The following is a 141,478-nucleotide window of genomic DNA, read 5'->3' on the forward strand; positions in this document are numbered from 1 at the left end:
CACATTGGAAGCATTTTTTTTTTTACATCCCGTCCAATGGAAGCTTCCCTTTAAGAAGGTGCGATGCTGGCTTTGGGGGGAGGAGAGTGATATTGTGGATGTACAGATCCCACTGCAGGCCTCTCCCCCGTACCCGCAACGCATATCCCACAACAATCCCTCTCCCATCTCCTTCCCATGAGCCCGCCAATCTACACCCCGAAACAAAGACAACAAAGGAGTCCTCTCTGGAGGCCGGCCATCCCTGGTTGCTTGTACGCAGAGAGACACACACACACACACACACACTGAAACACACACCCAGACAGACACAGAAGCACACCCGCATGCACAAACATGTACGCACACTGAAACCCGCACGTATCACTCGCTCACCCTCCAAACCCCTGATGTAACGAACCTGCAAGGCTTCCCCCTCAAACCTCAAACCCTGCAGTCTCCTTCTCAGCAGCACTTTTTCTTCTCGTTTTTTGGGAGGGCGGAAAAGTTTCTGGAGTGCTCCTCGCACCCCCCCTCCGCCCTCCCCCACCACCACCACATACACTCACACACAAACGTCTGTCTCTCTCTCTCGCTCTGCGTAAAACCCAAAGTTTGTGTCTGCTGCACCCAGTCTCTGTATGAGGCCTATTCCCTGGACTCACTCTTTCCAAGTAATTGCCCTGTTTTTCAGCATGCACAGGATCCGGCACCACACCGATGCGGTGCTTTAATTTGCGGGTAAATAGGCTTTCTGCTGAGTTTAAAGGCACCATGCCCGTTGGGGGATTCGGCTTTGGGGAGATTGTGAGACTGGGAGAAATCATTAGGCATGAGGGGGTTCTTTATTTCTGTCTGGGTGTCGAGGAAGCATCAGGCAACAAAGGGAGGGCTGTGTCGTTGACAAGCCTCATGATGTAAACAAGCAGTCGACCCTGACCTCACACGTTTTCACAGCATTTGAATTTCCTTTTTATTTGCCGAAGATGGCAATAGTAAATGTAATTCGTATGATTAACTCAGTTAAAGGTCACGTTTACTGTTATTTTATGGGAACAAACTGGAACTCTACCAGGAGCTCAAGAGAAATTTGAAGCCGTAATGCATACGTTTGTGTAGAGTATTTCAGGACATGTTGAGCCCCGCACGGCTGAATGCCATTTCCCAGCAGGTCTCGGGTTGTATGGGTGGGGAATATGGACGCCAGGCCACCGTCAAAGTGAGTTTCTATCCCGATATGTTTACCAGCCATCCTGATCTCTGTAATCCCTTCATTAGCGAGGGGTCGTCCTCTAAGGCTACCACATGCAGCACAGCTGCGAGGCAATTACACTGCAATGTAATTGCCTTTTAAATGACCAGGTTTCATTTGACAACCCCTACTTGAGAAGTGAGGAAATTCGTCCTCAGATTGGGAGAAGTGCTCTGTTCTTCTCATCTTTGATGGCCCCCACTGGTACCATTAATGTGTCTTGAGCTGCAGCCATGGCACTTAGAAGTATGTAATTATTAGCACATGGCGACAAATGCACTGAAAGCCATTACATAGTTTTTCGACTTCCACCCTTATTTGGGGGATAAAAATAATGAGACACTTTGGCCCAAAAAACTTGGATGAGACAATTGTTTTTTTGTTTTTTTATGTTCAAGTTCAGATAAGGCGGGTGTTCGTTCATTATGTTTTGAACAACGTGTTGTGTGATGTGAATGATGTCGAAAATACATAAGTCTTGTTAACAATCTTTTGAAATGGCGAAATCCACAGCGCCATACACTCAAACTATTGAGAGATTTTAAAAGAAACCTTCATAATTGACTAAGCAGAGGTGAGGGCCAAACTACTTTACATCTTCACACAAGTAAAGTAAAAAGACCTGACCTTGAACTACACACACACACACACTCTCTCTCTCGTTCTCTCTCCCACTCTCTCACCACTCTGAGAAAACTTTCCTTGACCTTTATTCAGAGTAGATTTTCTGTGAATCCATGAATTCAGTTTATTCAACTGAGTAGCACATCACTCTGAATCACAGTATTTATTTCATAAGCTAATCTATGTCACTGCTTATTCTGAAACTGTTAAATTGTTAAATATTAACTATGTATTTTAATATGAATTAACGTTTATCCGATAAAGAAGGATTAAAATAAAGTGACAAATGGTCAGATGACCTCAGGCCAACATAGTTGAGTTTTCTAGGGAAACCAGTGTTTAACCAACTCTGTTGAACAGTTCCCCATTATGAAAATGACCTCTGAGTGTTCAGCTGACAGAGTCAGTCCAACCTTGATTTAGCACCCACTGAGAAAACATCTTTTTGGTTACATTTTCCCGTATCTTGCAACACAATACAGTACATGTCTTTGCTAAACAGTAAGCACAGATGACAATTTGGCTACCCTCCAGTAATCACAGAAAGAAAATAAAGGATGATCGCATCCTACTGTGTATTCAGTGGTGTAAGAGGCCTTTTTGGTACGAGAACTATGGGAAGGACAGGAGTTTTCAGCGCGAGGTAATGTAATTGGCTATTGTTGAGTTGGTTCCATTTGAAGCAGGGTGAATCATGGTAATTAAAGGAGACAGATCAGAACTAGCCTGCCACTAATAATGCATTAGTGATATAAGCAACAAGAGCACTCGCAGACTCTCTTTGCATAGAATAAAAAGGGATTTGCTTTGAAATAAAAGACAAAATATCTCTGGAGAATAAACCAATTATAATGAGATAAAAGGAGAGCTAAAAATATGGTTTCTATGAAAAGGCTTGGCGCGCTTGTTGGTTCACTCCGACTACCACAGTTACAATTGTCTTGCTTTAACTTCGAATGGAGTCCCAGAGGCCCATGAACTGGTTAAATACAAACCTTGACAAACCAAGCATGATTCTAAATGATGCTTCTGCTCTGTAAAATAGTGAAGCAAACAGCATGATGTCACTGGTAAACATGGGACCATTTCTCATGTTAGTGTTATGAACTTGAGCAACTAGAGACTAAATCACTTGCAACATCAGCCTCTACAATACCTATTCACACAATTTGTGCCTGGAGTAGATGTCCTCCATATCTGTAATTGCATTACAGTATGTTCCAGATTGGTCTAAGAAGACACTATTTAATAAATCCACAGACCTTGCCCCAGCAGTACAAATTCAATACAAACCCATTTTGTAGTTTGACGGTTGAGCGACAGCTTTCGAGTGAGTTGGTGTCCCCGACCGTCAATGAGGAGCAAACCTCATTGACACGCATAAAAACCTTGCCATCCAGTGCTTTCAGTAATTGCGGCCATGACAGTTTATCATTATCCGTAAAACCATTGGGTTTTTAGCAAACACATCACTGTTTTGATGGTCCTCGATCCTCTGCTCAAGTGTCAATTCCCAATTTTTCACGTGTCTGTTTTGTTTCCATGTGATTATTATTTTTTTCTCCCAAGGCCAAATGGTCATTTCACTTTAATGAGCTCACCATTTCCCCAGAACAGCGAGGACAGAAGAGTGCCAGGTTGTGTAGGCTGATTGAGAGCTTTAATCAAGGCCACCAAAGGTAGACAATAGGCAATTACTGCAAATTGCTTTTGAAAATCCTCTACACAGTCAATCTCCATTTGTATTGTTTCCCCCCCCATCTTTGTTTTGTTTATTTGTTGGTTCAACTTTGTTTTTGGACTTCATTTCCATTATGTGACTTCATCTATCATGTTGTGTCTTTGTGAACTTTTAATTAAAAGTATTTCCACAGTGGAAAAGTTGGAATGTAGAATGTTGCCAAAAAAAAGTTCCCAAGAGCAGACCTGGCTTTGTACGAATATTCGCAATTAGGAAGTAAAAGGGTTTGGCCTTCTGTGTTTGGAGAGACCCCACCCAGGAGACTGCTGAAACAATTGCTGGAATACCCTGAACACTTTACAATTTGCACTAATTAAGACTAACTGATATAATTAGGTACTTATAGAAAGGAAGCTCTCTGCACAAGTGTCAACACTCCACATGCCACAATTACCATTTGACAAAAATATTGTAAATTGTAACTCACAGTTTCTTTGAAGTGCTGTGATCAAGTTCTTCAAAGCACAAATTAAGCCTTTTGGCCCCTCAAACTTTGGGAGATAATGCTATGCCATATCAATAACCACTTTTTAAACAAAATTGTCCTTCATAGTATTGTAAGTGACATTAACCAGCAACAAAGGGTAGCTATTTGACATTAAACATTTCCCATATTGCTCAAGACATCTCTGTCCAACCAGATCACACATTTGTTTTGATGTGACTTTTATTTGTTTTTAACAAACTGATTTTGATGTGTCTTTGACTCGCAGTCTGGTCTCATATGACATCTTCAAGCTAAGGTAGCCTTCCCCACCTCCTCGTTTGAATTATTCATGACATGAAATCCAATACTATTGGATCGTGTGAGAGGGGCTGACTGAAAAGTTGAATTACAAAACATCGCATTCTTTCATCTCATGAAGTTTTTGCAAGGTGCAGGGGTCAATTAAGAGTCCTCTGGCAACAGTGAGTGTGAATAATGCACAGAAGGGCTAAAAAACCTTGGGAGAGTTGCTCAACTTGTGTAGATTATTGACGCTTAGGCAGTCTTTCCGCAGGTAAAAAAGGACCCTTTGTCAGTAGTGTCTCACGCCATCCATGTCTCCGTAGCCTGGAGGCATGGTAGGCCTAATTTGCACAGGTCTGTTTTGGGGCCAATTATTATAATACCAAATGTACTGGAAACACAATAAAATTGAAAACAATAAAGAGCTGGCCAGCCAATATTCTCATCCATTTTAATGAGATACTCATTAAAGATGCATTTGATGTGTTCTGCTATTTGCAGTGCTTTGCTTCACTTTCCTTACCATTCTCTGCATTACTTGAAATTACATGACTAATTTAGCTCGAATAGAGTGCAGAAAATGTATACTGTATCATGGACAGATTTCATCTTATAATCGTTTTCTTTTGTTGGCTAGACCTTATTGTCATGGTTTGTTTGTTGACTGTGTTAAGTTCTAGACGGTCAAAATGGTAAAATGTTTCATGTTCAGTATTGATTACTTTTTGTCTGATGCTCATCCAGTAGAACCCACAGTATATGCATTTTGAATACATACATTATATAGAGAAGCAGCATAGGCTACTTGGCCCCAATTAATTTCCATCTAAAAAACACAGAATTTGTCTCAGCATTATCAGCTGGAAGATCAGATATGTGATTTTATCAATTCTTTAACCATCCTGGGTGTGATGTAAAGAAGGATCACATGCTTCCGGTAATATCATAACACTGACCCATCAGCGAGTCCAACAAGCAAATCAACAACCGCCCTATTGGCAGCAGCTATAAGGGCATTTGAGCTGAGCTCAGACACTCAGGAAACACTAGATGTCAGTATTCTCGCTATTGTGGGTCTACAGTCAGAGTGTTCCTGATTAGAGGCTGTACAGTATAGGCTGTTTGTGTCTTTGTGTGTATGTACACAACAGTATGTATAGGACACCTATCTGTGCTTTTCAGTGCACACTCCTCGTTGGTTTGACGATATGCCAGGGACAATACTGCACGCGCTGGGGCTGGAACAGCTCCAGTGCCTGATCAGAGGGCATCACTTTCATCTTACTCACTTACATTCATAATTAGCTGAAATTTGCTGAGATGTGTTTTCTTTTTCTAGGATGTATCATCGAGCATGAATTCCCAGCTTAGACTCATGCAGCGTTAGTTTTTTTGTTGACAATTATGGGCCAATTATATATTCATAACAAGCACAAAAGTTGAGAACTCGTGCCATGAGTAATTTAATTTGGGGAACTCTTTTAAACTAATGTCTCGACACATATCATGCAATATTTAGTCAGACAGCAGATGGTAGGAAGTAAGGACTGGTGTCTTTGCGGTTGGTTTACTTAAGTCCCAGTGCGTCCCAATACCAATTACAAGTAGCCTTCAGTATGTATTTAGTTTCTACCATACTAGGTTTCCTCAGGGCTACAAAAAGTCAAAAGGGTACGTTTTGTAATTCTCTATGATGATCTATTGTCACATGTCCAAGTTATTCCATGAAGTAGCCACCCGCCCTTTACACCACAGGGCGGCCCGCTTCAATCTAACAAGGAAATGTTTGTCCCCATTACCCGGAAGAAGAGAAAGCAACCGAAAAGAGCGCTCGGATTCAATTTGAACAGAAGGCACCTTCGGGTTACACTAACATTTGTTTAACCAGAACACCAAGTTCAAAGTAAGTAATGCCAAAATATGTATTTGTAACATAAATATACTAATAATATGTTGCACTTTCAAAACGGCATGCAAATGTTGATGCTGACTTGTAAAACATTGTATCTTTACACGCGACAAGGTTACTTTGTCAAACGTGGCAATGAGGTATACCTCAATAGGCTATTGTAATTTGACAACTAACTTTAAATAAACGGTTTAAATCATCGAATTTGTTTCACCATGTTGTAATGTTTAGCTTGCTAATTCTAGCCTAGTAGCATTGTTTAGTACAAAGTAGGCCGAGTGTAATAGTGTTGGCTACTTGTAAGAGCTGCATGAAACCCAACCTTTAATTCCTTAAGACTGCAGTTGGCTCGATAAAACTGTATGTAGGCCCACTAATGCAATTTTCTGAAAGCTAAAGGATCTTTTTATTTAGCTATTCTACAGGGCTCTGTCATGAGCTGTATGCTAAGCATGTACCAGAATGGTCATATATCTTAACCATTTCTCCCACTGCACTGCCACAGCGAGCTTAACATCTGTTCACTGACAACAAGATTCACCGCTGTATGTTCAAGCACCTCTAACAAAATTGAATTGCTCTGCGGGCCACAGACCATGTTTCACTTGCTCCACCGATGGAACATCCAACGTCGGCCTGTTAGCCTCCACACAGTATGGAGGACATTCATATTGTCGCCCACTCTGTGTGCACGAGAAGGGTCCTGTTTGGCATTGATCAGGCCCTCTTGTATACAGTGTTAGCGAGTGGCTGTCGCCGAGATCCCTGGGGACAGCACAGGGGTTAATTGCTGCTAAAGCTCTGGTCTCTGCCCACTCTGCGTCCCCAGTGCTACATGGGAGATGACACTAATGAGGAAAAAGAGCAGAGCGAGGACACTTCCCAGCCAGGGGACACTGGAGGTGGGAAGAAGGGGTGGGGGGGCAAGAAAGTGGTCTAGAGACCGCAGGGGGGAGAGAGGGGGCGTTGCAGGGAGGGTACTTGGAGGGAGTAAAATAGTAGGCCATAAATATAGTGTGATCATAGACAAAGTGAGATTGAGTGAGGGAATCATAATTTGCGTCGACAGTTGTCAGCTTGGAATAATGGATTATATTTATTACAAAAGGCCCCGAACCCTTGCACTGATACAGCAGTCCTGATAATAAATCTGTAAAACTACAAGATGAGCTTCAATATTGTTTTTAAACATGTTGGGGCCTTTTTTAATGCAGAACTATGCATCAAAAACATTCCAAAGAACTTCTAATATATGGACTAGAAGGCAAAATATGTTAAAATCCTGAGCAGCCCCTCTTGTGCCTTGTCATATAAATATATGGATGGTTCTAAAGAGAGGAAGGAAAAAAAAAACAACTTTGCTTCAGTTTCTTTTATTGCGCTCTGGCAACATTGGAAGTTAGGTCATGCCTGGTGGGCTACATGTAAGGTCATGTTTGGTTTGCCTCCACAGTTTCCCCGACCGGGCGCATCTCCACCCACAAGGATGAGCTTCTCCCCCAGCCCAGCCGGCCCGGCGGGCCCTGCAGCCAGCCGCAGCATCCAGGAACAGAGGGAGCGCTGGGAAAGGAAACGGAGCCGCACCGGCCGTGAGCTGGTCCAGACCGAACAACGCTACTGTGAACAGCTGGAGCTGGTCAACACGGTCCGTCCACTAACGCGGTCCCCCCTGCCTCATGCCGTCCGTACTGTTGGTTCCTGGAAGTGCATATTACTTGTGAAATACCGGGTGTTACGACTTTGTAATATGATTTTAAATACAGAATGCACCAGCTCTTTTATGGTTGTATGCAGCTACTTAGATGATGTGTAGTGATAGATGTGAGATTTATTGTACAATTAGCACTAAAACCAAAGGGCGGGCTAAAACTCTAAATATTACATAACTAACACATTGTAAAAAAGGCCTCCTCTTAGCATTTTTTCTATTCAAGTGCTTGATTATCCAAACATGTTCGGTGTATTTATGCTATAGTATGATTATGCTGTCTCATGTTTGTACCCCCTGGTATTGTTGGATGAATCCACTCACTCCATTCTGGGTGTAATAGAGACGTCAATGGGTGTGAGCACTCTCTTTTCTTCACTGATGTTTTCCGTCTCACGAATCTCCAATAGGAGAAGACAGCTGCAGCTAAACGGAGAGTTTTCAAACACACAAATGGCAGAACAGTCGTCCATTTTGTCACCACTTGCTTTCGCTTCCCTTTCAGTACTTTGTGGAGATTCTGAAGGCCAAAGGCACCCTGAGGCAGCATATTAGAGAAAGCATCTTCAGTTCAATTAAATCCATTCATTCAGTAAACCAGTAAGTATCTTCTGAATAATTAACAGAATATTCATGCTGTGGAGAGTGTGGGAAGATGTGACACAGAAGAGGGGGACACACACACATAATTGGTCTCTTGCATGAGAATGAAGTCAAGATAAACTATTGTCTTTGCCTGGTGTACTGCATCTTCTCTTTACCATTTGTAAGACTCAATGAGAGGCATCTCCAGTCCTGACACTGCACTCCCCTGTGACTAGTTATTTCATATCACCTGTAGTTACCTTGAGTAGAGTCGTTCATCTTGCACTTGATTTAGCAAAATGAACAGGAACCATTTGCATCTCAGCAGGGAAACTGTATTAGCACACCAAGTAAACGCAGATAAGTTTGAATGGGTCTAATCCATATTTAATGGACCAAATCTATCACTCTGACTTGGCGCTCTGGACAGACTGTGGTTTTGGCAGACTGCTGGGCACAGGCCCTGTTTGGTGGTTTTGGAATTCACACTATTAATTCATGAGACCTGCCCAGTAGCGGTCCATTCAACTGGCCGTGTAGGTACCACAGATCAACATTTTAAGAAAGTTCCAAACTCAGCCAGTGCCAAGCAAATAGTCTGAATCAATCATTGGATCAAGGAGGTGCAGGCCAATTAAAAGCATAGCACAATTCTGAAAAGTTAGTTCTCTACTACAGGGATTCACTTGCATGCTGGCCTAGTGAATTTATATATACAAATAAAACGTGTTGCCCAAAAATCAGGACTGTGAACTTAAGTTGGAACCCATTGTCCATGTTATAGATCGAGACTTGAACTGTTGGTTTTAACACAAGACAACATGATGTTACACGGTCAGAGAAATTGGATGCATCTTTAATTGGAAATTGTGCTTTTACAATCCAAGCACTCCACGGATCCCTGAGGGTCTTATTCACTCCAGCAATACATACGTTCTTTTGGAGTCTGTAGAGAGGAAGATTGAGGAATGCATTGCCAAGTGGGATGTATCAGATAAATAGTTACTCAGTTACCATATATCTTCATTATATATCCTTTATTGGATCAATGGTTGAGGCATCATGGCAAATGCCGCAGTTAGAACCATGGAGATACATTTGCGGTACACCAATGTAGAGGCATGACTGATGGCCTTTTCCTTTTTCCAATAAGCCTGTCTATCATTTGGAAAAATGTGCATGGTAAAGATGATGCCTTGCAATTGATGTGTGCTCAGGTAGTGGGGTAATGTAGGTGGCTGTTTCAAACAGTTTCAATTACAAGGGTTCAGAGCCGAAAACAGACACTAGTTGCCGTTTGTCATTGTAACCGAAAACACAGTTTGTGCGATATTAACGGTCTAGGTGTGATCGGGTAGACTTGTTGTGTTGGGGTTGTGGAGTCCATTCACGGTTGTCTGTTTGCGACAGTAGGATACCTTGATGTCCTGCCTGTAGTCCTCTGTTCCTGCACTGGTTGGGGATGAAACCTCTCGCCCCGATGCTCAGAACGAACAACAGCATTCATGGAGACACTTGTCAGCTCTGCACAGGCTAATGGCCCTGTGATTGGAATACACAAATGTACTTTCCAAACGTTGTTTGTGTGCTTGTACTGGTGCGTGGACGATCCTTTTCGTGTTCAATTGACTTTCTGCGGGGTTGATTCACTGCGCCCCACAACATGGATGCGCTTTGAATTAATTCCCGTTTTATTCAACATTTGCCAGGTAAACTAATAGGAACGATGCGAATATATTGATACGCCTGCATCATTCATCATAGTTGAGGGTGTTTATTGTGACCAGGCTGTTGGTGGGCGCAACCCAATTACTGCAGACTGCACCATAACACACTGTGATAACTTGAAAGAGCTGTCACTTTATCAAGTTAGTAACACGGAAATCAACAACGTATTCTAAAGACGAATATTCCAAAGAGCGAATCTGGGGACTTTCTTAATGAGAATAAATGTGATATTAAAACGGATCAAATAACATCCCACATGACAGAGGTGGAAAGGTAGGGGGGGGGGGGGAGACCCACAAGTTGTACGCCCTTATTCGATCTTCCGCTTTGTTTTATCTGCCTTTGTTTGTGTGTTTACATGTGTGCTTAAGAGAAGGACAGCTTGCTTGTTTGTTTGGTTTGTGCACACTTACTACCCCGTGACAATAATTAGTATTCCTCTATCCCAGCCTTGCACTAATGAAGCCATGTAAGCCTGGCTTGTTTGGCCGAGGCTGTGCCCACCCCAGATGTCGCAACTGCTAAGAATTAATGTGGATTAGCATGACGCTGAGAGAATGCTAATGTTATTGTCTTACTCCTCCTGACGGCCAGACAATTTAATTGCCCTGAAAAAAAAAGAAAAAGTATAAAAAATGTAATTCGTAATTTCATATTTATCATAATAGCCTCTGGCTGTGTGTGGGGGGGAGGGAAACGGAAACACAGTTTTTCCCGCCCTTTGGCCTCGTTAGAACTCTCTTGGCTGCTCCGGCATCTCCTGATTATGAACAGAGGCTACCTTGGCGCGCAACTTCATTAAAATCTATTTAAATCAACTTCAACTGCAAAGTGCTCCTTCTTCCAGCATGTAAGACCGTAAAGTCTCTGGAAACATCATTAGAGAGTAGGATCCAGTAAGTCTGTATATTTGTGTGTGTGTGTGTGGTATTTACTCTAAGTTTGGATAACAAGCTCCTTCAGAAGTGTCAACACCCCCAACCAATTGCGTCCGTGTGCCAGTAATGTGGCTGACGGGCTGAGCGACGTGCTTTCCCCGTGCCTTGATGGAGTTGTTTTGTTCCTAGCTTGGTGGAGGCACGTTCACACTACAAAGAGCCACCTTGTGCCCTAAGGGTAGACCCCATCACCCGAGTCCTGGTAAATATGTCACCCACAGAGAGGCCCTCCATCAGTGGCAATACGTTAAATCTCTGCTCCTAAACCACCCTTTAAGTGGTAAACCGTCGTCTAAACTTAACTCCACCTCTCTTTTCTTTTTCTCCCTCTTAAACATGTTCCTTTGCCTCAATGGATGCTTCAGATCTTGGTATGTCTTTTTTTTATTGCAGCTGTTGCGTCTGCTGATTCAGAGCTTTGGAGCCGTCCTTTTCGGCGGTAACTGTGCCCAAGCCTCCCAAGTCCAATGTCGGATGACTCGAGGCTAAACGCTCACTGGGGGGCTTTTGAAATGAAAGCGAAAAGAGCCTGTGACGCAAAAGGAATCGGCAGCCGTGATTGAAGTGCTTACTTCCGGCATATTTGAAATTCATTGTTGAAAAGACTATCAATCGCCAACCCAACGGGCCGACACGGACCCACCCGGCGGAGCTCCGACCGTGGCGGTTGTTTGCTGTTGCTTCGAGCCAATTGTTAAGTCTGTTTATTGCTTGTTTTTCCATCTCCCTGCAGGACTTTGCTGGTGCACTTGGAGAACGGTTATTTTGGCCGAGGCTTTGAGCAGTTCTGCCCTCAGCTGCATTACTACACGACCTACGTGGATAACATCCACAATGCCCGGAAGGTTCTAGGGGTGAGTTAACCTGCAGATAGGAGTGTGACTCGTGTAGAGTACCAATGTGTTTGCTGCTGACCCATGACGCAACATCTCAGTGACTGGCCTCGTCAAACGACACAGCCCCTGTTGAAAATAAGTCACAAACATTTGTCGTGTGCACATTTCGATGGATTTCCCAGACAAGGTCGATGTTCAAGTGTAACACTCACTAACCTGCGTCTTCATGTCGGGTTGTATAATCGTCCAGCTGGAGTCGAGCACAAACCTAAATTTAGCATTCCTGTCAGTTCACCAAACTGTCACCTCAGTGATTGGTGTCACCCGCGTCTCAGCCAAAGCCCAGTGGTCCCATTAAGTACAGCACTCTTGATCTCATTAGGACAGTCTTCAGTTGTGCCGCCTACATCATTTGGCCCTGAAGAGTCCAACGGGGAGTTTGCGGCTAATTAGCACCTCAGCTCACGAGGCACCTGTACCTTGCCACCCGCATGGACGGCTGGTTGCCTCGTTGAGTCATTATGCTGAATCTACCCTTGTTATTGATGAAGTGGGGGATGGTGTGTGTGTGTGTGTGTGTGTGTGTGTGTGTGTGTGTGTGTGTGTGTGTGTGTGTAATGAAATCCTGAGCACTAGACATGCATTACGAAATGCATCAATTGCATTTGGTAGGAAGGCAGGGAGATGGAGAGACCGATGAGGACAACAAGTCAGACAGGGGGAGAGGTGTAGGCATGCACCACCGAGCCCTCCCCTCGTTCTCTCCAGCGTTGGTGTCGTCCGGGCGACGGCGGAGCTCGCTAACATCTGCTCTTACTTACCCATGCGCCGAAGCCCCTCCCCCCGAGCTGCAAAGATATTATTGTCTTAATTAAGAGGAAGTATGTGTCGGCTGCAGATTGACCGATTCCATTGATTAGCGACTGAGCCGCGCCAGTTAGCATTGATTCCTCCGCCGGGTCTACATGGCTGTAATTGCCAGAACACGGGGCCGCATGTTAGCCACGGCCACTTGAGTCAACGAGGACCAGGGAGGCCCGTCCCCGTCCCCCCAGCCTCCACCCCCCTCGTAAGTAAGCGGTGACACTGGCCCGTTTTTCACGGAATGACTTCTCACAGTCACCCTGGGGAGTGTCATCTTTATCCAGGGTGTTGTGACATGTTCTCACACAGTGTTTTGTCCACTTTTTGGTCCAAGATGCGAGATACCTCCTTGGGCAGGCCGGTCAGTTCAGCTGATGTCAGTTTTCTGTGACAGGCAGTGATGGGGGCCATAGTGAGTCCATGATGAGACATTATTACACACCGAGTAGATTTAGTGCCGTGTCGTCCATGATGGCTGTCAACCCCAACAGGCTCCGGATTCTAAACATATTCTCACATCCGTTTCTCATTAGACCTCCTCTGCCACTTAATAGCAGATTCCTCTCACACTGTGCTCATCATTCCAGTGATTTAGAGGCTGTCTGCTGCACTGTGTCCAACTGCTCCTGCCAGAGGCGTAATGGCCAGCTAAACAGCTGCGCCTAGTGTGTGAATATCTGTCATGCATGCATGTACCGACACACACACACACACAACGACAAGCACACACTCACTCAGTCACTTTTCAGCACCGCAGCTAGCACTCTCTCACTCTTTTTTTCGGTCTCTCGCTCACAGACCATTAAGGCCAGGAAACAGCGATATGTATGTGCAGGGGGTGGCGGGAGGGTGGGTTTGGGGGGGGGCTGATGTTGTCATGGGTCGGTGTGACATGTTGGCAATCGGTTCCAGGGTTCTGAAAGCTAATGTCATTAGCAGAGAGATTGAGAAAACGCACGGTCACACCCACACACACCCTACAACCTTAATCCTCCTCAGAGAGACGCGTATTTCTCACTGCAGTGTTGCGTTTCTGTCTCTCGCCTCCTCAGGTGCATTTAAAGAAGAACAAGGCGTTCCGGCGTTTCAAGAAGCTCCAGGAGGCCAGGCCTGAGTTACACAACTGCACACTGGAGGACCTGCTCCCTCTGCCCATCCAGCGCATCCAACAGTAAGCCTCTGTTTCCGGAAGAAATCCACCTCCTCTTGTTTGTGGCTGACATTGGATCATGGTGTGAATGAATGTCAAGGTAACCCGAAACGATCACAGTTGACTACTCACTGTTACAAAACGATCTGGTGTTTTTGGTGGGTGGTTCTGTTACGTAGAACAATTGTTGTTGAGATGGGTCACTGGAATTCTTCATGCTTCAGTTCTTCTCGTTGTTTGGTTGTTTTTCCCGTGTCGCCATGACAGACATAATTTATTACTGGATGTAGTGAGTGTGTAAACACTCAAGACTGTCCAAGAACTGTCAAAATCCTGTTTGTTTCACACCCTTTTTTTGCAGACTATAATTTCATGCGGTCTTGATCTCCACCGTTAATTAGTCTAACACGGGGAGAAATGGACCGCAACACGCGTACCAAAGCGCTGGATACTGTGACACTGCTTTATCCAGACAGTCGTCTGTGTGTATATTAATTAGGACCTCTTTGTCTCTCAACTTCTTCAGAGACGTTGCTCGGAACGCAATCTCGTGCCGATCCGTCACGCACAAGCAAGATACCGCTGCTTCACGGGCCTCACGTAGCATCTGTCAAGCTGACGATATCTAACTTGCCGAAGTGTGTACTCGTGGAGAGTTCATTAATAGCCATTGTCATCTCCCGGCCTTGCTCTCATGTTGTACCACATTTATATTCAATTTCGACAAGACGGGTGTGGATTGTGTGCTCTCCCCAGACCCCTCCTTCCTGATTTGCCCACTCACTCCCCCCCTCCATCTCCATTGATCCTTCCTCTCAGTAAAACTCTGGGGACTCCAGGGACGCGCCTAATTGTATGATGATCTTAAGTGGCGCTGCCCGAGATAATCACGGCGCGCGGACGCCGCCTCACCTTGCTCTGGCTCCACGCCGGGGGGAATAGCAGGAAATTGTTGTCACTTATCGCCATTCAAGGATGATGGATGGCGACCGGGGGGGGGGGCTGGAGTACGGATACTTATGGCGCTGCGGAGGAGGAGAAATAAAATCATTGCCTTTTATTAAGTGGCATTCACTCGAGCTGGCTGGCTGAATCACTCCCGTCCTCCCTTCCCCAAGTTCAGTGCCGTGACAGTGACGAGGTCGTCGAGCTGATTGTCGCGGCAAATAGCACTCCTCTCTGCCTCAATAATAGAGATGTAGCTCTTGCCAAAAGAGGGGCGGCCAATGGAGACCTTGGGTTGCAGCTGCCCCGAGCCGAGCGCCATTTTGCGTTGCGTGGAGGTTGTTTGTGCAGTTGGCTCATTGTGAGTCTTACAGTTGGGGCAATGCATGAGAGGTTGCGGGGGTCATTGCCACGACTTCTTTACAGTAAAACGAGAGACATTATGGAGGCATTGAACAGCCTTGCTTTTGTGCAGCATTTGTAAGAGCCGAGTCTGAAAAGGGATTTTTGCTTTTTGTGTTACGATGTCAAGACCTGAAATGCCTTCATCAACGCCAAGTACCATCACCATTGGTGCCTTTGACGGAATAATGCAGATGAAAGAGTGTCTCCTGAAAGAGAGTGTCTCCTCTCTTGGTTTACTGGTTAAATTGATTTGGTAATTGAAGCAATGTATGTAACTCTCTTGGCTGTCGTCATTTTTTGCTCTCGGAAGGTGAAACCTTGAAACTTTTCGAGATAAACCCACGCGTCCTTATTCTATTTTGCTCCCTATTAGTTTGTCGTTAGGCTTGTGTGAATTGTTTGTACCCGTTTTGTAATATTATTCAGGTTACCCATGGATGAGGAAGACCTGGAAATGTCAGGACATGTCAACATGGCGATGTCCAGGTTTGGAAAACTGAAAAACAATACCAAAGGTTCACATTGGCCTATTAGCACTGCACTAACTCAGGAACAGTGGACGCCAGCTGTGTCCAACACCAATTGTGCTCATTTTTAGAACGTACATTGTTTGCCCCAAAGGTGCGTGACCACTTCTCATCGGGATTTGTACAGATAATTCAACAGAAGGTTTTTCTGTCATGCAACATGTCTTTGTCCAAAGGAGAGAACTTTAACAACCTCTTGCAAATTCAAACTTAGAGTAGAAGTTGACTCAATAGAGTCTAAGAATGAAGGCACCAGTACTTTTGTAGCAGCAAAAGTGCCTTCAAAACTACAGTCACATTCTCGTTCGTCAAATAATCCTTTTTTACCACCCCCTCCTCCTTCTTTCCCTCTTCTACAGGAAGATAAGGCACCCGTTACAGTTATTTCGTATTACATTTTAATTGCGGAAGTTTGTAGAACGAGTACAGTATCTCCTTCCCGTTGCCTCACAGTCAGTTCTATGGGTATGCATTCCTCGTTCTTTTGAAGCTATTAAAGTGAAGTAATTATGCACAGGCCTCTGCCGTGTTCACTAACCCATGCCGGAGCCTGACAGCGCCTGTTGTCTCTTAATTAGGAATTTGAATACTTAATGCACGTATTTAAAGCAAAATAATTAGACAGATATTTCCTACACTCTCTTTTGTTTTTTTTCTCTTTTACTGACATGTGTGCAAGTGCCCGAATGACCCAACGTGTCTATCGGGGGAGAGAGAGGCAGGAGAGGCGCAGGGAGAGAGGGGCCACGCATATCATCTGCATATTACAAAGGAATTAGCGGATCTGCGGCGGGCCGCCTCCCATAACTAGGCCAGCTCGCATGCTTCCCGGCGCCGCATTCTTCCTTCATTAGAATATCTGAACTGTTATAAATATGGCTCCGATTACGTTATTGTCTCGTTATCTTCTCTTTGCTTTGCCGCTAATGAGCGGGACAGGGCGGCTAAACGAGCGAGTTCCGTTTACATTATTTGGAATGTGCCGTCATCATGCTCATTAGGCGTGCGCCCCTTTTTGTTACGCCGTGCCTTTAATTAGATTTCCTGCACCCCTCCCTAATAAGGACGAGGGCATCCGTCGCTGATAATGCCTGTAATGTATTTGTTATTACAAGACGAGACAAGAAGAAAAAGAAGTGGAATTATTTCTCCTTTTAAGCGTCTCTTAATTGAAGGAGGCTTAATTGGAGCTTGTTCGGATTCCCTTTCACTGCTAATGAGTTATAGGCTACAACAGCGTTGCCCCCCGCCCCCCTTCCAAAGACTTGCCAGTGTGCTAACTTTGTAGTTCCAGTAGCGCAGGCAGCTTGGCGGTAGTTAATACACAACACATTCTCCCGTCCTGGTTCTCTTCTCTCCCGATCTTCTCTCTGGATTCTCGTTTCTTCTTGTCGAGCTTCTTCTCTTTAAATCCCTCGTCGGCTTTGGAAGTCGAGTGCATCTCGCGCAGCTTCAATGAACTGCAGTGTAGCCTATATACATACACACACACACGCGCGCGCGTTGTGGACATATCGTAACCCATCCGCCCCATAGCACAGAACAGGCGCGCAAGATTAAAAGTCAGCGTTCCGATTTTTGTATCCGCCAACACGCTCCCTCCTCGCCATCGCTCGCTCTTCCTGCACCGCTAAAAAGCCAGACGCCATAGGAGTGGAGCGCGGCGGTCGGTCCGCTAGCCCCGGCTAATGGCCACCCTGGCACCTGTGTGTCTCTAAAAAAAAAGCCCAGACTGCACAAAGAGCGGGCCTCTGACTGAGAGACGGAGAGAGGAGGGGAGACAGACACACAGGAAATCAATGTCGACTGTCAATGCACTTCCCAAGGTCACTTTGCCCCCTCTCCAAGTGTGTGTGTGTGTGTGTGTGGGGGGGGGGGGGGGAGGGGGTAAAGATTTCTGAGAACGCCGGCATTCTCTACATCTACTTTTTATTCGATGAGGATTAGAGAGGGGAGGAGGGAAAGGAGATGGCAAACATCCCCATGTTACCTTAATGCACCACAAATGGATCGTTCAGCACATATCGTGCCCTTTCACATTGGCTTTCACATAGTTTTCCAGGGGAAGGTCTCTATTTTTGCTGCGTAGCCGTCGGCCATCGACATGATTTGGAGTCATGCGGATTCTGAAAAGGAGGCACAGCGCTTTCAGTCTTGAGTCGGGTTTTTTTTGGTGTTCGTTTTTTTTGTTTTGTTGCTGCTTGTGACCCCACTTTGTCACAAGCCAGCTTTAGCAGATGTGACGGGATCTTTAGTTTTTCGTTTTGTTTTCAGTCAGGTAGAACAGACGAGATGGATTTTCAGCTCACATAATGAACAGGCTCAGTGCCAGAGCTTCTGACTGTCTGAGCACCCAACATGATATCTTCTGTTGATCCCACGTTTGCTAGCCTGCATAAAGAAAAACACACCTCCCCCCCGCCCCCATCCGGTTTCAGCTTGGAAGCACGACTCATCTCTGCTTTCGCTGAAACAAAAACAAAAAGAAAGGAGAGATGAGAGAGAGAGAAACTAAATTGGAACCTTCACCTCCTCTTCTGCCCCCCCCCCCTCTCTCTCTCTTCAGGTTGGCCTTGTAGTCCCAGCCTTCCTTAAACATCCTCAGAAGCGGAGTTTCAAGTCACTCAAAGACACAGTGCCTGCACTCAGTCGCTCGCTCTCTACATACAACCTCTCTCTCACACACACACACACACACACACACACACAGTCACTTGCTTACACACATGTGAACGCACCGACCTATACACTGTAAACCAGTCACTAACGCACCTTGCCTGAAAGACGCATATGCACGCCCAGTCGCTTATGCACACGCATTGCGAATACACACCCACACACGCACACCACCGGCTGTTGCGAGTGACGGGTGCCATGGTCTTGGCCACCGGTGGTATTTCCACTTCCATCCGGCTGCCTTAGACCCGAGGCGTTGGCATTGTTTCCCTCCTGGCACTCCTCCAATTAGAGAGGCTCGTGAGTCACGGCTCTGCCGAGCACCCTGGGAATCGAAGTACTTAAGCTCAACTTCTCGCCCCCGGGGGGATTCAAAAGTCTTAGCGTGTGAAATGGAAATGGCGCACCGCGGGGCGAGGCGCCTTTTAGAGTGCAGGTAGCGTCGACGCGGGTGCTGCACCTGCAGACGTGCGGCGAGGCCGTTTGAAACGCCACAAACAAACAGATGGTACGCAAGCGATTATTTCTATATTCTTCTGACTTTGTAAAAAGTTTCAATATTAGTAGAAGTTTGACCCGGATGTCAAAATGTTCTGGGGGGGGGGGGGGGGTTCTCTTATCCCTGGAGAGCATTATGAACATTACATCCCCTCAGCTCAAGAGAGAGAGAAAGTGAGGTGATATTTGCAATGATGAGGGCTTGTGATCAGGCCTGAGAAGCCTTATCGAGATTGAACATTTTTCGAGTGCTTCATGATGAAGGGGAGCCCTTTGATGCCCCCGAGAGTGCGTTTGATTATAGTTAACCAAGCTCATCTTTTCTATTGGCCCCAGTGAAAAAAAAAAAATAATAACACACCTCCCCCAAATGTCCTTTTTTCTTTCTGTTCTGGTTTCACCTCATGATGACGGATAATTTCCTGTGTGATTACAACCCCTGATCTGGCCTGCCATTTATAACCACTCTCTTTGGATACAGCAATAATCCATATTTAATTTGGCCTAGAGGGCAATCTGTCTAAGAGGAACTGGAGTAAAGCTGTATTTCTCCATTCTGCCACCTCCCAGTTCGTTTTCGTGACAGAAAAGCCGACACCCTCTGAACTTTTGGGCGGCAGCTCCTTTGGCCTCGATCTTCATCCAAAAATCGCTCTACTGTAGCTGGTAAAACGCTTTCATATCAGCCTGTGGTGCGGTTTGCCGCTGCGGCTTCCGTTTGGGACATCCAGAGGTCTGTCTTTCCAGTTGTTCTCGATGTGCTTTCTTTCGCTGCCTAGCTCCCTGACAGGATAGGTCTTAGTTGTGTGGAGCGGGTTGACAGAGAGCAGCCCCAGATGAGCTCTGCGCTTCCACGGCTGTCTGAATGCATGAATAATGTTGCACGCCGATGACAAGGCCCGTCCGACTTGCTAACACCGCCTTCGCGTTGCTCACTGTTGTTTTACGGCTCTGCCTCTCTGTGGGTTTATATTTAGACGCGCGACGATGCACTGACCTTGTTTGTTTTTTCGTAGGTACAAGCATTTCTTACGGGACTTGACAGAGAACACCAGTCCAGACAATCCGGAGTTCCAACAGCTTTCAAGTAAGTCTGTCTTTGTCTTCCTTGATGTGCAGACTCGCTGAATAACCACTGCTGTGCCGTACCTCTCAAGGAAATTATTTATGGATTAACCCGCCATCGTTTCCCTGAGCCTTTATTGTCTTAAGTTCTACTCGTCAGCGCAGACTGGTACGTGTGAAGACTTGGGTGGCGTGCTGTCAACCCTGGGTTTGAAGTTCCACTTTTCCCCGTTGCAGTTTTGTCAGGACTGTTCCACTTTGTCAGTCTTCAGGAACTTAACAACAAGTGGTGTGTTACAGCGTGGGGGATGATCACAGGGCTCCTCGACGCTAGCCGCCGAGCCTTTCTGCTCGCGCGCTGCTGCGTGTCCCGCGCTCGCCTTTGTACCCCGACGACAGGTAGACTCCAGCTTGTAAGCACCCTGAGAAGACGTGCGGTTGTGGATGAAGGCCGCAGGCATATGACGGCCACTTCTCTTCAGGAAGGGAGGAAGGGAGCGTTTCAGCGCACGCACATTATTGCCAAGCATTGTCAGTGCGAAAGACGCCGCTCGTTAACTTCATTTGAGCGACAAAGAATGTTCCAACTGTTCCTCATTCTCTCGTTGCCCGTTTGTTGGGATTGTCACGGCACAAGTTGGCGTGGGGAGGATGAAAGCGCGGCAAAGCTCGACGCCTGTCGACGTTTCTTGATGTGGATTTTGACGTAATTAACTGGGACCAGATCTGAGGATATTAAACGCGGAACGATATTAATAAATAAAACCTTCCAACATCAACAGAAGCCACGATAATGACTAATTTTGATCGTCAAATAAACAGCAAATCCGTCTTAAGCTCAAATGTACACAAGGAATTATTTATGTGTATCAATTAAAATCTCATTGGTTGCGTGCTGCTTTTGCTTACAAATTAAAACAGCGCCTGACTCTAAGATGAAGGTACATATCCAAATGCGCTCCTCCATCGCCTCATCCGCCTCATTAGTGTGTCTTTTTTAAACTCCTCAGCTTTTTATGAGGGGGGAAAGAGAAGAGGGAGAGAAAGCAAAAAAAAAACACTTTCCGTACTCAGCCCTGTTGTATTGTAAAGGGAATTATTTAAAAGAAACCCCAGACAAATCGCATTGTATCTGATTAAGCAAACTAGCAGTGAGAATCACAAGAGGCTTAGTTGTTGTTTGTTGGCTTCTCTTGTTGTGTTCCTCTGTGTTTTTGTTTGGCTTTCTTTCTTTGTCTGTTTGTTCTCTCACTTTCGTTCCCAATCCTCTCCCCAGTATATCTGCGTTTTTAGCGTGGAGCGGCGTGGTTTTAATTGTCGTAATTGCAGTACTTCAAGGGCTTTCATCAGCCATGTTCTGTGCAGGCCCTCAAAAGACGGCGGTCTGCACACAGCATCCACACCAAAAGTATCCGGAAATACCCCCCACTCACTCTCCGATTCACTTCAGGAAGTTAACGCCGCCACACTCCTATAGCTAAATCATACATAAACATACTTGATGGATGAGTTTAAGACTTTGAGAAGGAGGACTCCTTCGGAATGATTACATCTCTGCTGTATTATTAATGCGTCGGACATCGCAGTGTTGGATTGCGCTGCAATTAGGCGGTTGTTGTTTTTTGTAGATGGAGGCAATGAAAATACTCAGAAGGCTTACAAGCCATCTCCACACATATGCTTTGTTTGGTTTACATTGTAGCTGTTGCGAAGATAAGCGAGCCAATTAGGCTGTGATTATTTTATCGCAGAGGAATCGCCCCCAGCATCATGTTCATAGACTGAACCGCGACACAGCTCGGAAAACCAGAGCAGAAAGCTGAGCTCCAAATGAGAATCCATCTGTTTGTTGTTATTTTGGATGTGTTAACGATGTAAACGTCTACCGCAATTATTATTACTCGCACAGCATAATTGGAAGACTCTGTCTAGAATTATTGATTCGTGTGTTTTCGTCTGGGGCAAGTTAGTAGCAGAGTCTGGGAATCAACAAGACCCACTGTCTCGTAGCGGAGTAATACAGGAAGGCTATTACCAGACTACAAACATCACTTTTAGTTAAGATCTGATCTGCTAAGCAATCAGCTGTTATATTTAATCTCCTCTTCCATAGCTCAACAGAAGTTTCGACATTGTTGCTAGCAAGCTAAAAAAGTGTGTTTGAGTCGTTCATTGCATTCCTTTACTAATAAACGGACAGAAAAAAGGATAGCAAAATGGTGACATGATTACATGTGTATCAAACAATAGCAAAGGGAGAAAGATGGCTCCCATAGACCCAAGGACGCTATAGTTACGTGCGAAAAGACCACGATCTACCTCTTGAAGGACAGCATTTCAAAGAGAAAGGGTTTATTTAACCAGTTGAGCGCTGCATATTATGGAGATTGGGGGGGATGTCAATGTTTGCATGCAATTAGCCACAGGGGAGTGTGGGTGCGCATGGGGCCCTTGCGTTGAGAGTTACAGAGGCCCCTGTGGCGCACACGAGAAGCCCCCTAATTAACGTGGCCGTCCACGAGGCAATGCCTCGAACACACACGCGAGACACACCCCAATCCTCCTCCTCCGGGCTGCAGATCCAGGCCAATCAGGAGTGTTTTGATGTTTTAATTCACACACCGGGGGTCAGGCCTCCGAGGGGGGCTGATGATGATGTAATCAAACGCAGAGGAGGATTGTGGGAACGCCGACTGAACCTGGGGCGCAGGGAAAACCTCTGCATGGGCTCCATCATCACGTCCCGCCTCCACATTCTGTTGTTCTGTACCAGAGGAGCCGACTGACCTGAGCACGTTTGAGTGTGGCGTTCCTCGACACATTGAGCCTTTTGTGCTTGATGGATGGATGTGCAATGACGGATGAAAAGACCGTGGCTACGTGTGTGTGTGTGTGTGTGTGTGTGTGTGTGTGTGTGTGTGTGTGTGTGTGAATCCCCAGGGGAAGCGTCTCCATCCACTTTACCTGCACGTGAACCTGTGTGTGTCGTGTCGAGTGAAGTAAGGGGTGGAAGGGCGGGCTGGATAGTGTATGCAGGCAGTCGAATGCCTCGGCTCTGTACTGTGTCCACACGCGTTCACAAACACTCCCTAACACAACTCGGTCTCTCTTTCACGCCCAAGTCACTCATGCGCGCGCTCGCTCTCTCACTGTCTCAAACACACACATCCGCTGCAGGGGCAGTGAAGGCGGTCTCGGAGGTGTCCCAGCGTATCCAGGACAACGCCCGCAGCCATGAGAACCACCTGCAGCTGAGGCGTGTGCAGAAACTGTTGAAGGGGCGAAAGACCAAGGTGCAGGCTCCAGGTTAGTGCTTCTGATCAGCTATTCCTTTTATCTGTTCTGAGGAATACCTCTCTACCTTCCTCTTTCCCCCCCCCCCCCTCCCCTCGATCACTCTCATCTACCGGGACACTTAGGAAGGTGGGAAGCAGGGGAGGGCTGATAAACTTCGAAATTAGTGGAAGTCTGGTTGTAAAGAAGTTTGGTTCGGGACGCTTTTCGAATCCCAATGTCGGGGGAGGATGAATAAAGCAGGTTCCAACCCACACATCAAAAACGGACCCTGACGTATCACAGGGAAGAATCTCTCCTCTAATTGGTGAGGAGGAAGCACGCCTCCCCACCCCTCCCCTCTGCTTGCCTCGCTTTCATATTCCTGCTTCCTTTTTCCTCTCTGTCTCTCCATCCTTCTGTCCCTCTCTACTTGTGGAGCGATGGCCCTTTCTTCCTGCCTCTCTCTATCTCTCTCTCTCTCTTTTGGTTTGTCCTCCGCTCCATCTCACGGGTCTCTGGAGAGATGCCCACGTGTGGAACAACAGTGAGACGGCCCCTCCTCGTACTGGGCTCGCCCGGCCAATTTCCCCCAGGTCCAATTAGAGCCCAGCCTCATCTTGCCGGGCCAGCAGATGAAAAGGGAAACGGGTGCTTGCGTGTGTCTCTCTCTCTCTCTCTGTGTGTGTGTGCGCGCGTGCGTGCGTGTGTACACAAGCAGACAGGCCTTTATGCCACGCACACTTTTCTCTGTGCGTGTGTGTAAACCCGCTCAAAGGTGGCTTGGAGGACGGCGAGGAGTACGGGGCGAGGCGCCGGGCTCGTCCCACGCTGGCTGAGGTGGACGTGGGAAGATTCAGAAACCTCCCGATCCCGAGCTCTCAGCCCCCCGCGCGCCCCTCCGCCGAGCTCCCTTTCACCCAATGAGGTGCCGATCCCATCTGAGGAACTTCAAGAGAGCCAGCCCCTCTTACACCCCCTCCCCCCTCCTCCTTCAAGAGAGCCAGCAACACCACGCCCCCCCCCCCGTCCCCTATCCCCCCTCCACAGCCCGTCACCACTCTTCCCCCCCCTTCTACTCCTTCAAATGTGGGTAAAAAGAAAAGGCCTGCTCTTCCTCGCCCCCCCCCCCCCCTTTTTTTTCTTTTTAAGATGAGAAGTGCCAGGGCCCCTCCGCCATATTAAGTAGCTCTGTAGGAGATAGGGGGGCCGATTCTGAGACGCGAAGCCTGGATCAATGGGACATCGATACGGCAGACAGTCTGGCTGTTTCCTCGGAGGCCACTGGTGCGGGCTGCTGCTGCTGGGGCTGAGACGGGCTGAAACGGCAGCCTGCTCTTGTCCAAGACAAGTTTCTGAGCGAGGGAGAGGAGAGAGAGGGAGAGGGAGGGGAGGGAGGGGGGTTGTATTGAAAGAAGGGACAAGAATAAGGAAGAGGAGGAGAGGAGTCGGTCAGATGAGGGAGAGAGAGATTGATAGGGGAAAGATAAGCGATGTCGTTTAGATTGAGGTGGAGCGAGAATGACACCGATGACGTGCTCTCCTGCGTCATCACGCGGGCCAACACTGCCCCCTCAGACTGCCTCTGCCGTCCTCAATCGGCCACCACGCCCGGGCTGTTTACTCTCCACGGAACACTCTGGAATTTGAGATTCAAAGCACCCCAATCCATAGCCATATTCATATTCATAATGGATGATAGATGAAAGGTCTTAGGACAAAAAAGACCCTCTCCAAACAAACAGCAGTGACGTCCGTCACCAAACCCCCCCCACCGCCCCCCCCCTCTACCCTCCTTACCCTTTCCCCTTTCATGTCACTGATCTGGACACAGGAGGGGGACCCGGGGGGGTCCTTTGTAGTCCAACCTTTGGCACCTGTCCCAACCCTGCCTGGTGGTGGGGGCTGCCACCCCCCCCCCCCCCCGTCCGCCCCCCCCGCCCCCCTCCAGGGACACACGCAGGTCTTTGTAGCAGAGCAAAGGTGCTCTTTGACAGGGGGGACGTTAAAAGAGGCCAGGCAGCGAGATGGTGGCGATGCCACTTCCCTGCTTTTGAACCAGGCGCTGCTCAAAGTGCCCTCGCTGGCTGGCGTGGGGGAGGGGGGGGGGGGGGGGTCTGTTTACTCTTCTGTGCCATAGATGGTGTGGGTGTGGATGTGGCAGATCCAACGTGACAATTACACCGAATATGACACATGCAGATAACGACGACCACTTCAGCAGCCTCTCAACCGAGAGCGCGCGACATGTCGCCGGTCTCATTGCAGACACCCGGACCCAAAAGGTTGGCTATGTCCGTCGGCATTCTCCAAGCCTACGAGTTCGTACGTGCCTACCCAGTAGAACTGCTGTCATCGGCTGAGAGGAAAGGCGATCGCCGTGCCCAAATCTCAACACCTGAGAGTCCCGCTGTGTCCCTCACTCAAGGGGTTGCTTTTATGATTTATGATTACATGTATTCATTCAGCGGTCGCTTTCATGCAAAGTGATGTACAGGGCACGTGGGACTTACATTTATGGCTATTTAGGAAGCAGTGGAACCGGGGGGGGGGGGGGGGGGGGGTTAAACACACGACTCAGTATGCATTTCAGGTTGGAACTTTGCATCCTTGGGCTGAGCGAGATTCGAATTCACACAAGGCACCCTGGAGGGATGGCACATAACGACAATGAGCCGCCCACGATCCCAGATTCCACCGATGGTGTTTTTACCCCAAACTGCACAGACCACCGGGGCGAGGGAAATTAAAGAACAGGACTGGGCCTGAAAGGAATCTCATCTATTCAAATGTCAACTGCTCAGTTAAGAGGCCATCTCACGCCTGCCACTCACTCCCGAGATGAGATTCGACTTTGTACCAATCCTCTACTTGCCTTTTTCCCCTCCGTTTCTCCACGGCTAATTTCTCCCTGTCTCTCTCTTTATTACCTCTCCCTCACCATTACCCCGCTTTCCAGTCCCTTCTTCAGGTTGGCCTTTGTGTCTCTCGAGTCTCTGCCGTCATCTATTAACTTCCTTTTGATGATTATAAGGCTTGAAATATGGAAGCTTTCTGATCCTCTCTGTCTTGTCTCCGTCTTTCTCTCCCTCTCTCGCTCTCTCTCCCTCCCTCCTCCTCCCCCCCTCCGGCAGGGAGGTGGTACATCCGAGAGGGCTGGCTCCGGACGGTGTCTCCCAGAGGGGCCGAGGCCAAGCCCAAGATGTTCTTCCTGTTCTCGGACGTGCTGCTCCAGGCCAAGCCCTGCAACCAGCTCCACCCCACCCACGGGGACAAGTTCTCCTGCCAGCACGCCTACCCTCTGGCAGAGTGCACCGTGGACAAGGTGTTCGGCCACACCAAGAGCCAAGGAGGCCTGCTCAGCGTGAGTGGACCCCCCCCCCCCCCTTAGGGGGCGGAGGCAGGGGTCTTAAGCTGAGAAGGGGAGGGGTGGAAGGGCTAGCTGGGTAATGTAGTCGATGAGGCTCAGTGAAGTCGGATAATATGAAACCCAAGCAGTGCTTTTCCTAATGTGGGACCCCAAATAGTTGTGGTTTTTGTACAGGGTTGTGGTCGGACATGCTGGGTTTGTTTATCCATCGGGTCACAGGACCACAAATTCAGCGAGGGAATGCGACTAGACCACAAAAACTCCTCTCGCTCACGGTTAAGAGCAGTTTGTGGGTGCCAGGTGGGTTCGCATCTGTTCTGTGATTTGCTTGAGTAAATATACGGTCGAAATAGACAGCCATAGCCAAAGAAGCACACAATTTAATTCAAATTTTTGACGTACATTGACTTGATTTATCTCGCTTCGTGCACAGTGGCAAACTTCCAGAACATGAACCCGCTCCCACACACCGCAATGACTCCACCACTGAGGTTGCCTACGAAATGAACATGTCATATTTTTCTTCCCCCCAGCTTGTCAGAAGAGACCCCTTTTCCCCTCCTCCCTCCCTTTCTCCTAATTAGCAAGAAGAAGAAGAAGAAGGGAAAAAAAGAAGGAAAAAAAAAAACATTCTCATAGAAGCATCCAGAACTTCAACTTTTAATGCGTCTCGTCGCTGCTTGATCCCTCTCCCAGGTCCGGGTACAGCTGCTGTGTGACAAATCGCGTCTAAATGATGTAGCTGCTTGTCATGAAACATTCAAAGCGAACGCGTCACGCGTCATTGAGCCCAGTAACCGAACCGTTTACTGCCGCGAGTGTTCAGCTCCTTTATCAATATTCATTTGGACTGATGGTGCCTCTCAAAGAGCCGCCTTCATGTTCCCAGACTAGCATGTTCCCTATGATGCCAGGCCCGCCGCCGTCTGCCCCACCAGCACACTGTGAGGACTTGGCCACTCGTTCAAAGTCTTATTAGGGCCTTTTCATGTGAGGTTATCAAGGCCGTGGTGTTTTGCTTTTATAGTACAACACGCTTTTATGCCGGGATTCCTTTTCCCAGTGTTGCAAGTCTGACAGGAGGGCATGTGCACATCACAGCATCGTCCTATTGACGAGCCTCATTGATGTATTGGTGCGACCAAGCCCACAGGCTTTAATCAGTTCAGAGGTGTGTGGATTATTCTGATGTCATGATTATGAGTCGTCCCCCCCACACCACCGTCGTGCGACTGACGAGACGACTGGCTGGCACCGACGAGATGAACTGGGGCGGGTGGAGATGGGGAGTCCTGTGTGTGTGTGTGTGTTGAGGGTGGTGTTTCTGTGTGTGTGTGTGTGTGTTTATACAGGTGTGTGTGTTTATCTCTGTGTGTATCGGTATATGTTTATACAGGTGTGTGGGTATGTGTGTATCTCTATCTCTGTGTGTGTATGCCTGTATCTCTGTGTGTGTGTGTGTGTGTGTGGCGTGCGGGGACAGCGGGGCTCACCCCGCTGAGGGACGGCGTGAGGATGTCTTGGTGTGCTGGATCAGATTAGGCCGGAGATCCATCTCTTCCTCCCCCTCCAGTAAATACATCTTCCTCAAGCCTGTTGGTCGTCCCTGCATGGCTGGGGCTGCGTTATCTAATGGCAGCACTGGCATTTCATTAGCCCCTTATCCCACCGAGGCCCCAAATGCAAACTCAATAGCATTACTCGTAATGCCTCATAAGGACACATTATTGATCCCAGGCCTCCACAACCTGGAGGACAGGAAAAGGGCTGTCAGCACTCCTGGGCCCTCCTCATCCCCACCATGAAGAATTAAAGCCAAATTAAATTTGACAGAAGTAAATGCCATGGCAATCTATATGCAAAGTTTTTTTTTTAAAGGGGGGGGGGGGGGTGAGCTTTTATGAAAATGTCCCGGCTTTTTCTCACGCCTGTTTGGAGGGGGAAACGCTTCTCGTTTTGGAGTGTCCCCTCTTTTTCCCCCTCTCCTTGTCTTTCGCCCTCTCTCTCTCTCCTTTCCTTTCTTCTCCCCTCCCTCGCTCGCCCGGTGCTCCTCTCCCTCTCCCTGTCTGCTGCTCTGCCTGCGCTCCTCTCCTCTAATATCCCCTCACTACTTGAATATTATTCCGCATCCGTGACAGATTCCCTTTGATGTATAAATAATCAAGCTAAATTATGTGCGGTGAGGAGCCTTCGTGCTCCGCCGTCCTTATTATACAAAGTAATTTCTACCTAAGAGGGTCAGATTTCCTGACAAATCCCTAATTACCGCGACGCCATAGAAGTGGAATCTATTTGTGCATAAATCAACCCCCCCCCCCACCCCCCCAAGTGGCCAGCCCCCTAATATCACGCACCGCTCCATTCACTCGCACCCAACCCCACCCAACTCAACTCTCGTTCACTGAACTCTGTAATTAGATAATACGTTTGATGACGGTACATTTTAAATCTTAATCCATTTCATACAACGCGCGAGAGAATCGCCCCTCCAGCGCTCGCCACGACTTACCTCTTTACAAACCATTACTTTTGTACCAGGAGTGCACTACTTTTGACATAAAAAAAAAAAAAAGACAGATCTCACCCAACAAAGATGAAAAATTATCGATATGTCATCACTCTGCGTCCAGACCGTCTTCCTGTCGGGCTGCGGCCGCAGGTAAATGTGAAAGGTCATTTAATATGTTGAGGGCCTAATTCTGATCCTCTCTAATGGGTTTCCTGTGGTAATTATACCGGTCTAAAAGCCCCTTCTTGTTTGGGCTTGGACGGCTCCCATTGGTTTGTTTGATATGGCCGGTCTCCGGGTAAAGTCTCCCTAATGTGGATGAGAGCCGGTAATTGCTGTTGACTCAAAGGATGAAGTCTGAGAAATGAACTCTACTGCAGCGGGGAACGGAAAAAAAAGAACAGGAAAAAAATACCAAAAGAACTGTCCAACTCCAAACCTAAATACAAAAACAACTTCCCTCTAAATGTCGTCACTTTTCTGTCTTCCACTTCTCCCCTCTCAAACCTCGAGTTTTTCAGGTTTTCTCAAACCTGTTATTCAGATACTACTGCGTTGTGGCCTTTTGGTAATTCGCCCGCCTTCCTGGTCTGCGTTCTGTCAACCCTCTGAGAACGTCCAGCCTCCAGGGTTGAGGGGAGTAAACAACTACAGCAACTAGCACAGCATCGCCGACTCCTTGACGCGCTGACGCAGGAACGTACTAGCTGGGTTTGGCCTGACCTCTAGTGTCCTGACTGTGCCTCTGCAGTAGTCCCACTGCTCTCCAGAGTGGGCTTCTACATGCATGCTGAGCAGGGCTGATTGCACTTACTACATGAGACATTACAGCAGAATGAGCTAATATAGGAGAGAATGAAAGTCTTTCAGTGGAACAGCATGCACAAGATGACTGATATACACAGACTGGATGGTTTGTAGAATGTCATGTACATTGGTTGTAAGCGACGACTGTTCCCCGTATTCTAAGATATCTGGAGCATCTGTTTATTTATTTTACACAGCCCAATGTATTAATCCCGTCAGTCTCACAGATGCTACTTTCTAGTACAGCTAAGTCTGCATTCCTCAAGCTCCTCTGGTAAAGTCACACAACTCCATAGAGAGAGAGAGAGGGAGAGAGAGAAAGAGAGAGAGAACTAAATTGAGATGGAGCGAGAGAGGGAGGGGAGGAAGGAGAGAAGGACAAGCGCCACAGTCTGCTAACGCCGACGTTCTTTGAGACCGATCAGTGCGCCGCGATGGCAGGATGGGTATTGGGGGACGCGCCGTGCGTCTGATCACCTGTATCCTGATCCTGACCGTGTCCCCTACTCTCCTCCAGTCTCCTCAAGACCCCCCACCCACCCGCCTCTCCCTATATGCTGTATCCATCCACTGGCCGTCCCCTCTTCCTCATCTCTATCTCTTTGTCCTCCCCTTCCAGCTGACCTTCCCCAGGGCCCAGGTGCTGCTGATGTCCTGCAACCAGGAGGACGTCAACGACTGGTACCGCAGCCTGTCCTCCGCTGTGGGGTACGTCCGCACACACACACACACACACACACACAGACAGACAGGCGTACGCTCTGGAAGAGATGGGACCTTTTGCTTGACACGACGACGAGACACTTTTGTGGGCTGTTCCCTCGCAAACATTGGATAACCACACACAATCATACTTAGCCGAGCCTGCCTCCTACTGTAGACGACCTATCTGCCATTGTCATTGATTCCTCCCCCCCCCTCCTCCTCCCCCAGCCTAGCCTGTCCTGGTAGCATCATCAGTGGCCGGGCTCAGGTCAGCCTCCCTGAAGAGGTGGGGTTTGGGGGTCAAGCACCCAGGCCTCCCTGTCCTCCTCCCAGGCCCAGGCCCATACCGCCTGGCCACACTAATGACTTTACCACCCCTGTCATGCAGGCCACACGGGGGATCCGGTCTTGAGCTGGACCCCCTCCTGGTCTCCTAAGCCTAGAGGGGAGGGTAATTAGCCAGGGTGGAGGTGTGAAGAATGGACGGGTCGAAGGGACAGGGGTCATCTGGGCTCACACTTGGGGATGAGGGCATGCACTGTCGAACGTGGTATGGGCACGTGTGTGTGCATGTGTGTACGTGTGTGTGTGTGTGGACGCCATATTCTCCACAGGCCTGAGGTTTTCTGACTTTTAAAGTATTTAGAAAGACTCTCGACCACCGGTCTTTCTAAAGCCAAGTTGGTAATTCAACCGTTTTGCTTTCCGTTTTCCTCTACAAAGACTATATCCTGTTTCTGCTCAATATCATTTGATTGCTGTCAGGTCACGAATCACAGATGTGTGTCTGTTCATCAGCACCAGTCTTGACCATGAAAAATATTACTGATATAGAGATTTCTGACAAATGTAGTGCCTCAGAAAGCACATTGGAGAACACTTTCTACATCCCTCATTTACTCCATCTCTCTTAAACACACACACACACACACACAGAGTTTCAAGCCAGGGGACTCAGTCAGTGCACAGATCGATGCAAGGTGAAAAAGTGTGCTTCCCTATCCTCCAACCCGGAGCAGAGAGGAGCCTTCTGGGAAAGCACCGGAAGTCAGGCAGTCCGTAGTGTACACAGAGAGACAGACAGGCTGGAAGAATCACACAGGCAGGCATGCTGGCAGACAGACAGACAGAGACAGAGAGAGAGACAGAGAGAGGGAGAGACAGAAGCATCATTAGAAACACAGTCTGGGAGAGACACTCTAGACTGGCAGACTCGTGTATAGACATACACATATACAAAAAGAGAGACAGTCAGACAGTCCTATTCACAGTCTGTCCACTGTGCCTCTCTGCAGTATCAAATCAATGGCCGGGGTCAATAGTCACGAGAGAGAGGGAATAAGAGAATGCAAGTCAATTCGGAGCGATTGTCTGTGTCGCTGAGAGGAGAGGAAGTGGCTCACTCTGTTATTTTGAGGCTCCTTTTGTGTCCTTTGACGAGAAATTATGAAGAGTGGGGGGGAGACAAGTTAGGAGTATTACCAGAAACCTTCTGTCTTGTTTTTAACATATTCCATGAGGAGTTTTGCCTATGCCTGGCTGGATTTTACCATTTCACCCCCTAAAAAGGGGCCTCAAATTTCTTTCCGTCCAACTGCTTTATAAATAATGTCAACATGAAGTGATGTTATGCTGTCAACATTGTTTTGGTTAGCCATATTGGTGACTTCCAGTCATGTTGTTAAACTGTGTGTGTGTGTGTGTGTGTGTGTGTGTGTGTGTGTGAGCAGGCAGCTGAAGTCCAGGAACACGGTGGTCCATAAGAGAGAGGAGCTGACGAGGAGGCCTCTCCGCCCAGCCCCAGACAGCCAGCAGAGCACACCTGTCACACTCGCTCCTCCTGTCACTCCTGGACGGAAGCGGAACATGGTCAGGCACCCGCACACGCTCTCTGTCTAACATGTCTGTGTGTCGCTCTCTTTCTCTGTCTCTCTCTGACTCTGTCTGTCTCTCTGTCTCTCTCTCACACCAACACTCTGACTGGCCTTTCTCTCACACCAATCTCATCCTCCACGCGTTCAGTCCGGCACGTTCTCTGTCTCTGTCTCTAAACCCCCAGACCAGTGGAGAGGCGAGAGAGCGTGCCCAGAGCCCAGACCGCCCCCAGCCTGCCTCGGCAGAGCCAGAGGGCAGCGCCAGCAAGAGGATGAGGCCAGCAGACGCACCGGCGGAGAGGTACGCGACCAAACCTTTCGACCCCTCCCTAGGGAGCAATAGAGCAGAGCAGAAACCCAAGAAGGGAATATTCTATAAACCGGCGCGTGGCTGTGTTTTCTGTACGATACTGATGGATGTTCTATAGTAATGACGGTGATTTAGGTGAAGTGTAGGCCAATGCTTGCTTGTTAACATGCCTTTGCTCCAGATCAGTTACTGATTAAATAACGCTCAATATTCTATTGATTCTGTTAGAGGACAGCAGCAGTGAACAGAGGCTTCGTAGCCACTGAGTTTGCATGCCTTGGGCTCAGGTCCAAACGGAGCAATCGCATAGAGTAGCTACTGTTCTCAAAGGTTGTCCCTTCAAGGTACACCCTCAAGTGCTCTAACAAACGACCAGTCCTTGAGGCAAGTCATCAGTGGGAATTTGGCCGGGATTTGTAGTGCAGTACGATAGGTTTGGCCTCGTCCCCCTCTCCTCAGTGTCCCAGAGCCAGCCGGCTCCACCTGTGTGATCCTGTGAGGGGCGTCGGACCGGAAGACCTGCCGTACCGCCATACACACAACCCCACCCTGGGGCGGAGAACAGGTATCGGTGGATACGACGGGATGCAAAGAAATCGAAACCTGGGTCCAAATACTATTTTTTTAAGGATTTCAAATGCTTATCTAGGCTGCCCAACTAAGCAGATGGGTCAGTCCCAAAGCTCACCTGAGAGCTCCAGGAGGTTTGAAGCAAAAAGCTCAACGTATTTCTATTTGAAAGCATATTTTTGAAAGCGTTTTAAAAACTATTCGAGCCAGGTGACTCAATGTGACTATCAGGGTGCAGATAGCTTACTTATGTATTTATATACTCTCGTACGCAAGCCAAAAGACACAGATGTAAGCTGTCTCTCTTAAGTAACACTTTTCTTGTCATTTTTTTAAAATATCTGAAGCATTTTAATATTGCTACCAAAGAGGCGGTGTCAGGGAGCTGAAGGTAGGACCGCAGCATGGCAGCCTTGTTACTCCTCTGTTGTGTGCTTGGCCTCAGTGTCAAAAACAAAGAATTGATCTCCAAAGTTTGATTCGTTATGAATGTAGAATTGTGAATTCTGAACTGGATGTTGCCAAAACATCCATTTTGGACATTGTGAGATACTCCTCATGGACGTTATAGACTCCACCTGACTATGGTTTTAGGATCAAGTTTTAGACAATACTTCCTACATGGTTGACAGATGGCGTTTTTTGCAGCACTATGCTGTAGTCACGATTTAAATCATTTGTCATTCACTTTGCTGCATTTTCCATTGTGTGTATATAGAATATATATGTGCTTGCCAAGTGTAACCAACCTAACCTTTTATACAGCAATAAGTCTTTGGGAGTTATGGGATGTGTAGTGCAATAATTGAATGAGTGTTTGCAAGCCAGCTGCACTGTGTTCAAGTGAATTACTACTACTTGGTCATTTATTGATTACTAAAATATATATTTTACTACTTTATGGAGGGGCTTTGTGCTTGAACTGTTGAGTGATTGCCTACTGATTCAAGATTTTGTTTTAGATCTAAGGTTGCATGATATGAATCCATTTTATAATCAACACTTACAAATCAGAGTATCAACAGACATCTGTTTTGAAGATTGTTCATTCTATTTTACAGATAAGCTGCTTTTAACACATTTGAAAAAAAAAAATCAGCATATCATTTACTCTTGTCTTGCTGCTCTTGAAAAATGTTACAAAGTCAACAAAAATACTCTATTGAAATGTATCAATAAAACTTCTACTGATCTGACAGTCTACCTAAACACCTTTCTTTTATAGCACTGCTGTTCACTCATCACCCACTAGGGGGAGACTCTGACATGTTCAAACATATAGGAGGTACATGGCTTGGGCTTTACACTGAACATCCACCGTCATGTTAGACCACTAAGCTTCAATATAGGGTCCCTCCTATTTTAAACTGCCCATAAATCTATCCTAATACACCGTCAACATAAAAAGCATACGTTATCAACGACAGGTTAATTCCATAACCTGAGAAGGGCGACAGTTGAGACCATTGGGTGTTGATGAATTTGTAATATACGTTTTTATTATGCTTGAATCTTGAGTCGGAAGGAGCGTGATAAACTGTTGCAGTATCTCTCTCACTCCATCTCCCCCTCTCCTGCCCTGCCACTGAAAGGTGAGGTGATGTTGATGAAGACATTTTAAATATTCAATGGTTCTATATGCAGACCACTATCGAGAGAGACGGACTCTGTTCTATTTTTAAAAGCTAGATGATAAGTGGTCAACAGGCCGAAATGTTCCTTTTAATCCAACACTGTCCAAGTCTTTTTTTTTATTACGTTTTAAATCGTCCGTCTTCCTACAAGTCATTTCTCTCAATGATTTGTTACCCTCCACCCTCTCTGTCAGTTCATTAATGGAATGTTACTTTCGATGTTTATGGTTTTGAGTTCGCCAAATGTTTGGTAGAAGTTTTTTGCAGGAAGTATTTTATTTTGCAGGAAGTTATGCTACCAGGGACAGGATTCAGTCTTGCTGTGCAGGACGTCAGCATGACCAATGTAGGGAACCTGTAACCCCCAACTGCCTTATCACAAAACATTTGATTACCCGTGACCTTTCTGTCTGGATTCTTAATTGGTTTGTTTAAAAAAAATCTTCTGGAACATTCTCAGTGGCTTCCTACTGGTTTTTAAGATGTTTCCTCTGTGTCAGAAATCCAGAAGGACCTAGGCCAATACAACATGCTAAGTCATTTTTCTGCCTCCATCAGAGATCAAAGAGGTCCTTAATCTGCATCTTTTGATGAAGGGGATTGGCGACTCAATGTCATCAACCAGCCTAAACTAAGCTGACCATGTTATGTAAGCAGCGGGCTTGTTTTGGGAATAGCGTTGGGGCGTATGACTGGAGTGGAGAGGTTGTTGTTTGGAAGGCTTGATGGAACGGACTGGTCAGTCTGGGATGTGAGGATTGGGGCTGATAATAGAAGCAGTTTGTTTTTGTGACCACCAGTGTCTGAAAGTACCTTTTTTGGGTGTTTCGTCGGAGGCTGTTTTCTGTGATGGAGCACCAGACATACAAGCCAAGACTGCCCGCTTGTTATGGAGTTTTACCCAAGCTGCAGTACCCCTCAGCTACACCAGATGGCAGCACTTGCTACTTCTCCTCATGTGCGGTGAAGAGGAGACCAATAACCTTTCCCTGTCTTGCTCACTCGCTCTTAGTCCCCGTAACACCCCCTCTATCTCTCTCCCTCTCATGCAGTCTCTTGCCTTCCCTCCCTATCCCCCTTTACCCACTTACCTCATGGTCATTTGTCCACACCAGAGATAAGGCCCTATCTGCTGAGAACATTGTTCATTTCTGTCTTAATACCGAAGCTCTGTTCTCCGTCACAGTGTCATGTTTCACCTTTGACCTCTGCAGAATGCCGACCGGTGGAGAACGCGCCTGTCTGCCAACCGGGCTGCTTGTGCTCAGCATTTGTGATTTGCCAACAAAATTATCCGTTTGTATACTGATGACCCAGAGTTACCTTTCTGCAGATCGGGTCTGATTCAGCTCCGCGCCAAATGCTTACGACTGGAGTAAAGATGTTTTGTGCATGCAAGCAAGCTCGTCAACATTCCATAAGAAACAGCCCCTGCTACTCGGGAAGCCTGGTTTTCTCTTTTGAATCTTAAATAATGGCCAATAAAAGAACTATGTGCAAGCTTGACATTTGCATTAGTATAAAGATCAGTGGCTTTGTTTGTTTTTACAGTGAGTGTGTTGTGTCTGTTGGATGCTGTCGAATGCCAGTGGAGCCTCAGCAGGGGTGCACACCGGGGCACCGCCCCCCCCCCCCCCCCCCCCCGGCGACGTGGCGTACGTGACGAAGTGGGCTGACCTCAGACGCTCCCCGCACGGTGCGGCTCGACGAAGGCGCCGGCTGCTGCGTCTTCTTCATCATCATCATATCCCCCCCCACCATCACGGATAGGTCCTCTCATCCCTCACGTCACCGCATCTCTATCCATCATGTTGAAACTCTTGTGAACTCTCTGCTTTGGCCTCAGCCGCGCCGCGCGGACGTCCTACGTGATTTAGTGTGTCATCGCGACCTGCTCGACGCCAGCCCCAGGGAGGGAAAGAGCTGTTAAGATATGGCTTCCATAACTGGGCAGGAGTAGAAAGAAGGAGAAAGAGAAAAAATGTTGCCCTACGGTAACTAACACCCCACCCCCCCCTCCCCCCATCTGTAAATCTGTCTTGTCAGCCCCATTTTCTGCCATCAATTTCGGCCTCCATCTTGTCTGGATGGGGGCGATCACGCCGTTGTGGAGAGGCAGCGGCGTGACACTAGTGTCACGGCACCCCTTGTCCCAAATGGAACGCGCTCTCACTTCGAGAGATGTAATTGGACGGTCGATACCTGCTAGAAACCCCCAGTCTCTTTGTGTGTGTGTGTGTGTGAGTGTTAGAGGGACACTGTCTGCTCTGCTGCACTTACCCCTGTGTTGTCGGGACCCTATTTCAAGAAGAAAATCGCAGGCAAAAAGCATACGTGTTGCGAACAGCACAACACGAGGTGCACATGGTCCTATTGTGTGGTTGAGCGCCATTGTTGGAACCATGTGTCAGCATATGTGGTTCACATGCTGTTATAGCTGGCTGAGTAATGGGGGGAGCACCTCCTTACCTTCCAGAACAACCTGCTGTCTTCCCAAAACTGCTCCGCCTCCCTGTGTTCAAGACCTTACAAGTCAGTGTTTTGAAAGCTGGAGCAGGATCCGTGCCAAGTCTATGAGATGCTTAAAGAGTTTTGTGTTTTTAGGGTGTAGGGCCATTATTCATGGCGTGAGTGAAGTCACAATCACGTGGATGAACCCCTTACCCTTGGAAATGTGGAGTGTCCCATTGCATAAACTGCACTACCCCACTCATTATACACTATCATTGATGAAGGTTGTGGTGGCGAAAATGTTGGCAATCATTGTGTAACAGGTTGTAAAAGTTATGGTGTAGAAAATGTTGTCCTAGCCAGAACTGGTTACCCCACTCTCTCACTGTCCCCAGAAATGAAGAGATGAAGAGTTGCCAGGTCAGCATTCTGTCTTTGAAAATTGATATATCAATGTCATCATCTCAGTTTCTTCGAAGCGTGTGACCTCAAGAACCCTATGTAAACGTGAGAATCTAACTCTTGAAGCGTCAGTGAGACAACCTTTCACTCTTAATATAGAGTTTGGATAGGCCGGCCAACCTCTTGTACTGGCCTGTGTTTATGTTGAGTTTGACTTGGGAGTAAACTATGGAAGAACATTTGAAAAACTGTTTCCGTAGAGACTCCTGTAAATTATTAAGGAGGGGAGATGGGTGTTGAGGAATGCAACAGAAACACTGGGTTTAATCACCTGCTCAGCTGAGATTTAAGGCCCAGACATCGCCCTGCGTGTGTGCGCTCTTCCAAGCATCTGTGTGCCGTAACCACCGCCAAAGGCTGTATCATAGATGTATGTTACTTCCCCAGGTTTAGTGAACTTTACATGTAGTTCTCTGACATCACCACTCTGTTGGTGGAGAGCAGGCGTCCTTTTTCACAGGATATTATTAAAGCTTGGATAATAAGCAGAGAATGGGATTGTGTTCTCTATCCCGGGACCAAACTGTTTACTATGACAACACTCGTCTAATGCCACAGCAGTGTTTCTTAACCTCCCTTTTTGTTTGTTTTATCCCCCTCTTATCCCCTACCTTGGATGCCCTTGTGGCTCTTTAAGGGTGGCCCTTGGCTCCAAAGTACAGTCAACAGACCCGGAAAATTCCGCTACCTTTGAAAGTGATACGCTGCGTCACCCAGAGTTATGGAAGGAAGGCGGTGGCCTGAGGAGACGCAGCGTGGTGTTACCTGTTAGCATTCCTTCCACGTGAAGCCAGGCTTAAAATGTTGATGTTTGTACAAGACTCTCCCACCTCAGATCTGTTTCGAACCCAGATATGCCTCTTGCTGAAGCATCCCTTACATGGGAAAGTTTGGCACGTAGCGTTCTTAGACCTTGTTATTAGCTTTCTCGTTTTTCTCCACCTCACTGCTCAGGTCTTGATTAGGAACCACTGGCCCCTACTTCCCCTTTTGTCCCGGATTTATATCCCAGGCTTATTTTAATCTAGTAAATATGTATTCAGATGGGCGATAACCCCCAAGTTATTCCCGGCCTTCACATTTCGTCTGTGAGATCCAGTTGCATAATCGGTACATACCCCCTCCCTTCCTCTCCTTTCTTTCTTTATCTCCTTCTTATTTTCCCTCTTTTCTTTCTCCCTCTTTCTCGTTTTCCCCTCTCTCTTTCTCTCCCTCTACCTTTTTCCTCATATGGTGTTTGTTCTACATTATTTACATCTATAGACTCTGTTTTCCAACATCCATTCCAACTGTTTTGTTTTCACTCCAGCCCCGAGGCCTCAGAAACATTTCCATTAATAGATTACAGTGGCTTGGCCAGTCAGTCCCATCATCATCCCTCCCTGGGCTGACCCACATCTGTGGGCCCTGGCTGACACATTCATCTTCCACAAACCAGGGCCGGAGCCAAAAAGAGACCCACATATCAGTCTGCATCGATGGGCAACAGAATGGTGATGAATGGGCCTCGTTCACCGTAACGTCCAATCCAAGATCCAATCCCCCCCCCAAAAAAGGGATCGTTTCCTCTGGGAACTTGAACTCGAACCGTTCTGCGCACAAAGGGAAATAATCTGTTACGGTTTATTGCGGGTGATGTTTATTTTGCTGTGTTCGTGTTTCTAACAGTCTCGTATGTGAAGGGCCACATTTTGCTCGGTATGTTTAGGACTGATGCAGACTGGCAACCCCCTGGTGACCTGCCCGCCAGGCGACCTTTGAGCCGCGCTCTCTGGTGACGCGAGCTGCCCCTGCACCAAGCTGAGCAACTGTCATCAATGGAAGATCAGACGGCGCCATGCGCAGCCAGAAGCTGCCCTGTACTGTACTTCAGTCTCCATATGTCGGTCGACAACCAACCCAGCAGCACCGTTCTTCATGACATTTAGAGTAATTAGTGCTTCTCTGCTTAGCTTATTATCTGCAGGCCTGCAAAAACAATAACATACTGAACACCGCTATTCAACATACAGATGACATGGAATTGTTCCAGCTGAAATGTGGAAAGTGCGAAAAGGTTGCTGTCAGAAATATTAATCTTATCAAGCATTGTATTGTCAGTCGGTGAACAAGTTAACCCTTGTGCTGCCTTCGGGTCACATGACCCAAAGGTTCATAACAAACCATCGTTGTGTTTACCCAATTTTACCCAATACAAAAACAAATTAAAATAATTTTCTTTTAACCTTTGCAATGTGGGGGGTCTGAGACAGCCTAGCTGTTAAAAGAAAATGCTTCACTTTGTCTTTGTATGCGGTAAATTTGTCGCAATACGACGGTGGGTCACAATGACTGATGGGTCAGAATGACCCGAAGATAACACAAGGGTTAAGAAAGCTTTATTGCTTGTGGCCGCAAGGAGACAAAACATCACATTCCATGGTGCTACAAAGTTTGTCCGCTAGCATGTTGTGCTAGCTACCTATTTAAACAGAACCGCTCGACAGTCATTGGTTAAAACAAAGGCATGCAAATGTCCCATGGCTCTTCTTTCATTGGCTCCTTGCATAGATCTTGTGCGCGTGCTTGCGTGTGTGCGTGCGTGTGTGCGCTCTCTGACCCCTCTAAGCTTGACCATATGATTAACTCTTTTATGGCCTCTCCAGTAAGATAGTGGTCAAGCCCAGGTCCCCTATGTTTAAGTAAGCCTAGTGTTACCCAGAGTTCACATTTGGGGGGTAGCCCTCTCTTTGCACACAAAGCTAAACACAGTATCATTTTATACAGAATAAAAAGTTACATCTTCAATTTTTCCGACAGTTGCTCTGGGCAGATCCAATAGTTTTAAACTTCAACAGAGTACCCGCCTTCAAGGAAGTTGACGCTTGTCAATGGAGCGCTCCCAGACCCTCTGTACAAATGAAATGTACGAGGGTCTGGTTAGGACCAGGCTAGTTTCACTATGGAAACAGTGGGAAGTATCGCGAAAGTAATCCCGCTTGGTTTGGAAAGCTCAAAATATTGCTCGTCCTTGGCTCGAGTCTTGTTGAGTGGCTCATTGGCAACGGTAGTGTGAAGGGAGGGTTTGTATATGGAAAGAACAGAACGCTGGATCTAATTCTTATTCAGACAGTATCTTGTTCGGGGGCTGGTTTGATGACTCAGATGTGCTCAGAGAAGGAGCAGTAATCTGCTCACATTGCCTCTGCAGGTGATCTGGAGTTAATTGGTATGGATGTCGGTAATGGAGGTATCAAGGCAAAGGTCATCCATCTATTATGACGACCCCTTAGTCCGTTCAGACGATTATATTTCAGTCCAACGTCACCGGTGCCAACAGCATGACAAGGTACAGGAATTCTGCTGTTACTGGGTACTGTAGGTATAAACACTATGGATATATATATATATATATACTGTATATATATATATATATATATATATATATATATATCCATATGGATATATATATATACAAATACTTCTAGAAGCATTTGGATCAGTTCAATGTGCACTTGTTTAATGGGAGGACAAGTCTAATCTTGTTCACCTTTTTAAGGTGTTTTTTTAAGTGGCTGTAATACTGACTGAAGACTGACCGAATACTTGAGCTTACAGACTGTAATAAGTCCTTAAGTGGTGATTCCGCTTGTCAGACAGGCTCATGCTTTATCTCCTGAAGCACAGCCTAAACACCCACACATGGCCGCCAAAGAGCATCTGTCATTGCTAAAACTACACTATTAGCCTAGTTACAGCCTATGGATGTTCTCTCGGAGAGGACAAAGTATAGTGCTGGATGGTTGGAAATGAGCTCTGGATTTTGCATCCTTGGTGATTTGTCGACCTCTGGCCTCCAAGTTGTCATGTTAGAAGATGAATGCATACCCTTGGTCCATGTTTTTACATCACAGTCCTGCATTACCACCAAGTTCATACGAGGAAAGCAATTGTGGTCAGGAAAAGACATAACAAAGATGAACAACGACAGCATCAACCTCTAAACCACGATGACACAAAGCAAAGGGCAACGCGGGTTGGAGGTTCCTGTGTACTGTAAAGTACTGTTATTGTCAGCCCCAGAGGCTTAGTCTAGACCCAGTTAGACATTATGGATTAGATTGATTGTAGACCTCATCACTGAGGAAAAACTGTTGTCGAACACTCAACAAGAATATGTTGACGAATGAGTCCGAAGGCTCTCTCTCATTCGAAGCTGTTTAAGCAGGTTTTAACACTGTTTCTGTTCCATGTCATATTCGTATTAAACTTGGAAGTGCAGCTCTCTATTCTGCAGCCCTTGACAAGCCTGGCTGCAGAGAGTCTGGATGAAAATAAAGGCACGACATCTCCCTTAATGGATTTTTACAATTTTCAAGTGGCTTGCACTCAGCTGAGGAGGAGCGTGAAAAGCAGCCCTACACACTGACGTCATCCATGCACAGTCCCATTCTGTTTGGTACCTGTTGCACTTCACACGCGGGGAACTCGAAGAACCGTGTATGGTGTTCTCTTGGCTCGGTACTGAGCTCTAAAATGGCACTCTACCTAACGCAGCAAGGCTGTTTCGTACGGCAACAACAGAACATGTTATAAATAGGATATCCAGACTACTCACAGACAGACCAGGCTTGCCGCATTGGGAGAAGGTCAAGGATGTGCAAGTGGCTATTTAGTGGTAGCTCAAGTTAATGTCAATGTAGCGGTTTGATACATTTAGTCAAAATAAAAGGTTTTGTGGATGTTGTTTGTTGGAGTAATGTGAGATATAAGTCTTTTGAGTTATGTTCCTCAAATTTGATACATTTTGATATGTTGATGCATGGGTGAACTGTGATATTGAAGAAGGAAAATAAAAACTACAGGTGTAACTATAGTACGTGGTATAGTCTGGGTCAGACCTAACTTAACACATTTTAGGAGTTTTCAGGTGTATCACTCTATAACCCTAACAGAAATCCGTCTGAAATACACACTGTTTATAATCCATCATTTCTCAGAATGTAAATCTTAAACAATGCTGGCGGTCTGACATAAATATGTATGGTTTTCCCTCCGGCCAACATAGATATGAGATGCACTTTCCTGGCTCATCAACAGCCAGAGGGATGGTGCACTGGACAATGTTAGAGATAGGAGTCCCTCTGAGGGGAAACCAAACAACCATTTATGGGTCAGAACTCCGGCTATTTCTGAGGGCTACGTTGCCCTAGCGCATTCATTGGACGATTGAAGGAAAGAAAAGACCTGTTTGAACTTATTTCCTATCAAAACAAAATTGAGTTATTTCTCTCCTTTATTGTTATGGTTTCCTCGGTGTCAAAGATAGAAGCGGGCACCATCTTGTCACATCTTGGCGCCTGAAGTTCTCCAGTGTCCAGACCAATCCAATCCATTTAGATAGGTGCCTCACAGATGGATGTGGGTGCCTTGGCAAAGACGTGAGGTGTTTTAGGTTCATCCTTCCTCTACATTTCCTTTATTTGCCAACTTATCTCCCTCTCTTTCTCTCAAATGAGAAACAATCACCACAGATGTATTCCTATGGGGGCAGCCCACACGTTGTTCTGTCCTCACCGACAGGGACATAACCCTTCAGGCTGTCTCCCAACAGAACAGGAGTATAAATAGAGCATGTCAGGGAGAACGAAGGGACGGGGGGGGGTAGTTTTAAGTGATATAAAATGGCTGTGGAGCTCAAATCTGGGTTTGTCATTAGCTTGTTGATGGAGGTGTACATCAGCGGTTCTGGCCCTTCTCAGATCTGGGGCGCCCACGGAGATCAAAAGGAGACCGAGCTGTATCATTCATGTATCACCCACCTACTGTGATGGGGGTCTCTCTATCTCTCTTTTACTCTCGCTCTCTTTTTACATCCCGTTTTTCTCTCGCTTTCCCTTTGTCCTCTCATTTCATTTTCTTTCTCTCACTCTCCTTTATTCTCTCTCTCTCTTTCTCTCTCCGTCTCTCTCCCTCCCGTCCTCCATGTGTGTTTCCTCTCTCCGAGCTGTATCATCAGCCAACATTTACGCTCCCTGCCCTCATCCAGGGCTTTGCTGTCTGTGTGGATTAAGATGAGCGATGTCGGCCGAGGACCAAAGCCTTTCTACCTTACCAGGCCATTTGTCTACCTAACATTTTCACTTTGAGGGTGTGCTTCTAAGTGCAGGCCAGACCGCATGAAATGGGCCGAACACTGCCCCGACTGCCAGCGTAAACACCAGCCTGTCGCTGTTGTTTTAAAAGAATAGGTTGGTGAAATAGTTTAAATGCGGTTTGACCTCTTTCTCTTTTGGATGTTCCTATTGGATTGGGAGCACATTAGCAAACTCAGCCATACCATCGATGGTCATTAGCATCCACTCCAACCCCCTGTACAGCTGTAAAGCTTTAGAGATCCCAGCATGTTTGTGACTTTGTCCTATGACATTTAGACCTTCCACGTGGCATGTTTTCATCCAGATCATCAGAGATCATCTCTCTTGATAATTGATCTGTGTTGCATCTAGTATAGATTCCCCCGAGATAAACAAATGCCTGATTAAATAACTAGTGATATGCCTGTGTACTTTTTATTCTGCTATCACGTGTCACCAAGTGTCATGTTTAGAGAGTGCATGTGATTTGAATAGTATTGTTGTATAACTGTCATGAATTCATTGGAAACAACATAAATCCACAAACCTTTAGTACATTAGCACAAATATTTTTTTTCTGTAAAAAAAAAAACTGGCAAACAGGTGATGCTTTTTGCTGTCCACATGTACACAGTAGTCATATGTGTTATGTCATATTCAACAATCGACACTTGCTGCAAAGAAACAAAAAAACATTCCATTCCATTCTCCATAAATCCAGTTCACAGGTAGGTATTATAGGAATCAACCATACTGCAACTCCCCCATCTGTTCCGACTCACACTGAGGGTTCATGTCTTGACCGGGAACGTGCTAGAAATGTGTCCAGCGATTTTAGTGTCCTGGCTGTTGGGAGGTGGGAGAGGGATAAGCCATTTAGACACGGTCTCGCATTTTTGTAGAGAGAAAAATATTCTCAGAAACTAAAACAATGTTGGCGTTCCAATTAAAAGTGGATCATGTGAGCTAAAGCGTTCCTGGTAAGCGTGTATTTACAGCTGGGAGAAAGGTGTTCTTGTGAGGTTATGCAAGAATTGAATTTATGACTTTAGAAATATGGAGCGCCCTCATTGCTAGAAACCGACTCTGTGTAATTTATAGATGTGTGTTCATTTGGTTGATTTATCATCACATGTTCCTTCCCAAACGGTCTTGATCTATTTTTGTGTGTGTGTGTGTGCTTCCTGTTGCTGTGGAAAAAGACCTGAAGTCCTAAACCAGTCTGAAGAAAACTGGGACGCTGGACATCCTTGATACTTGCTGTTGTGTTTACTTGAACATCAAACTATATCCTTCACATCCATGGCAGCTTCTATTGTGCTGTTCAGTAGCAGAAACACTGACTGGCTTAGGAACCCTATACTTTACAAAACTTTGGTCACAGATGGTGAGGAGGACAACTATTTGCATGTTCTGTGTTTTTAAATGTGGGTTGTATCAGGGTGATTATGGCAGTATAATGACACATTCTGTAATCTGTACTGTATTCAGTGCTTTGTGGCTATGCATTTATATGATATCTTATTGGGCTCTGTTAAAAGAAAATAAGCCTATTCAAGGTAAATTGAGAGGGTATCAGATGCTTTATAATGACCTTTGATAACAATCACCTTTCTTTCTTAGCCTTGTGTGCACTTTAGAATAACTGCTGCTTCCCAACTATAGACTGTGTTACGCTGATAGCCACTTAATGCAGTTTAGAGTTAGTTTACTGGGATAAACAATCCAGTCCATGCAATCTTTGAATGAGTCAATTACACCAGGTTATTTTAGACTGTAAAGGATTTTTTTCTCCATAATGTCAGAATACAGAGATTGTTGTATTACAATTACACAGAAGAAAGATCTGTTGTTTTGTTGTGGTGGTGGTGGTGGTGGTGGTGGTGGTGGTGGTGGTGGTGGTGGTTTTCAATGAGACCCTAAAGGTTACCACTTGACAACTGAACTGACCTTCAAAGAGGACGAGAAAGCTTTAGAGATTAGCGTAAACAAGTACACCACTCTTCATGAAAATATATTCGTCTCCCGTCTATAAAAGCCCCCTCTTGTCCACATCCCGCACACTTCAATAGTCTCCTCGTCACAGTGACGGCATGAGCCAGCTGCTCCCTCCCTCAGCTCACTACAGAAGCTGCTCGAGATAACCGACTGCACCCCTGCTGTGAAGTCAGTGGAGCGCCCGTGCTTCTAAACGAATGGAGGGATGCTTAGCCTAGAACGATTTTCTTTCACCTAATAAGCCGGTGCTGTTAAGATGTTGAGTCGGTTTCAATGGAGGATATCCAAAGAAAGTACTCATTATAATTCTGGAAAGTAACGTTCTAAAACAAACTTGCTGTAGACTACGCAATTATGAACGACATAAAACTCGCAGTCTTGGGAAGTGGAGGAGTCGGGAAATCAGGTAGGGTTTCTGAAGTGCTCAACAACTTGGATTTTGATTTGGTTTATAACGTTTTAACTAATGAGCGTATTCATTCCTACAGCTCTCATCGTTCGATTCCTGACAAGGCGATTTATTGGCGAATATGCATCCTCATCAGGTAAAATGTTAATGGTTTTTGACCTGAAGGACAGCGGCTAGACTTCGTTTTTGTTGATTAAATGCCAGTCTGAGTTTTTTTATTTTTTTCATCAATTTTAAGTCGCTTAACCCTTGTGTTATCTTCGGGTCATTCTGACCCATCAGTCATTGTGACCCACCGTCGTATTGCGACAAATTTACCTCATACAAAAACAAAGTGAAGCATTTTCTTTTAACTGTCGGGCTGTCTCAGACCCCCCACATTGGAATGGTTAAAAGAAAATTATTTTTATTTGTTTTTGTATTGGGTAAAATTGGGTAAACACAACAATGGTTCGTTATGAACCTTTGGGTCATGTGACCCGAAGGCAGCACGAGGGTTAAGTCATAAAGTTCCTAGTGTGAACAGTGTTAACGGACCATTTATATTCAACCAGACGTCTACTTCTATTAAGTAGCCTATAACAGTTGAAATGTTCGATAGTAGGCACAATTATTCCCATAATGTGGATGTTACTTAGATAAACTGAGTCAATTCAGTAAGTCAATTGAATTTGTCCATATGGATTGTGTTGTTTGTCTTCAATTAAAGCCCTGGGAATATTATCTATTGACTATTGAAATATAAACCCATCTGGTGGAAGATTGGCCTTTCTAGGGAGGAATTCTGATACACATCCTGAAGTTTTGGCCCTGACAGTGGCTCAATAGGCCATTGTTTCTTGGAGTTAATCTAGTTTCACCTGAGCCGCTGACCACTCTCCCTATGGCACTGCTTGGCACCTTGCCAAGTCAGAGTCTAAGCCAAAAATGCTGCAGTCAAAGAATGTTGGCAACTCATGATTGTACATTAAGAGCGATACATTATATACTGTTGGGGCAGCCATTTTATTGCTTAAATCAATCTCTCGCTCTCTCTCTCTCTTTGGATCTCTCTGTATTTCTCTCCTTCTCTCCCGCAGAGTGTATTTACAGGAAGCGTCTCTCTATTGACGGCAGACAACTCAATCTGGAGCTCTATGATCCTTGTTCCCAGGTGAGTCCAGATCTGGGAGAGGGAACAGCACAGACACTGCAACCTTCATGGCCACGCTAACATGTCGGTGGAGATAACTGAGTTCACATTGACACTTAATGCCCTCAACGCCCCCCGAAAACATACTGTGGCACCTTATCAGCGCCTATCATCTGCACCCATTCATCTCATCTGTAAAAACCCGAACACAATTAATGGGGACCGTATGAAGCAGGGAGCCAGGGCAATCTGTCTCACTTACAGTGCCTAGACCCAGATGCCTGGCTCTTGGCTCCCTGGACAGACCCAGAGCCCCTTACTGAGATTCAGCCAAGAAGTCCATAAATCACAGATCCCGGACCTCATTTGTCTGAATTAGTCCAGAACCAATTCCCCAAGTGAAGAAAACTGGGCTAAGAATGCCCGCACAGCAAAAGAAAAGTATATTACTTTCAGATGACTGCAGTATGCTTTAGCAGCGAGGTAAAGGATGACAGTGATGATTAAACCTTTTTTTTCCCATGGAACAGCGTCACGGGGGAACTTTGGGGTGTAATACGGCTGCTAACGGGTTTGAGGTGGCGATTCTGTGACGTTGACCCCCATCTTTCTGCTGTCCATCCGTGTGTCCTCTGTAGGGTGGAGAGGGAAAGTCCAACCTCAATGACCAGATCCACTGGGCCGATGGCTTCGTGGTCGTCTATGACATCAGCGACCGTTCCTCTTTCATCACCGCCAAGGCCATAGTGCACCTGATCCGAGAGCTGCAACTGGGCGTGGCCAAAAGGTATGCCCCCCCTCCAACTCAGTGCACACTTCACCTCCATCTCAGTCTGTTTATTCTCCGTCCCTCATTGGTCACCTTCCATGGGGCTGATGTTGGCTCCTGGCCGTGAAATAACTAAGCGGGCTACAGATTTGAACAGTCATTCATCTCAAGGGCTGTAACGTCAGTACAGCAACAACTTTCGCCTGTACTGGCCCTGTCCTTGGCTGAAAGCCGCTCTTTGACAAGGATGGATCTGGTCTTCATTCAGAGTATAGGTGGATAATCCAGCGCACAGCACGGCCTCCCCTCCTGCTAGCTGTTGCCATGAATGCAACGTTGACTCAGCGACCGCATCTCAGTCGACGCCTGCGGGCCCCGGCGTCTCGTCTGTCGTCTATAAAGAGCCCTGCGGCAGCGCTCGATATTTCGCTTTTCGTTGTCTTCGTGTCGTTTCCATCAGAAGGTATCGTGTTCCTTCGTCTGCTCATGCTCTCCTCTGTGCCCCCCCCCCCCCCTTTCCCCTCCCCCACAGGGACACGGACTCTCTGGTGTTCCTGGTGGGGAACAAGCAGGACCTGTGCCACATGAGGGAGGTGCGCCGCGAGGAGGGCCAGCGTCTGGCCGCCGAGCACCGCTGTCAGTTCTACGAGCTGTCGGCCGCCGAGCACTACCAGGAAGTGGTCCTCATGTTCTCCAAGATGGTCCACAACGCCAGCATGGGCAGCAAGGCCAAGGAGCGTCGGCGCCGCCCCAGCGGCTCCAAGTCCATGGCCAAGCTCATCAACAATGTGTTTGGCAAGCGGAGAAAATCGGTGTGAGACCCCGCCCCTGCCACCTGCCCTGGTGTTTAAACCAAATTCACCTAACAGGCTATCAGCAGGACTGTTTTTGAAGACTCGCGCATGGATTCGAGACCAATAGACTGACCAAATATAGCCTGAGAGCTATTCCCTGGTCTGTTAATGCTAATGCTGTTGCTATCGTTGTAACGTGAAGTTACATTTTGTTTTGAGGTATACATGATAATACATTTGTGCACTGTGCTTTTCGGATGGGACTACTTTTAGCTTACTGCCTTCCTGACTTACTCACATTGAACGTACCTTTGGCTTGCAATCGTCAGGGAATGGCATATTTAGCACATGATATTTCAACCAATTGTACAGTGGTTGGGTGATTGTGTAAGAGTTATGTATTGTAAGCCTTAGTGGTATTTTGACCTTGCCAAATAAATGTGATGTAAGTCCTTAACTCCTGTATAATAGCTTTTTTTTAATTTTACCCCACATATACGAAACACAAGGGGTTAATCTTGATCTTTTATTTTATGGGTCATATGACCTTCAGCCTACTGTATGTCTACTGTGGCATGATTGAAAGACGATTTCCAGTAGTAGAATAGCTCATGCAAAGAAATGTACAGGCTTGGTTTGGGATGGTAAAGTAGGTTAAGACAATAACTGATAAAGCTGTAGGTTAAACCTCTCTGTGAGTAAGAACTGAGAAGAGTTGTGGAGCGAGAAGAGAGAGGGAAAGAGAGATTAGAAAGACGACGCTAATTCACCTGCCACATCTTTCACCTCTCACATTGTTCATACACTACTTATCAATTATGCGATGTGACTGATACTGAAGCAAGTGTGCTATTGCTGGATATATTCCATGGTGGCTAGCACTGTCATTTTTATCAAACAATAACATTACAGCTTGGCTGAAAGGAAAGTTATTTTCATCCTGCCTCTGGGGAAATTATTTTCACTGCAACTCTCCAGTGTCTCTCCAGGATGATTGCAGGTTTGTGTTGCCTTTCATTTAGCTTGTAAATGATTAACTAATAAAGTAATCTCCCAGACAGGCTGCAGTTTGTTAATTAGCATGGTGATCATGATAGCATTGCTTTTCTGGTGTGTGTCTGTGTTAATATGTGTGTCTCTGTGTTAAATAATGCAAAAAAGTGTCTGTCAGAGATTATGAACCCATCAGACAGCAAACCCAGAAATGAAATGACGATTCAATATGGATGAGGGACCTGTTCTGTTCAAACAGTCCTCACATGCATATCTTCTCCTCCTGCTCTGAGTATTTGCCAAAGAATGACCTAACCCAGGGAAGTCTAGCGATTATACAAAAATAAATTGAGTTGACATTTGTCCAGGTCCTAGCAAACTATATCTCTGGCCAAGAACATTCTGAACTGTTTGGCTGAAACCCAACGCTGCCATTCCCAGATCAATATATATATTTTTTCCATAGTCAAGAGAGACAGAGAGAAAGAACAGAATAGTATGAAAGAGTGAACAACAAGGGAGTGGGAAAAGGGATGATGAGAAAACAGAGCCTGGACCACTGAAACTGCCAGAGGAGCGTTATCTCTGCATAGATGCATGAACGAGGTCAGGGGTCGTCGATGCACGAAGCCTCAGATGTGGTTACGGAGACTGCGGGAACAGCTCGCTCACCTGGACCCACCACTATGGGGGTGCTGTCAATGTTTTCAACGCTGCAGATAAGCATTTTGTAAACAAACACCTGGCCTCGTCAGGAAATATGTACCCTGGCTTCTTCTGTCCTCCACGCCCGCAAACATGTCGACTGAACTGTACGCTAGGGTGAAATGTAGTTTGTTCTAGTATCGGCCTGTGTTTTCTCATGTCATGCTAGGAAGGCTTTCACCACAATTTATTTGTATACGCACCTTTTTGGGGTAAATCCAGTGGAAACAGAGGTGTAAGAAGTTTTCTTTAAGGAACAAATACATTTATCATCAGCCTAAAGAACACAGATTTTAAGTTGAATCGAAATACCAATGTGTCATTCTGTAAATCAAAAGAACAAGATCCCGGTAAGAGGATTAGGACCAGCCTCTGGGCAGCCATTTTCAGCACCTTAGCTTTGATTTGCTTTTCTTTGTAGGGGTCTTCAACAAGGAGGGGTGGGGGGAATGACATGTAAAGCCATGGATTATGGGTAAATACAGACTGACTCTTGTGCCCATTTTCAGGCAACAGCCACCTCTTAAGCCCTTTAGGAAATCTGGGCATTAGACAGTCTGAAGAATTGTTGTTTATCACAGCCCCTGTTTATAGCTGCTCTTTCAGTGTGAAGGCGTTGAAATGTAGCTGGGGAGAGGGTGCCCGAAGAGGCAGAGTGGGGAGAGGTGTCGCTGGAAAGCAAAAAAAATAACCCTTTTTTTTTTCAAAACACAGGCCTGTAGTGAGAGTCAAAGCCCAACCAGTTCACCTCCTCCTCTTCTTCCAACACCCCCAAGTTCTGCAGCTGCACCTGACAAAGCATTGGCTCGTTGAGGAGAGACTGAGCACCAGTGGATCTGATGTGTAGGATGGTGTTTATTGTGCGATGCAAGCCTGCTCTGTTTCTATTCGATCCTAGTGTAAGACTTTGTTTTCTGTTTTTTCTGGTCAATTGAAAATGCGTTGCATCCATCTCAGGAGGGGGCACATGAAATGCAAATCTGTTATTTCATAGTTAGGTAAGGCAAACATATTCAAAAGGCATCTCAATCAAGGTGATGCTTTGGCTTGAAGTCTCACCAGAATCCCACAGCAGTGAATGATGTCTGTTGTTATGGTGACCCCATAAAAAGAAAATCACTTTAAGTAAAAAAAAATGAAAGAAATAAAAAGGATTTCGATTTTCTTCCTGAGCCACCAGCGGTCTTCTTGCCTGCCTGCAGGGTAGCGTAGGGGAGACCGGTGGATGAAGCTGTAGATGCGGCCGACCGTAGCAAAGCTTGATGGGCTGTAATAGGGTCAGCAGACCACGCTTGCTGCAGAGGCCTGGAATCTGTTTGATGTTGCCGTGGCGGCGTGAATGGTCGACATCTGGCCCTGATTAGGCCTATAGACAGGGAGGGTCCATACACGCAGAGAGCCTGAGCCCAGTGTGTTTTGACAGTGGAGTTATCATCTCCGTGGGCTACGGAGGCGCCCTAATCTGTTCCATCCATTCTAAATCCCACTAACGTTCGCTCGCCTTGCCAAGATCACTGGGATGATTGACAGGTGGGTGAAAAACTGTGTTTGAAATCTTACCACAAACAGTCTCCTATGCACTCTGAAATCAAGAAGTCTGTACCAGAAATCCTCACTATGATTGAATTTAGAACAAAGAACAGAGGATGTTTTTTCCACCAAGGACCAACAAGGAAACATGGAATATCCCATGTAGGTCTGTGACAAAGACTAGAAATGTACTGTGTGCACTCTGGGAGTTTGCAGGAGGCAGTCTTTCATTCAACTTTACCGATGTGAAACTATGAAATGCGCTGCTTGCTGATAACTTTGGGACAGCTTGTGGGAAAATGAATTGAAGCTAACTACGTGCAGCTGAAAACGTGACAGAAACCTGTTTGGTGGATGACTCAGTGAGGAGGAGGTGTGTATGTGTATATGTGTGTGTTTGTATGTGTTAGGGGGGGTCAATTACCCCCTGGGTCAGTGCATTGTGGAGGCAGTGTGCTTAAAGCGTAATGATGTCATGTCAATTAAGCCCACACACTAATGACCTCTCTCTTGCTAAAGAACGTTTCAGGCTTATTCCCGCGATGTCGGACTCAGTTCCTGTTTGACCCCTTTAACACCCATCTCACGTTCCAGGCAGAGGCTTCAGTGAACTGCCTCCCTAAGCGTGCCTTGATCACGCTCTGAGATGTGTGAACCGCCTCACGTGCTAATCACTAACACGAATCCAGAACGAATGAACTTCAACCCGTCTTTGAAGATCCTGGATGACGTGCCATTCCTGCGACGTGACAAACTGAAGTTGTTGTTCTTTATTCCACCTCGCCGAGAGGGAGTCCCTAAAGGTAGCTCTGAACAACAAACACGTCTTAAATTCAGCAGATAATATCTTTCTTTCCCGTAGAATGGGTAGCCTACTTGTCAGACAAGAAAACACAGTCATCTCTCTCAAGTAGGTAATAATCCCCTGTACTCAAGACCACACTGACTCAAAAGATATCAAAAACGTGTTTGGATCCTTGTTGTGTGTGTGTGTGTGTGAGTGTGAAAGTTAACAACAGCATCACAGTCAGCATTGACAGCCTCCCTCTGCATCTTAGTTCCGCCTGAGGAAACCCAGACCGGTAAACAACACCAAACAACGAGAACGACACGTCGCCCGCTTTTGGTTCTTGAAAAAACAGGGAACCACCTGGGTGAGTGTCTCTTTTGTGGCCCCCTCCGAGGACACCACCCTCAGCTGCACTCCCATGCCCCCACGCATAGCTCCCGTCTCGTGGGGAACAGCTCGGAGCGATGGACGAGATAACCCAGAGCGCTCAGGGATGTGGCGAGCGGCGCGAAGCCAGCATTCCTCCTCGCCATCCACAGGGACGCCAGGTATTTTCTCCTGGCCAGGGGAGGGGGGGGGGGGGGGGGGGGGCGGGGCGGGGGTGATAAGGAGAAAGCGGACAGCTGAGAAATGCTCCGTTTGCACTCGGCTGCCACTTGGCCTTCTCCCTGCCCCCGTGTTACAGCATGGATGGCTCTGCCCTGGGCGCTGGCACGCCAGGAATGCATTGGAGGTTAATGTGACGGAGAAGGGGCTGCCAAAGGGGAGAGAGGGGGAGGAGAGGGGAGGGAGCCGGGATGCTGGGGGAATCAAGGGCTCAGACCTGGGGACGGGGTTATAATCACCCTGCTGACAAGCCACCGTGGGGTATCCAGTCCAGCAGGGGGTATTAACCAGGTGAGGTGAGTGGAGGTTACCTTCCAGCAGACCCTGAGGCCGTGAGCTCCAGTCACAAGGCGCCTATCTGAGGTCCCTCCAAGTTAGGCTGAACACATTCAGGTGTCACTACATCCAGAAAGGAGATCCCAAATGGAGTAATAAAGAGCTGAACATCACACGTGTTGGCGCCAATGTGCTTTTTTTATTGCTTTAGGTGATCTAGAGTTTCAGCAAAGTGACTCAACCCCCCCGCAAACACAACCCAAGGGCTTCGCAACCACACACTATTGCAATCAAGTCCAGATTCAATAAAACTCCATGTCATCCTAAACAAGGTTATTCTGACGTGGTTGAGAATTGGCAATCTTTTCAAAAAATATTGCTGCTCTCAACCCAGATCAGACTGCGATTTAGAACCAATGTCGTCGGGGGAGACAGTAATCATATCCAGGTTACGTAAGCTGAAAAACTAGAAGGGTTCGCTTGTGAGGAAAAGTTTACTGTCCTATTCATTTCGTCCAGTCCTGCCAAAATCCCAAAGGAGACAAAGTTTACTTTCATAGGACCTTGTGGAGCACCATTTTTCCCACAGACTCCAGATAGAGAGAGAGACAGAGAAACAGAGCGAGGGAGACAGAGAGAGAGAGAGAGAGAGAGAGAGAGAGAGAGAGAGAGAGAGAGAGAGAGAGAGAGAGACATTGGGAACTCGAGGGAGTCAGGGACCCACCCTGTATCTAAGCAGTGGAATAAATAAGGAAAAAGAAAAGGAAAACAAGTGAGTGTAGAATGACCCTAAACACAATTCAGAGCATTTGGAAATGGGACTCTTCTGGCATGTTCTGAACGGCACAGAATAGAGCTTCACATCGTCATAACAACCACGTTACTGTCTGATACAGCTACCTACAGACGATGTGTATAGTGTGTACTGGGCTCAGAATTTGGAGTATTTCCTGCTTTGTTGACTTGGTCTCAGGTTATGCAGGTTAACCTTCTGCTGCATGAAGTCAGAGGAGGGGTCTCAAACTTTCTATTTTAGTCATCTGGTCCTTTGGTCCTCCCCACCCTGAAGTTACAATTTACATCTATTTCTTTTTTATTTATTTATTTATTTATTTTCTTGCTTTCAGCAATCAGCCATTTATCTCACTTTTCTATGTTGACAGATAAGTGCAACTTAGTTACTACAAACTCCCAATTGGTAAAAAAAAATGTTATGGAAATCAGACACACAATGGTCCTTTCTTCAGCAGGAAGGGCAGAGTAAGTACCTCCACAGCAATGCAATGGCTAACCTATGTTAAACAGCTTGTTTGATAGCCTATATTAAACACAAATTTGAATCTCCCAACTTACTTCAGAACTTCAGGAAGTCTGGGGAGGTCATGAACAGAGATGACAGATCATTCTGACATGTAGCCCCACAAAACAAGGCTTGCAAACTCTCTTTAGGCCTTCTAAGGTGCAGAAATGTGAGCCGGGCAGAGATTCTAACAAGTCACTGATCCAGTCAGTGATGATACGAACAATGGGGCGGAAAATATGAAACCACCCTGTTCTGTCTCATTTTAGCTGTCTACTGATGGTATGAGGGCAAATCCTGCAGATTAAGTGCACTCCTGGCACTGCTAAGACATGGCCTCACAGGGTGACGAATTGCACTTGACTTCTCCATTATCTAAAACGCACCATGCTAAAGCTTCCATACTTGCTTGATAACATAAAATACATGCCGGTCTAATATTTTCCATGGGAAGGGATTTCATCATACTCAGTGCACTGGTAATAATAATTATATCAATATCTTCATTATGTTTTTTCCTACCGAGCCAAGAACTTGACTATATTTTAATAACGAGTAATAAAGTCACCCAGATGAAAGATTTCTCAGTGTTGGTGCCCCAGAGTGGATATTTAATTCCTCTTCCTCAATATTTAGGGTAAATAAAACTTCCGTATGCAGTATTCTGTTTCAGTCTAAAGACTTTTATCATGAGGTCTGAAAAATGTGTCCTAAAAAGTAGCATGAGATTATCATTAATGCATCCGCTCACCAGCTTGACTCAAACATTTCCTCGTCTGAGGCAACCTTTGAAGTTCTAACATGCATTTTGCATCAAATCTGCCCTATTAATGAGGCATAATCAGATTATCAGTATAAAAAAAGACATTCTCCCTCTGAAGTTCCTCCACAGACCTCCTTTTAGAAGTATCAAAGACGATTACACAGGTCAAACCTCTGATGCAAAAAATAAAAATAAAGGGTCCACTGCCAACGTATCAAAATCAGGTTTTCTGTTACCGACTGAAAATAAGCAAATTATCTAAAATTGCTGCTGGAAAAATCAACTGCTCCCTAATTTTCTAAAACTGGAATGTTTTGACTTCTCTTTAAGATTCCAACCCAAACCAATTGGACATCTGCAGCATAGACTGTGACACACAGTGTAGGGCCTCTCCCAGCAGGCTTTGTGCTGTCAAAACTCATTCTACACTTTTTCATTTTCTATAAACTGCAATACAATGAGGTGACTGTTCCTTCTCCTTGCATGACCTCTCCAAAATGATGTCATCATTCTCACAAACTTTAACATTCAAGTTAATCAATGTTGGAGGGCAAATGTTTGACTCATTGGTCATGGATATTGTGACTTCATAAGGTTGAGCTCACCTGCTTGAGACCAAGCACTCAAAAAAATAAAAAACTTGTTTTTGGTCTAAATTTGACTGGAATTGCATTTTCCATCAAATCCTTATTTAGCTTATTCTATTTGACACAGGAATGCCTTATGTGGTACACATTAGGCTATAGCTAAAACCAAACCTAAGAGCAAAACTTTGGCACATAAGACACATAAAAGGGTTATGTGTCTTCAGATCACATACACCACACACACACACATAAAGAGAGAGAGAGAGCGTGAGAGAGAGAGACAGAGAGACAGAGAGAGAGAGAGAGAGAGAGAGAGAGAGAGAGAGAGAGAGAGAGAGAGAGAGAGAGAGAGAGAGAGAGAGAGAGAGAGAGAGAGAGAGAGAGAGAGAGAGAGAGAGAGAGAGAGAGAGGATGGATTCCTCATTTTCTCAGCGGGAGATGCTCCCCTTTGGCCGCCCATTTCCACTAAACCCAGACTACAGAACCATGGCATTCTGAACACCTGGATGTGCTGGGGGTAGCCCCTATGTAGATAGCGAGCTTAATTCCAGGGTTTGATATTGGTATTAAATGATCTTTGAGCTCCTGTACAGACCGTCATCCTCTGTATGTCTCTGCTTCACTGAAGCAGCACACAGTCTCTGCTTGGCGATCCATGACTGTTAGTGAAGTTTCACACATGTACTGTCGGATGCGTTCGGTTTCAGATCGCAGTCACCACACCAGCTCTCGGCGGCTGGGTTCACAGGTTGAGGTTGTTTTAATTCACATGTTTTTTAAGATGAATGTGACATGAGCAGGTGTCCAGACAAAGGCATTATGGGATCTGTTAATGTTTGAAGGATATGCTCCCGGTGGGTTGGGGAGTCAGGTGGCTGAGCGGTTAGGGAAGCGGGCTAGTAATCAGAAGGTTGCTGGTTCGATCCCCGGCTCTGCCAAATGACGTTGTGTCCTTGGGCAAGGCACTTCACCCTACTTGCCTCGGGGGGAATGTCCCTGTACTTACTGTATGTCGCTCTGGATAAGAGCGTCTGCTAAATGACTAAAGGTAAATGTAAATGTAAATAAACGATGTGAATTGGAGCGAAGTGTTCCATTTTTCTATTCAAGTTAACTCAGTGATGTCATTGTCAACTGATTGGGTGGACCTGACACAAGTCAATTGTGGATATCTATAGTTGGGGGGATTGTCTTCATGGATAGATCTTGTTACATACAATATTTTTCCTTGTCCCTGTAATCCTTATTATTATGGTAATAGCATTAAGATGTAGTTTGACTGTCAAGAAAAACACATTAATTATGAATCAGTAAACTGTTTTGTTACCCCCAAAATGTCCCCATCCAATGTTCCCATGACTTGACATTAAAGCCCTCTTTTGCCATCTGGTGGCCTATTCTTAGTTGAGTTATCCTTATAAATATTACTGTCATAGGTTAAACTGGTGCTTAGTAAGATAAACCAAAAATGTATTCACTGTTTTGCCTATTTGGGTAAAAGAACATTGTTGAAGTTCATGGTTTTAAGACAGAGCAGAGTAACGGTAATTCATTCATCATAATTATTGATCTACTCTATCAGTTGGGTTTCCTCAGTGACTTTACATTATTAGATTGTCACAGCTCTTGGTGAAGCCATAGGGAATACTACCACCTACTGTTCAATAACATAACTTACTGTGAATCAAAATATCCAAATGTTTCTTAACACATACAAAAAACACCCTATAGGTATTTTAGTTCCGCAATCGGAAATAAAAGATCAAAGTCCAGCGCTTTGCTCGCTGATAGGACCGTGGCCTGTGTTGAGGTTCAATAGGGTAAATGTGCTCTTTTACGCCCACATGCAATGACGCAGAGAGAAGAAAAATACCTGGTTATTTTCCGTAGACCGCATGACACATTTGCATACACTCCAGGAAGTGTAATGTTCATGAGACACTTGCATTGTACACCTGGCTGCTTTACTTTATTTCCTGAACATTGTAGGATATTTGAGTAATTCGTAGAGTACCCTTACACTCGGCTTGTGGACCACGAGTGCCGCGATACGCTATGCTTTGTAGACTTAAAAGAAAACGACTTAAAGAAGACTTAAATTAAATCGATTCAACTAAATGAGTAAATATGACTTTGGCCATTGTGCCATTGTTGTTTGGGCTTGTATCTATCACGTCAGCTCTGAGTATTTTGGAAGGGCCCGCTCTTAATTGTGCACAAGAGGTGAGATGGATATTTCTCTCTCATGTTTCCTATTATGTACCGTGCTAATTGCGTATGTATCAACAAAGTTGTTGGTTTCAATTATGAATTTGATGTTAATAACAACGTGCTTATAGGATTGTGTTAACTAAGGACAAATACTGCGTGTCTATTGTTTCAACCATTGGAATATTGGTTGAAAGTCTTTTTAAAGAATGTTTTTTCCTTATTTTTCAGGGTTTGTATTGTAAAGTGAAAATATGTGAGTTCCTCCCATCTATAGTATTATTGTAATCCTACACATACTTAAGTCTGCAAATTGGGGCAGACACATTCAAAAAACAAGAAAACTTCTCAGTATTAGAAAGACATTATTTCTTCACATCCTTTAGCCACTCTGTTTTCTTCTGTAGATAATTGCTTGGATGGAGACTGGCTGAAGCCAAAAAACTACACTCCAGGTTGCCCTGTGGAACTGGAGGTAGATGTTGACACTAGAAGAGATGAGAAAGGAGACTTGAGGCCTGTGCTTGTGGTGCGATGGAAGGCAAAAGATGATGGTAAATCATAGGATAAACTAGAACTAAGTTTCAGTGTCATTCTTGATTAGCAAATGCAAACGGAATACTTTAGGATGATATAGTTATCTTGTTTTTCTTACGCAGGAAGTATTTCGTTCTTGAAGGGAACTGAGGTCAATATACTGATGCTCTCTAACAACAGACACATTTGTGTTGGATACCTCTTCTCTAATAGTATAGGCATGCGAAACCCAAATATGGAAATGGTAGGCCTCATTAACTCATTAAACACAGACTCTTGTTTGTTTTCCTCTTGATTCGTTATTATTGGACCCATTGTTGTTGCACATGTCACCTGTTGAGGATTGTGTCACTTCCTCCTCCTCCAGTGGTCGTTCTCTCTGGACCGTGTGGTGGTCGAGCCTGGTCTGTCCTACGTGGTCACTGTCTCCAACCTCCCCAAGCCAAACCTGAAGCACACCAGTTACAACATCCACAAGAGGGTCGAGGTTCCAGGTAATTGTGCCTCCTGTGATCCATTTAGGACATTCTACATTTATATCTTTATTCATTGAGCCGACGCTTGGCTCCAAAGTGACATACAAATAGTGCCAGAAAGTACATGTACACATAAGTTCATAGTACACAGATGTATGTAGTAAACATACAGTATGTGTTATATGCACCGTGTATGATAGAGATTGTTTGGATATGTCACAATAACAGTCCCTTTTACATCACTTTAATTCATGCATGGTGTGTAATAATCAGCTTTATCTGATTTTAATTGATTAAGGTTGCGATGACCGCGGAATGCAAGGAACAAAAACCTGTCTGGAAACAGGTAAGTGCCACATTATGAGTTCAATCCTATGCTTCAATGTCTTAAGGGCATTTAACAGTAACACCCAAGGAAGTTGTTTTTTCGACCGAAATTTATGAACTCATCGTTCTGTGATGACAGGAATTTTATGGAAACCTAACATGACCCTGCAGCTGTCCACTAGTCCTGCTGGCAGGAACCTCCTCACTCTGGGGTTCAGTACTGATAAACACGCCGATGACTACAGAGTCTTGCTGAAGTGCTTGAATGACAGAGAATACAGGGACATTGCTAAGGTAGGCCATGTCTGTCTGTCTGTGTCTGTCTGTGTCTGTCTGTCTTTCTCTCTAACTCCCTTTTTTCTCTCACTTTCTGAATGCCTCAATAGTGCTTGATTAACAGAATCGCCTAGCAACCTGTCACATCAAAGACAGCGACCGGTTAAATGACTGTTTTCTCTCCCAACCATATGACCTAGAAAACTTGCCGTAACAACGTGCTTACTGTAAACCCCTCAACCCTTAGGGTTATGCCCCAGATGTTGATGCCACAGGAAACTCCTCTTTTTCTACCTTTTAAGCTGTTGGTTAAGTGGTTATCAGTGGTTTCAATCAGACAAGCAAATGCAGCTTATTGTATTTTTATAAACCATTTGAAAATCTTGCCACATACCCAGTCACCACGTCAAGTGTAAAATGAAATAGCACGAATGTCTATGATGTACTGTAGTTGTGACTTTTGAGAGAATCAAAACAGACTGAAGTGCGCTGTTTCTTTAGAAGTGTTTGGTAGCACAAAGTCTTTCTAGAGACAATAATTAATACATCTCAATGGTTTTATATAGGACAATCAGACCTCACTCAGCGTGAACTTTGATCTTGAGAAATGGCCAGGAACATGCTGCCGTTTTGACGCTGAGGTAAGTCTTCTTTGGGCTTCCATTGACAAACCAGTTTTGCAGGAAAAGCATTGGCTTGAGTAATAGTCAGCAGGTATGAATGAGTGTTACAGCAACAATGTTTTTTATTCATTATATCTTCCATCTAGATCCAGCCTTTTTTCCCTCTGTGCAGCAATGACTGTGTCCGACTAAGGAAAACCTTCAACATTTGTCAAGGTACTGTTATTACTGTTGTGCCAAATTTAACTTGAAGGCATAGATAATGATTTTTATTGAGTTGTACTGCTTATTAATAATATTGATCTTTGCCAAATGCTCATTTGGTTCCTACAGTCCGCTCAACACCTCAACCTCCTTCAACCCCATCCTTTCTTGTCACCACCACAATGGTCTGCACAGGAGTGGTCTTCAGTTTAACCGTGTGTTGTATTATATATCGACTACTACGTGGAAGAAAGACAGGTTGGTAAACATACAGATACTGTCATTAAATCTCAATCAGTATTAATTATCACACAAGCACGGCCAAAAGCCACCCGCTGTTGCAATCACATAGGCCTACATTCACTTTTTTGACAACTTGAAATGTAGCGCAGGCTGTTTCTGATACTTGAATTGAACCATTTTCTGGAATGTTCTGAAACAGAGCCACTGGGTCCCCTCCCCGTGAACGGGAAGGAACAGAGCAGGAAGCCCTCCAGGGAACACCCCAGGGTGCTGATCATCTACTCCCAGGACCACCACCTCTACAAGGACATCGTACTGAAGCTGGGTGCCTTCCTACAGGCCAAGTGTGGCATTGAGGTGGTGCTGGACCTTCTGGACACCACCTGGCTGGGCACCATGGGTCGTCTGCCCTGGCTGGACTGGCAGTGGCAGTCCACAGACAAGGTTCTGTTCCTTTGCTCCGCGGGCGTGCAGGCCAAGTGGCGTGCCATTTGTGGCCAGCCCAAGGTCAACCTCAGAGAGGACGTCTTGTCGTCCATAGACGACATGCTCACTCCCGCCCTCAACCTGTTCCTGCCAGACATGCAGAAGCCGGCAGCCAAAGGCAAGTACCTGGTCGCTTACTTTGAGGACGTCAGCACGGAGCGGGACTCGCCGTCGGTTTTTGACATTGCGATCAAGTACAAGCTGATGAAACACTTTGAGGAACTCTGCTTCCAGATTCTGGAAGTGGAAAAATACCAACCTGGTCAGGTAAGCCACATCGAGGGCATCAGAGAAGAAGACTATTTCAACTGTCCGTCCGGTGAAGCTCTCAAACTGGCCGTCGAAGCCTTTCAGGTCTACCAGTTTGAGCATCCCGATTGGTTTGAGAAGGAATGCGTGGCCAATGAGGAGGAAGCATTGAGCGAGCACAAGCCCCTTCTCATCCAAGCCCCTCCCGTTTATGAGTGCGTGCCAGAATACCGAGACAGAGCCCCCATTCATGTTGTTGACGTGGAGATCAATCAAGAAGGTGACAGTATCTATACGGTCACTCCGGAAGTCAACCAAGAATGCCAAGTGGCCTCAGTTTCCGTGCTTCCCAGGATGGACTCTTCCTGTCATCAGATGTACCCCCTAGAGCAGGCCGTACAATTTCAGCCAGGTGTGCTCCTCTCAGATCTGCAACCCCATGGAGGTGACCCGTTCTACATGGCCACGCCTGCTGTTTGCATGCCAGGCCGGCTTACCGAGGACAGGAGTCCTCTGGAGGAGTGGTCAGTGACAGGTCAGTCTCCCAGCCTGCCGTCCCCTGAGGATTTGCAGAGACTCATTGCTCTTCAGCTGTTCCTCAGCTCCAGCACAACAAGCCTCTCAGAGTCGGCCGAGGAATGGTACCTTCCCCCGCACCCGTCAATCAACGTCTCACAGCCAGTGGAGATGGAGGAGGAGGGCTGTGCAACCAGTGAGTTGGTGGAAGCTTCAGATAAAAGACCCATCAGTGGGTCAGACCAAGGCTATATCTCCAGGATTTCTTTCCCAGATGAACAACTCTGTGAGAACCCAATGGCAAACCTAGCTCGGCTGCAAGAAGAGCTCTTTCAGAGCAGTCTCTAATACTTTGGATAATGTTGTGGTGTAAAATGATAAGGGTTGGTAGAATGTATTTAATTAATGAGCATTACGGATAATCTTTCAAATTGTTCTATTTAGTTTACTTGCCATATACATTTTTTTACTTCTTAACCCTTGTGTTATCTTCGGGTCATTCTGACCCATCAGTCATTGTGACCCACCTTCGTATTGCGACAGATTTACCGCATACAAAGACAAAGTGAAGCATTTTCTTTTAACAGCTAGGCTGTCTCAGACCCCCCACATTGCAAAGGTTAAAAGAAAATTATTTTAATTTGTTTTTGTATTGGGTAAAATTGGGTAAACACAACGATGGTTCGTTATGAACCTTTGGGTCATGTGACCCGAAGGCAGCACGAGGGTTAAAGAACACAGAAAATACAATCAGTGTAAGTGTAGTCCACAAATTTATTTTTTATGCCAGTCACAATTGAGTTGTACATCTACAGTAAATAGATATCATCATATCAATACAGATATACGATGCACACTTTTTACATGTTGAATTTGTTTTCTGTAAATTAATAAAGATTTTCCTGTAAACAATTTAGGAATAAAACGTCCAACCCCATTTAATGGGAACAACAAGAGATAGAAAATTTGAAACATTGAATACATTTCGTATTTTCGGCTCAAGAAAGCAATGTCCTTTGGTAGTTTGCGTTGTCTCTGTGCTTGGTCACAGTTCTGTTTGAGGTTAACAACAAAAATATTTTTTTTATCAATAGAATCTTATATCATTGCCTCATTTGTAAACCCAAAATAAGCCATCTAGCAAATCAAACAGCATCATAAATATTCAATTAGACAACTGATGTTTTTATTCTCTGAAATGAAAGAGAAACTTATCAAAACTTGTAAATACTTTGGCATGGTATGATTAGCAATATACAAATGTTCAAATCATTGTATTAATTGATAGTGCAATCAATAATATTTAATCATATATATGTAACTGGTCGATTTTTTCAGTTTGGCAACTCATGTTCAAGAAGATAAGCTTAATTTGTCTCATGATAAAAACCCATAAGAATCTATCCAACTGCATTAAACCAACAGTGCACTGCACAAAAGGCACCCTGCATATTCTTTTTTTCCATTAAAAACAACAATAAAAACAATATAAAATTGCACAAGTCATCATAAAGTTCATAATGTCATCACCAGGATACATTATTATTTGTTTATATAAAACAATAATAGCCATGGGTTGAGGCACTGGGAAATAAAATGACTAAATGACCGCTGTATGCATGGTGGAACAAGCCAGTCATTTGTAGTTCTTTATTTGGGACTTGTCCTTTTGATTGTGAATTATTGTTTATATTAAACATAAAGGGAAAGGATGATACAAGAACGGATGAATCTGAGTCATGTATTGGTGTCGACACAAAACCAAGCTTGTTATTGATTAACCATGACTGTTTGAAGGGTGCAAGATGGCAAACCATACGAATGTTGTCATGTTTGCATGTCACTACATTGCTCCTGCATCAATAGCACCTTAGCATCAGAAGAGATTGTCTCGCCTTTTTCGATCGAAATGTTATCACTAGTAAATGGAGCTCGAGTGACAAAGTGCAATGGCTATAATTGTATACATCTCTCATCGATCAAAAATGACAGTATATGTTCAAGAGAAGACCAAGATTGAATGTAGAGGTAGGTCTTGTCTCGAATAAGGAACAGTTGATCGGAATACTTTTCGTGTTCGTGTTATCTCTAGATAGACTCGACCTCTTGGCCTATCTCAAGGTCATCTATACTGTTACAAGGTAGACTAACATTAACTTCTAGAGATTTCTTAAGAGGAAACTACACACCATATTCATGAGTAACATCAACAACTTAATTTCAGTGTAGAAAACATAACATGACCTGTTCAATAGCCTATAAGCATTCAAATTACGCATATTAAATTACGCATATGTTCCACTAGCCCAGGGGCCTCCAACTCTGGTCCTGGAGAGCTACCATCCTGTAGGTTTTCATTTCAACTGCAAATAATGTATCCTCATTCTGCTCATCATCCAGCTAATTAGTAGAATCAGGTGTGCCAAATTGAGGTTGAAGTGAAAACAGTCTGGATGGTAGCTCTCCAGGAACATGGTAGAAGCCTAATCATTGTGTTGGAAACAGTACTGGGAGTTACCACACACTAGAATACAATATTTGAATCGATATAAAACACCATATTATGTTTATAATTATAACATATCCAGGTTATCAATTTTAAAATACTTATTCTGATCTTGCACTTATAGTATCTTGAGGATGACAGGATCAGTTCGTCTCTCTCTCTCTTTCTCTCTCTCAGTCTCTCTCTCTCTCTATATATATATATATATATATCTTATAAAGTGACTCCTATTTTAAGTGCATGTCAATTATTTATGTTCCCAGACAACAAACAACCACAACTTCACAAGAACATCGCATATTGACGAATAATCGCTAAATAAGCATCTTGAAATGTCCATTGTAGGTGTTCGGGGTGCATAATTACTCGGCTTTGACTGTAGCACCTGTTGACTAACCTATTTGAGTGAGTCTGTAAGGCTGTTGTTGACACCTGTCCATCAAAATCCTGCCGCTGATGCAGGTACAGATCCCCCCACGCACGAGAAAATGACAGATCTACGACTGAGTGGTGACAGCCAAAGTATTGACATAGCCATGGGGACACATGTCATTTTCGGAGACGCAGTGCGAGAATTGCGCCGGGTTGCTTCCATTGAACCTCCTGACGCCTCTCATTGCTACGCATTGTTCAATCAGCTCCAGGCACTTGCAGCCCAGGAGGAACATATTCTTGAACATAAAAACCGATACGGGCATTTTGTAAACATAGACTTGAAAGCATCTGACCACCAACAAGGGCGCGTTGACCAGCACACCAGCAAAGAACCTGGCCCAAATCCAGCGACAGCGCATCTCAGAGGCCGTCAGCTCGTAAAGCCACATGACTGGAACGACCAAGGCTATGAAATAGACTGAAATAACCGTGTACTTTAGGTAGACTGTAGGTATCTCGTTCTTAAGTAGCATCTCTACTAAGGTGAAGCTGTCAATGAGATCCAGGCAGGTGCTCACGAAGCAGCTTTGGGAGTGGTGTCGCGTCGCCCCGTTAAGGTCCTCGATGATGGAATTGATAAGGCAGTATAGCAGAGGCGCTGAGAGAAGCATTATAATCTTAAAACCAGTGACCCCAAACGGAACTTTGAGCGTGATGAGGTCCAGGATCGACATCTCCAAAATGAGCACCACTTTAGGGGTGCAGGCGATAACGTAAATAAGCCAAGCTAAGTAGGCGTAGGTGAACTCCCCAAGGTTGCAACCGAATATGGAGCTCTTCTGGTGGAAACCACAAGCCCGTTCTCGTTTGCTTCTGGCGTTCTTCATGAAGAATATACCCCAGCCCGAAATCACCACTAGGTCCGTGGCTATCCATGAGCACCAGTAGAGATCTGTGAATATAATGAGGTAGAAGTCCAGGATTCCGCCCTGGAAGATGAGGATAAGAAAGCACAGGATCTTGTACAAGATGTTCCTCTTGGATTTCTGCACGAACATGGGAGCGGTCTGCATGAATTCTCCCGATGTCATACTGTAAATAGTGGTTGCAGCTGCTGAAGATACCAAGGGTTTGATACTGCTCTCTTCTGGGTTGATGCTTCCAGAGGACGTCTGTGTATCCCTCCTGGAAGAGCCGCTTGTGATAAATAGCTGCCTGTTTTCCAGAGTCGAAGAGACGGGTGATTCGGGGCAGATCTCTGCTTCGGGTTGGGGACAGTTGGCCTTGGGATTGTCGTTAACAATTTCTGCAATCATTGTATTGCACGTTCGCCTCCTTTCTGTTTTTTTTTTTAAGTGATGGATGCTTTTAGGTGGAGAGCAATAGGGCAAACGCAAATCCAGACATGGATTTTGTCGACGGAATGGATTACACACTAGACGTCTTACACAGAATAAAAGGTTCTAGGAATAATAAGAGGTAGATATATTGGTAGTGGATGCTTAATATAAATGAACATAAAATATATGTACAGGCTATACGAGGAAGCAGTAGGCTAATGTTTTTGTTTACATCCTGCCCCCCACAAGAACACCCAGAAACCTAAAAGCTTTGATAATAAACTTTATTTTCAAGTTATGATGAATGGCTGTGGACCATAGAAAACACACATTTCAGTATAAACATATGCATTCCGATGGAGTTCCATAAGAAGTGACCAGCTGTCTGGAGGTTATGTATGGGCATCTGCCAGCATGGCTTAATTTGCATTACTTGAAGCAAACAAAGAAATATTAACATTTCATAGACAGGTACTCAAACATTCAGCCTCATTATTTTCTGCATTTTAAGTCTGTGCTGTTTATGAGATTCCAAAATCACAAGTGTCACTTAAGCTTGGTTCCAGAGAAGGACTTGTCATTAGCTACCACAGGTGTTCCTGAATGGGTGTGATTCAGGACGGCGAGAAATGTGCACATGGGCCCATAAAAAAGAAAACTATTTTAGAGATAAAAAGTTATTCACTGTCATTCCTTCCCGTGTGAGAGGGAAACAGATTGGCGACCGTGAACATTAAGAGTGCGTTTGTGCATGAATATAGGAAGTGGAGTGTTGTCCTCTCCCAATTCAAATCAGTGCATGAGAAGAGGATTGTTCCAGAACCACTGCAAAAAAGGTCACCCACCTACAGTACGTGGAGCTGTATTAAGATGGGGCATCCTTCAAGAATCTCCAAATCAAGAAAGAAACAACACCTGGGTAAATGATAAACAAGTCAACCCCACACCCACAAATAAACTCAAGAAGTTTATTGGCGATTTAAATATTGTTATCACTTCTTTTTGTTACTTCTCATTTTGTTGTATTTTTTGTTACGTTTTTAGTTTTTTATCCTTTGTACATAAACTGGACAAGGGTAGATTCACAAGGACAGGTTACTAGAAAATGTTTAGCACGAGCGCACCAATCTCTTTCTTTTTTATATCTTTTTTTACCTTTTATTTCGTTCATTTATGAATGGCCTGCTGAAAGGCACTGCCACAACACAGGGGAAAAAAAGCTACTGTCTATCACTCACACGAGACAGTCCATTCTAGTGTCTAGTATAGGTGGGGAAAAGGGGAGAGGAGAAGGGGCGTGGGGAGGGCTTATTGAGGGGCAGGCGGTGCTATAGGTAAATCTCGTAGATGTCGTCCAGCTCCTCGTGAAACAAGTCCCATTCGTCCTCTGAGTCCGTGACCTCGTCGTCGGTGCCTGCCGCCAGGAGCATGAGGAGCATCTCGCTCAGCTCGAACGTCACCATCTCCTCGTCGTCGTTGTCAAACGAGTCGGTGCTCTCGCGCTCGTCAAACAGGTCCCACAGGGGCGTTCGTCTTGAGCTCTGGAGTTGAAAATAAACAAACAAAAAAAAGAAAACACTTCAGACATAGAAATTGCCTAGTTGTTGACCAAGCACCCTTCGAACAGAATTTACGAGAATGTAAGAATTCACTTCAAGGCCGACAAGTTCTGCAGTGTATTGGCTTTCGACTGGGTCCCTGTGCCCCTCCGTGTTTGGTTGCTCCTTACCCGGTTCCTGCCGTTGGAGCCTGCTTGTCGTCTCTGGGGCTGGGGCTCCTCCAGACGCCCATCGGGGAAGGCGTGCTTGTAGAAGCAGTTGGAGCCGAACGGACAGGTCCCGCGACCCTCGTCGAAATATCGACACGCCTTGCTCCTGGAGCCATTGGAAGGGGGAGGAGAGGGTGGGGGGGTAAGAACAAAAATAAGTTAGCATTCAGCAGGCTGGACTCTTTCAGAAGCCTGGACTCAGGCCCTGATGTTCAATGGAAGCAAACAAACATGGACATTGATTGGGAGGCTCAGGACATCAGCGATTGATGCAGGTCTGAGTAGAATTCTATCAATCCAAGGTAGATCCTATTTACTCTAAGTGGTTGTTTGGGAGAGACTGCCTGAGCGGCGAGAGCATATCGTTCAGGCTTGTACAATTTGCATTGACCGGAAAGGAAAAATTGAATTATGCCGTACCCCATGCCATCCTTGTACTTCTGAATGAGTTTCTGCTTGTCCTCCTTGTCCTCCACCCAGTATTCGCTCGGAATGACGAAATTGGACGTGATCCGGCATTCTGGGCACGACCTGGGAAGGCGGGAAGACACCGAGAGTTCCAGATGACATGGTCACAAACGTCTGTGCGAGCCTGGGGCTCAGCAGAGATTACGTTCAGCACTAATATGAGCCGACAGTAAAAAGGTCTTGGCAACCACCAGGAGAGAAGGAAGGAAGTCCAGAGGTGCGGTTTTCTGCCAACACACATATTTCAAAGCACTGGGGCACAACGAAAACAGACGCTCGACATAGAACTAGTCCCTCTCACAGTACACACCACCAATGTCCAAACACCAGCGTCCCCCATCTCCCCTCGAGGCTTGTGCCACCCCTCCCCCCCAGTGCCTCACTTGATAATTTTGCTTTCAAACTGCTTGGCACTCCGCCATTTGCGGATGCACTTGAGGCAGTAGCAGTGGCAGCAGTTGGAGAGGATTCCGAAGCGCCGCTCGCTGGGGTTGGTCTTCTCAAACACCACCTCCATGCACACTCCGCACATCATGTCCTTGCTGCGCTGGACGGCAAAGGAGATCTCCATGTCCTTCTCATGGGCTTCGATGCAGGCCTGAGAGAGAGACAGACAGAGAGAGAGGGAGAAAGTCTGTGAAATCGCTAGAAAAATCTATGAACTACAAAACACTTTACCACCTCGAAACAGGCAAGTCATTTCATGCCAGCCTTTGGAATTTCATATTGCTATTCTACAGCAGAAACAAATACTTTGTTTGGGGTTAAGACGTTGAAGCCAATTGCACTGTAGTTGAGCAATTTTCTTTCCATTGTGCCTGGTAGAATACAGACTGTTCCTTGACTCTAACCGCCAAAATACTGATAAAGAAACTATACACATCCTGCTGTACACGTTCTATTTGTATATCGCTTTGGATAAAAGCGTCTCTTAAATGAATAAAACTATTGCAACTTAAAACCCGCTGACCTTACAGATGTGGTTGTATTGCAATCGGCCCTAGTGTCTGGGAATGTTGGTACTGTGGCAGGGGGCGGGGGGCAGTGGGCACGTCAGGGGGGGGGGCCGTTACCTTGGTGTGCTCTGACCGCTGAGCGCTGTCGGTGGGGTGGAGCACCTGCAGGCCGCACATGTCGCACACGTCTCCGTGGAGGTAGGCACAGTTGAGGCCGTAGCGGCACTCTCCCACGGCGGCGTACGGACACAGCTGCTTCCCCAGCTCCTTGTCGTCGCCAGGCGACTCCTTCTCCGGCTGCTCGATGACGGGGTCGGGGCCCTCCACGCTCACAGGGTCCGCTGTGGAGAGACACACACACACAGAGCTCAGACCACTGACACATTTTACCACACTTCTGGAAAGAAACCAGAAGAGAAACTTATAGAGGGGCTAATGTTCCCTGCCCCGGCAGACAGATTCCGTTCCCTCCTCTGTAGCCGGCCCGACAGGCACCCGTTTTTGTGAGAGCGAGGCTGGAGGAGGACTTTGGCTAAGGCCCAGAAAGAGCGTGGACGCCACCATACCAATCTCTCTGCTGATTTGGTCGCGCCGGGGGTGGTGGCGGAAAGTGGTGTCTGCTTCATACAAACCAGGGCAGCGTGGGCCAAGGAACAGCACTGTGTCAGGGGGCCAACTGTATTTGGCAGGAAGCCCATGTTTTTATGTTCGTTAATCTTCATTTAACATCGAATATCCTCACTAATAGCTGGATGGTCGATTTGGAGTCGACCCATTGGCTAGTCAAATGGAGGGCCTGGCTCAGAATGACACGTAGTAAATAATATTCCAACTCGGAAATATGCCCCCATTTGGCACAGGGCACTGGCATATCTCTCTGCATTCCGGCGGCTCTGCTCACTCACCCCGTCCACAGTAGGGCTGCCCTGGCACAAACTCAGCGGCGTTGACCCAGTCCACAGCTCCTGAGCCGGGCTGATTCTCTGGGTCGTCGGCCGCACCCCCTGGCCCGCCGGGCAGCGGGTCCGGAGCGCTGGCGAGGGGAGGCGGGGCCGAGGCGGAGGACAGCGGCATCAGCGGCGAGGGACCCTGCAGGTCGTCCTGCTTGGATGGTTTGGAGTGTTCAAACCTAGAGGGGGACGGACAACCGGTCAAACAGCTACAGTGGGGCTCATGTAAGGTCATTCTTCAAGTTCAAAGTTCACGTGACTGGTTTCAATTTTTCCACATTCATATTATTATTATTATGTTATAGTTTTCAGAAGACACTAAAATGTTTCCATAGAACTTGACAGCTAGGCACAATTTTATAGTTCCCCTAGAATGAACGCCCATTTTATAATCAGAATCCGGTTTATTGCCAAATAAACCGGATAAAACAAGTTCTGAAATGTAAAAAGAAAGAAGAAAAAGTACAATAAGATACCAAAAAAAAAACATTCTAATAAAGAATACAATAAAATACTATAAAGTTAACATGACAAATAAATGAAGAGCCATAAAGGATGTGCAAAAATTCACAGTATGAAGTTAAGAAGATTATTGTTTCACATTGTACATCGGCCTATAGCACAATATAGCAACAAAAGCCCTGTTTCAAGACACTCCCAGAGGAGCTGGCGTTATTCTATTCATGAATATTAATGTGCATGTGCAAGAACAGGAACAGAATAACATATGGTAGATCCTTTAGAGGGTTGGCCGTACTCTCAATACACTTTCCACATATTCAAATCAGAAACAGTCTGAAACAGCCCAAGTCAAACAGAGATGTGCTCTGTCACCACAGTGCCAACTCATTCACCACACCCATAATATCCACGTAAGATAAATATTTCGCTAATTACATTTTTAAGTGCAAGGCAACTGTAAAATCGTATGTGCTGTGTTTAAAGTTATTCTGGAATTTGTGAAAGTGAAACCAAAAAGATACTAAGGGGAGGGAGTGGGCTACCTAACGTAATTTGTTCTTCCAAATAAAGACACGGTTGTTCTTCAGTGGCCTCACACCTCTACATAGCCCAGCTAGATCTAGGACCTTACTCAGCCCAGTGCCCTCACACCTCTACATAGCCCAGCTAGATCTAGGACCTTACTCAGCCCAGTGCCCTCACACCTCTACATAGCCCAGCTAGATCTAGGACCTTACTCAGCCCTGTGCCCTCACACCTCTACATAGCCCAGCTAGATCTAGGACCTTAACTCAATGGCCTCAACCAACCACTGAGCACAAAGCCCATTCACTTGATGCTACAAATTAGGTTCGGCTTAAGATGCAAGGGAACTCAAATAACAGGTTTGGCCTACACATCAAGTTGTTAGTAATTAAATATTTTGGAGAAACAAAGTTGAATAGGAAGAAAAGGCTTACATTTCATTGACATTTTGTCCTGTAATTGAGTCAAACTCTGATGTGAGAGAGTGCGCACTGTTTCAGTAACTTCCCTTATGACATCTTGGATTGTGACGAGAGTGAATTCTAACATATTGGACTGGAGTTCCCATGGCTACGAAACAAAGCCTGATTAGCATGTGTTGAGGAGATGTAGGCCTAGATAATTTATTCTCCTCTAATTATGTGTCCATAAGTACATAACACTTCATTGTCATTCCAGCCTATACTACTCCCAGTTTTGTACGTTACGTTAGGCCCTGTTCCCACCTGGCATTTCCATGTGTCTTGGTTTATCTGATCACAAGTGGATAGCTCTAACAGTTCACACCTGGCATCAGAATGCACGTCCAGCGACCACTTGAAATCGAATCTCACTTCCCCGCTCTATGTGTGCATTTCCGTTTGCAAAGACCAAACGTGTTGTCTTCCATAGCTGGCGGGAGGTTGAAAGTACCCAGCCTGCCAGAAATTGAGAGGAAGAAATCCAAACCAAACAATGCAGACTGTTGGTGCATTTTCACATTGGCTGCCGTTGGTGCACAAATCAGTTTCCCTGAAGCAGAGGACATCAGTTGAGCAGATGGCCCAGGACACGTTCACAAACACACCGCTAAAACAATGTAGCCATATGCTGCCACCTCCGAATGCGGTCTGAGAAATCAGATCTCAATACCTGCCCACCAAAGTAAATTCCTTGTTTGTGACCACTTACTTGGCAATTAAACACGATTCTGATTCTCAGTGAGTCCCCATGGTAATGCCAGGTGTGAACAGGACCATAGTCTGGGTCTATGCAGTGTTTTAAACTGGCCGCCTTAGGGCTTAGTGGTGAACAGTCTGGTTGACCTAGCCCAAGTCTTACCCTGAGGAAATGGGCTATATAAAAGTAGCTCTCCAGACCATTAAAACAAAGCTATGGATGCCCTACTAGATATAGTTGGATTCATGATATTATAGCAATATTCTCGTAGCGCAGACTGCTCATACGTCCTTGTGGGGGAAGATCGAGACCACGTCCATGGCTACAACTCGATGACTAATCCTCGCTGACAGCCAGCGCTCGCTGCCATACCAATGGATGAAATGCCCTCTTATCTTTCTCCCGACTGCCTTCGTCTACCCCACGCATTCCCAGGCCCATTGGAAGCCACTCTGGCCCTAAGAAACCCATTCAAGCATTGGGCTTAAGAGGGCTGTGGGTAATAAGGGGGGGCGGGGAGTGGGGGGCTTGGGATATGCATAAATAAATGACAGAGGAGCTCACTGCAGCAGAATGGCAAAATGAACTGAGTGAACCCAGCAGCAGTGTCAGAGAGAGGAGGGGGGGGGGGGGCACACACAGGGTTATGCAATTGCCATGCAGGCTGCAGTGCACTTTGTCTGCCCTGGGGGATTCAGAAAAAGTGTGAGACAGACACAGAGAGAGGGAGAGAGAGCGTGTGGGGGAGAGAGAGGGAGAGACGGGAGTGAGAGGGCGCTACAATAGCTTCAGCCCCAGTGGAATTTATACATAATGAAAGCCCCCACAGAGGGGCCCATTCTCTGGCCTCCTAAACAGAAGCAGGGGAGCCCCCACGGATCCTGGGAATGATGAGGACACCCTCCACTCTGCATCTCCATCGTATGGACCCAGAGGAATGCTTCCAAACCAACAACAAGTCGAAAACACACAGCAGGGGACAGTCTCAACTCTCAACCCGGAGTCACATCCGTCGAGGCAAACTCCATGAGTTGACTTGTCAAGCAGAGTTATCAGACATGCCCCCGCTAACAAAGGCATTTCTGTTTGCATTCAACCTGGGAGCAGCGGTAACTATGGGGATGCTCTTGAACGCAGACATACGAGGCAGACGCCGTCTGCAGTGGCTGGCTGGCTGGCTGACGTCTGGTTCAACTGACAGTCTAGACACACCACAATGACATTTCTCCGGCCAAGGCTGAATGTAAGTTTGAGGCAAACAGAGCTCAGTGTAGTCTTTACCAACTGATAACAGATAGCAAACATCATTTGATATTCATGGTGAAGCAACCCTGTAGCCGACACTCAAGCAGCAGAGCAGCAGCTGCCAGGGAAAGTGGTTTTGAGAATGTTTCCACGGTAACAGATTCAATTCCACAGCCAGTGTGACATTTGTGGTTATCGGAGGAGTGTTTGTAGTGGCAGGTCAACTAGTACCAGGGCCATGACGACCGGTCAGTAGCATCCAGCACAACAAGAACAACATGTTGAAATTTGAACGCTTCTGCTCTCGTGTCAAATCCGTTGGAAGTGCATTCCACAACTATTCTCAGAAGCTCGGTAAACACAGTTGTCATGTCCAGCTAAGCATGTGCAGTCGCTGATATAAAGCAGAAGAAAATTAATAACGGGAGCAATAGAGGACGCACATTTCAAGTGGTCATTGTGGAAGACCCCTCATTTTGTTACGCTAGCAGCTCTTTTTCAATGCTCACAACACAGGGTGAGGGTACAGGTTATAGGTGTCAAGTGCCTTGCTCAATGGCACAACAGGTCTGACTGAGTGAAGTCAGAAGCCAGTTGACTGGCTGAAGCCAGTTGATCACGAGTAGGTTTACGCCTGCTAAATTTACAACATCTGGGTAGAAACTTAACCCAGTTACTCTTTCATGGACGGTCCATGAAACTTGCTTTGCTACTGGGCTCCATACAAACTCGGTAACTGAACCGGATCGACCAAATTCCAACGTTTCCCCGCAATCCTTTCCCTACACAGAGCACCAGTCTATTGAACTAACATGCATCATGCTTATTGTTTACCTGCAACGGTCCCCAAATACACAGTTTCCTTTCTGAAAGAACTTGCAAATCATGGCTGCTGGTTTGCTGCTGGTGAGGTCATGGGAGTATCGACAATTGTCTCCTTCTTTGCAAAGCCCATGCATGAAATACCTGGAAAACAAAAGGAAACGTGCTGTACTGCTTTCTGAAAGTTTACATGTAAACTACATATGAACTAGCTTATACATCATAATCACAAAATTAGTCAAATAAACTAGTTAAAAAAGTTATTCCTAGGACAATCATGACATCTAGCCATATGATCGAATGTGAGGTCTCATCATTTCTTCTTATTCGTGTTACCCAGTGCACAAATGTGCATTTCCGCAGAACCTGCTGCCAAATATAGGCCAACGTTTTTTCTTTTACGTCTGCCGTCCAACAAAAGGAACAGTGTAATGAGAATGAATCTGCCTGTGGTTGTTAGGCTGTCAAGTAGCAAATCATTTGATCAAATAAGAGTTGGGATTCTTAATTATGTCCGCTTACACGGCTAGCGACTAGCCTTTAGCTTGAGCTACAAGATGAACTTATATCAACGTAAGAATTGTTTTTGTTTCGATTTTAGAGTCCGTTGCCGTTTGTAGCATTGGTAGATCTCAAGCTATGGAGGGGGGTTCTTTTGCAATCATCGTGGACGTTGCTTAGTCAGTGTTAAACCAGCTACTTAAACTTATCCTGTTGTGATGAAATTATTTTATAGCCAATTCGCTAGCAAGCTGCTTGCCCCGACGAACCAGTTTGCTATCGGAATGGTGAATCATAACAAACAAGACAGCCAAGCTCGCAACAAACAGCACAAAAGACGACGTATGTCAGTCACTAACAAACATCCAATCCCGCAATATTGTGATATTGCTCGCTCTGAAACATAAATGACCATGTAACAGCTGTGTTCTACGGGTCTTGTCTTACCTGCAAGTTACGTGTTTTGTCCAGCCTCCTGTTATTGCTGGAGCCGCTGTAGATGCTGCTGCTGCTGCCTCCGCCATTGCTGTTTATATGTTGAAAACCCAGCACCCGGATCTTCCGGAAAGCCAGGCTTCGAATCAGGGATTTTTGGAAACTCAGCACTTCTAGTGCTCCGAAATGCAGCGCACACACTCAGCACTAGGGGACACGATAGAACACTGAAACAAGCCAATGAAAAACCTCAATTGTCTGAGGTCAAGAAATTGTAATTAAAGACAGAATTTAGCAGAATATCAGTCGTAAAACCCTTTCCATTTCCATTCTTTTCCTTTGTGATGAAGGATTATGAGACACCCGCGTAGGCAGAATAGCAGGAACGTTTTTTTCTTTGAATTGATAACTTTACAATGATTCTTGAACATTTAACATTTTAATGTATTAGATGTACTCCTGTAAGCCTTGGACGGACAAACATCTCAATGCACAATCAATCTTTGCAAAGATCTGGACCTAAGGGGCCAACCAGGGCTGGCTAAGAGGAAGGGGTGGGAGGGATAGGGTGGGTTGCAGATGGTGATGGGTGGGGGCTTTTTATTTTGTTTGTTTTTAAATCATTTGAATAATGCAGCTGTATGTAGGGTTTTATTGAAAATGTAAAAAAAATTGCACACAAAATAAAAGTTTGAGGGGTCCGGGAAATGGATGTCACATTACTGGGCTGTGAACGTGTGTTCACCTTTTAAACAACTTTAAAACAATAAAAAAAACAATTCCTAACAAAACAGAGCCAACTAAATTTACTACACTGATTTGGCAGTGTGAACATGTGTTGCATTACTTTATATCGAATTGGATTTAAAAAAATGGAGTGGAAAGTGACGGTAGGAAAGTTGGAGCACGTGTCACCACAAGAGGACACTAAACTCCTGTGATGAGGTTAGCTACAATTGTAGCTTTTAGATGACCTGAAATTGAGTTTTCAATAGAGACATGAAAGTGTGTCACGTTTAAAGTAGAAAGCCCATTCAGATGTAAAAATGCAATAGCACATTTAGTTATATGAAGTTTACTTTTTATTTTTTTTATTGCAAGAACAAAAGTGTACAAACACTGGGTGGGTGGGTAAGTTGGTAGATTGGTATGGTTAAATAAAACATGGTAAATAAACCCAGGGTTGAACAAGGGGTACCACAGAAGGTTAACTATTAGAGTAATACACAAGGAATGTACAAATACCATGACTGGATTTTTTCAGAGTTCCTTTTTTCTGCTTTTTGTTCCTCATGTAAATAGTTGTGAGTGTCTACTGTAGGCTGTAGAAATGCCCATGCAGGGAACTTAATATCCAGGCCACCTATGTTTTGGTGCGTTTCCTCAAAACAGTGTGTTATATTGTTCCTGCTGTCATCACTTCCCCGCTCTGCTTCTTTGCACTCTGCTTTGGTATCCTTAGTGACTGAACATTTACTGTATGTTTTGTCATGCGTTCCTCCATAGAGAACATGAGCACTATGCCTGCTGTGTGACACATAGTCATTTCTGTTTGGTAATCTATGTAAGTGCTGCCGCCTCATCACAGATGTGTTTCATCTAAGAGGCGGGTTGGCTTTTGTTTGCAGAGGATCAATACAGGGGAAAGGGGAAAAAACGGATGATGTCCAGAGTTGGGAATGTTTGCTTTCCTAGTTTGGAGGGTGAAGTGCAGTGGAAGTTTAGATGAAGAAACTCCTCCCCCCCCTCCCCGCCCCCCTCTCTCTATCTATACGACACACACACACACATACACGCATGCAAATACACAATGAACATGGAAACAGATTTAGCAGGTCTGGCTCTCTAAGGTGAAGACGATCAAATACCTCATTAAAAGGGACTAGGGTGCAGACAGACATGGGGATGTAGTAAGGCTAGTTGGATCACTGGTGAGCATTACTAAACCATGGGCCACTTTCTTACTCAAAGGCATCTCAAGAGTTCAAATTAGGAAGTAGCTTATGAGGACTACTTCATGTGTGTAAACACCTTAGGTATTGAAACGATATACCCACCATAGGAGGTCTGCTTATCTCAACCCTTTCCCATCGTTAAAGCCGGGGAATAAATATGCTGGAAAATATGGGTGAAATCTCCAAGCCTCTAGCAGAAACATCTCATGTGGGTCTTTTTTCTTATGTTACAAAAACACAGACCGTTCTATGTACTCCTCTTAGTTACTGAACACAGCAAGCCTTAAAGCTACCCTGCAGTAGCTTGCTTGTCCTTACCCTGATGGTAAGGACAAGCAAGAAGGGAAAGAACAGACCCTTCACTTAGTATGTATAGGCCCTGCTTGGCTCATATCTGGTATTTTGACTACAGAAATGTAAAGTGTAGAGCTGATCTGGGGGTTCCTAATTCACTGGCCCATCAATCCCCAGACGTTGCATCTTCATCTGTTTACTGATGGAGGATTCCTTCTCTCCTGTTGGAACATTGAACTGTATTTGTTTCATCGATTTTACACAGTTGTGCATGTAGCAGACCAAATGTTTGCATGTTCCTTTGCTTTATAGCGGCCTCGCACTTGGTCTCCTGCAAACACTGAGTTGAGAAAAAAAACGTATTTGCTGGCTGTAGATGTGAGCACAGACAGGACGGACACTGAAGAAAACTTGACAGTAGATATCACGGACAGGCCCTGGCCAGTCAAAGGCAGGGCAAACATGACTTAGAAACGGGCTTAGTGCTTCGAACTATTAATTTGCCTGAAACGGATGGACGATTTCTCATCATTAATCCGGGTCTCTGGAAAAACAAACACGACAAAGAGACAGGCAAAACCATCAGTAATGATGAGTGATAGCCCCCACAAGTAAAACTGACCTGTAGACAACATTAGGCTGATAATTATCCACCATTCCTGTTGTTGAATGTCTGCACCTTCGTCACTCTCACCTGTCAGGACAGACAGTCCACACACCTGGAGACCAAATAAACACAGTCATCCATGGAGACACAACTTGAGGTTCCACAAAGGTGGGACCTGGGGATTTCATGGAATTTTTTAGGGAAGGAAAGATTGTATAAAGTCATGTATAGTATACAGTATACTATCAAATAACATTGGGGAATCAGCATTCCTCTTTCTGACAGTAATTAGGCCTGCCTTATGCTGTGGCACAGTTTTGCTGGCATCCATCCAAAAGGCTGTGAACCTTAAATACTTGTGAGTGAAGGCGCACTAATTTGATGAAGTTGTACGTTAGTGTCACGTCATCGGTTATCCTCCACTTCACTATCCTCATCACTGGATCTGCAGTCATGCTTGCGAAGTGGCTGGAAGGCCTAGACGGGAAAAAACCCAACAGAATCACAATGATCACTGCTGCTTTGAAGAGATTCTCCCAATAACATCAAATATCCATCAAGTTCTGTCTCCTCCTTTCAACACACAGCGCCAGAAAATAACTGTATCACGCCAAGAATTAACGCCAAGAATTAACGCCAAGAATTAACGCCAAGAATTAACGCCAAGAATTAACGCCAAGAATACTGTACTGAATATGATCCTTCAACACGAATTGACGTCACCAGTATTGTTTTGAGGTGGGCTTTAAGAGGCGGGGTGCTGGGAGGATCTATAAAAGTCATCTTTAGGTTCGAGACAGTGGGTTATTCTTATGTAGCACAGGCTTGCCACTAACATGGATCACACTGTTTCTCTAGCTAAATATCTATGTGTGTCCCTCGTATTTTGCATGCAGATTTTGAGTTTGTTTGGAGATTCAGATGTGGGAGTTAGAAGAGGTGGAAGGCTTCACTGGGTGGGTACTCATCACTTAGCACGTCAAGGAGTTCAGCCTTCCATTGATCCTTCTGACGGGCAGAATGACTCCCCTTTTCCTGGAGGGGTCATGGATCGCATTGACGGTGACCGGATTCTCCACGGCTTTGGAGGGTTTGGAGGACTTCCAAGGCAGAAATTTGTGAACAGAGACCATAGAGTGCGCTTTGGTCAGTTCAACTCAGACACAGTAAGTATTGATGATGACTATGATCTAAAAACTGCTCATTGACATTCCAAGATTTTATGTTATCTAACTTTGTATTAAACAGTATAACACAGACTACAAGGTCTTCTGTAGAACTTTAAAGTTTAAGCTGAAGTGAGAGAACAATTTATATAAAGAACAGTTACACCCCTGTCAATGTTCAGTTTTGAACAAAACATTTTGTGAATTAATATGGTAGAATGCCTTGGCCTTCCATATTCCTCAACGTGCAGGTCTAAACAACTGACTAGGAAGTGTTCAAGTGGCTGGAAGTGACTGGTTCATTGTCAAGTACATTCCTTTCCACATTGTATTTTCAGCATGGCTGTAATGATATCCAAACCAGGAGCTGCAGAGTGCATTCTAACTGTACAGGTTGCTTGGGTCTGTACACTTGTAACGTGGATCTTGGAAAGTGCCAATTGAAGGGACTATCTCGTAAGACAGGTAACTGAAGACTTTTTTGAAACACATATATGGCCACTCTGCAGCATGCATCAGGATCACGTGTGTAAGGTTAGGTTATAAGACATTCTGTTATTCATAAATCCTTGTTTTGTTATTGCAGATGGTTTCTCCCAGTCTCTGAGAGATGCTTGATAGAGAACACCACCAAATCAATGATGTCAGTGTCCTAGAAATGTTGTTACACCTTAAGACATGTGGCTATACTTTCTTACTATATATATACTATACCTTACTTGTAATAAAATAAATGGCAATTGTACATGTAAAACCTTAAACCATTACTGCATTACTGAAGAAACATTCTGTTTGTGTTTGTTCTGATGGTTTGACAAAAAACACTTCCTCATGGGAACATTCTTCTTGAAAACTACATATATTGGCTCCAGGCAAAAACATGATATATGAACATTCAGGACATTCAACTTTCACTTCTCTCTTTGCAAACTGAAAACAAAAAAAAACATTGTTTGGCAAAAGACGAACCAGTCATTGCACAAATCAGGCATATACAGCAGGAGTTTATAGAAACAACACACTTCAAATGTCCACAATCCACAATACCATCCTGTCTAAACCTCTGCAGGAAAATCTACCAAAGCGAACAGGTAAAATGCTTGTGTATTTCTATTGTTGTCTTTGATTTACATTCAGTACTTAGATTAGTCACACGCACAAAAAAAATATATATACATATATTTGAATATGGTAAATATGACTATACATAAAACAAGTTATCATAATGTCTTACAAAATCAAATTACCATTTAAATGTGACTCATACGGTTCTACCTATTTTGTCATTTTAGCATGTCTTCTCTTATTTGGAAAACTGTCTTCACATTGCTTCTGACTGGCCACTACACAGTCACAGGAAGAGACACTGGATTTGAGATGTGTGTCACATCAAAACAAGGAATAAAAGACCTCTCAGATCAAAACCAAAAATTCCTTCAAATTTACCAAAAAACATTGAATATTTAGATGTCTCTGGTAACAAAATATTACACATTGATGGAGCTCCCTTTGTTGGATTTTCTCACCTTTGTTTCCTGAAGGCAACTTTCTGTGGTCTCAAACTAATAGCTCCAAATGCATTTGACCACACACCTGGGATCAAGGTCCTGAACATTTCACACAACTCTTTGTCAGTCATTCCCGATCTGTCTTTGCCCCAACTCAAGATCCTCGATTTATCGAGGAACATCTATGAAAGCTGCCAACTACCACACACCTTTCAAACCTAACAAACCTGGTCTTCCTTGCCTTAGGGAGTGATAATGCTATTTCTGTGAATATCGACGACTTTGATTGGCTGAGAAACAAATCGTTGAAACATCTCACTTTGGAAACAGGAAACAAGTGGCAGGGATATGACTCTGGCTCTCTTGCAAGGCTCACTTGAGGAAATTACCTTAACTGTTTTTTATTGTGAACAGGGTGACATTTACAAGAGCATACTCGTAGATTTGAATGAAACGCAAACAGCTAGACTAACACTTGTCCGGTTACTTTCTCAATATTGCAATGTCTCTGGTGATCCATTTGAAAAATTTAAAACAATGAGATTCATAAGAAATCTCACAATTGTCGACACTTGGATTGATAGCTCAGTTATGGTTAAATTGATGAATAACGTGTTTCGATCAAAGCTGCAGCAGGTGGCATTTGTCAATATCACCTATAATGAAGACACACCAGATGGCCTTCAGTTACCTTCAATAAACCACACGAGGAACTTTCAACCACTCATTTTCAACGGTGTGCACCATTATCAATACAAATACCCAATAATAAATGTGAGTTTAGACAATCTCTCGAACTTGACGTATTTAAAGTTCTCTGGCACTGGATTGAACATTTCACCATGTAACCTCATATCTGATCTCCCTTTACTGGAAACACTGGATGTTTCGGACAATCTCTTAGATGATACAGGGTTTTGGTGGCCTTCTTGTTCTTATACATCGGTCTTTCCCAAACTGACACACTTGTCTCTGAGCCACAATCGTTTTGAAAATCTAGCCTTCATTTCAGCTAAAACCCACCAGATGAAAGCCCTTCAATCTCTTGACCTCAGCTTCAACTCCATCCAGATACACGATAAGTGCAGATGGCCTGCTCACCTGACTCGGTTGAGTCTCCGGCACAACAACCTGGGCAATTATGTTTTCAAATACCCGTCTCCGCACTTTGAGTGGATTGACCTGTCAAAGTCAGGCATCACGGTTATAGCCAGGGAGGCCCTCCTGCCATTCCCTAGACTGACACATCTCCTGCTGAGCTACAACAGTATCAAGGTCCTCCCTGTGAACATCCATCAGTAGCTCCAACACTGCTCACTCTACATGTGGATGAAAACGCCATCACCTCCATCTCAAAGGAGAACTTTGGAGCGCTTCCCAAACTACAGACCCTCAAGGCGGGGAACAATCCATTTAGTTGCACCTGTGACTCTTACTGGCTTGTGAATTTCCTGAACAAGTCTATTCTTACTGACTGGCCTTTGGACTATGTATGCAACTTCCCTCCATCACTGACGGGTTTACCGTTAGCCAGGTATGTGCCTGGCGAGGTATCATGTCAAATATGGCTTCAAGCAACCATAGCAATTCCTGTGACATTCATCATCATTGGCATCCTGGGCCTTACCTTCCATGTCTGCGATGGTGTCTGGTACACAAAGATGCTGTGGATCCGAGTGAAACGGAGAGGCAGAAAGAAGGCGGACAGGTTGAAAAACGTGTCTTTTTGCTACCATGCTTTCGTCTCTTACAGCAACATGGACTCTTCCTGGGTCGAAAGGCAGTTGGTGCCTTCTCTTGAAGGTGCTGGCCTGTCCCTCTGCATTCACGAGCGTGACTTCGTCCCTGGCGAGTGGATCATGGATAACATCATCAACTCTGTGGAGGCCAGCTACAAGACACTATTTGTGCTCTCGAAAAGCTTTGTCCAAAGTGAGTGGTGCAACTACGAGTTGGTCTTTGCCCAGCATAAGGAAATCAGTGTGCATCAAGACTCCTTAGTCTTTATCTTACTGGAACCAATCCCACCTGACTCCCTGCCAAAAAAGTTTCTTAAACTGCAAAATTTACTGAGAAAGCAGACATACCTGGAGTGGCCGAAGGATGAGCGTAAGAGGCACTTTTTCTGGTCAAGCATCAAATCAATGTTGCAGACTGGAGACCGAAGCATGGTGCTAAAGGATGTAGCTGAAGGCATAGCAGACACTCTACCTCTGTTGACAGATTAAGTTTGAGTGGTACTCACAAAAAACATTTTATATCAACCAATAGATTGAATTACTTAAATACATAGAAATAATTTTGATGTTTGACTTGTTATTGAGACTTTTGTTGTTTTAAGTGTGCATGCTGTGTTTGTTTAACCGTGTACAGTGTATCTGACTGTAATGAATAAAATAAAGAATGGATATTTAGAACAGTTAGGAAATGTCTCCATCTCCTGGTATTCATTGGTCCTGCCCCACAGAGCACACACTTGCTCACAGTATAGCACGAAGCATGTGGCTCTGTTTTTGCTTATGTTTGTGCTTATCCAACAGATAAGCACAAACATATTTGTGTTTTGTGAGTGAACGCACAAGTGGAGTGAGTGTCCACCGTCCATTTAATTCACATTGGAACACTGAATTGGACTACCTTACCCATGAGACAACGTCAATGGAGCATGCGCACGGAGCAATAAATAAGTACACATGTTTTGTGATCCAGGCACTTCCGGCTACATGTAAAAGGGTGGAGTCTATAACTCAATGAATATACTACACGTAAATCAACTCTACTGAACTGTAGAGAAATACGTGTAATCTTATCCGTGTTACGTTATTGCTTAGTTTTGTGGACAGTGTGTAGAAAGAGTTTTTATTCAGACGCTCTAAACGCCGTCCCGTTGACGTAGGCCCACACCGGCATCCAAAACGCGTGTCCTAAATGATCGCCCCCCCTTCACTCCTCCTCATTTCAATGTAAGATGGTGGTTTGAAGGTAGCCAGCAGTTGCTATCATATACCAACAGAGGCTTGATAGAAAAGGCAAGGTGTTTCCCTCAACCAAATACGTTTGAATTCAAACGCTGAAAGAAATTGAGGTGGCTGCAAAATTACTGGTTGTCAGATTGGTAATCCACGGCCCAATTTGTTGTGAATATCCCTGGAGAGGAATCCCAGCAAATAGGAAGGGTGAGTATCCCACAAACTATCGCCATAAACTATTCAGAGATGGCCAGTTTCCAAGTTGATGGTTGTAGTTAGAAAGTAATATGGCATATAATGTGCTCATTTGTGTAATAGGTCGTAATGTATGGCAATCCCAACATGTGTGACGAGTTCATGTTTGAAAGGGAGCAGTTAAAGCTTCGCTCAATACAATTGATGGTTTTCTCTAGTCTAGTTGACTGAGATATTCAGATAGTGAGAGTCGCAGGCTTTGCCGGGGAAGTTAGGCCGCGCTTGCAAAAGAACGCCTTTTTGCCATCGCTGGTATACCTAGCTAGCTTGCTGGTTCTCTTACCTTGCTTGCTGCAGAACTCTTATGTAAAAAACATAAATCTACATGTGAGTTTGAGTTTCTTATTTGCGCTGTATTTTATTAGTTTGGTCATCTTTATTACCAAGTTAAGACAGTGGCTTGCTACCTAGTTTGTTCACACCGATACTAGCTAGCAATAGCTGCACTGCTAATAGCAACAACAGCCTACTGTACACATTAAGTGGCTAGCTTGCTAGCTATCCCAGTATTGCAGCACCGGCTCAGAGACATGGCATGTTGACAACTACAGCTGTGGTAGCTAATAGTGTTGCTTTTATTCTCTAAAACGTTTTCCTGATTTGTAACTTTTATAACATTAATGTAACGGACACAATACGTATGAACATGGTTTATTGGTATTACGGCCCAGTGTTGTATGGCCGGTACTTTGACAGAGCACAGTACAGTAGTAGCGCATATGCGAAATAGATGTATTTCTTTTCACAATCACATGTATTCATAGTGTGTTTGATGATATTAGGTTAACGTCAATCACACATTTCACATTTTAGGATTTGGCCTGAGTTATTTATATAGATGGCTGCCTAGTTAGCCTAGCTGTCGATGTTTGCAAGTTGTGTACGTAGCTAGATAGCTACTTAGTGTTAATATTCATAGACATTGGCCATTGGTTGCATTCTTGGCACCCACTTATTCCTCTCCCAATGTTGTGACAAAACCATTGTGTTCGATATCTGGACGGACCAATTTTCTTTATTATAGAAACCTAGCAATTTATAGTGACGTATTAAATGGCTGCTCTCGTGATCAATTTGTTTTTGATTGTATTCAACTATAATAGACATCTCAGATGGAAAACTACTTAGACATGTTAGTTCTTAACATGGTGGTGTATATCCACATCCATCAGTGCTCTTGCTAGTAAGTGCTTAGCAAGCTCTTGGTCTCACCATGGAGGTAAACACCCTTGTCGTGGAGGTCTTAGTCACCAGATGAGATGATGCCAAAGGCCATCTCATCTCACAGTAGTCTCTTGAGTAATACCATGCTGCTCTTTGTATTGTCTGTGTCAGAGACATTACAGCCTGCTCTTCCTTTGGTATGAGTCTCTGATGATATCTGACACTATTCCTATGGGTCACACACTCGCATCACATGCTCCTCGGCACCAGAAGGGCCTTGCGTGCTGAAAACTGTAGGGAGACTGTTATCATGATGGTGAGAATGTGAAAAGTTATGGCTTTTTGTTGAACCATATTGTATGCCATTGTCTGCATTCAGTCAACATTGCCACACAAGTTAACTGCTTGGATCTCTTCCAAATAAAGCAGCTAGTTTGGTCAATGACTTGTCTTTTGAGCTCACCTGTGTGTTTTACTGTTCACACTACACTTAAAACGTACCTAATGTAGGCGTGGGGCCGAAGTATAATCAATGCATGAATGCAGGGCTGCCATATCCTTTGACTGTTGGGCAACACTTTACTTTCAGGCTATAGCAATACTGTAAAAACAGTGTATGTACATAGGAATGGCTATGTAATTAAACTATATTAATTCTTAACGGTATAGTGCCAAACCTCGCCCACAGCAAGTTTCACTTTTCACTGAGCCGTTAGTACGTGTATAATGACATGGCAGTTCCTATGTAACTACAATGTTTTTCCAAAGGCATAGTTATGTAGCTGCACGGTAGTCGACGAAACGTTAGTGTAAAGCGGCATGCTGATGCATCACAGCTTTCTGCAGAAAGTCACCAAAGAGGCCAAGCACAAGATGTCCTCGTGTCAATTTTTTCTCTTATGTTCAAACCTTACTCCTTGTACGTGGTCTTAATTGAACACCCGGCCTTGCAAATGGCCAACAGACACTTCACTATGGCAAAAGCATTTAGTTTCTGTTGTGTCCCCTTTGGCACTGATGTTTTTCTTGTCACACTGTTCACAGTCTGACATGGCCACTTCCTCTTGGACTTTTGTGGTAGCCTAAGTCATCAGTACTTAACACAGCCAATTTTGCGTCCAAGGCAATGTCCTTGACTGACGAGCAGACCTACTGGATTATTCTGATTACATGTTTCAGTTTTCTTGTTAAATTCCGCCGAGGTGGTCGACCTGGAATGCTTTTTCGGGGCCTGTCTGTCAATAATTAATTGGAGAGAAAGGGTCACATAGAGATTGTGTAGAATAGGCCTAGTTGGTCCTTGTCGATGACGTGGCGTTAGTGGGGTTACTTTAGAGTTTGTTTTGAAAGATTTACCAAGCCTGCCGATCCTGTGTGGGAAGTTAACGCCAGTGTTTACCTGGTGACATGGCACGCACTCCAAAGGCATCTTAGGCCTGAGCTAGTTCTCTCAGACAGAAGCGATGTCATGTTCTCAACTCTCCTCTCTCCCAAGGCCAGATGCCACAGAGGTTTTAGTAAATCAAGGAAATTGTCAGCCGGTGCTAAAAGTGCACAGCACCATGTTCACACTGAGCTGCTGGGGAAAATAGATTGTTTCCCAGCTCTCTTGCTCCTGTACACTTGGCAAGGCCCAGAGATTCAAGTCAGTGTCCTCGGTTTACCCCTCGAATTCTAACCAACCCTGCATGTAGGAGAGGATGTCTACACCACAGACCAGCTTCAGTATCACCTCAGATATGTTGTGGTTGTGTACCGGCCTAACCATAGCCCAGATCTCAAGGCGCTGGTGACCCATATCTTATACTGCTACAGCCAGACATGAAACCTTAAAGCTTAAGCCCATTCCTGTGGCTTGAGATCAGTTTTTATCTCCATTCCAGAACTGGTTGCCCCTTCACAGGGTAGGGATATGTGGCCCTCTATCTCGACCATACTTCTCATGTCAATTCAAAGTCCGGTTATCTTTTACTGACGGCTGTTTGTACATTTTCAGCACGGGCCGACACCTTCTAGTCTATTCCGCAAATAAATCAACACTGAGCCACGTGACCCAAGTCGCTTGAATCTTTGGTTATGATTCAAGCTGTGGAATTTGGCAACATGCTTTTGTTGGAGAGCTTGTTTTTAGTGCAGCGATTTCATGGTGTTATGTTCTTGGTGGTTCCCTCGGATGTTGCGAGCTGGTGTGCTCAACAAGCTGATCCCGCCGGGCCCACCCTATTTTTTCAGATGGACGCCAGGCTGACGGCTTACCACGCGCATCCCGATGTCTCGCGCTGCCAGTTAGCCGTGCGGTCCAGATTGCGTCTCACGTCGGGTTGGCTACCCAAAGTATATAAAAAAAAATAAAGTTTTGCAAGCACTTTGGTGAGGGCTGAACTTAATTGCAGCGCCGTTCTCTGCAGGGAACCCCTTTCCACAGGCTTTCATTAGCAGTTAACAGATGTCTTCTGGAGCTGATGGGAGAGCCCCCCCCCCCCCCCCCCCGCCAAACAACTGGGGGGGATTCCAGAGCCAGACGGAGCCCCCTGTGGCTGGCAGCCCAGCAGCGAGTGCCACACAGCACACTCTGAAACTGAAAGCCTGGTTGCTAATTCCATCGCAGGCCGAGAGTAAATCGGCGGACTCATCGCAGGCCGCCCATCCTAGCCCCACTTGTCTGTGGGCCAGCCCCGGCCCCAGCCAGGGCCAGGTTGGACTGATGACCCTACATGTAGACCAGGCTGGAGAGGGGGCGGGCCCTGAGAGAGCCCTTCTGCTTCCCGTCTCCACTTCCCTTAAAAGAGAGAAGCGTGTGGGGGTCTGGCTCCTCCCTGTTCATACCCGGGACACGGCAGGGTATTTTTAGACCCCCCTCTCCCTGTCTTTCCTGTACTCTCCACTCTTTTGAGACCATCAGGGTCATCAGGGCTGCCTGATCTGCTTCTCCCTGTCCCATGTTCTCCCCCCTCTCAGAAAAGTAGCTACCTGAGATGCACATTTCGTTAAGAATCGAAGGCTACAAATGTTGCACTGAATATACCTCTGTTTGATAGTGATGTAGCGCCCATATATCTTAGGTATGCTAATACCTAAGGAATTAAACAGGGTCATACATATTTGGCACTTTGGGATTGCCTCCAGACTTAAAGAGGCTGTCGAGCATTTTTCATTATGAGCTGGTGTTGTTGGTTCACATTAGCCACTGATGTGCCACATTGTTGTATTGCCCATGTCCAGCAGCTGCTTGCTCCTGGCTGAGCTCAGGTGGTTGCTGAGGAAACAGTCTTATTATTATTCATTTTATATATCACAGATTATTTCTGTACCTATAGCTATCAGCGATGCCCAAAGGCTTACTGTTGGTGGGTAAATGAGCAATGTCCTGAAGGTAACTTCACACACACCTTCCTGAATGCCATTTAGCTTATCCTAGGTATCTACCAAGGTCCTAAGTTTTCCCAACTGTCCTGTTTGAATTGCATAATCCGCGTTTTACTTTCAACCCAAAGCCTTGTGGACCAGTAGCCTGTGCAGCGCTCAGCAAAACCAAACCAAAACGCTCACTCTAACCCAGAACAAAATAGGAAGACCAGGCCACCATGGGGAATATAGGTGGTTTTCTGTGCCCATTAGCTTAATGCCTACCCAAGCATTAAAGCAGATGAGGTGAAAAGATCCATTTCCCATCCAACCGAAGAGTCAAACGCTAGGGGTATAATTCAAGCCTGTTGACGTTGTCTGGTTATTCCCAGCAAGCGCCCCATGCTGTCTTTCCCTCCAACGCACTCCTCGTCTCCTCCGTCCCGCGACGAGGTCTCCTCACGAGCGGCTGATGAGCCCTGAGTGGTCTCAGTGTGACTTCCCGTCGCCATGACTCCTCAGCGCCGCGGCGCTCTGTGCGCAGCTCTGCCCGGGCTCCTTCCTCCTTCTCCTCCTCCTCCTCCGACCGTGTCTGTTTGTGACTCAGCACTCCGCATCCGTCAACCGTCCCTCTGAATCACACCTCCCTCTAACGCGTGGTTGGAGATCACATGCCACGCGTTTGAGGCCCCCCCCCCCCCCCCCCCCCCCCCCCCGTTGAATGACTACCAGGACTAACCGTGTTTTGTTTTGGGATTGTCATTTAAGCCGACAGAGCTTCAGGATGCCGATACCGAGGTATGTGGTTGAGCCTGTTGTCGGCAACATCTGTCTTCTGATCCGTTACATCGTTGGTGTGGTTCTCCTAGACGGGACGGCGTTGTGAGTTTGTCACAAAGCATGACGTGGACTTTAGAACCCGAGGGGACAGCGAGCGTATGCCCTCTTTCCTTCGTCTCTGGAGCTTCAGCCGGAGGGACCACCAAGGTCTCGTCTGGGCCAGCCTCCCATCTCAGGCACCGCTGCGGACCCCTGAACTGACCGCATATTCCACTGGTGGTCTCTCCGTGGATGATTCCACCCAGACCCTTCCCAGCCAATCACAGCCTCATTCGGCTGTACCGAGTCCGTTTCAGGGCTGTGGTTGGCGACGGTTGGCAGTCAATTCCAATCAGGCCTACAATCCCTCACGCTTACAAGCTATGCCTTTTGGGCCCAGACCTCAATTCCCAAGTACCCGGGGTACAACTCGGAAGACGGTTTCCTTTCTTCTTCTCTGAAAACCTATTTCCTGCAGGCACCCAAGGTCAACAGAATAATGTTACAAGGATGTTACCCGTGCTCTATCTGTAAATAAAGGTGCAGCCATTTGTTATTTGATTGAGGGATTGTGTATCTAGTGAATCAACGCTGCTCTGGCGGGACTCGTATTTCACAATCTTTTTGTTAGTATCCTCTCTCCAAAGGCAGGCACAGCAGAAGACCAACGCAGGCGTCTTGCTGTGGGGCATTTGTACTAATGTGCTTTTGGATTTCCCGCTGGGTAGCCTACATCCTTGGAGTTCCCAGAAAAACGGGGGTCTGTAGAGTTGGACAGTGTTGTGCTTTCTTTTTCTGTCTTCCGGCGCGTTGCTTTTGACACATACTGGTCTGTCTCTGTAGTCTCAAGGCTAAGACCTGCGAGTTAGCCTGAGCTCTGTCGTCCAAAAGGATCTTGCTCTCTGTCCGTTTCTGGTTATTGACTAGTTTGTTGGTTTCTGATAAGTCTCCAAACTTTTTTTTCTCCCCCCTAATTCTTTTTTTCTCCTGTCTTCCTCCCCCCAGCCAAGCTCAGCTCCCCCCCCCTCACCGCCTAGCCACTGTGAGAAGCAGTCCCGTCAGCGCCGCCACGTGTCGTAGAATGTCCCGGAGCCCGGAGTTCAAGGATGACCCCACGGAGTGCCCCCTGTGCATGGAGCCCCTGGAGATCGACGACGTCAACTTCTTCCCCTGCACCTGTGGCTACCAGATCTGCCGCTTCTGCTGGCACCGCATCCGCACAGACGAGAACGGCCTCTGCCCCGCCTGCAGGAAGGTAGGCGGCGCTCCCCGCTCTCACCCCCCCGCCCCCCCCCCCCCCAGTTTAACAATGTCAGAAATGAGATCAATATGTTGTATTCGTTTTCGTCTGGCTATTTAACTGCACAACATGTTTGCCACTCCCTTCCACTGTTCTTTGCCTGAGGAACTACACACAGGTGTTTTGCGGATTAACATCGGGGGTTTTCCTCACAGGGGCCTGCTTGACAGGGGAAGGATGCCGGAGCGAGAGTGCGTTTGATCTCGTGCTGTATCGTCCCTGTAAGCTTTGATAACCAGATTCTAACCACTGCCTGAAGGGGTTTCAGAGTGAATCTATCACAACAAGGCAGCTGTCAAGAGGGGGGTGACACGCGGCAAAGCCACCAAATCTGAGGCGCTTTCTCTCTCCCCGTTTCCACCTTTTTTCTCGCTTCCTTCCTTTCTCTTGCTCTCTTCCTTTTTCTCTGTGTGCAATTACTGATTTTTTTTCTTCCCTCGGCCCGCCAATTCAGCTGATCGATGGGGAAGTCTCCCGGCGTTTGCACTTGACAGGACACAAAAGACTAATGGCCTCCATTTTGACGGTGCACTTTCGCCAACTTTCCTCCACCAGGAATAAGCAGCGATCAAAAACGGGGGGGTGGGGGGGGCTTGGGGGTGGGGGGGAGAAAGAAACGCATTGTGTGAACGTCGACCCAGGGACCCGTGCGTGTAGCCGACAATGGCCGACGCCATTAGGGATGTTTACCACCCAGTCCAGAAGTGTGTGTGTGTGTGTGTGTGGGAGAGGGTCTGACATGCATCTCTCTTCCCCCCTGTGGTGCAGCCGTACCCGGAGGACCCGGCGGTGTACAAGCCCCTGTCCCAGGAGGAGCTGCAGAGGATCAAGACGGAGAAGAAGCAGAAGCAGAACGAGAAGAAGCAGAAGGTGACGGAGAACCGCAAGCACCTGGCCAGCGTCCGCGTGGTCCAGAGGAACCTGGTGTTCGTGGTGGGGCTGTCGCAGAGGCTGGCCGACCCCGAGGTAAGGGAGCAGACGCGCACACACACACACGCACACGCACTCCTCGGTTTTTGTAATCTGTTATGTTGTTTCCCACGTTCCCAGCTCTTTGCTTTCCTGTCAGGCTGCGGTGATTTATACAGGCTGTCTTTTCCTGGTCAGGTTAATGATTGGAGAACGAGTTTCAATGAGACGCTTGCACGCTCGCACACACAGGAAATACGTTTCCACCTTTCTATCCCGGTTTGTGGTATCTATCAAATCAGGCCGAGGGCGGTGGGGAGGGCCTGTGGTCCTGCTTGGAGCCCAGTTTTAGCTGAAGAAGTTTTTCTTTGAGGTATTCACCCCCCCACACCCACCCCCAGGGAAGGAAAACCAGGCCTCTCTTAATAATATAAATATGAATGCTTTTTTTATTTATAGTGCACCCTTTTTTTGTCTAGGCAGTTTCAGGGTCTCAGTCATTAAATAAATAAAAATCGAGCAAAAGTAGAGGGCAATAAATACAAAAACAAAGTGCAAACAAATAAATGCTATAAAGATAATCCGTCTTAGAGAGAGGTTTTTAAACTGGCGGTGCTCTTGGGTAGAGAGCTCCACCGTCGGAGGGTGGGGGGGGGGGCGGCTGAGGGCCCGGGCCCCCACCAACACCAGGTTTGTTCTGGGGGGCGTAGAGGAGGAACCTAGCTGGACCTGGAGAGGCGGGAGGGGTTGTGGGCTGAGAGAAGTTCTTTGAGGTAGATGGGTCCTGTTCCATGGATGCATTTCTGAGGTTGGCAGCAGGTAGTAGATTGGGCCCCAGTGGAGGGATGGGACAATGGGTGTGATGTCATCAGGATGCTGGCTGTGCTGCCTTCGGAGGGACTGGAGCTTCTTTAGGTCTCAGGGATCCTGTCCCTATGACAAGTGTGTTGCAGGAAACCAATCTCGGATTCGGCGGGGATGAAAACCACCAAGCAGAAATGGGCTGGTTTATAGTGAGACATCAGCAATGAATCTGACACGTCTTCCCCTCCATCCCCCTTTACTACACTAGCAGACCCCAGGTAAACATCAGGGAGGTTGGATACAGTGGCGCCTGATATGACATGTAGAAGATAGCTCTCTAGAGCAACTGGGCTGTTGTGTGAAGATCCCGGCTCTTCCAGGGTTTTGTGTTTGATTTGAAACCACGTTTTGTCGCGAGCGGTCGTGAGGATATTCTAATGACATGGCGAGTCTACATGGGTTTTTTGTGTATCCTCGGAATACAGCATAATCAACCATCATGTCAGCGGTGGGTGTATTCACTTCCGAGCAACCACAGTTCTGTTTGCCAGTCTCCCACGCAAGCCCGCTAAGACGACGACAACGACAGCTCGAGTCTCTCTGGCGTCCCAGCCACCCCTGCCTGATGGCGTCCAACATCCGCCATGAAGTCACTCTCTCTAAAAATAGCCCAGAACTAATTATTCATCTCCCCGGCCGCAAAAACGGTAAGGGAGGAGGGAAAAACTGGTAATTTGGCAAGTGGTAGAAGGAAAGATTTCAAGAAGTGTTCAGTTGTTCCTCTGGCCATGCGAGTACATTTCTCACCCTCACGACTTTTGTATCGTGATGGAACACCTCGGCCCACTCTTCCTGGACTTAGGCTATCGTGCTCGAGGAATCCCAATATCAGGTTTTGTTTGGCTAATAAACCACTGCTGTGTCGCTACCGACAAATCCTTCAACGGCAACAAAAGACCTGGATTCAGGTCAGCTTATGTCAGTTAGCTTCTCCCTGTTTTCCTCTCCCTCCTCCTTATCTTGGAGTCGTCCGCCGCCCCCGTATATCCGTTCATCTGTTTCTGTGTCCATCTCCGTCTCTCCAGAAGAGAGGGGAGAGCCTTCGTCAAACAAAGGCCACAAAGAATTTGCCGGTCTCCGGCCCCCAGAGTGACCAGAATGTCAAAAACCCCAGCTTTTCCTGCACCCAGCTCTTGAGTAGCCAGCCAAACCTCCTGAGAGCCAACACAGCACTTGGAAAACTTCTCTCTCACTCTCACTCTTGTCTCCTCGTGCTCCTTCTCCCTCAGGGATCAGTCACCAACCATAAACATCGTCACCTAAATGAAAGGGAGAAAGTGTGCCACCTAGGCTGTCCTGACTTTCTCCGATTTCTTTTCTTCAGCAGTGAACAAGCCAGGTCTGGTGCTAATTAGTTTGTCATCATTTGGAGGTACCTCCTTATAGATCAACCTTAAAAGCAATAGCTTTGTTTTGGCCCCTTAAGCACTAGTGATGACCGAACCCTGGAAACATATTCAATTGTATCCTAATTCGTCAATATCAGTCCAGAACATAAGCCTATTTGTCTGATAGATAATTTTCCAGAGAGATGGTGCTCTCAATTCCAGTTTTACATAACCATTTGTCCCCTGACACACTTTATTCTTTTATGTATTCATTATACCCATGTATGCCTGTCCTTATTACACAGTGCGCCCCTGCAGCGTCATTGAGCTGTGAAGTCTATTTTGTCTCTGAAATCACACGCAAGCTGCAAAGCCCCCAGCACACCAAGTAGAGTCGCACGTTGACAGATTATCATCTCCAGTTCAGATCTAAATGACTTTCCACCCCCCGTGTCTCCAGTCTTGCCGTTTTGAATCGTCAGTCTTTGTGTCTAGAGTTTGAGTTCTTTCATATATATATATATATATATTAATATTTCATGAATATAAACTTGAGGACTTGGCGCATGGGACTAAAAACAGCCTCCCCTCTACTTCTGCTCCTTCCAGGTTCTAAAGAGGCCGGAGTATTTCGGGAAGTTTGGCAAGATCCACAAGGTGGTCATCAACAACAGCACCTCCTACGCAGGCTCACAGGTGGGCGGGAACTCCCTTATTCGCTCTGAAGACGATTGACAGCAGGTGCCGTTCACTGAACCCCCCTGCAACCCTTCCTCTCTTAAACCCGCCTTGTCTCGTCTCGGTTCCCAGGGTCCTAGTGCCAGCGCATATGTGACTTACATCCGGTCAGAAGATGCCCTCAGAGCAATCCAGTGCGTCAACAACGTAGTCGTCGACGGCAGGACGCTCAAGGTGAGCCGCGTCAGCCAATCGCAGCTTTCCCTTTTCTCCTCTCACTTCTTCTCTTCCCGCGTCAGCCAATCACGGCTTTCCCCTCTCTCTTCTTCTCTTCTCCCGCGCTCAACCCGTATCTGTCTGCGCTTGCCCTCCCCCCCAGGCTTCTTTAGGAACCACAAAGTACTGCAGTTACTTCCTGAAGAGCATGCAGTGTCCCAAACCGGACTGCATGTATCTCCACGAGCTAGGCGACGAGGCGGCGAGCTTCACTAAAGAAGAGATGCAGGTTAGATGGGGGGAGCCCCTCAGAACTGGAAGGAGAGCCAGTATCGTACTTTGAATTTCCGTCCGGATCGATGAAAGTGAATTTGAAACGTGACGGTGCATTTGTAAAACCCTGCGGTGTTAACCTGAGCTGTGTGTGGGCTGTCTAGGCAGGAAAGCACCAGGAGTATGAGCAGAAGCTGCTGCAGGATCTATACAAGATGAACCCCTCCTTTCTACACACCTCGGCCACAGGGGGGGACAAACCAAAGGGGAAACCAAGCTCTTTACAAAGGTACCGTCTCTGCAGCTAACACACATTCAAGCAGGTTTGGGAGTTGTCTGTCTCTATCTCTGTCTGTCTGTCTGTCTCTGTGTGTATTTTTTATTTTTTTTGCAGTTAGCCCACCATGCACATTATGTACATTGTTTGGAGTGTAAGGAACTATAGGTTCAAAGTGTATTGTAGGCGTTTGTGTAAAACCATGAAACCCCCCCCCCCCCATCTTTTATTGAGAATATCCGCCTGTTTCCCTCCTCAGGTCCAACAGTAACAACAAAGACGCCTGGCCGTCGTTACAACCCACAGGGAAGACGGCCAACGGGCTGTCGTCAGAGCACAGGAAGTCCCCGCAGTTAGACGGCGGCTCCGACTCCGAACACATGACCCCAGACGGGCCCGACTCGGACCTGGGCCCCGCGGCCGCTCTCTCCCCCTTCTCCTCCAGCTGTGACCCCGCCAGGTAACCACAACACCGTCACCGGCAAGCCCGTAGGAACGCTGTGCTCGCCTCTCCCGCCCGGCAACAGTCGAGGCACACGTTCAATTAATATGCGTGAATGATGTTACCTCAGTCAAGTACACTCTTTCCAACACTAGCGCGTTGCTCCTTTGCGGTGTTGTACTAGCTGGCTGTGTAGGCGTGTGGTGGGTTGAGGAGATCACTACTAACCATCGGTTGCTCTACTCTCTTTCTCAGCCCTAGCGACAAACTGCCAGACATCATCAGTATAGGCAACGGAGAAACCTCACTTCTGGTAAGAAACACGAAACGTCAGACTTCGACGTGGATAACATGCATGCGCCAGAAAACGACTGTGTTTCGATGACTACAAGGCAATGACGTCTAAACTGGCTCATTTTTTTCCCCCATCCACCTGTCCTCCTCTTCCTGTCTCCCACCCCACTATCTTCCCATCCATCCCCCTCCAGCTCCCGGGCAGCGACTCCCCGTCGCCCCCTCCCGGTTTCACCAAGACCAGCCTGGTGGTGCCCATCAGCGTAGCAGGCATCACGGCCCGCTCGCCCTTCGAGGGCGCCGCCGCAGAGTCCCAGTCGCTGTTCTCAGACAACAGCAACTTCCGGCACCCCAACCCCATGCCCAGCAGCCTGGGCGGCTTCCACAGCTCCCCTCAGAACAACTCGGACTGGCCCACGGCGCCAGAACCACATAGCCTCTTCACCTCAGGTGGGGTCCCCATGTCTTAGTTGCTAGAACTTTCTTGTGAAGGACTGCTGCATGTCTTACTTGGAAAGGGGGAAAACATTTTGCGTGCTGAGGTACCTGATGCTAACGCGGCTAACGGGTTTAAGCTAACTTTGGGTTTTTGTATCTCCTGTCCCGTCCCTCCAGATACCATCCCAGTATCGTCCTCCACAGACTGGCAGGCGGCCTTTGGCTTCGGCTCGTCCAAACAGCAGCAGGACGACGACCTCGGCTTCGACCCGTTCGACATCACCCGCAAAGCCCTGGCCGACCTCATCGAGAAGGAGCTCTCGGTGCAGGACAGCTTCTCCTCGCCCCTGTCGCCCGGCCCCCTCCACCCCAGCCCTCACCACCACGGCTTCTCGCTCCCCGCCAAGGCGGGCCTCGGCCCCCCCGGGGGCTTCCTCCCCCCCAACCACCTCCTCTCCAACACGGGCCTCCCCAACCACTTCTCTCAGCACCAGAGCCACCCCCACCGCCAGTTCTACAGCTCCTTCAGCTTCCCCGGGCACCCGTCCTCCTCTTCCTCCTCCTCCTCCTCGTCCTCCTCCTCCTCCTGCGCCTCCCGCCACCCGTGGATGGGCATGGCGGCCGTGTCGGCGCCGTCGCGCAATAACTTCGCACACTTGAACCACACTGCCACGGGCTCGGCCTCGCGCAGCTTCCTGGACTTAAGCATGCTGCCACAGCACCACAGCACGGGCCTCGGAGGCATCCCCATCACAGGTGAGGAAGGGAGCGCGGGGGGGCCGCGAGGGGCTTCTGGGAAAGGGAGAGCTCTTGCCGGGTGTGTTCGGAGTGTAGGCGGCGGGTTTGTTTCGTCTGCCGGAATCATACCGGCTTCTGACCGGGAAGAGAGCTTTTTAAAGGGTGCGTTCCACACCGATCTAAACGGAAGTTCGTAGCATAAGTGTTTGCAGAAGTAGCACAGGCGCAGCCAGATGAAATGTAGCCATGATGTCATTGGGATCCATTGCGTGATGGATCACACGGATGACCACTGGGTGGCAGCACATGATTACGGTGACGGGTGGGAGCAGCAGGGGGGGGAGAGCAGAAGTAGTCCAGCCCACCGGGAGCCCCATGCTAGGAAGCGGTCTGGAGTCGGGGCCTTATGCTTTTAGAGTGCCTACCCATCATTGCGTTCGGAGCACTTGTGACGCGCGGTGGAACAGTCCTCCGTAACCCGTGATTGCGCTCCCCTCCTCACGCTCTCTCGGCAAAGGCAGTCGGAGCATATGGCATCATTAGCTAATGTGCCATGGAAGTGCTCTCCGCCGAAGGAGCAAATGGAGGCTGACTGAAACATCCGGATCATAGAACAGCCGCTCTACCAAGCTTCCCCCCCCCCCCCACCCAGTGACACACTACTATATTCCGTCTGGAAATAGCCACCTTTCACTAAAGAGCCTGTCTGCAAGTTCAGTTCACTCAAGGTAGAAAAGTCAATATGGTGGTACTGGAAAGCCCCCCCCCCCACACACACACACCACCGGCCACCTCGTTCTAAGTGACTCGAGTGACTTTAGCGTCAGCCCGTGCCGTTTTGAGAAACCGCCGTGCATGCTAGCTTGGTTCCGTCAGTGTTCTCTCCCTCGAACCCCTCTCTTCATGAAACCCACGAAAGCCATGAGATTTTCGTCGGTGCTGACACAGAAGAAGAGAATGTTCGGTACAGTGGAGGGCTTAGTCAGAGCTTACCACCAGCTACAGGAGTACAGGACTCGCCTCCCAATCCCTGACGTTCTGCCAAGCCCAGGGGCAGGTGCCTGGATTTAAAGAGTACATCGTATAAATCATTCATCGTCCCCCCCCCCTGTTGGTTTTGACGAAAGCGAGTGTGCTTTTGCTCTGTGGCTTTAAGGCACCTCGTGTGAAATTGGTCCCTGTGGTGGGATTCTGAAGTGTGGATGGGGGGGGGGGGGGGGTAGTAGTCTGGAAGTACTGTGCGTCTTCTGCCCCAGAGTCATCGGGTCAAAGGAATGCAGAGTGAGAGTTTGCCGGGGGAGTTCGAGCTCCGCATGTAAACCTGTGTGTGTCGTTTGGCTGAGGCAGCGCAGGGTCTGGTCGACGGGGACGGGGGGACCTGTCGCTGTCTCGTCTGACATCAGTTCCGGGCACCCTCATCCAGGTGACGTATTATTATCCGTCAATGATTTTGGACTTCCTCTATGAAGAGATCTGCGATGTCCGAGGAAGAGGGGAATATCCCGCGTCGCGCCGCTCTCTGACCCGACCGTCACATGCATGCTGACGTGCACGGCACACACAAACGCCCCCCCCGTTTCTGGAGCAGGCAGGTATGTCGTTGCGAATGCAGGCTGGCTGTGTGTGTGCGTGTGGGTGTGTTTGTCTGTGTCGAGGTGGAACGCGTCCAGGTCCGCGCTAACAATGCCATCCCCGTTCGACTGTCTAATTAACGACTTTGCTCACAGTGAAGCCAGCAGTGTCCAAACACAAGAAATTGGTTGTAAAATGGAGCCAATTAAAGAGAACGGAGGCCTCTATTGGCTGGCGACCTTTCCCTAATAACAGGATCATAAAAGGGAGTCCAGCCAGTCTAATGTTAAATAATTCCGTCCGTTGGAGAAGGGTGGCGGTCTATGACTTAGTTAAAATTGATTTCTGAAGCCAGCTCTCTCGCTCCGTCTCTCTCTCCCTCTCCTCTGTCTCATGAATAAAACATGACGCGGCTTGTTTATCCGCTGATGCAAATGGCAACACAGGTGATGATGTTAATGCCAGCTACGCTCCCCCTGCTCGACTAGCGCATAACAAATGAAAGGCGGGAGGCCCGCCGGAGGGGCCGGCGCCTCCGACCACAGGGGAACACACCCCAGGCTTGAGTCTGTACAGAGGTTCTCGTCTCCCACACCCAGCTTGTCTTGTCGGCCTACTCCACCCCATAACTGGGACCTGTCTGAACTGTAGAACGGGTTGGAGGTTTGGACTGTTCGTAACGCCTTCCGGGAGAGAGTTTAGCCACGCTTTCCTTTTCGCCGATGGCGGCCCGTCCACGCGTCGGGCCCCCACCCCCAGGGCCCCCTAAAAGGGCTAACATACGAGCCGACGAGCCACCTACTGGACAGTCGCAGCTGGCCTGCATCACAGACACCGGCAGTCGTCCTGTCAATTAGTATTTATTATTCATCGAGTGCCTGTAAGTTGGAGTGCTCTGGCTCCTCTCAGGAGGGACGCCCCCCGCACCAGCACCACCTCCTCTCATTAGTCTGTGCTCTAATTGAGCCCATCTCTAACAACACCACACACACACGAGCGTCACAGTCAGCCAGGAGACAGGAGAGTGGGGCTCGTCGTCGCTGCACACACAGTCTCAGAATTATTTCTGCCGGGCTGCTGGAAGCCTAGAATCCTTGTTATTCTTTCATATTTCCAGAGTAGCCCCCCCCCCCTCCACCCCTCCTGTCCTCCACCATCCTCCGCATGTAGCCACGGTAACTGTCCGGCCTATAGGTTACCCTGGTGTAGTCCATCACTGTAAAACGCTAGAGGCTTCGCTCACCATCGGGAGGCTGTGTTATGCATTATAAACGCGGGCTAAAAACTAGGATTCCGTGGGATTCTCTGTGATGCGTACCTCGACGTCTGGTGTGTCGGGCCTGCTCTACCAATCCCCCCGCCCCCCGCTCTGCCAAGAAGAGATGTAGCTGTTCTGTCGAGTCACTGTGACAAGGTGTGGTGTGTGTGTGAAGACAGAGAAGCAAGGTGACTGCTTCCAGTCCCCTGGTGTGTCGGTGCTCTCTGTACAGCCGGGGTAACATTATCGCAGGCAGGTGCCACATGTTTCTGAAGGCCGGCCAGTGGGGGCCCGGGCCGTAGCCAGGGTGTTTTTTCCGTTGCCCGGTGCAGACCGGACAATTAGCCCACCTCTCCTCTGGAGGTGGTCTGCTGCCGGCCCCGCCGAGGCATCCCGGGGGGGGGGGGGGGGGGGGGGGAACGCCTGTCTGGCAGAGGTTACTAAGGACCCTGAAGTACAGACTGAGTCTGTGAGGGAGAGATGTGTCCTGAAGGTGGCTGGGCGGCCAAAGGCAGCTAGTTGAGCCCAGTGGGAGGCTTCCCATCACCCGTCTCCTCCCCAACCTCCACCACCAGCAGCCTGATGGAGGGGCACCTCCCACAGCCCGGCTCGTCTAGATACAACCAAGAAAAAACCACACGCGTTTACTTTGGCGTCCGCCCAGAAAAATGAGCCGCTGTATTATTTAGAAGGGCCCAGCTCCCCCCCCCCTCTCTCTCTCTCAGCGTAGCGCTGTGCATTATAAATACGGAATGGAACGAGGAATTACAGCATAACGGAGGAGTTTAATCAGCTGTGTTTTCCACTTTACGGCCCCAAATAAACGTTAAGAGGGGGGGGGGTAGTCTTCGGCAGTCTGTAACCTTACACATTGCTCAAGGATAAAGAGAGAGAGCGTGTCGTGTGGGATACTCAGGCTTATAAAGCCACGGATGCTTTCGTTTTTTTCCCGTGCCAATGGCGACGAGCGCTCCCCAAAAGCCGTGGGGGGGGGCTCCCCAGCCGGACGACTCGCCCCGATTGGCTGGGCCCCGGCCCCCCGACATGTGAGTGGGCGTCACCTGTTGTGCGTGCCTTCCTTTTAAAGGGCTCTGTCTCTCTCTGTTTCCGCGCAGAACACAGCGGGGCGGGAGAGGGTATAAAGGTGAAAGAGTGGCAAGACGGCCTTAGGGCGCTCTTGCCCAACATCAACATCAACTTTGGGGGGCTGCCCAGCTCCTCGCCCTCGTCCTCCTCTTCCTCCTCCTCGTCCAGCGTTAACCACACGGGGGCGCCGGCGGGCTCCAGGGGCGTCTCCCATAGCCTTAGCTGGGATGGGACGGCCAGCTGGATGGACCCAGCCATCATCACAGGTAACTGGACCCGGTAGAGGGGGTGCCTGGTGGAGACTAACCTGGTGGGGGGAAGGGGAGGATTGGGGCACTAGGACCGTGGGGAGGGGGCAGGCATATACTGTGGTGTGTGTGTGTGTGGTGGAACTAACCAGGATTGTAGTGTTGGAGGGGTTCTGGCTTAACTTGGGTGTGGGGTTGAGGGGGGGGGGTGCATGTCAAGTTCTGCCTCTGATTGGCTAACAAACCCTTTAGCTGCTATTGTGTGGCGTGTGTGTGTTTTTTTTTTTGTGTGCGCTGATTTGCACGCATTTCCAAGCGGTTGTACGTTGCGCTGTGGGCGTCTTGTAGCAGCGTGTCGCCGTGGCTAGCCCCAGCGGCGCCTCGACCTCCCCCACCCCCCTCGTGTAGAAAAAACGCCGCCCAAAGCCTCCGTCAGCTGGCGACACGCGGCGCGTCGGCTACATTCGCTCCGGCTGTGCGGGCGGCTCCGGTCCTACCCAGCGCTAATAAAGCCAGAACAGAGGTCACGCTGGGCCCCCTGGGGGGCATGTTGTTTGCAGAAAAGAGGGGGGCGCGCGTGTGTGGTGCCTTTGGTGTTGCGTGTGAGATATGTAGGTCACGCGGGTCGTGCCACCCACAGCCAGGAGGGGAGAGAGAGAGCGAGAGAGAGAGAGAGCGAGAGCGAGAGCGAGAGCGAGCACAGAAGGAGTGAACTGTGCAGCCGTCGTCATCTCTAATCACACCGCGGCGTGTAACAAGCTGTGTAACGACCAGGAGGGCGCTGGAGTCTCGCCCGCCGGGTTTGACCGACGACTCAGATAATACCCCGGGATTGCATCGCCGACGACAGCCTTGCACTCGATCACACCTCGGGGTTACGGAGCATGTTAAATAGAATCGAGTACAACTTTATTGTTCGTTGCAGGCTAAACAATTGCTGGTCTTCTGTGATGCCCATTTGGGTTGGATTGGATATGTGTTTAATGTAGCCTATCTTTTCGTTATTTTTGTTGCCAATCATAGTTGAGATTTTCGAGTAATTTTTTTTCCTAGTACTGGCTCGGTGTTTGCGGTGGCGTTGGAGCATAGTTTATAGAAAGCGCGGTCATAACATCTCTGCTTATTCTACAGTTACAGAAGAATAGAATAAATCGTCCCGGCTGCATACCAAGCAGTTTCTGGGTCACGTATTGTAAGAGGGGGAGGGGGGGGGCAGTACTGCATCCTGCTTCACTGCCAGCCAAGAGTCAGTCCCACTACTCCCACCCCCCCCCGCCCCCCTGAAATCCATACCTCCCGTGCACAGCATACTTTACAATCAATCAGATGCTATATATCTAAAATAAAAAAATCTAAATAAAGGCTGGACCACGTTGCCCGGGGATACGGCGTGGACGTGCTATTGGCTAAGATCTGCACCGTCACAGCGGCACGCGTCAGCATTAGCACCACCGTCCCTGAACTTGGAGAACAAGTGACATCTCTGTCAACGCTGTGCGGGGGGGGGGGGGGGGTTGACTCGCCCAGAGGGGCGGGACTGAAAGTCACAGCACCTGAGGCAATTACATGAGGAACACCAAATCTCTTCCCACTCCCTCGTTTGTGCTTGTGATTATGCCTCCACGGGCTCGCTACGGTTCAGACTTCTTTTCCTCCCCCGGTTAACCCAGCGCTCGCCGCAACTGTGACTATCTTCCCCCTAGCAGCGCTCCGGCACGTCAAGCCCGGCACATGAAAGAGATTTGAGGACTATTGGTCTTGACGAAAAAGAGCCGTGCTGGAGCAGCCAGGCACTCGGGGGAACAGCGTCGCCCTCGTTCAGTACAAGACCAACGCAATTAAGGCTGTCGCTTGACGTCGGCCGGCGTACAGATATCTAGGGGGTTGAACGTTTCCGTAGAAATACTCACCCTGTGTCGGGCACCGCAACGATTTATGGATTTTCAATGGACTTGATCTTGGGTGTCATTCTCCTCAAGAGGTGGAGCACCAATCAAAAAACACACAGCCTATTGGCTTGAGGAGTCGTCGATAACTCCCTCAAAGACAATGCTCCTGAGCACCAATTAGCTTCCTTACCTCCTGACCTTTGGAGGGCAGGAGCAGTGGCCTGTTACTGGGGCCAGCTCCACCACTGACCACCCTGCCTGCCTGCCTGGCTCTCCCCTGCCAGGGATTTCCTCCGTTACGCTATCAGGTTTCACCACTAAATCACATCACAGCTCCAGACTGTGTTCATAAGAGCCAGTTGCCCCACAGGGGGGGGATGTAGGCAGCCCCCCCCCCCCCACACACACACACTCAACACACACACACCCCAACTGCTGGTGTAATAGTGGCCGATCGATTCTCTTCTGTCTGAGCCTCAGGGCGTAATACCAGGGCCTCTTATCAGGCCCTGCGGCCCAGACCGGAGCCATCGATACTCAGCCAGGCCATGATCCCAGCTGATCAGCTCCTAACTTCTGTGCCGACAGTAAGAAGGGAAGGAGGGGTGGTGCAAGGGAGGGGAAGGAACAAGGATTGATACACACACACACAAAGATCAGAGCATAGGAGTCCTCTTAGATTCACTGCAAAGATGGAGAAATCCATCGTCTTCAGATCTGTGGTTGTGGTATTTATCTCTCTCTCTCTTCCTCCCTTTTTCACGCCCAGGTATCCCGGCCTCGGCAGGCAACAGCCTGGACTCTCTCCAGGACGACAACCCCCCACACTGGCTCAAGTCCCTGCAGGCCCTCACAGAGATGGACGCCCCCCCAAGCTCCACGGTGCCCCCGCAGCCCCCACACAGCGGCCCGTTCGGGAGCCAGGTCCCCCTCCACAGAGGCGGCTGGGCCCCCTACCCGCCCCCCGCCACGGCAAACCCAGCCAGCCAGTTCCACTCCCCCCCGCCAGGCTTCCAGACAGCCTTCAGACCCCCGGTCCAGACCCAAACAGACCTGCTACAGAGTGCAGCCATGGATCGTCACTAGGGACTGTGAAAACACACACACACACACACTTGCATAAACACACCGGCGAACCCCACAGAGACATACGTAAAACACACCAAACCAAAATCACCCGAAGTACAAAATACAGAACTATTAACAAAATGATAAGATTATATACTACTTTATTTCTTCCATCTCCTGGTTCCATCATCTTCAGAGCTCTTGTGTCCTTTTATTCGGTTTTGATCATTTTTTTCCCTTGACCTTTTGGCCCGCTATCCCAGTCACACTTCCTGTTCACGTCTTAACGCATCATGATCACATGACCACCGGGAGCGTCTCCATGACAGCGACAGAGACAGACAGAGGCCTCAGGGTGGCCGTGACTAATCTGGGGGTGGGGGTGGGGGGGGGTTAAATGAGCTCAGGTTTTTTATTTTATTCTTATTATAATTTTTAAAACCTCATAAAGAAAATGGCAATCCAAATAGCTGAGCAGGGGATCATAGGAAATGCCCGTCCCCTAGAACAGAGACAAAAAAACCATGCTTGAGAGGATTATGCCCAATAGTGCAAGTCCAGTTGACTGGTTGCTCCGGAGGCCTCAGAGCAGGATTGGAACACGTCTGCCCTCAGAGCGCCAGTCAGAATACCTTCTCCCCGTCTGTCTCCACGCCAACAGAAGGCTCCTCCTACCAAGCCTGGGGGGGCCCTCTGCAGCAGGAGTCGGGTTTACGCTACACTGAAGAATGGTGGGGGTGGAGGGGGGGGATAGGGGGGGGATGCAATTCTTCGAGGTGGGTTCTTTTCACTTCATTTATTTCCCAGGATCAAAGGAATTAAGGAGGGAGGATGAAAAGCCGAAATCGAAAAAAGCCTTCACTGAGCTTGATGTGGTCGAACTGGAGCCGTCTGGAAACGGCCGAGCGTGCAGCCGCGATAGGTTTCACCCCCCCCCTCCCTGCGCTGCGCTCAACCATGGCCTTAAAAGGGTGTGGGTCCAGTGCCCCCCCCCCCCCCCAACAGGGTGAAGAACGTGCACCTCCCTCGAAGGTGACACGCGAGCGGGTGGGAGACGGTCCCCCCCCCCCCCCCCCCCACACGCCCTCAAAAGCGTAGCGGCTCAACCTCTGTATCAGAGGGTAGTTCCACGCCACGCCCTCGAGGCGGCGCCCCCTCAGGGGCGACTGGCGTTTTAACCCGCTCCGGCACGAGCGCAGGGCAGGGTGTGTGTGGACTCTGGGGCGCCACCGTGTGGCGCCTCTGCGGGGTTGCCCCTCGCTCCCAGACTCCCAGTGTCGATGCTGCTGCTACCGGTTTGGCTCCACCGTTCAACTCATCGTGAGGAGGAGGATAGAGGAAGTGTGTGTGTGTGGGAGGAGGGGGGGGTTGTTTGACTTAGCAAGCGAGAGAGATTATGTGTGATGATGGGCTTGTGTTTGCCACAAGCTTATGCCTTTATGCCTGGTTTTTATTGTAGTGCAAAGTAAAGGCATGGCTTAGGGAGTTTTTTTTTTCTGGCATGGCATTTTTATAAGGTATCAGAATCAGGGGAAACTGCAAGCGCGTTCACTTATAGAAGAGAGGGCATTTTAATCATTATTAGGCAACAACTTGAGGATCGATATCAATTCAAACGGTGGCCTTGTAGATAGCAGACAGGCTTTAGAAGCGCCGTCATCCACCAAGTAGACGCGTGACAGCTTCTCCCCCACCGTCACGTTCCTTATCAGTTGAACGGTCGTTTCTTGGGAATGTGTGCTGGGATAGTGGAGTCACAGGTCAACTCGAGCAGACTTCGGGGGCCAGTCCTCCATGTACCTGTATCCCCTGCCAACCCCTTCATTCAGTTTAACGGTCTTCAGTTTTTGTCACTTTCCATTAGGGTACTTACAACCTTTTCAGTATTCAACCGTATTAATGTGGATTAAGGATTTCAAACTTGAGGAAACCAATTCAGTCCAACCATGGGTTTTACACAATGCAACAACAACAAAAAACACACGACATAAGTCTAAAACGAAGAGCTGAAGGAATTGTATCTCTCCACAGGTCTGGAAGAAAAAACTAAATCTTAAATAAAAGACAAAATGTGACACTTTGGAAGTGTGAGTCTGTTTTTTTTCTTCTTCTGTTCAATCAAGGCATTGTCTAAATCGGTGGTCTGTATGTTCTAGATGTTTCCCTGCTGCAAATGAAGGGTTGTTATCACACTTCTGCAGAGCTTGATAATGACCATTTCATTTGAATCAGGTGTGTGGGAGCAGGGAAACCTCTCAAACATACAGGACAGTGAGCCCTAAGGACCAGAATTGAAGACTTTGATTTGTTTCCGGGTAAGTCTTTCTATCTATTTCTAATGGTCATATACTGAAGTATTGCATTACGCACAGTTAATCAATGCACTGTCAAAGCTAAAGCCCCAATACCACATATTCATCAACTCACAAGCACCTGTTCATGTGGCTTGCCAACAGTTCAAAGAGACCGAAGGCGACGAGCTTCGTATGATTCTCGCAGATAATTCAGTTCAAGAAGCTGCAGTAGGCAACCACGCCGGCCCCAGTTGCCGTGGAAGTGTTTGAAAGGACACTTCAAATGCTTTCAGTGCGGGCTAATTAACTTTATCGTGCAGAAGAGGCAGCAGTTTGCAGATAATGTCAAGAGCAAATTAAGCGCTCACGTTGGGCTCGGCAAATTCTTTGTGTTGCATGTACTTCGATGTGACAGTCATGCTTTCCAAAATGCATTATATATTAATTTTATATAATTCGACAGGTTTATATCATGTTCACATTTATTGCAAACCAGTGTTGTTCTTAAACTGTCTCCGTTTCCATTCTAAACCCACAGAGTTCGGAAGCACGCAAATCGTTGGCCGAGCCAGGTACAATTAAGGCTGGCTTCTCTTGATGCTTAGATTTGAATGGATCGAGCGCAGCTGGCCTAAATGCTTTCATGCAGTATTCATCGAGACCATATGTATTATCGTCTCTTCAAATGAGCCTAGCTGCTGTGGACTTTTTTTGCACTCCCTCAATCTCACTTCTGATTTGCCCGCCCTCCCCTTCTCATCCTCTCAAGTCTTTGCAGCTGAAACATGGCTGACATCCTCTTTGATGTGATCTAATGCCCTTCGCCTCCACTTTATCTCCAGCGTCCCTGTCTGGATCTGACGAGGAAATCGGTTGTTCAAATCACAATTGATTTGTATAGGCCTACGTCTAAGAAACCACCCCGTTTAAGATGCGTACTTACATGCTGCTTCGTCTCCTTCATGTTTGGCCTCGGGACCTGCGTCTCGGGCTGGGCCGGAGATGGCAGTGCTACGACTGAACTACGACTGAACTGCGGCCGGCGAAGTCAGTTGAATTTGCATGAGATGTATATCCGATAGATAAAAGGTTGCATAGTGGCCGTTTTGTGTTTAAACCATAGGATGACAAATGTAATTAGTAAACACACCAATGAAATTTATTTTTGTAATGATTTTACATTCCACAGTTGAACATTTCCAGGGTTTCTTTTTTTAAATTCCTTTTTTATTCGTTTTTCAAGTTTACTCAACAGACACAGTACTGATGTTAAACGTTGATAAATCCTTTAGATTTTAACGTCCGTTCAGAATGAAAGTTGCAGTATCTCAGTTTTTTTGCTATTATACACCATTCTGAAGCTTGAGCACACATTCCCATTAACTTCACATGTTAGTCAAGCACACACTTTTAGGAATTTATTAATACATTTCAGACTGCATACATTTATACTGGGATTCAGGGGAAATGATTTCAGAAGGGGTTAATAGCACCCAATAGTCAATAACTACTTTCAGTCAGCAACTATACAACTAGCTTCTTTGTTGATGCAGTGTAAAGACCTTGCAGAGTTCTAATAGAACTTTCTTCAGGTGCGGTGTCATCAAGGTGTGCTTTTGTGACATTGTACCACACAAGTGTCCCATTGTGTGTCAGCGCATGCTTCACTACCGCGTCTGCACCAAGAACCTAGACGGAATGACGCAAAAACAAGGAAGCAGGAATTGCGTGTGTACGAGCAGTGGATAACCTTTTTGTATGAAAGCCTTGTTGTGTAATCCTCATAGACGGAAATAAATATTTGTGCCGTAAGTATGTCAAGGAACATCATCTTACATAAGGCTGGATGTGCTCCATTCAGAGGTGGGGGGGGGGGGGGGGGGGGTTGCTTCTCCAGGTCCCCTCCACAGTATTCCCACTGTATCACAATTATCCACTATAAGGGATAAGGCGGGTCTTATCTTCCACTGTTGCTTCAAGCTTTTTTTTTTTCTTTTTAGAGGCACAGCTCTTGAAGTGTGTCTAGTGGTTTTAATGTAATTTCATGCCCAATTGCATTATCAGCTTGTGTCCCAAGGAATATTTCTTATTACGGAGAGAAATATCCAGTGTGCAAAGCACACATTGAGTTCCAATTTGCAGATGTTGTTATTAATCTATCCCTGTGGCTCTTTCAACCTGTATACTTACATACTGAGTAAATAGGCATACTGCTCAATCAGCATATAGACTTCAACTCGAAGATCCAGGGATATCAGAAGGACTTGGATTGTCGTGCCGAGTTTGGTATGCGGCGCTCTTTTACAGGTTAACAGTCACACATCTGAGTTTGGTCGATTTGTGTCTGTGGTCATGTTTAAATTACGCCCGAAATGAGGTTTTGCTGCTTCTGTTGACGCGAAGATTACATTTTTTATGCCAATGTCTTTTTTATGTCTGCTCTGTCAAACGCATCACCATAAGCAAGGTCAAGTGACCCTTCGTAGAGGTCAGGGTCCTGTGTAGCGTCATAAAGGGAAGGAAAGGGGAGGATGACAAATGACAACATACATCACCGTCCGTTTGGCCAGGGTTCTCTGTGTCCTGCCAAGGCCAAAAATAAATAAAATACCTAAATATGGTGCTGGCTGAGAAGCAGTGGGCATGTGTATGAAATATGAGCAGGTAAAGCTGGTGGCTGAACATGACCTGGAAAGCACAGAAGAGCTTTCCCCCCAATCCTAGCAAAATGGTGCTTGCTGTTTTACGGTACTACGGAATGACTTGTGCTTGCCTTATAAAAAAAAAAACAAACATGTTTCAACCTACTCCATTTGAGGTACATGATGAAACGGGAGCTGTACACTACCCTCAAACCACGAGCTTCCACACTTGTCCTTGATTCACTCAGAGAGGGGCCCTGCAGGAAACCTGCTGTCTCCCGGCAACACACGGAGCGAGAAGAGCCGGGTGTTTGGAGGAGCAGTCGGGGCCTCTCTTTAGACGCACACAGATTTCCCCAGGAAGAGAGTCGGCGTGTTCCCATCAGATGTAATAAATCACTTACAGACGCGCTTAAGGCAGCCGCAGCATGGCGTCGAGACAACTCGCTAGCAAGCCTGTCTTTTTGAGCCCCGTCCATGGGGAAAAAAAACAGTCCCTCCCAAAAAAGATGTCGAGACCAAAGCAGAGTGTGTTGTTTAAACAGGATACTGCATCTTTCTATTTTCATATATATATTTTTTTTCCTCAGATCAAAGACTCCGCCTTCATATGTCACCTAAAGGCAGAGCTTGACTTTATTGTCATAGTATAATAATTTCTACAACAGATTTTTTTTTTCTTCTACAGAGACCGCAAAACACCCACACACACTTACTTCTATGACTACAATGTAATAAAACCAAACAGACGTCCCACTCGCTCCATACACACTCAATCAACAGCTCACTCACTAAGGATGGAAGGGTTTCAATCCAGTAAAAAGGAATAGACACAAATGAGAGAAAGAGGAATGCATGTATAAAATGTTAAATGATACTGGAACGTTTGAAAGGATTTTAGAGGATGCCCTATATAACGAGAATGAAAATGCTCTGACATTGGAATTTGTCCTGGCTGTCGTTTCTCTGGAATATTCTGTACAATAATGTACAAGAATGAGGATATCCTGGGATGTGCTCAGCAGTCGCCTACCAATCAGGGAAAACCACTCAAGCATACACGATTAGTCAACCTAGCCATAACTGCTGCATTTTGTTCATTATGCAAGTCAATATGATTAAGTCCTCGTTCGCTTCCTCCTCGTTTTTCGAGTTCCCGGGGGGGGCAGCCCAGCACGCCGACGATCCAGCCGAAAATCCCACAGGAGGCTTCACCAAAGAGGTCATGTTGTCCAGGAGAGATTCCCCCTCCTTTGGAGAAAAATGTGCCATTCATAACACTTCCACCACAGTCAGTCTAGGCTACTCTTGCATGTCTAGTTTCAGCGAGCTCGTTCAGCATCAGTTTTCATTGGTGTCAGGCATAATACTCCCTTGTCTAACATCAGCTACCTGCTGCTATGTGTCTAAACACTAAGGACAGGCTTGTGAAGTTCAGATGGCCCATCGTTTCGATTACTGACCACCACAGCTGTGCCACAGTCCGAGATGTAGTCATGCGTTGCTCGCTCCACCCCCTCCCATTTTCCGGGACATTCTCCCAAAATGTTTCTCTAACGTTCCTTGAAAGAAGGCATTGTCGTGGAACATCCATCTGGGCATCCCCGCTCCACCACAACAGACAAACACAACTTCAGATCGTTGATTATATTTCTCAGTCTTATAATTTTTTTTTTTTTTACTGTAATTTTTCAAGATACCAGATTCAAGACACCCATTATATTACACACACGCACGATAAAAAAAAAAGGAAAAAAAAAAATGAAAGAAAAAAACACGTCCGCAGCCAGGAAAGACCGGAGATGATTTCGAAATGAACGCGTGGGATTAGTTTGCACGTTTGTTGACGTTTCGCTTCGTCAGTCTTCGTCGGTCTTCATCGCCTCTTCTCGGCTGTCCTGTCAGGCGGTCCACGGTGGCGGACAGCCCGGTCCTCTAGCACACTGTGCCGTTCTCCTGGCGGGACTTGGGGCAGGTGGAGCGGGGGAGGGGCTGCACGGAGGGCGCCAGCGTGCAGAAGAAGCCGGCGATGAGCGTGAGGCCCAGCCCGCCCCAGGCGCAGAACATGGACCAGCCGTAGCCGTGGCCGATGTCGTCAGGGAGGCCGTACAGGTAGCGCGGGTAGCGGGAGAGCTCGAAGTTGATGCCGGCCACGCAGGTGCAGAGGGAGATGATGCAGAAGGTGCCTGGGGTGAGGTGGCGGTGAGAGGGAGAGAAGAAAAAAGAAACGAGAGACATGAGGTCTACGCACATACATAATCCCGATCCAATTCCTGTTTTAAATAATGACGGTTATATCTTCTAATGTAGTGCGATATTTCAAAGACCCCCTGCTTCTGAGAAGTAATGGGGCCGTTTTGAGCTGTTCCCTCAAGAGAATCGGAATATTCATTCAGTCCTAATAGAGTACATTTTCATTCACTTTAGACTTGACAATTGCATCGTTCCCTTCTGTTTGAAGTCGTGGATGAGGCGTTCATTTTGGCTTCATTTCCGAGCCCCCCGCGTGTGACCCTCTGGGCTGTTTAGCTGGGATTTGGCCACTGTAATCTAACCTGGCCTATCCCCCACTTTTTTGGGTATTACTTAGGAGCCTGATTGGCTTTTTAATTGCCTGCTCATTATGCAACGGAAGGGCATTGCATTAATCCGGAGCCCATCTTAATTGAGTCTCCGCTAGCCTTTTGCTGAATGGGAGCTGGGGTCTGCATATCATATCAATGTAGGATGAATGACTTTCCAACTGCCTGTGTGCTCTGGGGGAAATGAGTGGGAATGTACGTGTGTGTACGCATGTATGCGTGTGCATGTGCAAACATGAGCATGTATGTCTGTGCATGAATGTGTGTGTGTGTGTGTGTTCCTGTATATATAACGAAGGCAGATTCTGCATCCGGCTCTCATGCATTAATCAAAATCCGCTGGCAGCACTAATGAGAGCTCCCAGCGTGCCTCGACTACAGCCCCTCAGCCCTCCCAACAAGCTGGAGAGAAACAGCCAGCAGATACGTGTCTGGAAAAGGGACAAATGTATGCGGGCCACGACGTCAATGTGACTCCAATCAGCAAACTCACAAGTACCTCAAAACACACACTCGACATGTTAAGTCACACTGCTTTCTCGGCGGCTTCATCCAAAAGCTGTCTGTGAGACCCATGAAAGGAGTCAAGGAAGGTAAAAAAAACACAAAAAAAAACAAAAAAAAACACTGTTGAATGTGTTCCTTGTCATGAGCGCGGAAGGTTCCGGTGTTCAGGGTTCACTCACCTCCCATGAGGAAGAGCAGGCCAGCTACGTACTGCATGAGGCCGCGGTCCCAGCAGCAGCCCAGCACGCCGACGATCCAGCCGAACAGGATGATGGCCACCGCCATGCCCATGAAGCCTGCCGTCATCCGCCGCAAGTCTGCACGCGCATAGACATGGGGGGGGGGGAGAAAGGTTGGTATGGTAGTCAACTGTACACAGGTAAACACAGTAGCAATATCATCAACCCACACACAGCTCAATCGGGTACACACACAGTACTGCCTAGCGCTGTCCCCGCACTGGGGACCGTCAGTGCCCAAGCCTGGCAGGAAAAGGACAGCCTCAGCTGTGAGACGTGGCTCTGAAGACAGGACGTGTCACCTTGGGGGGGGGAATGACAGTGACAACGGGGGGGGGGGGGGGGGGCGAGGGCCCTGTGGCACCGCTTCTACAGCGTGGTTCAACACGGACGGCTCTGAGCCCAGTCCCCCCCCCCCCTCCCTCATGTTGATTTCAATGTCACGGCTGAGCTGCCTGGTTGGAGGGAGTGAGGGGGGACAGGGCGGCCTCCGCGGGGCCGCTGGAGTCGCCCCGTGGCGTGGGCGTCAGAGAGCACTCCCACCCTCTGCTGCGTCCGAGGCTTCTACCGCAGACCTGCGGGGGCGACTCAGCCCGCGCGTACTCCCCCCTGCTCTCTCCCCGTGCTCTCTCCCCCGTGCTCTCTCCCCCGTGCTCTCTCTCCCCCTGCTCTCTCCCCCCTGCTCTCTCCCCCGTGCTCTCTCCCCCTGCTCTCTCCCCCCTGCTCTCTCCCCCTGCTCTCTCCCACCTGCTCTCTCCCCCTGCTCTCTCCCCCGTGCTCTCTCCCCCCTGCTCTCTCCCCCGTGCTCTCTCCCCGTGCTCTCTCCCCGTGCTCTCTCCCACCTGCTCTCTCCCCCCTGCTCTCTCCCCCCTGCTCTCTCCCCCGTGCTCTCTCCCCCGTGCTCTCTCCCCCCGTGCTCTCTCCCCCCTGCTCTCTCCCCCCTGCTCTCTCCCCCGTGCTCTCTCCCCCGTGCTCTCTCCCCCGTGCTCTCTCCCCCGTGCTCTCTCCCCCGTGCTCTCTCCCCCGTGCTCTCTCCCCCGTGCTCTCTCCCCCCTGCTCTCTCCCCCCTGCTCTCTCCCCCCTGCTCTCTCCCCCCTGCTCTCTCCCCCGTGCTCTCTCCCCCGTGCTCTCTCCCCCGTGCTCTCTCCCCCCTGCTCTCTCCCCCCTGCTCTCTCCCCCCTGCTCTCTCCCCCGTGCTCTCTCCCCCGTGCTCTCTCCCCCGTGCTCTCTCCCCCGTGCTCTCTCCCCCGTGCTCTCTCCCCCGTGCTCTCTCCCCGTGCTCTCTCCCCCGTGCTCTCTCCCCCGTGCTCTCTCCCCCGTGCCCTCTCCCCCGTGCCCTCTCCCCCGTGCCCTCTCCCCCGTGCCCTCTCCCCGTGCTCTCTCCCCCCTGCTCTCTCCCCCCTGCTCTCTCCCCCCTGCTCTCTCCCCCCTGCTCTCTCCCCCCTGCTCTCTCCCCCCTGCTCTCTCCCCCCTGCTCTCTCCCCCCTGCTCTCTCCCCCCTGCTCTCTCCCCCGTGCTCTCTCCCCCGTGCTCTCTCCCCCGTGCTCTCTCCCCCGTGCTCTCTCCCCCGTGCTCTCTCCCCCCTGCTCTCTCCCCCCTGCTCTCTCCCCCGTGCTCTCTCCCCCTGCTCTCTCCCCCGTGCTCTCTCCCCCGTGCTCTCTCCCCCGTGCTCTCTCCCCCGTGCTCTCTCCCCCGTGCTCTCTCCCCCCTGCTCTCTCCCCCCTGCTCTCTCCCCCGTGCTCTCTCCCCCGTGCTCTCTCTCCCCCGTGCTCTCTCCCCCCTGCTCTCTCCCCCGTGCTCTCTCCCCCGTGCTCTCTCTCCCCCGTGCTCTCTCTCCCCCGTGCTCTCTCTCCCCCGTGCTCTCTCTCCCCCGTGCTCTCTCCCCCGTGCTCTCTCTCCCCCGTGCTCTCTCTCCCCCGTGCTCTCTCTCCCCCGTGCTCTCTCTCCCCCGTGCTCTCTCTCCCCCGTGCTCTCTCTCCCCCGTGCTCTCTCCCCCGTGCTCTCTCCCCCGTGCTCTCTCCCCCGTGCTCTCTCTCGGAGCTACGCATCCCAAAACGTGGTTTTCGTCGCCGCTTTGCATAAAATCACACAACGGTAGCCGGATTTCTACGGGAGGCGAAATCCTTAAAAAAAAGAAAAGAGATGCACCGTGTTCCACGGCAACACGGGCGTCAGGGCGAGCGGTGGTGGTGCAAGCCAAGTGGTTTCCTGACACATCGCGCTGCCGCTGTCCGTCTGCCTCTGCGGGAGGGGGAGCTCAAGTGGAACAGCCTGTCAGGCAGCCTGTCAGTCAGCCTGTCAGTCAGCCGGTACAACCAGCCTACCCTCTGACCCCCCCCCCCCCCCCCCCACCAGCATATTAGGGGAACGCTGCTATCTTTCTACTCGGGCCCCTGGACTGACGGCTCTTCACGTTTAGACATCGTATCTGAGCCGCAGAACAGGGTTACATGATGTCTCACTTTATTGTCCGAATGAAGGCTCAACATGTAGAACTGCTTTCTGGTCAGAACTTTATGGAGCTAAACAGAAATTATATCTTATAAAAGGTTTTCCAGATTTTATATTGACATTTAGTTTTATTCTGTTGTTGCAAATAGTTCCGACACCCCTTTGGTCATGAATGTACTATAAAAGTTTTGAGACACAAATACATGGTTTAGTTTCCCCAACATGCATACAACTCTTTTCATATCTATATACAAAGTACAGCTTAAGGAGAACGGATCAGTATTGTCCCTGTATCTGTCTCTATGACCTCTGTTTGTGTGTGTATTTAGGGAGACATCACATTCTCTCGTGTCTAGCCTGTGTGCCTGCTAAAGCTTGCAAGCCCGGCAGGTACAGGTGAGTGTGTGTGTGTCTGTGTGTGTTAGTTTAGTGGCGGAAGAAGACTAATGTGATGGGAGAGGACTATGGAACCTTCACGGCCCAGCAGCACTGCCTCCTGGGTAATCTGGTCCGTGATCCCACTGGGGTAATAAATAAACGTCACCACTCTGTGGCTGGCGCACTGCACCTGCCCAGCTCGCAACACACAGAGAGAGGTATGTGCAGGTCACTGTGCTTTAAACAAAGAAGAGCGGTGGGGGGGGGTGTTGACAAAAAAAAACGATACAGGTATAGGTCACCCACATGAAAATCAAAGTAAGAAAAAGAACTCGACGGGGAAGAGAGAGTCCACCCTTTTCCACAATAATTACAAGTCTTGTAATTATTACCCAAACAAATATCTGATATACTTTACATATGATCTATAGCAGCACGCTGCCATTACAGCACCCCAACATCCTAGTTGGCAAGCTCTGAATGAGACGTTTTCACCAAACAGACTTCAGAAAATGATGATATCTGGGAGCGTCATTGCGTCGCCACTGTATCGCAAACGCCCTCGTGCTCGACCAGCGAGGTCGGATCACGATTCTCTTATCAAGTTTTACCAGTTCCGTTGTAGATGGAAGTCGAGAGCCCCAGTGTCTGTATTTGCTGTGGAGGGAAACGGCTTGGGAAAAGGAGATAGAGGGGGGGAAGGGGAGGGAGACGGGTGAGGGGGGGGGGGGATAGAAGAGCGAGAAGCTGACAAAGGTAGTCGTCAGCGCTTCTCCGACACAGAGACTGAGCATCATTTAACTGACAAGGAGAAGAAAAGGAAGACTGCCTTGTCAGTCAGGCACTTGGAGCCTCGCTGAAAGAATTACTTCAACGTTTCACTCAAATCAATTTTTCATCCAAACTAGATTGTTTGTTTTTGTCACAGTGAAGCGTTATTGTCATAATCTATTTTTTTGGAGGGGGGGGGGTTGAATTTAGAAGATCACTAATAATGACCATTGGATATGCAAGTGCATTACGATTATTGACACAGGCTTGTAATCCTCTTTGTAAAAACACCACCTAAACAAAACCAAGTCAATATTGGTCCTCTGCCATTATGGAATTTTATTGAACTGATAATACTTCAGATAGACCTACTGTGCTGAGTATCCTACTGTGGAGGCACAGCCGGAAAAGTCACACAGAGTACTGTAAGCATATATAAGTAAGAAAATACCTGACTCGCAGGCTGCACCATCTCTTTAAGTCAATGGATGATTGAACTGAGTGTCAGTTCTCATTTGGATGTTCCAGACTAGCTTTGGCTAAGACTTGATGCCCAGCTTGATGTCTGCCTTTCCAGCTGTCTGTCGACGGATTTTATTCCAAGATGTCATCAACGTCAGTGGGGGCCATCAAAGCTGAGCTTCCTGAGTGTGACTCTCATTAGTAGCTGTCAGTTAGCCTCCTGAGCATACGTGTACAATTAAAAATGGCAAATACCTCACCAGCGGCTGATGGGCACCATAATCAATTATAGTAAACATGTGGATTTGAGTGTGTGTCTTACGTAGTAGCTTTCTTCCTTTCCCTCAACAACACTTCTTGGTTTACGGTATTCTTTTGCAACCGAACGTTAAGAAGATATCCCTTTAGCTTAGTGACGCCTCTGGTATTCCACTTGAGCCCTCTGATCTAGGGGTTGACAGTGCATTCACACTTCTTTCCACCATATGCTTTCACCAGGGTATGTATAGGGGATAAACCCTAAGAAAATGAAGGAGGGAGATATTGCGCAAATACAAAACCTCCACAGAATGCCTCGCTCGATCAAACAAGACGGCCGAGACAGTCGAAACAAAGGTCGCCAACTGACTAAGAGTGGCCTGTTGAGAGACGTATAAACTCGTTTATACAAATGATGTCTCAGTTCATCTGGTGCCTTTTGTCAGACACCATTAAGACTTAGACGGGGTTTGTGTATATAATCCTACCGTCCAAAATAAGTTGTGGGAAAAGCCCTGGACTGCTTTTGGAAATCTAGGTATCTGCAATCGATGGCCGCCATTCCATTACTCACTGAAATTGATTCCTCTCTCTGAGACCCAGACACGCGATGCATTTCCAAGATGGCAGCTCCCTTAGGCCTCTGGCTGACCGCAAGGTTGCCGTCAGTGACTCTGCTGAAGGGATCCTCTGTGGGAATCCAGACTGCTACTCACAATGCAACATCCAAATATAATTAACCCGCATGAACTGAGAATCGTTCTGGGGATTTTCCTTAACTGTGCACGACCCAAGCTTCCAAACAAACATCTCCACTTATTGACAGCTTTCTAAAACCCTCTTGAGATGGTTCAGTCATATTGGAGCACTGCATGGTGGACGATATGGCCGAATCTTGTTGAAATGGTGCAATTTCAAAAGTTTTCCTCAGTGCATTTACGCACAGATTCGTTTTGAATCGCAGTTGACCTAACTCGGGGTCTTGCTGCTGTATGCCGTTGCCACATCAACATACTGAGCTGTGCTCTGCTCGTTTCTCTCACATTTGGCGCACCCACACACACACGCACACACACTCCCCCGCATGCAAATCAGCGAGGGTTGTACATGTCTGCGATTAACAGCGATATTCACCAGTGTCAAAAGAAGCTTGGATGTATCTGGGCAAAGCAGAAGGCCAATAACTGTGTACATGGGTACATTCTGTCTGTCCTGTTAGTTGGATGATAACTGCACCTGCTCCATTAGCATACACACCTTCAGAGCAGCCCGTGATTCCAACTAGGCTAAACCAGAGACATAGGCTGATTACAGGCTTTCTGTCTCTCTCTCACACACACACACACACACACACACACACACACACACACACAAAGACGACATGGGCATGCACTCACACCATCACACACACAGATACACACCTGATGAAGGCATGTACAAAGTCACACAGACGCAGAGCTCCTGACAGACACACCTGCCACACATTTACACCTAATTGCTGTCAGCTTTCCACACAGTGTTTGCCTGAGTGAGAAGTCTGTTGCGAGATTCCAACCCAGTATTGCATATCACGTGTGTATCAAGATGTAGACAAACAATCTGTCAGGAAGAACTCACCTAGCATTCATGCAAATGTGGGACAACAAAAGCATATGTCAAACATTCCTTGTCACAATATCTACCAAAATTTGACACTGTTTGTTCAAAGATAAGAGCATATACACCCCGAATTTCGGGATATAATTATTGAGTGTATTCATGCTTTCCCTTTCAGGACAGGAGAGGAGGCAATAGCATAACCAAATGCAACAAGGTGCAAAAGGAACTGAAACGCATCATCTTGCATTTGGAAATGAAAAATAATGACATTTGAGCGATTCGTGGATTTCCGATCACTACGGAAAAAATTAAAACATGTAGACTGGCATAACATTGTTTTTCCCTGACGCTGTGAGTGACTGTGGCTAATAGGCAACTTCATTTGTTTAGAGTATCAGCGCGTAACAGCCTGCTTTTCGTTTGTGTCTCTCTGTGGGTTACTGGGTTGCTGTTGTTGAGCCCTGTGCTTCCACTTTCCCTTTTAATTATATTTGTCTGCTCCAGAACAAATGTGCCAATGAAAAGCCCCTTTAGAAAAGGGAAATAGCTTTTGGTGGTGGAAGAAATAAAGAAAGAAAAAAGGAGGGGGGGAGAGGAAGTGTGCCCGCTATCCGCCTCCAGAGGAATAGTGGCACAGGGGAGGGGGAGGGGGCATTTGTTGACCTCACGGCGAGGGGGGAAAAGGCTTTTCTCTCTGTGCCATCTTCCCAGAGCAACCCACAGAGCGCCTGGACGCAGCGCTGGCTCCGTGACTCGCCGGCCTTCCTGACAGGGCCCCCCCCCCCGCGCGCCGGGGCCCTGTCAGGAAGGCCGGCTGGCGTCATCTTGACTCATGGTGGCTAAGCGCCCGTGGTTGGAGGGAACGGGGGAGAGCTGTATGTTGGAGGAGGGAGAGGGGGTGGGTGGGGGGGGGGAGAAGGGGAGGGAGAGGGAGGCGGGAGAGGCCGGGCAGAAAAGACTTTGCTTTCTGGAGGAAAACCGGAGGATCGCTGACTCTTTGCTGCCCTTAGCTCGCTCTTCGGCTCCTCGTTTAGGAGGCCGGCTGCGGCTCACTGGGGGGGTAATAGAGCCTAATTTCATTACCCGATGTCAAACGCCACTGGGGAGAAAACAATGGAGAGTCAAAATCAAATTACAAGAGATAGCGGGAGGGATAGGCGGGAGGGATAGGCGGGAGGGAGAGAGAGGGCTGGATCAGGTGGGGTGGGGGGAAAAAAAGGCCGGGACCAATCCTTGTCCGTCCCTCTATAAACATGTGCGCGATTGGCTGAGAGGAGCCCTTGACAGGCCCCTCTGGCTTGTATGGAGTAAAACTGAGGAGGACGAGTGCGTTCCTCAAGGCGGAGGCATATGGTTGGTTGTTCGCTCGTGGTCCCGGTCTCCCCGGGGAGCGGGGACCCCGTGAGTGACAACGAGTGTCCGTCGCTGACAGCTGGCGACTCATGACACATCGCACCCCGGGGGGGAACAGCCAATCACAGATGGGCATGAGGCGGGGGACAGAGGGGGGGGGGGGGACAGAGGGTCCTGGGGATCACCGGGGAGGGCCGCGGGGGCGGAGTACCGAGCGGTCAATCATCTCCTCCTGGGGGGGGAGGCACGGAGGCCGAGGGGACGCAGTGACAGGACAGCTGCCGTGCGAGAGCGTCCCCGCGACAACGCGCTCGTTATCGGCGTCGCCATGGCGACGGGGGGACGCGCCGGGGGGGGGGGGGTGACTTTGTCGGTGTTGGACGGAGCCCGCCTTCAGAGGGCCGCGCACGCGGCAGACGCTCTTTGCCCTCTCGACGCAAAGCGCGGCGTTGAACGGGGTGTTTACCTTACGAATGACCCGGCGATCGTCGTAACGAGTCGTCTAATTACATCAAGAGGGAGGAAGCATGCGCTCCAACCATGGTAATCTCATCAAGAGACGAGAGCGGAAAAAAGGAGCAGAAAAGATCCCTGGCTGTGCCATTTAATTAGCCCCGCTACATCAAGGTCAGAACTAGGGATCAAAACGGGGAGGGAACTGGGAAACCGCAAAACAAATGTGACACGACAAACTGCCCTGGGGATCACTTTCAATCTATAAGCCTGGACAGACTACAGCTCATGGGTCAGCTATGGCAGACTATCAATAATTACTGTAGCCTGTGAAGGGCTAGCATACTGCAGCAGTGGGTTACATGCAGGGATGGATAGAGACCTTCTGGGGACGGCCTGGGGGCTGTACCGCTTTCAATTCACAGAACATATCCTCCCCACTTTGGAATAGCAATTTCTTTTCATTAATAAGGCTTTTTAAATCAATTGTCGAGGTTGACCGATTTTATTGAAGCCATGAAACAGAGGGATGGGCTGGGATAGCGGCATATGGAGGAAGGCGCTGAAAGCTCCGAGTGGGCGGCGCGGGGCGGCGCCGTGACATCATTAAAGTGTCCGTTTCGCACGAAGCCCCCTCCTAACGGTCGCCGTTAGGAGGGGGGCCGTAGGAGGGGGCCGTTAGGAGGGGTCGCAGCAAACGAGCGAGTTTCTGAGTTTGGAAAGCATTTTTTGCGGGGGGGGGCGGGGGAGGAGACCGAGAAGGGCTTATGTCGTGAGGCCGAGGTTATGAAAACAACACAAGAGGAGAAAGACGGGGAGAAGGCCTTGCCGGGGGAGAACTCTTAAGCTGCTGTCTCAAGCGTTCTCAACCACTCCACCCCCTTGCCTCGCGTTAAGTTAGTTGAGGCGCCATCGCTGAGTCGCAAAGCCTGCCTGAGCTTTAAGTCATGACATGCTGCGGTATAGTCCCACAAACGCAGTAATCTGTGCCGTGTGAACAGCTACGGTTCAGACTGGGCCTCCACTTTCGCCATCCCGCTTTACGTTGACCGTACTATGCCGCGCCTATAAACGGTCGGAAACTTCCAGAAAAGAGGAAGCCTTATCTGTGGCACGCAGGTACAGATAAGGTGCTGTCATGCAGGCACAGGCACCCCTTGTGCAGAGACATGGAAATTTCTATGAGGCGCCGACGCGCGTACGGAATACGAGAGCGAGCTATTAAGTCTGCGTGAAGCGGGAACAGTAGGTTCAGCTGAAGGTCAACCTGCCAGAAATGAGTCTCGAGGGTTGAAAAACGGCGCTGGAAATCGCGTAGGGGGGGGGCGAAGACGAGTCACCGGGATGTGTTTTCCCAAAAATCTTTAACTTTTCATCCGCGCTGCCAAAACGGAATGCACCGCGCCGCGAGGTTTTAGTGGCGGGCAAATAAGAGAGAAGGAAGTTTCTATCCCTCTGTCACTTCCTCCTTCGTTCCACGAGGATGAAAGTGCAGCTCGGCTCATAGCCACTCTTCCCCGCATGCTAAACTGTCACATCCTTAGTTGCTTGGCAGGGGCCACGGTACTGGAAGCTCTCCTCATGCAAATGTCTGTGCAGGATGGAGGCAGACAGGAAGGAGAGGAGGGGATGGTGGAGTGACTCGGGGGGAGGGGGGGGGCGGGGGCAGCAGAGAGAAATCTTGGCACTTCCTAGTCATGGCCTCTGCGTATCTCACACAGAACACACACACCCTCCTGCTCGGGGCCAGAGAGTGGTGTGTGTGTGTGTGTGTGTGTGTGTGTGTGTGTGTGTGTGGTGGTGGTGGGTGGGGTGTTTCTGTTGTAAATGCTTTGGCAGACAAATCCTCCGTTGTAGGTGTCAAGGCTGCTGTGATGTGTCTGGAGAAGCTGGGGAAGGAACCCAGGGGACACCGGGACCCAGGGAGGGAGGCCGAGGCAGCTCCCTGCAGCCACCAGGTGTCGGATGAGTCACCTTCTCCCTGTGAAGAACGTTTTAAGCTTCGTTCTATACTTCCTGGGTGAGTGAAATGCGCTCAATTCATAGGATGATTACAGTTATTCAACTGGCCATTTCGCCCTGCCCTTTATGCGGGTAACGGCAGGAATCCAGGTAACCCAGGTTGTAAAATTGCCAATGAGGGTGAGGTATAGGGGCGGTTGTGAGCATTAAGGGTTGTCAGATGGCTGAGCGGTTAGAAAATCGGGCTAGTAATCAGAAGGTCGCTGGTTCGATTCCTGGCAGTGTCAAATGACGTTGTGTCCTTGGGCAAGGCACTTCACCCTACTTGCCTCGGGGAGAATGTCCCTGTACTTACTGTAAGTCGCTCTGGATAAGAGCGTCTGCTAAATGACTGAATGTAAGTGTGCTGAGCCGAAAAATAAAAACGAGAGCATAGCTTTCTCCAAGCTTTGTTTTCGTTTTCTTTTCTTACCACGTATGAAGACTTTGTGGTCTTTGAAAATCGAAGCACCTCCATTACCGTGGGTCAAAGTCATTCTGCCATTGGACTGCGCCCGCTGACAGTCATCCGTGAGGTCACACCTCATCGGATCACATGGGGTCGTTGTTGCCATGGCGAGTGCACTTGAACCGCTGTGTCTCGCCGACACGCTCGAGTCAGCTGACGCAGTGAAGGGGGGGGAAGGACATTTCATAAAAAGGCCAGAGCCGAGGACGCACACACACACGCACGCACACACACACACACTTGGATCCCACACTCCAATTAAAGAGACAATTTTTCCTTCCTCTTCCATTAATCCTGCTGAACTACACGGCCCTGAGTGGCTCTGAGCCTGTCACTCATTTGGCCTCCAACGCACCGACGGAATATTCCGTGATTTCATTTTTATTACCTCGCTCGCCAGAACTAATAGAGGGGAGTTAACTGGAGCGGCGGGGTAAAACAGGAAGGGCGAGTGAGAAGGAGAGAGAGAGAGAGGGAGAGAGGGAGAGAGGGAGAGAGGGAGAGAGGGATAGAGAGAGGGATAGAGAGAGAGAGAGAGAGAGAGAGAGAGAGAGAGAGAGAGAGAGAGAGAGAGAGAGAGAGAGAGAGAGAGAGAGAGAGAGAGAGAGAGAGAGGGAGAGAAAGTAATTACGTCTTCAGTTTTTCGGGAGCTCGATAAGGGGGGGCCGGGGTGCCAGGAGGACGAGTCCATCGCGGCCCCCCTGGCCCCCCCCGGCCCCCCTGGCACACAACGATGCCAGCGGGCGGCACGTTCTCCGATCCCCGCCCTGATGACCCCTACCCTGGTACCTGAGAGCCGTAATTACACTGGGAGCGAACGGTTCAGGAGTCCACTCTGTTGAGGAGCTCTCGGGGGGGGGTGGGGGTGGGGGGGGTCAGTGGATATCAGCGTCGATAAGAGCAGTGAGATAAGTGATTTGCGCCGGGCACGGTGTCTGGGCGGTACTGAATGAGGCGTGTTCGGGCTCGTCCCGTCACCCAGGACAGAGCCACCCACACCGGCCCTCCCTAGCCAACGCCCCCGCAGGACTAAATGACTAAATGTAAATGTAGGACGCTCTGCGCCGTTCTGCTCTCATCCCCTCTTTTTCTGTCGTTCATTTTTTTCCGGACTCCAGCCTCACCCCTTCTTTCTCCAGCCTCCGGCCCCCCTTCTTTGGGAACGTAGAACTTGAAAAGACCCTTGGTACTACTGTGGGGTTCCTCGAGGATTTGTGTCAAAAGACTTTGAGCCTAGAGTCTGGTAGGCTGTTTGTGGATATTATAACCCTGAGGGTAAAAGTGAGGTACTGTCACTGTTTAAATACAAATGTGTGTGAGAGAGAGAGAACAAGTGAGAGTAAGAGGGAGAAAGGGACCAATTTTGAAAGACTTTGTCAAATCCTGAGCTGCGGCAAGTCACACACAATTCAACCTCTCACCGGTAAGATAAGTGAGTCATTGTCCAGCTCGAGTCTGAGACAAACCGAACAAAACACCTCTTTCTACCGTTTGTTTAACTTCAACCGTGGAGCTATTTCTGCAATGTCACCCATCCCCACGCAGGAAACGCATTTCTGACGGAGAACGAACAAGACGAGTACAGACGTAACACCTTCCCCGTGGCTCTCTGTCATTTTTTTTATTCCCGGAGCTAACTAGTCGCAACTGTCAGACAGAACAGAAAAAAAACTAAGCACGCTCATCAGATGAACGTTCCCAAGGACACCCACTCAGTAGTCACACATCTAGGCCGTGTCTGGGCACTCTGTGTGGAGTTTACTGGTTGTTCGCGACTGTTTATAAACACGTGGGGAACACGAACGATATTCGTCCCCTGACGATGAAAGCTGGTGCCGCCCCATTAAGGCTATATGGCAGGTTTAAGACGGCGCGCGGGTGGGCGGGTGCTCTGTCCTGCCGTGATTGACCTTTATAGACGGTCGTTGTGACGCAGCTGCCAGTGAAGCTGTGGCGGGTAGCAGCCCCTGTCGTGCCGAGCGACAGATCCGACTGTTAAGAGGTGGGGGAGGGAGGGCTGGTTAGCTGGCTGTTTGGGCCCGAGCGTTCAGTATCCATCTCCCCTCCTCCTGTCACCTCTCTCTCTCTTTTCTCACACCCTCTGATGGTTCCCACCATGGTGAGTGTCGTCCCCCCCCACACCCCCCAGGGGGCCTGTGACCTCCGCAGCCTCTGCTGATTGGTTAAATGAGGCCTGCCGACCACAGGATCTGTGACACCTGTCGCTTGGCGCCATAGGCGGGATGGCGCTAAACGGCGGGTGGGTGGGGAGGCCACTGCAGGCACACACATCTCACTTAGAGATGGTTCCCGCTGAATTACTGGCTGCACGTGGTGGCGCTGGCTCTCGGCTTAGCGCGGCCCTGTGCGTTTCCACAGGGCCGCGCGGTACAATCGACAATGCATGATGTATTCACATGACAAAACCCTATCCGTTTTTTTTTATCGTAGTGACACAATGACAGAGGAGAGGGAGAGAGGAAGAGTTAAAGGAGAGAGATGACCTTGGTGTCTCCAAACATTCCTGTAGCAGCTGCCCACGTGTACTGAGCTGATAAGGAGTGCAGCTGAGCAGCAAACCTGACAAACCCCTATACAACTCTGTCCTCTGATAGTGCAGAGGACCAAGCACACAGGCTGCTGGTTTTAAACCCCAGCCCCACGCCGCAACGCGCCTGCACACCAACACCAGGGGAACTGGCCAATGGGAGGCTTCCGTTCAGCATCTCCCCATTTCTCGACACCCACTGTCAAACGGCCAGCGTGTAAACCTTTTTGCAAACACGCATTAATTAAAACGGGCGCCACTTACCATTTTTGGGTAGAATAGAGATTAAAAGGAAATGACAGAGGCAAATTTATTGGCTGCGTTCTGACCCCTCCTGGGGAATGGGAATTGTTTGTCCGGATGAGGACAGTTTGACCCCTGTTAAATACACACAAACGGAGAGATAAACAGCCTTGGGGCAGAAGCCGTTTCTTCAGGATGCAGTTAATGTAGCAGAAAGCTCAAGCCCCACCAAATCGTCCGTTTGACAGTGCAGTGCGCGATGACCACCGGCTAGTCTAACGCCACTGACATCTCCGGCCCCGCCTGGTTCCTAGAGGGTGACAGCGTCGGACTTCCTCTCCCTCCCGGAATAATCTGACGACGATTGCAAGATGAAAGGGATCCAGAATAGAACAGCTTTCCATATACGGGGGTTCTCGGCGCGTAATCCCAAATCTCTGTGGCCTAAATCAAGCCGCCACAATCTCTAATCCTTGTACGCCGTCCTGTTGGCTACGGTGGCCAAACAATGGCTCGGTGTGTGACGCCCCGCCCACATGGTGCTCCTGCAAGCTTTGATGTTGCGATGTCTGATGAATTTGAGTTGTGCGATTACACGTGCTCCGGCGATTGTCATGTGAGATGCAAGAGCATGCGACACGGTTGAAAGACGTCCTGAACGACACGGGTACGTAGCTGTAAGGTCTTTTGAGAGCGCCGTGGCTTCCAGCAGGACTAACAAAAATCAGGTAAATCAGGTTTGTTGAACAAGGACAAAACACGCACGCATGTAGGCAGACGGGCAGACACGCGCAGATCAAAAACAAACACAAAACACAGACACGCAGACACACACACTATTCCAGAGAGAGAAGGTATTATCATTCACCTGGTCCTGAATGGGGCCTTCTGTGTTGGCTGCCCTTTCCCTGGTACGCCTCTCACACCTGTCAATCCACTTCAATCTTTGCCCGGATCCAGGACGCTTTGACAAACTTGTCCCTGGGGCTGACGTGTGTGTGTGTGTGTGTATTTGCGTGTTTGCATGTGTGTGTACCTATGTGTGTGTGTGTGTGTGTGTGTGTGTGTGTGTGTGTGTGTGTGTGTGAGGCCTTCAGCCCACAAGGTTTCCAGCCAAAGGCCTTCCTGTAAATCAATAGGCCCTCCCCTCCCGTCCTCCTATCTGATGTTATCTGTCCCCGGACTGAAAACTCTCATTACGTGTGAAAAGCAGAGGTGTACAAAGAAGCCAGCTTTAACGCTCACAACAACCTTGAAGAAGAGAACGTTTGGAAGTGATAGGAAAAAGAAAAAAACATCTCTGGTGAAAATGTATTTTTTTTTTACTCTTACAATAGCAGAATCCACATTAGACTTGTGTTCGCGACCTAGTTGAGCACATATTTCACGTTATTAGGCTCTCTCTTAGCTACCACCACGACTTGAGACGCCCGGGTATTACACTGTGGTCTCCCACACACGTTGCACATTACGGAATGTCAGAGTAATATCCTTTTTTAAGGATACCGAGTTAAAGCAAATGACAGTAAACTGCGGGGCAGGAGTATATATTACATAACAGCGTGGTGTGAAATCTTCTATGGCAGTCGGTCATAGTGGGCTAAGCTTCTTCCCTCTCCTTTTTCTTTGGGTCCTAAATGACTTGAGGATTTGGGGGCTGGTGGATTCGCCGGTCTTTGGTGTGACCAAGTGGATTAGCCAGTTAGCGAAGGACTTCATGGGAGGGAGAAGTATTCTAGACTCCTGGTTCTCCTCGGTGATTGGCTACGAGCACGATGGTGAATGAACTCGTTGGCACGACACACACACACGCGCAAACACACACACAAGCTATTCTGCTCGGAAGCCCGAAGACTCCTGGTCTATTTCTGGACCGAGAAAGTGCTGTTCCTAAGTAGTAGAACTCCAAGATGTTACTGAACTCTAAACTTTCGGGGGTTGTTGCTGTCCTGGTGTGGATTTCCTATAGACCCATCTGGGAACAGTAAGAGGACTGTTGGGTTAGGTAGCAATGCCTTACAATGACGAGTGACCATTCCCTGTCACGGATAACCATTAGAGATAAGCAGGGGTGAGGTGATGATGGCAAAGCAACAACCTCATTGGTCATCCGGGGGCCAGTCTGAGAGTCCAGAAATTACACAGGATGATGCAATGATTCTGCAGGGCAAGTGTCAACTGTAGCGACTAATGGCACACACATCGCCACTGCACACGGTAGCTGCACAATGCGGGCTGGGTATGCATCAGCTCTCAAGTGCTGCACAAATGGCCTATTTGCCCGATTTTGCCGGCTTTTGGTCTGTTCCGAATTAATAATTATTAGCTAATGACTGTGGATTAACGTGTTTATCAGCCTGGACAGGAGAAAGAGACTGCGATGGTTTTTCTGTGACTGCTCAAGCTTTATCTTCAATGCGACTCATGATGAGATGCATTCCTAATTTGGATGAGGATTTGCCGCTCTGGCGTGACATTGCAGATTAACTACCAACACAGCTCCACGCAAGGAGAAGTAGATTTAGCCGACTGTGGATAAGTGCAGCTGGTAACACGGTAATGATGAACGAACGAGCAGGAACTGGCAGCCTCGTCATGCTTCGATGGGGGCCAGAAATAATTTAGTCGGAAAAAGAGTTTCTTGGGGGTGGAGAGCTGATGAGAGTACGGATTCAGCGCCCTGGCCGTGACTCTTGAACGCCACGCCGTGGACTCGGCGAGTGCATCCTTGTTTGTGTATCTCCTCATCTTGCCCTCAGAGCAACAGCAACGTTGGGATGCTGAGCCAAAGGCTGGCCTAGAGCCAGAGACCTTCCACCGCCCTGCTGGTACGAGTCAATACTCGGACGTCCTCACTCCCTGCACACACACAGGCAAACTGTACGTACTGTACACACACACACACTCTGCTCAGATTTAGAGGCTGATCTGCTGCAGGGAAACTCATCCATCTGATTCTCTCTCTCTCTAACTCTCTCACTCTCTCTCACTCTCTCTCACTCTCTCTCACTCTCTCTCACTCTCTCTCTCTCTCTCTCTCTTAGAAGAGCAAGGAGGCCTGCTTTTGAGCTTTCGTTGACCTCATTGCTAAATTGAACGATTGTGGCGCCCAAATCTGCTCTTCCTAGAAATGCCAATGTCCCCGACGAGTTCCTGAAACAGGCCACCGTGGGGTGAAGTGGCATCCCCTCCCACATCGCCGAGCCACGCCAGCACCCATTGGTCAGTCCTCCCAGAGGACAAAGGTCACATGCCCCACTGGTTTGCTCGTGTTATAATCCAATCCCCACTTTCATTAACGTTCAGGGTAGCAACTCAATCCTCTGAGAGGAATTCTTTCCACCCTCCGTTCATTGGCTAAATGTAAATGATTCTATGAGGGACGCGTGTGAGGTTATAAATGGTGCACGAGGAAGGCAAATCTGAACGAGCCTTACCAATGCACATTTACAATGTTAAAACACAACGGGGTAAACAATTAACAGGGTCACCGAACACTGAAGGATAACTTATTCAGGCCAATTACTGAACAGAACGTCTATATATATTCACACACACTTCACACTCCTGACAGGCCTCGCTTAAGTAGCTCTAAGTAGTCTAGTTTTACTCTGTAGAAACCAGCGAGGGAACAAGGGAGAATTATCTGAGAGTGAGTGAGGTTATCACAATAGGTAAGGGTGGCTTTTACAGGCAAATTCTCTGACCAGAAAGCTCTCTCCGATTGGATGAAGGGGCATCAGTGAGTCATACACTTGACTTTGTGCGTGTGTGTGTGTGTGTGTAGACGGTGGAGGCACAGGTCTTCCGCCATCCATTTTGAATGGAGGGGAAAGAGATGGGGGAAAGTGCTATTTTCAGAGGATGAGGGAGAAGAAGAAAAAATGCTCACGCGCAGAGTAAAAGGATTATCTGCACGGACAAATATAGTGAGTCATCGAGTGGTTTAGCGCAAACGATTATATTCCAAATGCACCGCCGAAGACATTGTGAGGATTCCATGAAATTACACTTTTAAATCATTTTAATTCCCCTTTTTTGAACTCACTGCTCTTATTTAGTTTAACATATCAGTAACTTGCCCACACCAAACCATTAATGTATTAAATCATATCCTACTACGGTATAGCTAATTTACTGTATCGTAGGCTATCCAACAGAAAATAGTAATCGGTCTCACCAATTTAATTTGCAGGCTGATCAGCATCGATACACATTCACATTAATACTTCATCTAAATCATCGTGTACACTGGGTCACAATGCTGTCATTTAACCAAATTCAATCTCATAAATTGTACATCGGAGGAATTTAGCATACAATCCATCGTTCACTGGCTGAAGAGGCTCAAAAAGCCAGTCATCGATTACGCACAGAGCGGAGAGACTGTGAGGGAGAGACCTAGGCACAACAGTCATGCCGTGCCGTAGCAAACATGATGTGCTCCCTCATGCAAAGCCACCATTAGAATATGAACAACGCTGCTGTTACTCAGGATAAATCCTTTCAACTAGAGTAGTCTTACTGCCTGAATACACACAGACACACACACACACACACAAAAAAAGGAAAAGCCTTGAGACAATTCGAGTTGAAAGGATTATCTGCAGTAACAGCAGTGGTGTTCTTCCTCTGCTTCGTCCATCATCACCCTTCTGGTGAATATTTCCCCAAAAGTTGAACTGTGGGTATGGAAATATCATAGACGAAGACATCACAGTCATAAGGTTTTTTTAAAGGTTCACACCATAAGGGTGCACACTCGAAGAGTTTCTTCAATTTGGAAAAACATCGTTTTCCTTTTTTGAATAAATCCAGACGGAGCGATTAAGCAGACGTCATTAAGTTTCCCCCACTGGAGCAATAAATGAGCTCCGTCCACACACCAGCAGGCCCTCTAATCCAGGCCTGTCCCCGAGGACGTGGTCGGCGGTGGCAACAGAACCTCAGGCCACCTCCGGTAGGTCAGGAACCCTTCCCCTCCTCCTCTCTCTGGTCTGGGGAGGTAAAAGACAGACGGATTGTAGCTCGGGGATACTTGCCAGAAGTTCTCAGGGCACTATGGGTAATTTTCAGATGACACACTCACGGTGGGGGGTGGGGTGTGGGTGAAAGACTCCACCACTCATGGGTATGCATCAGCTCTCCCCCCCCAACCCCCCCCCCAACCTCTTGCTCTGCCTACAGTGATGCCAGGCCGGCTGTCTGGGTGGTGACGATGATTGCAATTTTAAGGTTTAGCTTGTCCAATGTTTATTTATTTATCGCCGGTTCCTAGTTCCCCATGAATATTAATGGGACACCACTCACTGTGGACTCTTCTAAGGGAGTCTCATCTCACTCTGCTACAGCAAGTTGACATCTTGCCCCATAAAAGTTTACAGCCCACAAACTACAAGTCCGGCAACAGTTCTCACCCAACCCTCTGAAGTAAATCCTGTACGCTTTTTTTTGTGTACCGCTTCTTAAGCGAAACAGGACTAAGATTTGTAATAGCGATAACTTTGTCCCCGACTCTTTGCTTTGTTGATCAAATCGGTTTCAGGCACCCAAATGTGGAAATAGCCGAAGGCTTACCAAAAGACTTTGCCAAGCATTGGCATTTGACCTTTTGGCCCAACAGCTGGAACCATAGCTACTGTGTGGCACTGTGGCTGGATGGGGTCATTCCCTGCCCTGTGGGCCCGGTCCTGCTCACGTTTCCAGCCAGAGGCCGAGGGAGCACGTCCCTACCTTTATCCAGTTAGCCTGAACCGTGGACAGAGCAGGGCTGTGCATGGATGAGTCAGCAACAATTCCTAGGGGTGGGGTGGGGGGGTCAGGACTAAGGGGGGTGGTGGACCAGTGCCGACTGACCTTTGGATTCACTCCCATTCCCAGAGCGGCGAGGCGAGTCTGAATAATGTAAGAGAAGTGATTACTTGGACTCCTGTAAACGTATTGGTGGCGAGTGTTGTTGCAAACAAACCCACAGTCTCACAGAGAACTCCATCACACTTAGGTGAAATCATTTTGCAGCCGGGGGAAGTCTCTTCGGCCCTGTCCACAACGTGGGTCTTATTTGTTCAAGTTATTCCATCGATCGCCGCTATCCCAACATTTGGACAGCACTTTGTCCATATTAGACGCCCCCACACAGCCTTTCACCCCATGCACCCCCCCCCCTTTCGGGTTGGTGCCATCACTTTAGAAACAAGGCGGGGCAATTAGGCCTATCAGCTCCTTAAGACCCGCCCTGTCAACGATAAGCCTGCGGCTTAATCTGCTCATTAAACAATTTATTTGTAGTAGGAGAATGTGGGAGGGGAATCAATGCTGCTGCAGCCACTGCTTTGAGGATTAGACATGAGCCGTCACTCCGAGGCAGCTTTCCCCCAGCTTCAGAGGGAGGAGGGGGTGGGGAGAGGGGGGGGGTGGGGAGAGGGGGGGGGTGGGGAGAGGGGATGAGAAACATAGGATGAGGTGGGGGAGAAGGAGGTTGGGGGGGGGTGAGGTGCCAGAAAACGCTGAAGAAGACATCTGCGCCATAGTGGCTGGGGGGTTGGAGCACCGTGTAAATGCAAATGATACTCTGCGATGGAGGGGGGGGGGGGGGCAGGGGGAAATCGATGGGTGTTCATAAGACCCGCCCTGACCTCTAGCAAAAAGGTTGTTTTGCTCCCCTCACATACAGTATCTGCAGACAAGAGATTACGTCGAGACCAAAAAAATAAAACACATATGCACAAACAGACACTTTCTGTTCTCCTTGCCAAGGCATTTCCTTTTTAACTGCAGACCTCAAGTAGCACACTGCCATGGGACAAATCACCTCCTCTATCCAAAAGCATTTTTTTTTTTTTTTTTTTTTTTGCCAGACCTTTCCGTTTGGGCTCGAAGACGAGGGGGTCTCACTGGTCGACGATGCTGCCCCCGCGCCAGACGCTTGGCTTTGGGACCCCTGGAACGCAAAGTCCTGCCGTCCAGCCCAGTGATGAATCACTGCCCCCCCGCGGGCGTGGTGGTCACACGGGCGTGGTGGTCACACGGGCGCAACAAACTGATTCCAAGCTCATCCAGAGGGCTTGGAATGCATGTGTGTAATGAGGTGCATCGATCCAAGAGCGTCCGCTATGTGTGCCTCCAGGGGGGGCTATTTGCCTCCACCCCACCCCCCTTAATTAGGCTTGATTGTACTTTCCATCAATCACTCCCAAACAAGGGGGGGATTGAATCCGTTCTGCAAGGTCTGCTTCTCTTTCTTCAGTCACAGGCTTTCAGTGAGTGTGTGTGTGTGCTTATTTGTGTGTGCTTATTTGTGTGAGGTTTCCTGTCAATCACCAGCCTCCACCCTAGGTCTAAAAATGGAAACATACCTACTTTCCAGCTAATTAATATCGCCATGATTATCTCGGTTTTGCATAATTCTTTCACATCAGACAGAAACGCATTCGGAAGACGCAGAGCCTTCCCCCTCTATAAAACGACACACCCTGACATGTTCATTACGTGGAGGATATGCTGCAGGCGTTAGCAAAACAACCGCGTGGAAAACTGAACTCATGTCCCACAGGTAGACGGCATGTGCGTAACGAGCGGATGAGACTCTGTGGCCTGTTACACGTTAGAAAGAAATGCACGGCAAACCTTTCAAATGCCATGTCCATGTGCACATCGAACGTCTGACGACATCTCCTCAGGGGTCAACCTGGCACGATGTAGCTTACAAGGTCACTTGTGCAATATTAATGAGCTCTGGGTCCCCATTGGCTGGCTCTGTGGTGTAACGTTGCATTAGGTAACAGCAAAACCAATTGGGAGCCTCCAAAGTCCGAATCATCTAGTGTTTCGCCCCCCCTCCTCCTCCCCCCTCAGACACCTCCCCTCCCCTCCTCCTCCTCCTCCTCCCCCCCTCAGACACCTCCCCTCCCTCCTCCTCCTCCTCCTCCTCCCCCCCTCAGACACCTCCCCTCCCTCCTCCTCCTCCTCCTCCTCCCCCCCTCAGACACCTCCCCTCCCTCCTCCTCCTCCTCCTCCTCCCCCCCTCAGACACCTCCCCCTCCCTCCTCCTCCTCCTCCCCCCCTCAGACACCTCCCTCCCTCCTCCCCCTCCCCCTCCCCCTCCCCCTCCCCCTCCCCCTCCTCCTCCTCCTCCTCCTCCTCCTCCTCCTCCCCCTACTCCCCTCCTCCCCCTCCTCCCCTCCTCCCTCCTCCCCTCCTCCCCCTCCTCCCCCTCCTCCTCCCCCTCCTCCTCCCCCTCCTCCCCTCAGACACCTCCCTCCCTCTCTGCCCCTTCATGGTCTGGAGAGGAAAAGAAAGGACATTAATACTTAAAGGGGCGAGCGCAAGCGATAGTCAGTTGAAATTGAATCAGAAAGCCCAACTTGCTGACCTCAGGGGAAACCTGCTAATGTGGTGCTAATAATATCTTGTTTCGTTCGATTTCCCTGACGGGCCTCCATCTCGGAGAACTGGGAGTGAAGAACGAGAGAGAGAGCGCGAGAGCAAAGGAGGAACCCAAAGGCATTGTTGTGAAGATGTCGGAGGCTCTAATGAATGTGCACGCTCCCTGTAAGGGGAAGGCTGAGGGGAGGTGTGCAGGGCGCTGATGAGTTGATGTCCTGCTTAGTTGGATGGGGTTTATGATGGGGGGGGGGTGTGTGTGGGTGTGTGTGTGTGGGGGGGGGGAGGGGGCTCGATTCCTCCTCACTCTCTCAAATGTCTTCATTTCACTCTTTCTCTCTCTCTCAATCCGTTCCCTCTCGCATCTCTCCGTTTCCCTCCCTCGCTCTTTCTCTATCGTCACTGCCATCTCGGCTCAGGCACGTTAGCATGGCAACAGTGCAAATGTCAGCCCTGGATGGCGAACGTCTCAAGGCTATTTCTGAATCCAGTAATCAGGATGGAAATGGACAAATCTATGGCGCCGGCAGCCATTGGTAATCACAGGAGCCGGAAAGCATTTTAGACGCAGGACACGTCGGAACGCACGGAACCTGAAACCTTCTCTGTCTCCGTTCGGCAGAGCCATCCTGCTCCCCATTCAATTAGATATCGGCACATTTGAACTCTGGTATGTGTAAGCGATCGTGCCTCGACGTTGTGTTCGGTCATCTTGCGCGTGTGGCTCCCTGACAGCCTCCGCCAATCAGCTGCCACGGTAAAAGTGCGGGGACGCAAGGTGCGGTTCCACTACAGCGGCGAGCTGCCAACGCCACAGATGGAAGGTGGTCGTAACGGCGCTGGTGACACCAGTATGAGGTCGCTCTTGGCAAGAGGGGGAGCGAGGGGTTGAGCGGGTGGTGGTGGTGGGTGGGGGGGGGTTGTATTGGAGAGGAGTGCGAGGGATCCGAGATGAGTCACGGTGAGGTGGCACCTTCCCCACCCACCGCCGGCCCCCGTCCTGCTGTCGACCCCCAGCTGTGCAGGGGTCTGCCTGCCGCCGCCGTGACGTTCTAAGTCACACCACCCCCCCCCCCCACCCCGAATGGGCTGACAACCGCTGCCGCCACAGGTTCCTGTAGGAAACCATCTGACGGGGTCTTTAGCCGGATCTATCTGGACAGGCTAGCCCATAGGCGGTGGCGGGGCCATAAGATCAAAGGACGCGCGTTCGAGGTAGCGCGAAAGAGCGAGGGAGACGAGAGGGAGAGAGTAGGAGAGAGGAGAGAGTAGGAGAGAGGGAGAGTAGGAGAGAGAGGGAGAGAGGAGAGAGTAGGAGAGAGGGAGAGTAGGAGAGAGAGGGAGGAGAGTAGGAGAGGAGGGAGAGAGTAGGAGAGAGGGAGAGAGGAGAGAGTAGGAGAGAGAGGGAGAGAGTAGGAGAGAGGGAGAGAGTAGGAAAGAGGGAGAGAGTGGGAGAGGGAGAGAGAGGATATGCATAACCAGCTCGGCGGGTTGAAAGCTGCGACCCTACACAGCAGTTACAGCTTTCGAGGCGATGCTGCTTCTTCTTCTACTTCTTCTCCCCCATCAGGCAAATCCCCGTCACGGGTAGACTTCTTCTAAGTATATAGACCCGCTCGCCTCTAATCTTTGGAACTACAGTCAGTTACGCGAGTGCGCGGACTGTAGCCCCCCCCCCCGCCCCCCCTCCCTTTTGATGTAGCTTAATCCCTCTTACAAAGTTACATTGCCTCAATACTTTCTACCCTCCCACCTCTCACCCTCACCCAGAAAAAAAAGCGAAACTCAAGCACTGCGTAGCTTTGACTGGATGTGGGGGTTGTGTGTGTGTGTGTGTGTGTGTGTGTAGGGGCGGCCGGGGTCTGATGTATACCCTCAACAGTTGCTTTGATGTTCAGACGTAATAGGAAAAGTGTTTTCTTTCATGACTTTTTCTGCGATCGCCTCTATCTGGCCTCTTTGACTGGCAGAAACAAATGAGTATCATGTTCATCTTTATGACTTTGAACTACTGCTGATGTCATTCTGCACACTCCTCTCTCCACGTAGCCCGAGAGCGGCTGAGAAATTGTCAGGCCTGCCTGAGCTCAATTTCATGCACTTCGTGTAATCAAGATCAGGTTGTCATGCAAACACTGCCAGGGCTTTCCTGGAAACAATAACACATACACACGCACGCAAACACACACACACACACACAACACACAACACACACTCACTGACCTGTCCAAACAATTTGAATTTGGGCCTGCTAGCTAATTGCCTCAGCATTGACCAAACGGTGTTTCTCAATAACGGCCTATCAAGCCCTGTGAGTGTGTGTGCATGTATTTTTGTGTGTCTGCGCAAGTGACAGTTAGTGTGTGTGTATGATGGCTACCCAGTTGTACTCCCGTATTAACAGGTCACTCCACACCCCCTGGATTAATATGGGACCCACTGGCCCCTCATCGATTAGCCTGGGAGCTGATATGCAGGGCAGGGGGCCAGTTTATTTGCCCTTTCGGTTTTCTTTTTCGGTGCTTTTTCACACCCGACACAGAACGACAGGGCAACCATCAGGGGGATATACTTATCAGTGATGGAGCGGGTTTGTGGATGCAGCCAGTAATAGGTACCTCAACACAGGAGGCAGTGGAGATGACCTTCACTGGCAGGAGCCTGAGTGGCCGTGTGTTCCAGGGTGCCATCTCTGGGTCTGGAGATTAAACGGATACTCAAACACAAGCCCTTTGTTCTATATTGATACTGTATGCACACAGGACTCCAGGAGCCCCGCCCCTGAAATCGATTCCCCCTTCAAAACGGCTCCACGCTAGACAAGTTTCTTTTTCATTCCCGACCCCTCCCCCTTTGTCTTTCGTCGGGAGGTGAGAACGGTGTAGCCGGGGGATTGTTCGAGTCAGAAGAGCCCCTGGTGTATGTAACGTATGTTTATGGGGCCGAGTTGGTCTTAATGCATCGCCCCTGAACCGCCGAGCATGGAGGCACGCCATTCACTGATTTATCCAGCTCCAGACACTGGGTGCTGAGTAAAAAAAAAAAAAAAAAAACTTTACCGAATACATTTCTGACTTGCATAAAGCATGTATTTTTCATCACGGTTTCCTTGACGGCGATGAGTGCTTTTGAAACGGCTCTCTCGAGGGGGGGTGGCAAAGGAACAGTAAGTGAAAGAGGTGGAAAAGGGCAGAGATAGAGACAGAGAAAGAAGGGGGGGAGAGAGGGAAAGAGAGGGGGAGGAAGATAAAGGAAGATGGGGCTGAGAGACTTTCCCTCACTTTGCAGCCCGGCCGAGTGAGAACGAGTGACAGTTTGGGGCCATGGCATGCCCTACAGCCTAAAACGGCTGGCCACACCCCCCCCCCCCTACACACTCCCGCCATCTCTCTTCCTGTGACCCCCCCCCCTTACTCTGAGCAATGGTACCTGACAGGTACAGCGTGGACCTATCCCTGCAGTTGGGATGCCGACCGCAGTCCTACATTTGAGTCCAAATATGCAGACACATTAGCTCTCCACTTATCTATAATTGGCCAGACTACATCAGAAAGCTCGGTTTGTCTTGAGAGCGTTGGAGAGGTATTCTGTGTACCCGACTGGAAAAACAATTTTCTGACTAAACTGCCTACCTGAATTTCCCCTGTCAAAATGTAGAGAATTTGCGTAATTGACTTACACAGTAGTGCAACCTTAGTTTTAACAGTTTTCGAAAATGTGATCCAAAACTTCTGCTCACAGCTCCATGACTAACTATCCATCCACCGAATAAAGAGGTTATATTTTCGCAGCAGTGTCTATTTTCCCTCTGTGGCACAGCGTTCCAATGCGGAGCCAAATTGGGGGAACAATGCAAATTAAAAGCTAGGCAGAGTTCTCCACTTGGAATGAGCAGCAGATCAGATCCGTTGGTAAACTGGAGCCCAAGGGAAGAACAACAGTGAAATGTGATTGCTCTTTGTTGGTGTTGTTAACGCAGTTTCAGTAAACAGCAGGGATGCTCAAGAGACACAGAGAGAGAGATCAATCAAATATGATTGTTGGAAAAACGAACCACTTGTGAAAGAGGGAACTTGTAGCTCCGAACAAGAACATTCAGACCCGCAAGCCTTGCCCATAGCCGGCATGCATCCAGTTTGGAGACAAAACTGGATTTTGCGATGTGTAAATCGCAACACGTATTGTGTTTGTTTTCATAGAAATATTGGGGCGGTAAATGTGTGATCCGGCTCAAAGCAGCCGAGGGCAGAAAGTGGGTTGGTTTGATGGGGAACACTTACGTAAGGAGTGCCACTCGTCCTGGCGGATGGTTTTGGTGATGTTGTAGGACAGGTTCTTAGGTATTGTCGCCGAGGAGTAATGGTACTTGATGTAGGAGCACCGCACAAGTGAACCTGCAGAGAGAGAGAGAGAGGCAGAGGCAGAGAGAGAGAGGCAGAGAGAGAGAGAGAGAGAGGCAGAGAGAGAGAGAGGCAGAGAGAGAGAGAGGCAGAGAGAGAGAGAGGCAGAGAGAGAGAGAGGCAGAGAGAGAGGCAGAGAGAGAGAGGCAGAGAGAGAGAGGCAGAGAGAGAGAGGCAGAGAGAGAGAGGCAGAGAGAGAGAGAGAGAGAGAGAGAGAGAGAGAGAGAGAGAGAGAGAGAGAGAGAGAGAGAGAGAGAGAGAGAGAGAGAGAGAGAGAGAGAGAGAGAGAGAGAGAGAGAGAGAGTTATAGTGACAGCGTTTATTCTGGATCATTACCTGTGAGTGGGTGTAATCTTAGAACCAAATGACAGGAACACAGAGGTGGAAGGAGTCCATCTTTGTGTGCTCAAACCGCGAGGCCCAACCGTGGTTATTTCTGTCGTCTCTTATTGAGTAATCATGTCTTTGCTGTCATGAGACAATGGAATGTCAAAATCCTATTGTACAAAGCCCATTGTGTTGGCAGGGTACGTCCACATTCACATAATGGAACGACTTTTTTCTCTGTGACATCCCACTTTTCAGACGGAACAATTCCTTCATCAAAAAGCTCATAACCAATCAGTTTGGGAAGCTATTCAAGTTTTTTAATTAACGATGGCTTCGTGGATTCTATCAAGGAATTTAAGTGTTCCTTCAACGACTGCTAAGTAGGTTTCCAACCATGTCGTTACATTCAGCTGGTTTTTTGTCCAAGATAAAGAGAAACTTGCAAATTGATAAAGCAGCATAATTCCTCCACTATTAAAAATGGTGACAGCACTGAAACAGAATCAGGGTTCATTCCATGTGAACAATGACCTTTGACCCTCTGGCTTCTCTTGACCACCTGACTGCCAGGTGCAGAGCAGGAAGAGGTTTCTCTCAACTGACACAGCAAAAAAAAAAAAAGGCAGCCATTTTCTCCAGAGCTCGTCTGAACTCTGAGGACTGCGCTGACTCTTGACAGCAGAGGCCTCTGAGCCTATTATTCAGTGTTAGTGGAGCTCTGCGAGAGGGACAATTTGTAGCTGCCTCTCTTCTCTTCCGCCGCGACTCCCCAGCCCCACCTCCCTTGGGAGACGACTCCCCACCTCACCTAGCGCCCCGGGTAGAGAACACGCTCAAAGCTACACGAGCTCCCTCGTCATCACTTCACCTTTCCTCAAAAGTAACTTCCTCTCTTTCTTCCCTTTCTCTGTCCGTGTTTTTTTTTCTTCTCTCCCTCTGTTGCATTGTTTCCCCTGCATTGCAACGCAACACAACGGGGCCAGGGCTCTCCCGTTTCATTCCCTGGACACGGTTCTGTGTTGATTTCCCATTTTGATAACGCCACAAATGGCGTTTCCTCATCATGAGAGCGTAATCTGCGCGCCGGCGAGAGATCGAGTTGGGTTCCTCTCTGACACTATTATGACTTGTCCGCTCTAATCATCTCCAGCAAGGCATTTGGAAGTGTGCGTTTGTGTGTGTGTGTGTGGGGGGGGAGCATTTGTTGTGTTTGTGTGTGCGTGAACGAGGTGAGTGGAAATGGGGGGGGGGGGGGGGGAGGGTGCTGAAAATTGCATTACGGCAGTCTGGTGAGACTTGCACTGCGCAAACATAGTGACACGGATAACACCCCCATCTTCTCTTTGTTGTGAAGCGTCAGACTCACTCATCTCCACACACACACACACAGACACCACAAGGGACCTCAACAACGACAATTGTAATTATCTGTTCATGACCATCTCTCCATCTGTTCCGCCCCAGAGACACAGCAGCCCCCCCACTGCTCAGAGAGAGATGTATTGACTGATAACCCCATGATGCATTTCCTGATAATATGGGCGACAGCAGATCTGGGACTGGCTCTTATATCCTCATAGAGAGACACGGTTAGAATTCCAAACCAG

General features: G+C 47.9%; 8 protein-coding genes and 1 long non-coding RNA gene across 11 annotated transcripts in view; 6 read left to right on the forward strand and 3 right to left on the reverse strand.

Annotated features, from left to right (window-relative positions):
* Nucleotides 1-6,076: 6,076 nt before the first annotated feature.
* Nucleotides 6,077-34,771, forward strand: arhgef39 (Rho guanine nucleotide exchange factor (GEF) 39). Its single transcript, XM_062483275.1, has 12 exons — nt 6,077-6,229; nt 7,689-7,880; nt 8,449-8,543; nt 11,928-12,048; nt 13,947-14,065; nt 20,112-20,182; nt 23,338-23,466; nt 26,568-26,797; nt 30,739-30,827; nt 32,555-32,693; nt 32,884-32,999; nt 33,468-34,771. The coding sequence occupies exons 2-12, from the start codon at nt 7,722-7,724 to the stop codon at nt 33,505-33,507; spliced, it is 1,308 nt and encodes a 435-aa protein (XP_062339259.1). The 5' UTR covers nt 6,077-6,229; nt 7,689-7,721; the 3' UTR covers nt 33,508-34,771.
* Nucleotides 34,772-46,295: 11,524 nt separating this feature from the next.
* rergla (RERG/RAS-like a) lies at nt 46,296-50,404 on the forward strand. The gene is made up of 5 exons (XM_062482730.1): nt 46,296-46,645; nt 46,728-46,784; nt 47,728-47,801; nt 48,419-48,567; nt 49,082-50,404. The coding sequence occupies exons 1-5, from the start codon at nt 46,594-46,596 to the stop codon at nt 49,365-49,367; spliced, it is 618 nt and encodes a 205-aa protein (XP_062338714.1). The 5' UTR covers nt 46,296-46,593; the 3' UTR covers nt 49,368-50,404.
* Nucleotides 50,405-58,774: 8,370 nt separating this feature from the next.
* Nucleotides 58,775-64,114, forward strand: il17ra1a (interleukin 17 receptor A1a). The gene is made up of 11 exons (XM_062482731.1): nt 58,775-59,116; nt 59,333-59,357; nt 59,509-59,655; nt 59,761-59,882; nt 60,006-60,132; nt 60,413-60,460; nt 60,581-60,735; nt 61,284-61,358; nt 61,487-61,556; nt 61,674-61,802; nt 61,987-64,114. Exons 1-11 carry the CDS (start codon nt 59,021-59,023, stop codon nt 63,384-63,386), a joined length of 2,394 nt encoding a protein of 797 aa, XP_062338715.1. The 5' UTR covers nt 58,775-59,020; the 3' UTR covers nt 63,387-64,114.
* A 220-nt stretch (nt 64,115-64,334) lies between these two features.
* Nucleotides 64,335-67,248, reverse strand: tmem121b (transmembrane protein 121B). The gene has a single exon (XM_062482732.1). It carries the CDS (start codon nt 67,233-67,235, stop codon nt 66,042-66,044), a length of 1,194 nt encoding a protein of 397 aa, XP_062338716.1. The 5' UTR covers nt 67,236-67,248; the 3' UTR covers nt 64,335-66,041.
* A 278-nt stretch (nt 67,249-67,526) lies between these two features.
* mkrn1 (makorin, ring finger protein, 1) lies at nt 67,527-76,696 on the reverse strand. The gene is made up of 8 exons (XM_062483245.1): nt 76,562-76,696; nt 75,626-75,757; nt 71,357-71,580; nt 70,569-70,792; nt 69,879-70,093; nt 69,448-69,558; nt 68,989-69,133; nt 67,527-68,800 (listed from the first exon to the last, which is right to left on the reverse strand). The coding sequence occupies exons 1-8, from the start codon at nt 76,636-76,638 to the stop codon at nt 68,588-68,590; spliced, it is 1,341 nt and encodes a 446-aa protein (XP_062339229.1). The 5' UTR covers nt 76,639-76,696; the 3' UTR covers nt 67,527-68,587.
* Nucleotides 76,697-80,183: 3,487 nt separating this feature from the next.
* On the forward strand, nt 80,184-81,285 carry LOC134037364 (uncharacterized). Its single transcript, XR_009932512.1, has 3 exons — nt 80,184-80,571; nt 80,910-81,036; nt 81,158-81,285. It is a non-coding gene; the product is annotated as an uncharacterized LOC134037364 (long non-coding RNA).
* Nucleotides 81,286-82,581: 1,296 nt separating this feature from the next.
* On the forward strand, nt 82,582-84,480 carry LOC134038062 (toll-like receptor 2). The gene is made up of 2 exons (XM_062483656.1): nt 82,582-82,590; nt 83,318-84,480. The coding sequence occupies exons 1-2, from the start codon at nt 82,582-82,584 to the stop codon at nt 84,305-84,307; spliced, it is 999 nt and encodes a 332-aa protein (XP_062339640.1). The 3' UTR covers nt 84,308-84,480.
* Nucleotides 84,481-84,823: 343 nt separating this feature from the next.
* On the forward strand, nt 84,824-107,589 carry cnot4b (CCR4-NOT transcription complex, subunit 4b). Of its 2 annotated transcripts, XM_062482728.1 has the most exons (13): nt 84,825-85,255; nt 91,637-91,886; nt 92,700-92,897; nt 95,642-95,728; nt 95,843-95,944; nt 96,090-96,215; nt 96,364-96,488; nt 96,736-96,936; nt 97,174-97,231; nt 97,407-97,662; nt 97,828-98,406; nt 102,334-102,570; nt 105,211-107,589. In XM_062482728.1, exons 2-13 carry the CDS (start codon nt 91,713-91,715, stop codon nt 105,525-105,527), a joined length of 2,460 nt encoding a protein of 819 aa, XP_062338712.1. In that variant the 5' UTR covers nt 84,825-85,255; nt 91,637-91,712; the 3' UTR covers nt 105,528-107,589. The 2 variants fall into 2 exon arrangements, with proteins under 2 accessions (XP_062338713.1, XP_062338712.1); XM_062482729.1 differs by lacking the exon at nt 102,334-102,570 and having other exon boundaries at nt 84,824-85,255.
* Nucleotides 107,590-112,077: 4,488 nt separating this feature from the next.
* Nucleotides 112,078-141,478, reverse strand: part of tmem178bb (transmembrane protein 178Bb) — a 43,225-nt gene continuing 13,824 nt past the window's right edge. For both annotated transcript variants that reach the window (XM_062482734.1, XM_062482735.1), the window contains exons 3-5: nt 139,422-139,535; nt 113,714-113,851; nt 112,078-112,631 (exon numbers count right to left, since the gene is read on the reverse strand). In XM_062482734.1, the coding sequence (XP_062338718.1) occupies nt 112,381-112,631; nt 113,714-113,851; nt 139,422-139,535 (503 nt within the window). In that variant the 3' untranslated portion in view covers nt 112,078-112,380. The remainder of the gene's footprint in view (nt 112,632-113,713; nt 113,852-139,421; nt 139,536-141,478) is intronic.

This window comes from Osmerus eperlanus, chromosome 17 (genome assembly GCF_963692335.1).
Source record: "Osmerus eperlanus chromosome 17, fOsmEpe2.1, whole genome shotgun sequence".
Lineage (NCBI taxonomy): Eukaryota > Metazoa > Chordata > Actinopteri > Osmeriformes > Osmeridae > Osmerus > Osmerus eperlanus.

What these genes read in the sequence shown, in the direction of transcription:
- arhgef39 (XM_062483275.1), top strand. Translation starts at nt 7,722, where the DNA reads ATGAGCTTCTCCCCCAGCCCAGCCGGCCCGGCGGGCCCTGCAGCCAGC. An exon ending in GACCAAGGTGCAGGCTCCAG is followed by an intron (nt 23,467 to 26,567) that starts GTTAGTGCTTCT and finishes CCCCTCCGGCAG; the next exon opens with GGAGGTGGTACATCCGAGAG. An exon ending in GCAGACGCACCGGCGGAGAG is followed by an intron (nt 33,000 to 33,467) that starts GTACGCGACCAA and finishes CCCTCTCCTCAG; the next exon opens with TGTCCCAGAGCCAGCCGGCT.
- rergla (XM_062482730.1), top strand. Translation starts at nt 46,594, where the DNA reads ATGAACGACATAAAACTCGCAGTCTTGGGAAGTGGAGGAGTCGGGAAA. An exon ending in TGGAGGAGTCGGGAAATCAG is followed by an intron (nt 46,646 to 46,727) that starts GTAGGGTTTCTG and finishes TCATTCCTACAG; the next exon opens with CTCTCATCGTTCGATTCCTG. An exon ending in TCTATGATCCTTGTTCCCAG is followed by an intron (nt 47,802 to 48,418) that starts GTGAGTCCAGAT and finishes TGTCCTCTGTAG; the next exon opens with GGTGGAGAGGGAAAGTCCAA.
- il17ra1a (XM_062482731.1), top strand. Translation starts at nt 59,021, where the DNA reads ATGACTTTGGCCATTGTGCCATTGTTGTTTGGGCTTGTATCTATCACG. An exon ending in CAAGAGGGTCGAGGTTCCAG is followed by an intron (nt 60,133 to 60,412) that starts GTAATTGTGCCT and finishes TAATTGATTAAG; the next exon opens with GTTGCGATGACCGCGGAATG. An exon ending in AACCTTCAACATTTGTCAAG is followed by an intron (nt 61,557 to 61,673) that starts GTACTGTTATTA and finishes TGGTTCCTACAG; the next exon opens with TCCGCTCAACACCTCAACCT.
- tmem121b (XM_062482732.1), bottom strand. Translation starts at nt 67,235, where the DNA reads ATGATTGCAGAAATTGTTAACGACAATCCCAAGGCCAACTGTCCCCAA.
- mkrn1 (XM_062483245.1), bottom strand. Translation starts at nt 76,638, where the DNA reads ATGGCGGAGGCAGCAGCAGCAGCATCTACAGCGGCTCCAGCAATAACA. An exon ending in GCAGCCCTACTGTGGACGGG is followed by an intron (nt 70,793 to 71,356) that starts GTGAGTGAGCAG and finishes GTCTCTCCACAG; the next exon opens with CGGACCCTGTGAGCGTGGAG. An exon ending in TTTGAAAGCAAAATTATCAA is followed by an intron (nt 69,559 to 69,878) that starts GTGAGGCACTGG and finishes CCGCCTTCCCAG; the next exon opens with GTCGTGCCCAGAATGCCGGA.
- cnot4b (XM_062482728.1), top strand. Translation starts at nt 91,713, where the DNA reads ATGTCCCGGAGCCCGGAGTTCAAGGATGACCCCACGGAGTGCCCCCTG. An exon ending in TCGACGGCAGGACGCTCAAG is followed by an intron (nt 95,945 to 96,089) that starts GTGAGCCGCGTC and finishes CCTCCCCCCCAG; the next exon opens with GCTTCTTTAGGAACCACAAA. An exon ending in GGACCCAGCCATCATCACAG is followed by an intron (nt 102,571 to 105,210) that starts GTAACTGGACCC and finishes TTTCACGCCCAG; the next exon opens with GTATCCCGGCCTCGGCAGGC.